The sequence below is a fragment of the Desmodus rotundus genome, chromosome 7 (assembly GCF_022682495.2).
Source record: "Desmodus rotundus isolate HL8 chromosome 7, HLdesRot8A.1, whole genome shotgun sequence".
Lineage (NCBI taxonomy): Eukaryota > Metazoa > Chordata > Mammalia > Chiroptera > Phyllostomidae > Desmodus > Desmodus rotundus.
Genome location: NC_071393.1, coordinates 103,555,526 through 103,692,684, shown reverse-complemented (window position 1 = coordinate 103,692,684; position 137,159 = coordinate 103,555,526). Strand labels below are relative to the sequence as shown.

The window sequence follows — 137,159 nt, the reverse complement described above, 5'->3', positions numbered from 1 at the left end:
GCCTTTGGCCTTACAGCTGGGGGTTCTATAGGAAGCAGTAGCAGCTGTGGAGAACTGTAAAGGAAATGCCCTAAGTGAGTCCTTGCTATAGAACTTCAGTTTGTTGCCTTGTGGAAATGAGTAATCCAAGTTGTCCATGGAAATCAGAAATCCATATTTTAATATAAAATGAAAAATTTAAATATTAATATGAAATAACCCAATTTAAAGTTTTTACCCATTTTCAAATAGTTTTAAAAATTAAAAAATACTGTACAAAGAAAACATATTTGTAAGCCAAATTGAATTACAGGCCTTCAATTTACAACCTATTTGCACTGGGTTCATTTTTCAAGATCACATAGGGGTTATTCAAAATTTCTGTGGCAAACATAACCTTAAAGTTTGATGTTAACCAACAAGGAATAATAAGCTTGTTAAGATGTTTTTTAAAAAAGGAAACTGAGATTTACTTTAAAAATGGGGATAGAAATTCTGTATGCTCTTTGCCGTGGAGTGAAACTGCTTTCTTATGGCTTTAGCCCAGGTCCTCAAAACCAGCCTGCATTTCCAAGAATCTCCTGGTTAAAATGAACCCTGTAACACTACCTCACTGCTGAAAGGGGTGAAGAAGCTCTCTACCCACTGGCACGGGAAGACTGACAAGATACACCGTTAGATGAAAAAAGCAAGGTAGAAAACAATGCTTTTAATGTGCTACTTTTTGTATCAAAATAGAGGAAAGTAGAGATATAGTTTTATAGTTGCTTGTATAGTCATGAAGAGAATCTGTAAGGTTACATTAAAAAATTGGGAATGTTAACCTACAGGGTGGAAACTGGGCAGATGGGACAATGTGGATAAGAAGCTTTCATTCTGTACCTTTTATTTCAGGTACGATATCACCTTTTTGAAAAATCAAATTAAAAAATTTATTTTAATCACAAATCCGTAACCAATTAAGTTTGGAAAGGGTGGTTTGCTGGCTATGTGCTAGAAGAGTCCAGTGGCAAGGCAGCTAGAAAGGCATGGCTGGATAAATCAGAACTTTTTTTTTGTCTCTAACGATCAGCCCCTGGGTGTTGGCTGCATTCTCTTTCACAGCAGATTGCTGCCCCCCAAGGTTCAGGGAAAATGGCCACAGGATGCATGAGGCTTATATAATTCTGATAGCTTGTCAAAAAGGAAGAGAAAACATCTTTCCTTCTCTGGCAGTTAAGTCCCAAGATGATCTCTAGACAAGCTTGGGTCACACATCCTTCTTGATCCCTGAACCTCATTGTGGTTAGGAGGTAGAACACTCCGGTTGGCCAGGCCTAGGACACATGGGGATGGTGAGGTTGCCCTCACCTGTACCACATAGAAAGGGAAGGAATATTCCCCCAAGCCAGAGGTGATGGTCAATAAACACATATCTACTGTAAAGCCAAATGTGCTTAAAACCAGAAGAAACTTAAATCCCTGTGGCTTAGACCATCATGTCTAGACTTGCTGAAGAACTCAGTGAAGCACAGGATGCTAGAGACATTGAAAATGGCCATTAACTATACAAGAGTGTGTTCTCCATTTATATGGGTGGTGCAGTTGAAACTGGAATACTCCATCTTTCTCTAAAACCCTGCATGGTTAAAGTTGTTGCAAACTGGGAAACACATCAACCCCCTTGCCCTCACAGACTCTTCATTCCCTTCTCGTATTAGTAGTTACTGAGTATAAACGTAAGTGATGAGACAAAGGAAAATGTTGGCCAAAAGAAGGAATAATATAAGAAGCTCAGATATCAGAAATGCTAAATTAATCTCCACAAAGCTGCCACATTTTTAGAAGATAAAAACCTCAGTTAACCTTCTTAAAAAGTCATCTAACCTGACGACTGGAGGCAAAAGCGTGTCCAGTTAGCAAGTTACCTAATTCATGCATCTTGCAACCTTTTCAGAGCCTTGAGAGAGCCCATCTGCTTCAAGAGAGAACTCAGATACACGCAGAAATAGCTACACACTATGCATTGCGAGAGGAAGCCAGGTGAGCTAAGCTGCTTGATACCCATGACATATCAGTTTCCTCGTCTGTAAATGGAGATGGTAAGTTTGTTTTGCAAAATTGTTGGGAGTTGTATTAGTGCCCTCTTGCTACTGTAACATATTACCACAAATTTAATGGCTTAAAAAAACACGAATGTGTTGTCTACAGTTCTGGTGGTCAGAAATTGAAAATAGGTTGGCAGAGCTGCATTCTTTTTGGAGTCTCTAGAGGGAGAATCTGTTTTCTTGCCTTTTCCTTCTTCTAGAGTCTGCCCACATTCCTGACTCGTGGCCTCTTCACTCTGACTTCTGCTTCCCTTGTCAGGTCCTCTTTTCTGACTCGGAGCCTCCCAGAATGATCCAGAATAGACCGTCCAGAATAATCAAGACCCTTAACTTAATTACATCTGCAAGGTCCCTTTTGCTTTATAAAGTACCGTACAGGTTTCAGAGACTAAGACATGGACATCTTTAGAAGGCCATTATTCTGCTTACTATAGTCGTATAAAATGAAAGAATATCTGTGAAGTTCCTAGCATTGTACTTGCCACATAATAGATACTTGAGCAATGCCAATTTGCAGTTTGTAACTTTTAACAATCCAGGTACTTACCTACTATGTATGCATCCTGGCAGGCATTAAATTCTTAGATGCTAAATATGCTAATGGGGGTAGAATATATAATGTTATGTTTGCAAGGATTCCAATTTTTTTAATGTTTATGAGCTCTGTGTACTGACCTTAGTAGATACTTTCTGTCCAAAAATAAAGGGCAGTCCTTGAATGGAACAATTTTAAACAGCAAAATAGTCAACATCCACGTTCTTTTCAGTTGCTCTTTAATGAAGACTAAATGCAACACATAGGTTGTGGAGAATTTTCAGAGACTACACAACATCCTAAAGAGTGTTATATCTAGTAAAAGATGTGATGGGGGTTCAAAATTTGGCAATACAGATGTTTGTGCCTCAACATATCCCCTCATTTGTGTTTCCCAGGTTCCCGGGGAGACCCACTGTCCCTGCGGAGGGTCCTGCTGGCTCCAAACTGTGCTCAGCACAGCCTAGTGGCCCTGAATCAGAAGGGCGGATGCTGAATGTTGATCTTTTTCTCCTGGCTCATTATACTCCGGGGACTTCACAATGGCCAAACAAGACTCCCCATCACTGTGAAGAAGGTGTGTGGTGGCCTCTGAGAGCCTCTCTAAAGGATTCAGGAAGCTCAGTTCTTGTATCTCAAGAAAGGTGCAGATTCAGGCTCCACTCATTTTAGTGACAAAAACCAACACCCACGATAGCCAGAGGGGCCAGTCTTTGCAGTAGTGCATTTATATTTGCTGAGCTGGGCCATCCCTAGCATGTGCTCTTTGTGGTTGAGAACAGAGTTTGTTTAGCAGTCACTTCCCTCGGAGGGAATCCTAATGTAATACGCAGAGTTTGCTGCTGCTGGCTGGGAATTATCCATCGGTCATAAATAAACTACCACCACATAGGAAAGACAATACAATTACAGAGACTCCTACTACCTCCAATTACAGTGAGCGCGACAATCGTAAGGTTGTACTCCTACAGCCACCCTGGGGGGAAAATGAGGGGAAAGTGTTCCATTAGCTTGATGAAGAGGGCACAGCAGGGCTCCAGGGGGGCTGCTCACTGCACGCACCTACCGTGTGCCCAGCACGCGGGGGAAGCTCGGACACAGGCCAACAGTTAAGCTCTCTGACAATTAGCCTCGGCAACGCGCGTTCCCTGAACCTGAAGGAGACATTTCGAAGCAGCACATTCATGTTTTCTTCACTTCTTCTTAATGCAATTTGAGCGAATCTTTCGCTTGTGGAAGCGAAGTGAGTCAGGCCCGAAAGTTTGTGTTACACATAACTCCGAAGTTCTGTTGGCAGGTGCACGCCGAGCGAACGGCGTGGCGAGGAACAGGGAGGCCTAAGCACGGTGACAGCGGGGGAGCGTTCATGCCAACCCGATTGGGGAAAAGATGCAACTGGGTTAATGTGTGTGGTCTCGCTTGGGCGCACCCATGCTGCGAAGGAGACCACGAGAGAAGAAAGTGCCTCTGAGGGCTCTCACTCCCACTGCCAAAGAGTGCGGTTTGCCCCCCGAAAGGCACGGTGTTAGAGGGGGAAAGAGATCTCCCGAGACTGGGGCCCTGTGCTCAGATTCTGGCCCCACCACTTAATCTCGTCAGGCTCCAATTTTCCTCTTCTGCAAAGTGGAGGCGCCAGACCTCCGTGGGCTATTGGGAGGATTGAAGAGAAAACGGCTGGGGATTAATCGATGAATGGCAAGTGCTTAACAAATGTTAGTTCTTGTTATCTGCATTCAGAATCAGCCTAGAACACTGTGAATTTGTGTGGTGTAAGTAAATGCTGATGTGGTAAGGAATACAGTCCCAATTTTCTTCTGGAGACTAGGGTTTAAACTTAGGTGGTTGACAGTGAAAAGTCACTTGCTTTCATCTCTATTTAACAAGTAAAAGATATTTGTGCAATTTGAAGATGTCTGAATTGCTCTTCAAATTATCCAGAAATACATGGATAAATGTGGGCATATAACGGGTTCTCCCCCACCCCACCCCCCCATTATTCGGAGCACAAGGGGCTTTTGTTTAGCTCAGTTTCACCAATGAAGCAACATACTACCCATCTTGCTCGCGCCAGGCTCCTGTGCGCCAGTAGGCCCAGTACCTCTGGTTCGGGACTGGTTCAGCCAAGAACCCTCTCCGCCCTTCCCTGGAGTTCACGCCTCCAGGAATTGGGCAACTTCTCAGTTTAAAGCCTCAAAACACCCTCAGAGGGGTTTCCCGTGTTGCAGATTTCAAACCTCTGACTTCAATCTGTTACTGACAGAAAGCTGAAAAAGAAAAATGGCAAGTGCCATAGTCTGCATCTTATTGAGAGAGAGTATGCCCTAGGATCCAGTGTGTAAGTATCAGCATGCTTAGTGTCTGATTGTGCTGGTGTGTCGGAGGGGAGTTTGCAACTGCAATTAGGCTTTAGATGTTTTGTGGAATTACTGCAGTTGCTTTCGTATCATTGAGTTTGTATCCAGATAAGGAGTTTAAGAAGTACTTCTCAGTTACACCTTCACCTGTTCTTGTGACACCTGCTGTCCTTGAGACAAGCAAGGACCGGTTCTTTCACCTGAATAGCGTGGACACTACTTTTCACAGGACTTGGTGCTCTTTCCCTGATTACCAGAAGGTTCGGTGTTGCCCCCGCCAGCACCCCCATTCTCTGACAATTATGCATTTTGTTGTAAAAATTGGTCCCACTTCCAACCTCCCAAATGCCTCATCCTTCATCTTTCTCTTTCTTCTTCTTTTTAAAACAACTCCTAAGAATTTATCACTACCTGGAAGATGACATCTTTTCCTGTTACAACTTTGTTAAATTAGCATTTGTTAAGTAGAGCCCCAGGATGTCGGATGGTGAGCGGAAGGTTCAAAAAAAGACCACAACGGAAAGTGAAATAGAGGAGTTTATTACTCACAGGTCCTGGAGGGCACACAGAATGCCTTGAGAGGCCACGGAGGTGGGGGGGGGAATAGGGGGCAAGGCAGGGTGCAAGTAGAGTGAGCAGCAGAATCTGGAGCTCGTGTTTACTAGAGTCCCAGGCTAAGGTCTGATAGGTTGATTGAAACCAAAAAGAGTGGGGTTTTGGTAAGCTCCATAGGGTGGTTGAGGGAGTCATATGAAGAATTTAGATTTACTTGGGACTCTGGGCTGTTATCTAGGGCATGCACTTAAAGGGGGGGCTAGTGTCAGTCAAGTCCTCTGCAGGTTGCTTGGCCACACAAAATAGATGCAGTAGCAATGATATACAGTAGTTTAGCTAAACACTCAGTGACTTGCTTATTATGTCTGTATTTTTTTATCTGCCTGTACATAGTATAAGCTCCACGGGGACAGAGGATTTTGTTTTATTCATTGCCGAATCCCCAGTCTCTAGAATAATGACAAAACAGATGCTTAATCATTAAGTTTTAAATTAAAGAAGAATCTGTAGGTAGAAAATTTATCAAAATCTTTGTGTGTGTGCATGTGTGACCCAACCAGGAAAATTCTATAGGGGAAAGGTCTTTATATCTCCACAACTTCCTAACCACAACCCCTGAAATCATTCTCACTACCATCATTTTTCCTGCTGTTACTAGTTTGTCTCCTCTCTTTCCCCAAATTACATGGCTACACACGGTAAAATTTAGTTTATGTAACCTTTGGTTTACACATACGTAGTAGAAGCAAAGAAGGTGAAAGGGACCTCGGACAGCATCCAAGCATCTTGCCTTGTTCCCACATGTTTCTGCTGAGGAAATTGACAATGAACAATGCAGTAGTTGTGATTGCGTAGCTACCAACCCTGCCTGAATTTGGAGGGGGGGGGGTTGTTTTAGCTTTAGGATAGAAATCTTCTGACTTTACAGAAAGATTTGAAAAACCTGTCCTCATCAGGATAGAAGCTCCCATACGCTCATGAGTCCTAATTCCCTGTTCGTAATCATGAGGCAATCATCTGGGCTAAGTCACTTTATCAGGGTGGACCACATGGGTAAGGAGTCCTTGATGTGGTGTAAGCTGAGAGGTAGCACAGAGGCCCTGTGACCCAAACACAGAACACTCCCAGTGTCAGAAGTTGTACCACTGGCATTTGTGCTAAGCTCTGCTCACTCTGCAATCCTACTTGAAAAGCAAATCCCCTGAATGGTGAGATACACAGATTCCTAATACTTTAGTGGGGACGCAGAAACTTCAAAGTGACCCCAGAAATCTAGGACCACAGGCGCACTGAGATTCTAGGTTTGGGGAGGGAACAGAGTGGGAACTAGGAATCTGCTCAAAGGTGGAGCAAAAAGGTTGAGGGTCAACTGCCCACTTACACCCAGCTCTGAGTTTCCTCTCTAGTTAAATGATTTTAAAAAAATATCTTGAAAGCGTAAATAGTGGGATACAGTGCAGAACCAATCATGCTGTATAACAGCCCTGGGATGCAGTGGCAGGGTTATTTAGCAATTGTTAACTTTACTAATAGGTAGCACGCTCAGATCTCCTCAGTGAATACTGATGAACACATAAAGTGAACTTTGGGATGTGTGAGGGACAGCTCTGGATGTTTTCTGCAGTTGTAGCTGGCACAGAACAAGGCTGGTTTTGTGGGTAGAGATGAAATTAGAGTATGCAGGGATGTGTTGAGGGCTGGGCGGTCCCTCCTGATGTAGGCAATGAGAGGATGCACTGTCTGTAGAGAAGCTGAGCACAGGAATGAAACTGACCCAAAGTGGGTGTGCTTTTCATGAGTGTCACGTGCCAGCAGTTCTAAACAATGTTACTGATGACACGATCCTCTTCCATACTATCTCTTATTAGTCTAAATTCTTAGCAATTACTATGGCTTTTGTTGAGTTGAAATAAAATACATGAAAGATTCACACTAGCACATTTTGGTAACGTATCCTTTCATAAACCTTGCATCCTGCATATAAGTTAATTTAGGGAATTCCCAGTCACACCGTTAGCCCCTACACTTGGACTTGGCTGCACCCATTTCTTTCCAGAGTAATTACGATGGCGGATTGTTGAAGCTTGCTTGCTTTGAAGTGATTTCTATCTCCAAACTTTGGGTACTACATAATCCTACGTTTAAAGAGTGTATTTGAGATTAACAGTTTAGCACAGTGATTTGAAAGATGAAGAAACAGAACTTGAGTTCCTTTGATTTGGTCACTCTGTGCAGTTTTTACTGCAATCGTGAAACAGCATGCTAACCTAGAGCTGTGACGTTTTTGTTTGAGAGGTGTAAATTTTATTGCAAACCTCGAATATTTTACTAAATTTGATACTTTACTGTTAATTATTTGTTTTAAACTAAAGAAAACAGATTATTTGGTCAGTGGTACAATTTGTTGTCTAAATTGTACCTTTCATAGATGTTTTAGTTTCATTAAAGTTTACCTCTCAGTGACTATAATGTCATTATGCGTTACTGTGGCAGACCAGTCTGTAGGTATAAATCTGTCCCTTTTTAAAAACACATTCATGTAATTTAAAAATATTAGTGCGTTATTCTTTATTTGCACTGTAATAAATAATTTTATTTTGCACTTTATGGGCATGATTATTATGACATCTGAAGGTCAGTTTTCACTGTCAGCGCTCCTTTTCTGGATCTCATTCTTATTCCTTTCATGATTATTACTGCAAGTAATTTTGTCACATGGAGGTGACAAGTGTTCAAAATAACCCCCTCAGGCTGTCAAACACTCCTGGTATGCCACTAATGTCTACTACACTGAGGTCTTCTCGTAGGATCTGCAGTAATTATTTGCAGCATTGAAAACATACTTGCACTTTGGGTGATTTTTCTAGTGATTTCAAAGCCAGCAATGGGATATACAAGAACAATTTGAGTTCCATTTTTAACTCCATCAGCAGGCAAGAATCCTGTGATTGTAATTACTTTGTCTTTACCGGTTAAATGAACACTCAGCTATTGGGTTTGCTGTGCAATATGTGATGTTATTTTACCTACTGTGTGTTCAAAGCAGTCTTGTCACAGTAACAGCACGCGAGCATGAAAAGCCTTATAACAAATAGGTAAATGCATGTCTTTTGTGAATTAAAAGGGCATAATTATGTCAGGGTTGCTGCATTTGTGGGTGAATGGCTAAAAATAATAGAAGTAAAAATGTCAGGAAATATTAAACATTAAATAGAAATAATCACAAGATTTTCATAAGCATGAGAATGACCTATCAAACACAATTTTTGTTGCATTTGATACAGCACCCAAGTTAGAATATAAAAAACACAAGGCGCGAATACTCCTTCACTTTCCTTTCCTTTCATTTTAAGGTGCCCCACACCTGTATACCACAGGTACAATTGCAATAATTTTCTTGTCAGAGCAGACCTTTGTTATAAAGGACCCCCAAATTATTATTTTAATTTAAACAATTTATCCTTATGCTTTATACAAAAAAAACCCCGAGTAAATCCTGATATTGAAAATATTTTGGCTTTTTAGGAACATGTAGGATTATGCTGTATAAGCTGTGCTTGTTATTGATTCATTTGAAAACAAACACACCAGACCTTGCAACTGAGCTTTAAAGTATTCTCTTTGATTAACTACACACTTATTCTGTGATTCAGTCATTGTGTTAATTTTTCTGGGAATTCCTTTTTCTTTGTGAATGACCTTCAAAGCAGGTGGCATAGTCTTCAAAATATTTGATTTCTTAAAATGAGATGGTTGATTAAGCACAGTAAAGGGGTTTTTATCTAAAAAGAAGAGGCAATCATAAGGTTCATTTTTCTTCTGTAGCTTCTAAGTTAGCTTTGAAGGCTTTTGCAAAGGGAAGTCCCCTAAATATTTCCTAGCTATGATGGCTTCACAAGAACCATCTGTAGAGGAGACTAATTTGAAAGATTGTATCTATTTGAATACATGAATTGGTACAATTGTTACTGATGTTAGTGTCATTTAAACAATAGTGAAACGGATTCTAATGGCATTTGATGTAAAGCAATGATTGGGAGCATAAGTAATTTAGTTGTGTTTGAGCAAGAATGGAATGCTTAAAGTTAGAAGTCACCAGGGAACTGTCTGACTTAATCAGTTTCAGGATCATATTAAATTTTTTCTAATTTTTGTCTTATAAATTTTGCCTAGAACATTATCAGTGGTGGACTAGTAACACTATTTTGCATATAAAATTATTCTTAACCTTATTCCAAAAACAATTTGAGGAAACCATAAAAGATATAATAGTATATAACATTAATAAAGATCAATGTGATAGAATAGAATAGTATAGTACAGTAGCATGCAACAGAATAAAAAATAAATAAATTGAAGCAAAGGGAAAATATAGAATAGTAAAATGAATGCAATGCAAAGATAACAACCAAAAATGTATATAAAAATGTTCTGGAAAAGATTAAATAAAGGTCAAAATTTCAGCTCTCAGCTTTTAGTTACCAAAGCAGAGAAGAAAATTACCCATTACAAGAGTTCATTTTCTGTGTGTGTGTGTGTGTGTGTGTGTGTGTGTGTGTGTGTGTGTGTGTGAGAGAGAGAGAGAGAGAGGGGGGGGGTGGGGAAGCAGTGGGGCTGGTTACTACAACTGGATACAAATCTAAACCCAACTTTGCCATTAACACAAACTCTTAATTTCTCTGTGTTGCAGTAAAAGTGGGAATTTAATATATCTCTTTTCCCCACTTTGCTAGCACATTTCAAAAAAAATGGAGTGTAAATAATTGGGACCTACTAGCAGTTCCTAAGTCTTTTAGAAAATAGGGACAGCTGATATGTTGTTTGAGGGGGAATCAAAGGAAATGAAGGAGCATCACCTAGGGCTGTGTCATTTCGTTCATGCACACCTTATGAAGCAAGATTCCTATTTTACAAATGAGGATCCTGGGTCCAAGGTTTACTTAGAACTGTGTCTGCCTAGGCCTGAAATCCAGAGTGTATTTTCCACTGATGACACTGCTTGTTAATCCTTCCAAGGGCTTCACTGAAAAAAGTGTCTTAAATAGTATAATGAAGTTATTCCTAGTTCAGATTCTCTGAGAATCAATCTTTGACTTTCAAAAAGCCCAAGATAACTTTTGTGCACTCATTTGAGTCTAGACCTATCTGTTAGCCATATAGGACCTGAACTATTATTTACTCTATATTTTTATGTCAGTTTATTTTTCAATCTAAGAAGAAAACTTTGTCACTAGTAAAAATGTACAACCAGTGTGTTTGCTAGAAATAAAATGAAGTATAAAGAGAGATAACTAATAATAGGTGTGAACACATGCAGCGCTTAGAAAGCTCTCAGGCACCACCAACTGGGCAGGTGCAGAACTGGGAAGTTAGTAAGCTCCTCCCCTCCTGGGGTTTAGAAGCCAGGTCTTCAGCAGGAGTTTCCTGAGGGCCAGAGAGACTTGGCCTTGTGGTAGAGACTCAGCTCTAGGGAAGGTGAAGGAATATGCCCACTGCTATTAGAAAGTTGCAGCTGCCGCTTAGACTACTTTATTCAAAAAAGCTAGTTTGGGCAAAAAGTGCTGATAGAATGAATTAAAGCAAAATGTCTCTATTCTATGAGAAGAGAACAACTTATTTTCAGATCTTTTTAGCATTACTAAGATTTAAGTGCCCTTGTTCTAAAACTTCTGATTTATAGGAAGGTAAATTTGACAACTTAAATGTTTCTTTAAATCAAGATATCAAGCAATCTCACATTTAAAAGATGTTGGGTTGGCAAAAATGTTTGTTTAGTTTTTCTGTAAAATAAGACACATTTTTCTTTTTTAATTTTTAAAAATATATTTTATTGATTATGCTATTACAGTTGTCCCAATTTTTCCCCCTTTGCCCCCCTCCACCTGGTACCCCCATTCCCTCCAGCAATTTCCCCTCCCCCTTAGTTCATGGCCATGAGACATGCATATAAGTTCTTTGGCTACTCCATTTCCTATACTGTTCTTAACCTCCCCCTGTCCGTTTTGCATGAACCAATTTGTGCTTCTTAATCCCTGCACCTTTTTCCCCATTCTTTTCCTTCCCCCTTCCAACTGATAACCCTCCAAATGATCTCCATATCTATGATTCTGTTCCTGTCCTGCTTATTTGCTTAGTTTGTTATTTAGATTCAATTATTAATAGTTGTGAATTTATTGCCTTTTTAATGTTCATCATTTTGATCTTTTTCTTATAGAATTTCCTTTAGCATTTCATGTAATAATAGTTTAGTGATGATGAACTCATTTAGTTTTACCTTATCTGGGAAGCACTTCATCTGCCCTTCAATTCTAAGTGATAGCTTTGCTGGATAGAGTAATCTAGGTTGGAGGTCCTTGCTTTTTATCACTTTGAAAACTTCTTGCCAGTCCCTTCTAACCTGTAAAGTTTCTTTTGAGAAATCAGCTGACAGTCTTATGGGAACTCCTTTGTAGGTAACTCTCTGCTTTTCTCTCGCTGCTTTTAAGATTCTCTCTTTATCTTTAACCTTTGGCATTTTAAGTATGATGTGTCTTGGTGTGGACCTGTTGGGGTCCATCTTGTTTGGGACTCTCTGTGCTTCCTGAATTTGTATGTCTATTTCCTTCACCAAATTAGGAAAGAGATTTTCATTATTTTTCAAATAAGTTTCAATTTCTTGCTCTTCCTCTTCTCCTTCTGGCACCCCCATGACTAGGATGTTGGTACATTTGAAGTTGTCCCCGAGGCTCCTTTTACTATCCTCGTTTTCTTGAATTCTTTTCTCTTCTTGCTGTCTTCGTTGAATGCTTTTTTCATTCCTTATGGTCCAATTTGATTCTTGGCTTCATCCCCTCCACTGTAGATTTTTCTTTATTTCACTTAATGTAACCTTCATTTCTGCCTGGGTCTTTTTTATGGTGTTGGAGTCCCCAGTGAATCCTGGAGCATGCTGATAACCAGTGTTTTGAACTCTCCATCTGATAGACTGCTGCTCTCCATTTCATTTCGTTCTTTTTCTGGTGTTTTGTTCTATTCTTCCATTTGGGCCATATTTCTGTTTCCTCATTTTGGCAGCCTCCCCATGTTTATTTCTTTGTGTTAGGTAGGGCTGCTTTGACTCCTTTAGTAGCATGGGCTATTGTAGAAAAGTGCACCTGTAAGTTGCGTGGGGCAGAGCCTTAAGTAATCACCAGGACAGGGCAGCTTGTGTTACTGCTCTGTGAATCTGTCTGGGGGTGAGGACTCAGAGAGGGGACAAGTCTGGAGTTTTGGCAATTGCTCTGTTGCCAATCAAAATTTCTCCCCATATGCCCCTGGTGCCCTTCCAGCTGTTGCCCTGATGCTATATGCCAAATGGGGTGGGTCTGTGTGAGTCCTAACTCAGTTGCAGGCCCTTTAAGAGGAGTCTCCTGAGAATCCCAGTTTCTTCCACCACCTCAATCCCCACTGGTTTTTACAACCAGAAGTTATAGGGACTAATCTTCTTGGTGCTTGAACCATAGTCTGGATGGTCGGGACTGAGGCTGGGATCCTTTGCTCCTGAGGTATCCCTCCCAATTTTTACCCACAACACGTGGACGGGTGACCTCCTGTCCCATGTCTCTGTGCTTCTCCATGCTACGTGGTGTCCCCACATCTCTCCACCTCTCTGCACCTCTCTGTACTTGCCCCTCCTACTCATCTGGATGAATCTGGCTTCTTTAAACCCTTGGTTGTTGGATTTCCATATAGTACAGTTTTCTGAGAATTCTGGGTGATACTTGTTTTGTAATCTAGTTGTAATTTTTGCTGTAGTTGTATGAGGCAAGGTGTGTTTACCCATGCCTCCATCTTGACCCGAAGTCCAAAAGACACATTTTTCATTTCCACCAATAACTTTATCGATTTGGGTATTTTGAGTATGTCAGCTATCTCCTGCATGGCATAGTGTTGATTGTTCTCAGTGTCTCCATTTGATCACTATCAACTTCAACTGGTCTACCCATGAGCATCGTCCAGCGAGAAATCTCCAGCACGAAACTTCACAAAACACTTTTGACACATTTGATCAGTCACAGAGCCTTCTCTGTACACTACACAAACAGATCTTTTCTTTTGCATTTCAGTTGTTTTTACCTTTCTTGAAATAATAAAGCATAATATGCCAAAAATGTTGCATATTTTCTTCCATCTTTAATATTAAAATGGCTACACAAAAATTCACCGATTTTGATGTTTTTTTAAATGCATGCTGATGTGACAGCTGTCACAATACAATCTAACAGAATTGTTTTGAATGAAGTTCAAGACAGCTAAGTGCTACTAGAGCCATGTTAGAAAAAAAAAAACAAACGAACGAACCTTTTGGCCAACCCAATATGTGGTCAATTAAATCAATATTTTTGTATTATATTTAGGAAAAAAATTTCAAGAAAATCCAGTGTTACACAGCTGGTACTTAAAACATTTCTATTATCAGGTTGTAAATTCTGGGAAAGCAAGAGTTTAATCTTTACATTTTTTTCCTAGAGCCTAACACAGTATATTACATAATAAGTGTGTGTGTCAGAATATTCTGAATGTATTCATTTCCTTATCAGACATCCAACTCAGGTTTAATCTGGTTTATCTTGTGGTTCACTTGTAGCAATTAGTTATGAATGGCATGGGTCATACATTGGACAATATAAAGCCTTCCAGAAGTTGAGCTCTACTAATAGTTTGTGGGTCATTACTGCATTTGTTCTATGTTCTGATGAATTTCAGTTTTGTTCAATCCTACTTTTGTCAGAATATGACTATTTTTTTCAAACCTCATGTGAATTTTGAGTAAATGTCTTTCCATGTATAATGATGAATTGTTAAACTTTAGCAACTTTTATGGAACACTCATACCCACTTAATTTTATGGCTGTTTTAACTCCAGGGACCCATTCAAACAACAGAGTAGGCATTTTTGCAATACAATGTACAGCTGAACATTCAGAATTAAGGTCAAAAGGATAATTCATACAATTTTGATAATTTTAAGGAATAATTAATTCTAGGCATTAAGAGTTGCATGAACAGGTCATCTTTTAACTTTGATACTAGAAGAGAATGAATTGGTTGAATACCTTTGCACTTAGAACTTACTATTATCATTCACTGCTCACAATAACCCAGTGAAGCCAGGAAGAAAATGAAGACCACAGAGGGTAAATAATTTATCCGGGACCACCCAGCTTGTAAATGGCAGAGCTGGGACTTGAAATCAGGCCTGTACGACTTCAAAGACTGCATATTTTCTCTATACCACTCTGCCTTTATGGTTAATTAAAATATTCAAAATAATCACAGTTCTTGGATACTGGCAACTTTATTTCATCTGTGTACAGGAATCACTGAAAAGCTGTGGCTTTATGGGGTGTGAGTTGTCCAACTTATCAGGTCATATTATATTAAAGTCAAGATCAACTCTGTGAACAGCGGGGAGCTCACAAAGCTGTTGTCCAGTGAGTGCCGGAAGGGAATTTCTAAGATGGGAGCGCAAATGCTTTAAGGTTCACTGAAGCGTAACTGCAAAGAATGTGACCTGTGATGGGGGCAACGGCAGGCCTCCGCTGGCGCTGGTCTAACAGGTGGAGCCGAAGCTCTGCACAGCGCGTCTGCAGAGCAGTGCCCCAGCACCACATGGGCTGAACAGTGCCAGGCAAGGCAGTCACGGGGCAGAAATCACAGTGCGTCATGCAGACTCAACCACTGTTTGCAGAATGGACTTTTTCTACACATGGGCAAAACCACCACTCAAACACCATAGATTTATTTTGGGTGGGGAAACAACCTATTTTATTACCTATTTAACCTTTTGCTACTTTACTGAATCAAGACTAAGCTTCTCTGTGTTCCTGGTGGCACTGAGAATACAATGCAAAGGTGAATGTTGTCTTCAAAAAAGTTCAAAAGATTGGTGTGAAAGGTGGAGGAAAGATTTGTAAACACACACACACATATTTGCATTTTTCTTGCTTGATACATACACATGTCCACATACATACATGTGTATGTATAAAACAGCTCACTTATTTAACAGTTCACTTGTTTTATATAGTTTCCTCCTAATCCTATTTATACCTATTTTCTTCACCGGCAACAGAGGCAAATCTCATACTAGTGTATGTGAATGTGCACTCAAAATCATCAACGAAGGGGGAGACAGAGGTGGAGTGTACATTTAGTATGTAGGAGTCCCTTCATGTTTCTGTGTATATTAGGCTGGAAATTAAATATGGTAATTACGTTCCTTAGAAATTTTTATGTATTTAAATACCCAAATCTCAAACATTTGGAAGAAAAAAAATTATCTTGTATGCTTATTCTTACAATATAGAATATTCAGATTTCTGGGATTCTGCTTGTCAGAAAGATGTACCAAGATAAGATGTTGCCCCTAGGATGCTTTCTTTCCTTTGTCTGCCTGGTGAACTCGAACCATCACTCATTTGGACAATTTCTAATTAACAATGTCTACAAGAAGTCTCCAATATTACAATGCTAATACATTCCGGGAGGTTTTTTTTTTTTTTAAGATTTCATTTACTTACTTTTAGAAAAGAGAGGGAGAAAAAGGGAGAGAAACATCAACGTGTGGTTGCCTCTCATATGGCCACCACCAGGGACCCAGCCTGCAACCCAGGCATGTGCCCTGACTGGGAATCGAACCAGCGACACTTTGGTTTGCAAGCTGGCACTCAGTCCCCTGAGCCACACTAGCCACAGCTCCAGAATTTAAACCATTGAAAACCAGGTACTATTTTTTTTGTTGTTGTTGTCTCTGTTTAGTTCTGGAGTGGCATACAATAGGAGCACAATAAAAGTTTAACATTACTTATGAGTTTTTGTTAACCAAATTAAGGTTTCCATTCCCACTAGATTATTCAGCAGTTTTTAATCCCAAGTCATACCTTATGTTTGTGTTCAGGCCTTTAAAATTAAACAAAATGGCATGTGGTATTTTACTATGTATAAGGGAAATACATATCATGGGCATGAAGCCACTGATATTTACACTAGTTAAAAGTTCTCTTGGTACTATTAGTTAATAAGCCATAAGCATCACTAATCACTTCTGGTTACTTCCCTAGCAAAAGGAGAGTTAGTGGCTTGCCATTTGCTTTATTTTAGATTCAAAAATATTTTTTTTAGATTATGTACAAAAATTGAAGTTCCTTAAAAATGTTAAATATTTAAATATAAACTGATATACAGTAACTCATACCTTTTAAATAATTTTTATACATTCTTTCCAGATTTTAATATGTTCTGTAAATATATTACAGAGAGGGTAAATAATAAAGTATCTGGCTAAAACGTTCTCAAGAGCCTGTATCTTTGCTGTAATATGTAAGATTTTTAGGCTGAAACATGGAAGACTGACAACTTTACTGTTGGTGAATCTAATAAAATAGTTCTTCAAAATTAATCCATAAGAAATTACAGAATACTGAATTGTATTCAATAAACACCTACTAAGAGATCAAGTAAAATATAGTACTTTAATCCCTATTTAATTCTATACTTCTTTTAATTCTAAAATATAGGTGATTTAAATTGTTCATTTTAGATATGTGTAAGCTTAAATTCTGAATTTTTAATTAACTTTTCCTGTTTTACTAGTAAATAACTTATTTTTAAATGTCAGATTGGCATGTGTTTTCAATTGTTGTCTATTCTCAATTCAGTTTTTACAAAGTAGCTGAAGATAATTGCTCACAAAAGATCTCTCAATTACCAAGCTATTTCTCTAATGAACATATTATATATCCAATTACACACATCAGCAATTTCACAATTTGTTTTTATTTTTTGTTTGATTTTTTTGCTTATTATTTCTTATGCATTGCAGTGTCTGGGAGGAAAGTTACATAAAGCATTTGTAAATAATTGGATCGTGCCTCGGCCTTTTGGATAAGATCAAGTGTGAAAATAACTGGAAGTCATATTCAAGCAAATGAGTTTTTTTGTAATGGGATACATTTCCTGGCAATAGAAATCTTTAAAAGGGAAAGTATAAAGTTTGATACTTAAGTATTTTGAAGATAGTTCACAAACACTTAAGTTAAATGTCATTTATTTTTCTAAAATGTACAAATGACTTATTTTAATTATCACTCATGCACTTATAATAGTAGGGAGAACAGCAGGTTGAAGACGCAACAAATATTCTTTGAACACTTCAACAAACACAATGTAAACATTCACTTTAATAATGTTTCCTTTGTTAATACAAAACTGAGTGCATTTTTTCCTTGCCTCTGGCTGAGCCGTGACTGAGTAGCAACAGCAGAGTGCTGAAAGAATTTTTCAACAGCAATTTGCTTGTTCTAATTTACTTTTCAAGGGTGATGATCAGGATCACCATGTTGCTTGCAAAAAGATCTATTTCCATTAATTTGATCCAATCATTCCTCTTGTCCTCATCATATATAGTTCCCCTGACAGCTTTGAGTGAATCTGAGTGCCACCAGTGCTCAAGTTCTATAATTTTATATATATATATATATATATATATATATATATATATATATATATACACACACAGTGAACTCCTATGTCCTTGAGAAACGAATCTGTCATACCCACTGGGAAAGATGGGTACAGAAATGAGTAACTCAGATGTGACACCTCTGCCCTTTGTTCTTCAAACAGAAACACTCTTTTTAGTCAGTAGACCTATGCAACAATAATGCTAGAGCATTGTCTGTTCAATCCTAACTCTGTTTAAATAAAGAAATTCTAAGAAGCTTGTTTTTTACCTTGAACACAATCGTCACTCATCAGCAAAATCAAAAAAATAGAGCTTGTAATTAAAAAATTTTACACGATACATATTGCAAAAGTAAGGCTTATTTTAAATATATTAATATCTTAAAAATGTAATGGGAAGTAATCAAGTTATTTTCCACATCTTTAATACATTTCAAAATAGGTGAATTTTCCCAATCTCTTTTCTGTGAGGGACCTTGTATTAGTTCCATTGTGTGCAGTTCCAACGTTCAAAGAGCCCTAACTGATTTGGAAAATTCAATGGAATTACATTATTCACACTAAACACAAGTATAAAAACTATAAAACAGGCCAGGAAAAGAAATTCTTCTCTCAGTCACTGGAAAATTAACAAAGGTAATAATTTAAATAAAATAGATTACATTTATGTAGGTTATGCTTCTAAAAGGGAAAAATCACAAATTTCAAAGTAAATAGAGCCATAAATTATATCATTATAACCTGCAGAGGGCACTCTAGTCCCTTGAAAGAAAAAGTAAAAATTTTGAGGGTAACTTTTTTTCATTTTTGTTATTAAAAGTGTTATCTAAACCATTTTTAAACAAAACTATCATTTAAAAATACATTTAAAGGAAACATACACATTGACTTTAAATGTTTAATAGATTGTTAAAATATACAAATTTTCACGTCCTATTGGAAAAACAATTCAGCAGGTGGTTTCTATCCCAGGGCACGTCAGTCTGCAGATGCTGTGCATCATACGTGACCACCAGATTCACCACATTGCCAACAATCACACAGATTAGCCAGGGCCTTGGAGAAATCAACACGGACCTCAGAGTAACCTGCTTGTAAGGCAGTGCACTAGCAATACGGATGAGGCCTTGCACTGCTCCAGGCTATATATATATATGGACAGTATGATCATAACCATAAAATGGCTGATGAGAAAACTAGAAGCTAGGGGAAAAGCCTTCAGTTCGTAAGAGTTTTAATCATTTTGTGAGTGATTTCATGAGTTCTTTGGCAATTTTTATTTTAATGAACCGTTTCATTAATACTAGCTAACATTGTGTTTGGAGGGATGATACTTAAATATTTGACTTTAAATGTTCTTCCTCTGACATGATACTGAAATATTTCATAAGAAAACCCACCAAGTCACACACTAACATGTATTATGTATATTACATATACATACTTATACATATTTTATATAGATTCTCTGATAGCGTATTTTAAAATACATTGCAACATTTTATTAACTATTTACTGCACAGTAAATTATTAAAAATACTAGTATCTTAGCAACATAGCCAGGGGATCCTGCCTTTCATCTTCTATTTTGATCCTCAATTTCTGTGATGAAGTAACTTACTATCAAAAGATATTTGGAAACAATTTGGTTGCTAAAATGAAACTCCAGAGGCTGATACCAAGGTAAATTAGAAACCTACTTCTTTGAGTCATTGTTTCAATTTAGAAATTGGGTCATAAAGATGTATAAAAATGTGTAAGAAAATTATTTAAATACATACCTTGTATTGTAAACTGCTACTGGAATAATGAACAATTACAAAGTATTTCAAAAATGCTTTGTGTATAATAAAATTTACAACTAATAATAATTTAATATTTAAAAACAAATTTTGTTAAAAATCATTTTTTCTTTTTTAAGGGTCTTGCAATATGTGAGGAATAGATTCCCAAATTTGATATCTTGCAAGACAAATATTGACACTGGTAAGTTTTTAAACACGAATTTTTTGAGAAGCCCTAGCATGAAATACATCTTAAAATTTTATTCTTAAAATATTGTACAAAATTCCATAGAATATTTCAAAGTTTTAAAGTTATGGAAGAGGTACACAGTTAAATGAAAAGGAGGTAGAAGAAAGGTAAACAGTACTGTGGAAAGTGGTTATTTTGATAATTTAATTCTTAGAAGTATTTCTGTAATGGCATCATTTACCTTTAATGAACAAAAATCTTCATTCTGAAAATCAATGCAATTATTCTTAAGTTGGGAACATAAATTTTTTCCTCAAGAAAGAACAAAGTTAACAAATAAAGCTTTGAAACCAGAAGTCTTAAGATGAATAATTGTGTACCACATGTTTTCACCAATTGGATTCACCACATAGCAGAGCATTTTTAATGGGAGGAGAGTGGGAAGAAATCATGCAGTTTAGTGAAACAGAAGCATTTTTCTCAACCTAAGTTGTAGACGCTGCTTTGATTTTTGGGTTATCTCAGGGCCAGTAAGTATATACTCCAGTACATGAAAACAAAACTAGAGAATATACCTAAAATGTAGTCTTTGTTTCTTCCTTCTTCAAAGCTTGTTTTCTAAAATCATTCTTAGGCAAAGCAAAAAGAAATGTTTGTTCTATTACGTAAGAAATAAACTTCATTTGGTATTCCATTGACTTTCTAACTTAGCAGACAGGACTTTACATCTCCAAATACTGAAAATAAATTGCATTCTTGGCCCTTGCTTTAAAAGGTTAGAGAGAATAAACGCACACCCTGGTAGTGTTCTAGTGATCTCCCTAATCTCAGTTGCACTTTGTCAGAACGAGGTAACTGGTAGTTAAGTGAAATACCCTAGATCAAAGGGGGATTAATCACCAACTGAATCCTTGCTGAATAAACCTGTCATTCAAGAAAATTATTTCCACTGAACTTAGCAGAGGATTGAAGGTATTTGCATAACAGGGACCAACGTACTTCAGCCAGGTTAAAAGGTTCAGAATTCATCCTATGTTTAGCTTTTTGCCTCCTTTTCCTTTCAGCAGCGTGGTACAATGGTTTCTAATCTGATAATACAGCTAACTATCTAAATGATGTCAGAACAGGAAAGTATTGCAAAGTTTGGATGAGGGATGGATCAATTTCACTTTCAGTAACTCCTAAATCTGATTTGTTGGAATTTAAGATGTAATCCTAAAAAAGTCCCTTAAACCTGAGGACTGTTTATTAACATCCCTTTTCTGACCTTTGTCTTAGAAACAACCATTCCGCTGTGGCAGCAGCCCCTGCCCAGGCTCTGGATGAAAGCCCCACCTACCTACCTCCCGAGACGGAGCAGGAGTCTATGTGTGTCTCTAAAGTGGTTTGAAATACTATAATAAAAATATTAGTTATTGTTATTGTGTATAAAATTGTGCTTTCATACAGTATACAAAGTCACAATAATTCAACTCAAGTATTTAGTTGGTGTAAAAAAAAATTTTATCAGACTAATGTTTAATAAGAAAACATTTTTAAACAAATTTTTGAAGAACTTTTGACAAGACTATTTACTTCAAACCTGATATTTAAATTAATTATTTAAAAAAGTAAAAAAATGCCCACCCCTGTAAGGGTATTGCTGGCTTTAAAAAGTTTAAAAAATATTGTTTAGAAAAGAAGGGTTTTATCAAAATCATGAACCATCTTTTCTGGAGCACTTTTTCAGAAATATAACACTTTTCTGTACCTTTTGGGTCTACTGATAAATAATTACTTATATGATAGACATATTGCATAATCATATTTTCGCACTAAATGGGAATTTAGCCATTTTGCATCTATAGTAGGTGTGATACCATCCAAATCTGTGGAAGTAGGTGTTCATATTCACTGCACATGCAAAGCATATTTCAAGTTAAAAAAATGCGGAGAACAGTTATCAAAGAAAATGAATAAAATCCATAGTGAGATAATTTTTTAGAAAATGATTGAAGTTTTAACCCAAGAAAGGACTCTTAGAGTGTCTTATAGCTTAGAATAAGAGCATGTCAATCACGATTAAGCTTCTGGAATCGGAATCCCTTTGAAATGCAGCTGTTTCTTCTTTAATTGTGGCAGCAGACTCTCAAGGAAAGAAAGGTCCAGCCTTAAAGATGAGTAAGGAATACAAAATAGCTCAGGATTAGTTGTGGAGTTCAAAGGTCGCTAATTACACTAAGGAGTTCCCAGACACAGGGAAAACATTAAACAGGTCACCTATCAAATGGGAAACGGACTTTGTCTTCAGAAATTATCCTGAAGTGACAGGTTTCTAGACAAAATCAAAAGCATCACAATGTGTCCAGCTGATCTTAACAGGATGAAAACATGAGTTGGTTTTAGTTCTGCAGTGTATCGTTAGGGTGGGATGGCGACAGATGGCATCAGCTTGCCCACGGTCCACACTTTTCCAGTACTCCCTAGATTTTCCTCAGGTTTCTAGAAATGTCAAATTAAAGATTCACTGGTTTTTCTGATTGCTTGTAAAGAAAGTTTTCCTTAGGGGACTATTATACCGAATCTTTGTCTACTCACTAGATAAATGCCTCTTGACTATTTTAGTGTACTTTGCTAAACATTTATACACTCACGATGCCAATTGGCTCCATTAGTATTAACGTAAGTTAAATGTTAAGCTTTCCTTGACATTGAGTTTAAGAGAGATCAAATAACTTAAGGGGAATATTTTTTTTATTCTCTCAAATGAAAGGTTTTCACTACTGATTATCTATGATTAAGCTAGAATAACGAGTTAAAAGTCCTGGTCAGGCAGTTATTCTATTTCCTTTGTTACTTGGGATAATTTTGAATGGAGAATATTATGCCATGATAATGCCTTGCAGAATATGAGAGTTTATAATGAATAGGATTGACTTTAATGTAAGAATCATAATTCAAACCCTAAATTTATATGCAATATTCCTTCAAACTCTCTTTCAAGGACTTAGCAGCTTTTTCTGAGCTTTTCCTTAGGAAACTCATTAAAAAGTAGAAACCAAGATATAATTTAATTGAATACTAATCTGTAATGTATATTTTTTTATAACACTTCTAATTCTGTGAAAAGAAACTTGAATTAAGTTTTGAGGCTCTTGAGATTTCATTTTTTCTTGAATGGTCACTTAAAGTCCAACTTGACAATGAACTGCTTTGAAAACAGAGTGAGACATGTAATTGTCAAGACAGGTAAAGAATAAAGAGTATGCCTAGATCCTGAGGAATACAGGAGAATGCTAATAAGAGAGTAAGAATGACAAATTTAAAGAAAATATGCTACACGAGTCTTTATTTGAATTCATTCATTAATGAATTTAATAATAAAAAACATGAAAACATGAAACATGAAACAGACACTATTATACTAAATTTATCTTGAAAAATTGGCTGCACACATTAAATGATCACAAAACACTACACTCATCTTCTGAAGATATACCACCCATTACTATTCTTACTGACACCCAAAGCAAGGTGATACTGTGGCAGATTGGTAAGCTTACCTGAAAAGTAACCCTCCAACAGAGATAAACACCTTAAGTAGAATTATGCAGATTCTTTATAAGTCAATTGGATAGTTCTGATTAAGAACAGGATACTATTTAGACAATTTTCCTTTGTTTTCACTGGCTGTTTTTCCAAGAGATTTACAGTTGTTTCTAATATGGTCTCTGGTATTCTGTATCAATACAATGTAGTAGGAGCTTAGTACTCAGGTTTGGAAGAGCAAATAATTTTTTTATCTTGCACGTCATCTACAACCCATCAGGAGTGGCTGCCTGCAGCTCTGCACTGAAAAGGGGCCTGAGCCTGTATCCAGAAATCTCAGTGGAGTGAGGGGGCTGTGATTGATTAGCCATGTCTGCCACAGGTGCAGGAAGGACCATGTGGCAGGCTGACCCAGGACTAGTCTAAAATAAGGCTGAAATGAATCACTGGTGGTTTATGCTCTGAATTACATTTGAGTAAAATCAAAGGGTAAAAAAATTGGAGACATTAGTCTTTAAAAATTTTTTTTCAAACTATGTCAGACTATAAACATCAAACAAGAGCATTTTTTAATGATTAAATCATTCAATGATTTCTCACAGGTTATATGTATACACATTAAAATTAAAGACTATGATTTAATGTAGGCTATGTTACTATTGCATAAATCCCATTTAGATGTGAGGTAATTACAGTAATAATGATCCATATGTTACTGGAGCAGGAGCTTTAGAATTCCATATGTAATAGTCAGAAGAAATTAGCTTCCGGTCTGAAAAATAAAAGAAAGAAATGATAAGACTATATTATATTAACAAAAATTTAGTAAGAGACTGATATTGTAAAATTGTGGAACACAATTATTTCAAGGAAGGCAACACTTTGAAATATTCATTTGATTTTATCAAGGCATACTTACAACTTTCACCACTTTAAAAATATGAGTTCATTAAAATATTTAAATAATCCACTTTTAAGCTTATGTATGACAAATTTATGCCAATGTCCCTCACTTATGCCAAATCTGCTTATTTCTCCCCTCACATTTTCCCTAACTACTGTTTCTTATGGACCATTACTTCAAGAACAAAACTCCTTTTTGTAACCTCTTTACCAAGGTCCTGATTCTGATCTTGTCATTATTCTCTACTTATTCAAAGTTTCAGAGATATAAATACACAACCTTCTAATAATGTTTTAAAAAGACTGTTTCAGTGGTTTCTTATAGTTTTGATCAAATCTAAGCTTTTTGCTTTTAACAGCTTTGTAGCTTTGGACGAATGACAACCCTCTTCGAACTAAAGTTTTCTGATATGCAAAATTAAGATAATGCTAATTTGAGCTAGACATACGTAAATTCTTTTCTCTTCTTTTTTTATTGTTATTCAAGTACAGTTGTCTCCATTTTCATCCCACCACCTCCCCCTTGCCCATAAATTCTTATTATCATATGCATCACTAAATATCCAATTCTCCCTTTTTTCACTTTTCTTCTTCATAATGAAAGAATACAGATAGGATAGCTAGGATATATTACCTTATCTTTCTCCCCCCCAGCCCCCTCGTCCCAGTTTGGGAACTCAAAAACATTGAGAGTCAACATAGCATATTGCTTAAGCAGCCAGGCTCTGAGCCAGACTACTTGGATTTGATTGCCAGTTCTGCCATTTACTAATTATGTGACCCTAATCTCTCTGTTCTGTCAGCAGCCTCATCTATAAAATGGAGACAACACTAATAGGATGTTGTAAAGATGAATGAGTTAACACATGTAAAATATTTAGAACTGTGCCTGGCATATAGTAAACAATAAATGTTAGCATTATTATCTAAATTAACATTTTACACCCAGTAACTCATGGATATAATCTAAAATATTGGTGTTTGAATTTAGACAAACCCACTGGTTTGTCCAAACTGACGTTACTATATTATGCCTTCACGCACATACACAATGCATTATGAAGACTATTCCATATACATGCATCTCTTTAAAAGACTGTCAAAAAAAAATGGTATAGAAGAAAACAGGAAAAACTTTAGGGAGGTAAAGGATATGACATAGAATTACATAAAATTTATTATTGCCCTTCATAAGTAATTGCTTAGAATACTGCAGTTCTGAGTTCTATAACTCTTGAAAATTTCAAGTAAGAAGTCCTGTCCTATGTTTCCTATTTTAAGGACCCTAATCCTTAGCTTTAAAAAACTTATCTAAATATAGTAGTTTTATTCTCCTTAATATATGAGGCAAATCATGTCTGCTTACATTTAGCTTACTCTACCTCATTCTAGCTACATTTCTGTTCTACATCACATATGTGTATTTGTTCCGGATTAAATAATTTTGAATTCATTTATAAATTACTTTTCGTCTCCCTAAATTTTCGTATAGACTATATACATATTTTGTTACAACCAACAAATTCACCAAAGGCAGGAAACCTTCTTTCTATTGCCTTCCAATTTGTAAAATAGAGAAGGTACTAAATAATACTCATTGACTACAACATTTGCTAGAAAGTTAAAATTTTAAATAATCATCTGTAGCATTTATTGAATCTATGCTACATGCTAGGCACCTGGCCAATATAATTTTATTTAAACCTCATGACAATCCCAAGGTAAATAATACTATTATTTCCATTTTATAGATGACGCAACTAAAACTTTGAGAAGTTTACTTACTTGCCTAAAATCACACAGAGAACAAACTGTCTAAGCTAGAATTAAACCGTTTGTCTGTTCAACACCAAAGCCCCTGGGAGCAACCCCTAAATAAAAGTGTATATTACAGAGTAAAATAAATCCAACTTTACACTAAATCCCAACTCTATGTCAATCCCTGCTCATCCAGACAATTTTATAAACAGAAGAAGACAGAGGGCAACATAAAGTACACAAATTGTTACACAGAATAGAATCAGACCAAAATTTTTATAAATTGGGATTACTCCCTGATCTCTTTCTGCTACATTTTAATTTTACCTTAGGTAATAACTGCAGCATAACACCATCTTAATTCCCTTAAGTTAGTATGAATCTATACAACTTACGTGTACTTATTTTTGGTTTTCCTGATGCAAAAACTTGAACAGAATGCTGATCTGCATAACACCCAGTAAGTGTGTAATCTAAGATCCTAAAACGAAGCTAGAAAAAGAGAAATGTACCAAAAATTAAGGTGATTCTTTGGTAAAACTAATGGTCACTTTCCCTTTGACACAATTTTAGGAATTTACTTCACACAGTTCACAAAATTAAAATTGCAGAATATTAAACCTGAATGTTGCGTGTGTGCATATGTGCAAATATACACACTCCATTTCCCCTTTGCGCGAGGGCCATTTCGTTGTTAGGCTGGCATCGTGAAGTCCTTCACATGTACCAGGCACTTTGCTAACACGAACTCTAATCCTGTAAGGTATCCCCACCGCACAAATGAGGGCACTGAAGCTAAGAGCTGGCATTTGAACTCAGACCCGACTGATTACAAAAGCTGGTGCTCCGTATATTCTTTTCTATCTCTAAGGCTATGTGGTATATTTAGATCATAATTCTTCTACAGGCAGAAATATATATATATATTCTACCAAAACACAAGAATGCAATTACTAAAAGAGAAATACCAGTTTATTCTGGTGTCTAGAAGAAATGAGATGCTGTACTTAATTTTCCAGAAAACCGAAATTTAACTTTTATATAACTAAGCTTAGAAATCACCCTTTCTCTCACTTACAAAAGCTTTCTAAAATGTAATCCATAGTTCCTAGGTTTAATTGACAGTGTGGTGTCATCAGTATAAAAGCCAATTATTATGTTGCACTGCAACAGAAAGGGCCATTGGTGCCTTCTCTGAAAGCAGTGCTGGGTGCCTGAGTCACACTGATGGTCACATGAACTACGAAAGTCCTGTAACGTACATGGCTCCAGTCTCCGTTTGCTGTGGTTCTTTTCATCTTGGCTGCTCAAAGTGCCTGATTTTGCAATATCCTGATATCTTTTTCTATGCTTTTTCCCTCCCATCTCCCTTCTCTGCAAATTTCTCCTATTTCCTAACTTTCTCCTTTCAATTACGAAACTAACTGATCACTTACATTCAATGTAACTTTCAGATCTTTGACATTTTTTTCTCAAATTATCTCAATAGTAAAGGGCTTTTGCTTGCTTGTTTAGAATAACTCTGGATACTTAAAGTTATGACAAGATTGATTTCCACAAAACTAGGTATTATATAAATCTATTCAGTGAACACAGATAGGTAGTACATACTTTTGATTAAACTATAAGTGGTTAGGTGATGGAAATGAATAGAAAAGTCATAATCCCTACCTTTGAAAGACATACAGTTTAGTGACACCCTGCATTTTTTTGTGAAAAATATCTGGAAGTAGGCATTTTAAAAATAATCCTTGAAACAAAGCTTGTGGACACAGTTGAAACCAAGACAGAAGAAAGAAGTATAACAAGTGTACTTCTGACTTCACCATTTCCCCTAATGCTCTTATGTACAGATTTCAATCTCTGTTCTTTGATACAATTCTATTTAGGTTTTTCTGCTACCTTTTTGATCACCTCTTCTTTTCTGCTACCTTTTTGATCACCTCTTCAAGTTCCTTCACTGGTTCTTCCAAATCTTCCTCCTTATTTTGTCTTCTCTTGATCTTATTTCTACTGTCTCGACTACGGTATTTCTTATCCATGGATAAATCCTAAATCCTGTATACAGCTGAGGTCTCTTTTGAGAATCAAGTTCCAAGTTGTTAGCTACCCACTAGACACCACTAGACACTTACACTGGGGTATGTGGCTATCAACAGCAACATACATGACATGAAACATACTCCCTCTCAACTTTCTCCATATCCATAGTATCTTCTAAGTACTATATTGATCCATTCATCAAATATTTATGTGGCAGGTACTGGCCTAGATGTTGGTAGTAAAACAACGAATGAATGAGACTCTCGTGGTCTCTGCTCTCTCGGAACTTCAAGTCTGGTTTAAGTTACATACTTTTTAAATCAGTGGCCCCCAACCTTTTTGGCACCAGGGACCAGTTTTCCCACACACTGGCGGTGGGGGGATGGTACTGGCTCACAGCCTAGGGGGATGGGGACCCCTGTTTTAAATAACACCATCTTTGATTTAAAACTATTTCTTGTTTCTATATTTAATTAGTGACCAAGGCTTTACCTTTACTACAACTCCTATAGCAGTCTCTTCCTTTTATTCTCTCCCTTTCTCTTTCTGTGATACCACAGGAGCTTGGCATGATTAACTTATTACCTTTCATCCAGAATACTATTAAGAGCTAAAAAATGGTTTCTTTGTTTATATAGTTATTGTTTCTTTTGCCTTCCTCACATACATTCTGGATTAATCTTCATCTTCCTCACATACATTCTAGATTAATCTTCATAAAGTATCACTTTCTGAAAGAACATTCCCCTCTCAAAAAAATTATAATGTTTTCTAACAAGGGAAAAGGAGTCAGATTCAAACCCTCTATAATCCAGATCTAAATCTTATCCAGCCGTATGTGTTGGAACTCTGGCTCCTGATACTGGTTCCTAAGGATGCTTTGTTATCCCCCCATTCTCGTGATTAAGTTACCTCTTTCACCTACACAAATGTTAGTCAGTCTCCATGGTATCATACTCATGCTTAGCTGGGCCTCAGAGTTTTGTTTAAATTCCATCTCTACTGTAAAGCGTTCCTTGACCACTTTGGTCAGAGGTGCTCACTCTTTCTTGAAACACCAAAAGCAGTTAGCATCGATCAATTATTGACACGGACTATTGAAAAAAATCCCTGGAGGAAAAGGACCACATCTTACATTTTTGGTATATAAATCTCAAATATGGTAATTATAGTTAGGCAGAACTAGACTGAGTTGAGGCTTTTAGGCCATTCTTACCTGTTTTACCTTAAAAGTTTTAAAGTATAAAGTGAAATAGAAAGTGACTAATACTAAACAAAAAGAATCTCACAAAAATAAAAAAATAGCACAGACAAAAAAAACACACCCAGAATTTAAAAACCAGTGGCTAGAAAACATTAAAAATCAATTAGATATATGCAATTTAGAAACAAAGAAAAGGTTTCTAATATACTGAGTCATAGAAATATATTTACCTTTAAATAGGCTGTACTCCCAATGCAAATGTGGTCAAATGGCTGCTTCTCATGGTTCTTGGCTCCAAAAGTTACAGTTCCAGAAAGACTGATTTCCATTGATTTTGGGAATTTCTGTCCTAAAAACAAAAATACACAATATCCTAAATTAAGCAGATTCTACAGCTAGTGAATGAAAAATAATCAATAAACAAAATGTGGCTCACCAATAATCCAGATCAATAAGCTTTTCTCTCGAAATACTTCGAGCTGGCCAGAACTAACTTTGTATTCCACATGTGAGATCGGACCTCTTTAAAAAAGGATACAATACAAAAAAAATGATCACAGATCCAATAATTTTAAGAAATCTAAGCCAAATCTTGCTACTGTTATTTAATACAAGAAAAGATAAAAGTATTTCCATATTCAAGTTTGCAGAATAGAGTAGAACAAATAATTATTACATCTCAAAAAAACACCAGAAACACAATAAACATTTTTGGTGATGACATATATTTCATTATTAATTCTGAAGATACTTTTGGTGATGATATACATTTTATTATTAATTCTAAAGACAACTATAAAAATCATACAGAATAAATAGTCACATGGACTGACATAACATTAAAAGTATGATTTTACTATACATTAGCTACCCTTTGAAAAGAACTATGCTGTAGATCAAGTTTAAGAGTAGAATTATGAGGAAGTACAGTTGACCCTTGAACAACACAGGCTTCCTACACAGTTCATACTCTTGTTGTTCAAGGGCCAACCTTTTAAATCCATGGTTGGGATCTACAGGTGTGGAGGGGAAACTGTAGTTAAATTTTTGAGGGGTCAAAACTTATACGTGGAGTTTTCCACTGCACAGGGGTCAGTGGCCCGACCCTCGACTGTTCAAGGGTCAACTGTCATCTTATGATATGACTGACTTAATTCACCAGATGGCTGAAAGTTGGGCTTGACCTGAGAAATTGCTAGAAATAAAGCCAGGAGTGAAGTAATCTCTGAGAAAGCTACACTGGTGTAAGTTTGTATTTATTGGCAAGTTTAACCAAAAAATAAAGACACGTGTACAGGTAAAGAGATTATTTTTATTGAGTATGTTTTGGTTCAGAATCAGTATTCATTTGAATAACATAAAAAAATCTTAAAAATAAGGAAGAAAAACAAAGACTGGTAATTCATGGTGGGGCAGTGAAAATGTACCAAGGAAAGAAGAAATCATGGCAGCATGTTATTTTATTCCTACCTGTTGTAAAATGGTATATGAGCTTCACAGAATTCAAAATTGTTTTTCACACTTTCATGAAGTTTTAAGTTAGCTGTTATTTTTAGTTGTACTCCTTCCTCTTTCATTTGATAAAAGCCCAAAATTGGTGGGACAGGAACCTGGAAACAAAAATAAACAAACTTTGATATAATACTAAGGTTAATAGGTCTAAAATATCAATGGTAATTTGAGAAAAAAATCTTGCAGTAATATACTCATTATATACAAATATGTCTTTAATGACGACTGGGTTACTTCAAGTTGTTTGGATAATAGATGATGGAGTTACATTTGTTGTAAGTGCACAGATTCTTCCATCTGTTTCTGTTTCAGAGATGAGAAAGGTGCCTTACAAAGGTGTGCAGTACATTCTTACATTCTTTTTCCTACTCTTGTTAGTCCAGGTTCACCTCTTCCGCTCCTCCAGATTCTCTATGACCTGCAATACAGGACATGCACTAACACCCTGCCCATAGTTCCTGCTGCCCTATTTGAAAATTGTGATTACGCCCTACCCACCAGCTCAGGAGCAGCTTACTAAATTGATTGTCAATAATTGACTGAAAGGGAGGCAATCTATAGGGTAGAATGAACCAATCACTATTTCTGGTACATACGAAGTAAAAAAAAACAGGAAGAACCTATTTTACAGTATGTATTTTAGAGCTGAAGGACATATCAAGCAGAGATAGCCAGCTGGAAGAGGATACTGAGAGGCAGGGATGAGACAGACAGTGTAGACCTTGAGTACAGAGTGATTTTAATTTTAATTTTCTGATTCTAGTTCCAGTTTGGCCTGGGTCTTCTACTTCTTATCCTTGAATGACAATGAGATTGCCTCCTGCATTCTCAAAATAAACTCTCTTTGCTTAAGCTAGCTTGAGTAGGATTCACAATTCCAAGAGACAAATGGTATAGTAGAAGAGATGTGGGGTTCAAACGTAGGCCCTGATCCTGATCAGTTATATGACCTTGTACAACTTATTTAACTTCTCTGAGACTCTCCTTGTCTGTAAAATGGGGCAAATAATACCTATATCAAGGGTCTTAAAAGCACTAGAGAAAATACATGTAAAGTGCCTAGGACAATGTCTGACACATAGCAGTTATTCAATAAGCAATAAAGAGCTATTAATAATATTATATATTTGTAACCACAGTTGCCTAGGATCAGAGAGGTATTTTTAAATGTTCACGGTTCAAACAATGACTAAATCATACCAAGTTCTTTCTTATGAGCATGAATTCCTCATTAGAGAGCATTAAAAAAAAAAATCCCATGATTTGGAAAACCATTCGGTGCTGTTACAGACACACCAGAGATAAGAGGCATCCAAGTCAAAGAATTGAACCTTCATTGTCATCAATTACTGTCTGGTAAATAACTCATAAAAAGTTATCCTTTGGACCAAATGTGTGATTTGCAAAGTCTCAACTTTTCTAAGGTTGTTTACCTGGGAGGTGTAGTAGCATAAGTTGAATGAGTCTGAAGGTGGACTGAATGGAAATTTGTAAGGTCCGCTAAATGCAGAATCATCCATTGCATCAATGCTACTAGAAGTCAGAATGGCAGAGTCAAGAGAAGTCACACAAGGATGAACTAGAATATCCTGAAGTGGAGATCCATTGGTGGGGAGACTTAAGCTGATGGTAACATTTGGCATGATTCCTTCCAAATCACACTGCAATACAAAAGGAAACACATTACCAAGGTCTTAGAAGCATAAATCTTCTGGGTGAGGCTTTTCTGACTTCATCTGCGTCATTTTCTACAATGTAACTACTCACTTTTCTCTCAAGGTATTGTTCTCTGTGCTTTCTGTGTTCTCGTTAATAGTTCGATCATGCTCTCAGACATCCAACCCAGAGACCAGAACCTTCCTGGAGCCCTCTGCCTATATTTACAACCCTTAAAAAGCTATTTCAAACCCACTGACTTCTCTCCATTCCTGTTGCAAACACATTGGAACAGGCCCTTAAAATTTTTGTCATAGTCTTCTAAATGTATTTAGATTTGTTTTCGTCTAATCAATCTACCCTCAATCAGTGTCATTATCTTAAGATAATTCTCACTATATTTTGTCCACGTTCAAAACCTTTCAGTAGTTTTCTCTCAGTTTTGTATTACTTTTAAAGGCTTTCATTTCTTTAATCATTTTTCTGCCCTGCAACTAATGCTGTAGACATGGGATGCTTTAATTTTCCTGAATAAATTATAAAGTGTTTCACCTCCATTCTTTAGAATGTGCTATTCCCTCCAGCTACAATCTTCTTTTCTTTTTGTAACCTCAGCTTATTTGATGCTTTGTGCAAGGCCTTACATTCTGTATTGTCACCTCCAGAGCCTACCCCTGCAATGGAGAAGCCCAGGATCTTTTTCCTGTGTGGTCTGGGTTGGTTTGCCAATGAGAGATACTCATGAAAGACTTGGAAGGTAGAAGGGAAAGGGAAGTCAGTATCCTAGGAAGGTCACAGAAGCCAAATTTGATAGCTTCACAGACCTCTATTTTTCTTGATATCTCTAGTGTCTAGCACATGGCTATGCATAAGAGACACTCAAAATATGCTTGCTGAATGGATTACTGTGTTCTAATTTAGAAGCCTACCTTTGTTTACCATTCTAATATGAAATGTTTCACCTTTTTGTTTCATCTACTGCTTGACATATGTGTGAATTCAAGAATATATGTGCTATAAAATGTAAGCACACAGGGAGCAGGCAAGCATATAAACAGTCCCATGTATACTTAGTGTCTTATAAAGGATTTTGGTGACAGTTACAATAAAGTCAATCACATTTGAAAATAAAAATGCCAAATAATCTTACTACAAAACTTTAAAATATTTTAGTTTCAACTTCTAAACCATCTGCTACTTCACTTTCTATGTGTGAACTAGCAAGAACAGAGAAAGTTATGATTTTAGATATTTGTGAAGGTAATAAAATAAGCAAATATTAGTAGCAAATACTATTAAAATTTTAAAATACTTAGTTTATACTTATTAAATTAGCTTCTAACATTCTTACAGGGATCACAAAATTGTAGCCATTATGGAAACCACCAAGAAATTATCCACTTCCTAGGCACTTAAAATACCATATCACCACTCATTTACTACAGAATGAGGACATCTATTCTAGAAGAAATCTGTGTGCTACCCTTTAAATCAATCTAGCATATGTAAATGTGGACTTTTAACTAGGAATTATGAAAACAGAAGGGACCTAGGAGCTTATCTGATTTTAAAAATCAGAAAAGACTTACAAACATGAATTTTCCCAAGGCACACAGAGAATTAGCGGTGGAGTGCGGACTAGAACTTCAGCCCACTGGCTTTCCCTTGACTACCAGGACTACGATAAAATGAAGATAATTACTTCTACTTACAAGAGGCTTCACAATAAAACTCCTTTAAATACTAAGTTCCTGAAGTACTTAAAAGATGTTTGGTTAGCAGATACACTATTTACATATAAGTTTAAAGAAACATTTAGTGTGTGGGTTAAGGTATACCCTTGCACTTTTTATTTTTAGAATCGCTTTTCAAAGAAGAAAGTTTTCCATCATGATAATTTGTATCAGACAAGGAACAGGACTCAATCCAAAATTCCCACACACAGTAAACTAGAGTCAGTTTATTAATGAACGGAGACATTTAAACACCATGATATTAATTAATAGTAAATGATATATAACATATTGCCTATTTATTGTTACAGAATGAAAAAAACAGAAATGATGAATTTTCCTACTTTTATCTCACAGAATTTGTAAGAAAAAAGGATTAAACTGTTTTAAGACTTACAAATACAATTCATGGACACCTCAATTTTGAAGCCCTTCACTATACTTATTTCTAGTGACTTTAATAACTGCTATGTATTTTTGATCATGATGTAATTGAGTTTAACATACAAACTTTTAAATCAATTTAGGTTAAAAGGGAAAAGGAACACCCAACTTGTCTGCCAGGACTGTTCTACTTCTCTGTTCTTGAAATCTACTTTTATCTATGGAAGTTGTACATAGCTACTCAATATTAAGTTTGAGATATAAAAAGTTTGTATTCATAATACAGAGAATAAAGAAAGGTATCAGAAAAATAAAGACATCTGAAAATATTCACATGCACTTTCAAAAACTGTACTTGGAAGGTTTTTATTTTGGATCATTATTCAACATGGTACTGATCACTGCTAACTGTATTGTTATTTTTATTGTCTTTTCCCATTTTCTAACCAGATAACCCTACATTAACTCATTGACTTGTTTAAATTAAACAAGAGCCCTTCAAAATGGTTTTAGATATTAAATCAAAGGTTTGTCAATTCCCTCCCCCTTCCCCGCTAGAGAAAATGGAAAATAGATATAGTGGTTTTAAAATATTTTCACAAATTTTTTACTCTTTTTGAAAGGTGGAGCCTAAGTCCAGCCCCCTTGAATGTGGACCAGACTTATGACCTGTGCTAACAAACAGAAAATGGTGGAAGTGATGCTCTCTATCTCTCAGTCTTGGTAATAAAAAATTGCTTCTACCTGTGCCCTGTGTCTGTCTCTTGTCTAATCATTTGATCTATAGGAGACTAGTCACCAAGCTGTGAGGACTTCTCTTTAGCGGCTTGTTGAGAAGGCCACATGTAAAGGAACTAAGTCCTCCCACCATTAACTGGTCACATGAAATGAGCCATCTTGCAAGACTATCTTGAAGCCCCAATCAAACCTTTAGGTGACACTGCTCCAGCTGACATCTTGACTGTGATCTCATGAGACTCTACACTCGAAGTTCCAGCTAAGCTGTTCCTGAAATCCTGACCCACAGAAAGTATAAGGATAATAAATGTTCTTTGTGGGGACAATGGGCAATTCATTACATAGCAATATATAACTAATACGGTTAGTAGGAATGCAAAAGGTAACTTTACTAACTTGGACATGAATCTAACATCTAATGACCGCTGTTTATAATAAAAATCAACAATATCATATAACAATGTAAACTAAGGTTAGCAAATTTTATTTTCTCCACAGATGATAAAACAAGTACCAGAGAAAAATCTTACCTTGCAAGTGACAGCTCCAATTACTTGCCAGGTATCTGCTATATCCTGTTTATCATATTGCATAGAGTTCACCTTTTCAGTGATAGAAATAGAAACTTGTGGTTTTCCTTTGTATGTTCCAGCTTTCCAGGCTGGTTGTTTTTGTGGAAGAGACACAGAAGCAAAATTAATACTATCCAATGAATTCTGTAAGTTGGCATCTAACAAAGTTCCAAATGGGCAAGCCTGTAGAAGCAAGTCAGGCAATTGGCTCAATTTTGTATTTAGCTCAGTGTCATTTTTTTGACTCGAATAAAGAAAATCCTGAATCCCAAAAAGGAATTCAAAGCCTTGTGAAACTGCACTAATGCTAATTAATGGTGGACGAGGGGATAAAGTTTGTTCAACTAGTGGAGCACAAGCATATACTATGCCATTCTTCAGAAAAGCAACCACTGGCCAGAGTTCTTCACCTCCTACTTTAAGTCCATAGACGGACGTTTTATTGATGTGAGAACAGCTATCACGCCTCTCCACAAAGTCCTTATCTTCACCCAATAACCGAAGTTCGAAGAGCAGTGATTTAAGAAAGGGACCATCTTCAGGAACAGGCACATAACTTGCTCCATTGAAGACTCTGGCTCGTTTTTCAACAGTTGGATACCGCCTGCAGTATGGAAACAAAAACATTACAAATGATTCCTCCAAATAAACATGAAAGAATCCGAGAACAAAAAAACCGAACAAGCTCAAAACTGAAGGCAAACAGTAATAACAAAATACATAATAACAAATACCTATACACCCACAAAAACCACAACCTAAAAAATATTTTATTACATGTTAAGTTCTGACTACAGTAACTAACTGTTGTGTATACTTGGTATATTATCTCAAACGATAAAGTGTCATTACCTATTACTAAAAATAATTCAGCTTAGTTAATTTTTTAAAATAGGTAGAGTACATGGTTCTAATTTGCAATCCTAGCCCATTCGGATTCCCACTTGGCAGGCAAGGACTGTATACCTGGACACATTTTAGGCATCTACAAGAACTTTTTCGCCGATTCCATCTTAGTGGAGTAGGATCAAAAGAAGTGGTTCAACTTAACCTTCTATAATTTTGAATTCACTAGTTGAGATGATACAATTGTAAAAGGAATGTTCTATTCTACTCAACCTATAATGAATAACAGGTACCTTGAGTTTTCTTGCCAACCCCTACAAAAATATGAGTATTTCAGTAACAATGGTTTACCTCTCTGGCCCTGGAGATAGTATGAGGTCATAAAAAAGAATATAATCTGAATAATTTTTTATGATTTGCATGTTCTAGGGTAGATGGTAAGTTACTAATTCACCCCTTTATGTGGGGAATCAGAATAAAAGGTGTTTTTGTTCATTTACAGAAATGTTAGATCAGGTTTTCTTAATTCAAAAAATATGTGCTGTCCCTGTTCCCTACCTTTCTATTCCACAGTCCAGAACAAAGTCACCTATTGGCTATTAACTTCTCTGTAAATCACCTAACTTCCGCAAGTCTTTTTTTCTTATTTATAAAATAAGAATATACCATTGTATATTGGTATATACCAATATTGTATATTGGTGGGTAAAGAATATACCAGTAATTCTCATCAAGGATCAAGAAAATACCTGGTCAAAATAATTTTTTTCCACTAATTCTACTAATAAAATATTTATGTTTACTAATATTCTTTAAAAAGAAAATAAGAATGCATCCAAAGTTATCAATATATTAGTAAACCTCACTCATTTACTTTCTGATGCATTTTTTTTTTTATTGAGAAGGGGAAAGAGTTAGTTAGCACTCCAGTAAGGGAGTAGCAGGTACATGCTATTTCGTTCTCTCAGTCTCTGAATAAGAATTGTTGAGAACTTTGGACTAAACTCTAGTACACTGTCTTATCTTCTAGTTACCTAAAGGATGATTAAATTTCTTCTTAAGTGCAAGAATCTCATGACTGAATGTAAACATAAGAAGTCAATCTGGGACCTTTTATAGTGCTTCAATATGTGATCAATAAATATTTTTGTTGGATGACTCCACCTGTCATTTTAGATTTATTCAAGGCCTTTTCTAAAATAGGATTCACACCTTAAATGGCCCTACAACTATGAGGTACAATACCAACCTCAGCCAGCCTTAATCTGATACTATTACTATCTATCTGGGCAGCAAACCTCTAAAATAGAATCTAGACCAAAATTTTTTTGTGGGAGGGAGGAGAGGAGAGGGGAGTAGATAGATGCAGGAAAGATCATTTGCCTTTTTAAATCTTAAGTGATGGCCATTATCCTTTGGCATATATGTGGATAATATGCCAGTGCATATCTGTTTAGCTTGACTCCAAGAGGACAGAAAACTGAAAATAGTAAAACTTAACTAGTTCATTCAACACTACAGAATTAATAAGTGACAAATGAATTGTTTGAATCCAAAGTGTTGCTTCCACAGAAATGTTGAAGTGCCCACCCAAACATATCTTTTTCTTCTGAAATTTTCTGAGCACAGTGGGAAAAAATTCTGAAAACAAGCATGACTTCTTTAAGGAGCTCATTTTTGTAAGCAGGAAAAATCTGACCTCTGTGGGATTTAGAGATAAGCTACAAAGCCACAGATATAAATACAGTATAGTATTGGTACAATAACACACAAATAAAGTAATAGAACTGAGACAGACCAATGTTTATATGGGAAACATAATGAACTACCAATGGCTCCATAAATCAGTGAAAAAATAAATATGTATTGTTTGGAAGGCAATGTTGGAAAATTGGCCCACAGTATAGAGAAAAACAAAATGGGATTCCTGTATTAACAACATACCCAAAGATGGACTAAATGTAACAGATACAATGATAAATATAGGAAGGAAAATATAGGAAGATGTCCTTGGGAGACAGGGGTAGGGAAAGACTTCAACAAACCTCCCAGAGCACTAACTACTTTGCTTGCAATAAACTCAGTGATTTCTGTTTAATCAAAGGAGACATCAAGTTAATTGGCAATTATAAAATATCCATGATAGCTAAAAAGCAGCATGGGACTAATATCAAGAATACATAGTAAACTCCTGCACATTAACAAAAACTGTCCCCTCTCCAGCAAATCTGAAAGAAAAAATGAACAAAGAATATCTATAGGCAATTCACAGAAGAGGAAACCCAAAGGGCTAACAGTCTTTGCTACACAGAGAAAATTAAATGAAAATAAAATACTATACTGGCAAAAACTGAGTATTAGGAAAGAAAGGAGATATGGGAACCCTCGCTCTCTGCTGATGATGAGAGTGTAGACTGGAGAAAGTGTAAACTGGAGAAAGTATCATGAAGAGCCAATTATTTGGCAGTATTTAGTCAAAGTCAGCACAGATATGCCCCACGGACCTTTTGAGGATATCTATTGCAGCCCTGTTTTGATGGCAGAGTCGGAGGCCACCCGGGATGCCTCACTGGGGAAGAGGATAAGTAAAGCGTGGAGTAGCACAGAGCAAGCAGAAGTAATGACCTAGATCTGCACTCTCCAGTGTAGAGGCCACTAGCCATACGTTACTTTTTAAACTTAAAATTAACAAAATTGAGTTCCTCAGTTACAATAGCCACATTGCAGAGGCTGCATGTGGTTAGTGGTTACCATATCAGACAGCATAGATTTAGAACATTTCCCATGTCCATCATTGCAGAAAATTCTATTGAACAGTGCTGCTCTAGATGAACACAAAATAACATGAAAGTTTCTTTAAAATAATGCTGAGAAATCTGACAAAAATAAGGAAAGGCATGAAGTCTATAGAACAATCATGTAATTTGAAAAATGCATACACAGACCCACGAATACAAGGATAGCAAAAAAAGACACAAGTTACCTACGAGGCAGGGAGAATGGTAGAAATAAAGATACCCAAGGGGATATATAACTACAACGAGGAGTATCACCTCGGATAGACCAGTGAGGCTAATGAACCACATTAAAGAATATTATTAACCCCCCTACTTCAAGTACGACAACAAATATAAGTCAGGTACCCTGGGGGAAAATGTTAAACACCAACTGCGGTGCCCTTACTAACAAAAACTGTTTAGGTTGCAAAGTGGAAATTTTTCATGTCCACATTGCCAACCACTTTTCATTTAAAATTGCACTCATCTTTATCTGCCGCAATCTCAGTTCAGAACTATACTATTTCACTACAGAGCTTTCCTCAGGGAAGAACTAATTTGTTGCCAAGACCAACTGTCATAGGCACTGAGAATAAAAAGTAAAACAAATTACTCAATTGCACCCACATTTTACCAAGAGTTATTGTACAGTATGCTTCACAGAGCTAATTTGATAAAATGCGGCTAATTCTAAAAATGAAACCAGATCAGCTTACACCGTCTAAGAAAAAGTGAATACAATTTAATTTTTGTACTTTTTCCATTTTATTCAACAATCAGGAACGTTAAGCTATCTGAAATTTTCTAGGAATGGAAAAGAAACATAGTAAGATGAAAATAAGTCTGACATTGCTCAGCAAGGATTTTACACAAGAATGAATTAAAGTGTCGTTGACTGGTTTTTATTAGCGAAGGAAAGTTTTTAAACGTATAGCGCTAAGTTTCCTTCCTTTCATCTCCAAATCAATGCCAAGCTGGTGGAGTCAATTTTAAGATACCGTGATACTAAATAACACTTCATTAGAAAACACATAATACTGAATATGTGCCAGACATCAACTCATTTAATTCTCAAAGCACTAGGAAGTAATAGTATTAAAATGTTCATTTGACAGATGAAATAGAGGTTAAGTGATTCGCCTACCAGGGATACACTGCGTAACAAAACTATGCTACGGGATCCATCCCCCCGACTGATCGCCCCTGAGGATTCAGACTTGCATTTACCTGGAGAACCTGACGGTGCCACAAAGCGGAGTTCCCGGTTCGTGGCTTATGAGCCACACTGCTCGCTGGGACATGATAAACTGCTAAAGCAGCAAATCACTTCTAAAGCCGCCAGGGAGGAAGAGCGCAGACCGACTTCCTCAGAAGGACTTTTATTCATCGAAGCACCTTCTACCCCACCACAAACCGGTCGGGCTCATCAGAGAAGCTAGTTCCTTCGAACGAAGAGAAATAAAACCTCTGAGTCCGTACTGCCCGACCCAAACCACAAAAAGTGTGAATCCTCACCTAGAATCTCGAGAACTTATAGCCCAGCAGCCCGAGCAATTGTTTCCTCTAAATTCCATTTCCGGGATGGTGGCCCGCGAGGACCAAGCTTCCTCACTCTCCCGTGCGCCGAGCTTCTGCAGTTTGCCTGCAGTTCGTTTCCCCCGTCTGCCCCTCCCGACCGCCGCGCCCGCGCGCGCAGCTCCACTTCCGGCGTACGAGGCGGTGACAATGGGAGCAGCGCGGGCGGCGCCGGGAGGCAGCTGACAGTCGTCTGCGGCTTCGCTTCATGGCCGCTGTCCAGCCCCGCCTGGGCTCGGTGGGAAGTCGGGGAGCCCGCGGCGTCCCGGGCCGGAGCTGGCGAGCTGAGCAGGGACCTGTGCGCGGCGCCGCTGAGGCGCAGCATGTGAAGTAGAGACGGCGTCCAGCGCGAGGCGAGCCTCTCAGCCGGCCGGGATGGCTACGACGGCCGAGCTCTTCGAGGTGGGTCCTGGCGGCTCATCAGGGAGCTCCGGGCCCGGGGTGCAGGTTAGCGAGCTGGGCGGGCTGAGGAGCGAGCGGGTGGTCCCCCGCGGCCCGGGCGCAGCCCTCGGATAAAAGATGCGGGAGCGGAGGGGTAGGGCGGCGGCTCCGCGGGCGGAGCGTGACGTGGGGGAGGGGTGGCCCGGGGACCGGGGTTGGGAGGGTAGCGGGGGCGGGACCCCGGGGTTGTGAAGGAGGGAGGGGGCCCGGGAGGTCGGGGCGTGGGAAGATGTCCTCGGGGTGAGTGGTGGGAAGGGCTCACCCTGGCGCGGAGAGAGGAGTTAGGAGCCCCAGGCCGGGCGAGCCCCGTTCTGTCGCTTGGATCCTCGCGTAGTTTTCTCGGGGTGCCACCTGCGATCCGGACGACTGGGGGCTTGTCGTTCTTCGTAATCACAACGTTAGGAAGTAGAAGTGGCACTCGCCTCTTGCCCGTTTCCCCTCCTGTCGGAAAAGGCCGAAGTATTTTTTAGGACAATAAAGGCCTGCCGAGCCCTTGAGAATCCTAGGAGGCAAGACCAAAATGAACATTTGTGCGCGGGTCCCGGGGAGTGGGGGGTGTGACAAACCCCTGATGCTAGCGAGGGGTCCTCACGCGGACGCAGGGAGCGTGCCGATGGATGTGTTGGCTTGCCGGCTCCCAGTCTCCAGAAGTTAAAGTGTAATTTAGTGAAATCCAGTGTGGAAAGCTGTAATGTTGGAGACAATAGAATAGGAGAATTCTCACTGGACCCCAAAACAATGAAGCGTAGGAAGAAAGCATCTCCTTTTCTGAAAGGACTGGAAACGAGGTATGAAGAAAAAGGAAGACCCGTTCTGTGCGTGCTTGTGTTTCAGGTTGAGTAACAAAGTAAGTGGGAAGGTCGCAGTGGACCATGGAGAATTTCTCCACACGTGAAAATTGGATCCTTTTTCTGCTTTAGATTCAGCAGTTATTTCTTTTTTTTTCCTTCTTGGCTTAAAATGTCAATTGCACAGTTTTTACTACAACTGGGAATTGTTCACGTTTGTTACTGTTACTATATTTCAGGTTTCTGTCAGCTTTTGGATCGATACTGCTTTTGTTGAGAGGAATAGCCTGCTATTGTTATCATAATTTGTAATAAAATGGTGATTTGTGAGTGAAGGGCTTATAGTTACAAGAAAGAATTTGGAAATACTAATTACATTTTCTCATCTTTAAGTATCGAGTACATTAACTTTCCTAATTCCATCTGTTTATGGATTGACACAGGAGCAGGGAGACATTCTTTTTGCTAAAAGCTTTTACTGTTTGTTGCTGGGCATGATACTGAAGTAGTTTTGTAGTTTCTTGTCTTTTTTATTTACTTATTTATGTTTTTATTTTACATTTTATAAAGGTAGGAAACTATTTTTGAAGTTGAGATTTGTAATATACCTAATGAAATACTTGGCTAACTAGCTTTTGATACAAAACTTACTGTATCATACAGTTCCTAAGGCATTAATCTTTGAGTTAATGAACACTGCGTGTCATTCCCAATTGTGTTTCAGACAAAGCTATGTCTTTTTTTCTTTAAATGTTTTATCACATGAGTTCACATAACTTATATGAAAGTGTATTTGATTTATGCTCCCCTCCAGGAGGAGGGGAGGAGGAACAGAAATATATATTTTGCTTTCTAGGGTCTCACCATTTAGTAGTTAAACGGAATCAGGCTTTAACTTAACTCAGTGACCCCAGTCATGTGATAGCTGGTGATACTCACTCACTGATAGAGCAGCGACTTTTCAACCGGTGTGCTGCAAGAATTTTTAAAGCCTGCAGTGTTTAACTGTTTAGTCAGGGGCACTTACCTCTTTTCTCTTAGGTTGTCAAGTAAAAAATGACAACTGCCAACACAACAATGGCTGTCCAGTGAGAATGAATCAAAATTATACCTATTTTTGTCAGATCAGCAAAAAATGCATTATTTGATATGTGCCATAGAATTTTAGTAATTAGTTTATGTGTGCCATGAGATGAAAAAGGTTGAAAATTGCTGCTGATAGGATGATGATTGAGACAGACCAGTTCTTTGGCCAGAGGGTTCGTAGAGCAATTTTAAACATGCCTATGGATCTTAACTCATGTGACTTTCTTTTTCCTGACCATATGTTTGTAGTTTGTTTCATCAGTATGAAAAGCATTATTACATTGTTACAGTTAAGTGTTAAGAATGATTAAGAAATGTATTTACCTTTTCATCCCTACAATGGGCTCTTTCCTCTGGAGTAAGTTCTCATTCCTAAGTGAAAAATTGGTCTCTTTGCTTTAGAGGGAGGAGAGAGATAAAAAACCAAACCTCAGGCATTGCTGCTGTTTCCTGTTGCTACTTGATAGGCTCTAGGTTGCAGGGCAAGTCAGGGAGTGTCTTTTCCCTTGCTTCCCTTTCTTAGTCACAACTGGACAGCTGGCGAATTGTGGGAAGCAGAGGTCAGAACATAGTCAAGGATATTTTGTTTTTAACGCAACCTGGTTTTAATGCACTGTAAGTTGAATTGTGCTTTCATTTTTCCACATTGAAAGAGGTCAAATCAATACAAAAGTATGCTTTGAATTCATGAAGTCTCATTTTTTAACTCTACTTCTTTTAAAATCCGATTGGTCCCATCAGACTGCTTTTTTTTTTTTTTTTAACTTAAACACCGTAGTACAACAAAATTAATTGTAGGATATTTTCTCAGTTTACAGAAATGATTAATAATATATTATTCAGTTATTTTAATAGTGAAGTATCTGCCCTGGCTGGTGTGGCTCAATGGATTGAGTGCCAGCCAGCGAACAAGTCGCAGGTTCAGTTCCCGGTCAGGGCACATGCCTAGGTAGGCCAAGTCCCCAGGAGGGGGCACACAAGAGGCAACCACACATTGATGTTTCCTTCCCTCTTTTTCTCCCTCCATTCCCCTCTCTCTAACAATAAATAAATAAAATATTTAAAAAAATAGTGAAGTATCCTAGATATTCACCAGAATACCTTCTTAGTTTCCGCCCACATGGGCACACCTTTCTGAAAGGATCTATGTGTAGTGTTTCTTAATGAGCACCTTGGGATGGACATTCTAAACAGGAATTCCTATGTGGTTTGAATTAATTATTCCTCCACATATAAAATGTGACTGGGGCACTAAATTCTTTTTCTATTGTTGCAAATATTCTTTTCTCTTACTGCACTACTGAGGACATGGTACTTGGCTTCTCACTTGCTTTTTTTTGTCTTGTTATTCTTCTGGAGTCTTCACTTCTGTCTGGGCAAGTTACCTTAATGGGAGAGTTCTTTGTGAACTAGGGTTGATTACCCATTTATCCAACAAATATTTGTTAAGTACCTACAAGATAAGGTGCCAAGATTAACGAATCTGCATGCCATAGAAATATTAATTCTATGCTATGTGCTGCAAAAAATTCAAAATGGTTTAGAGGCCAGGTAGGTTTTGGAAATGGATATACTTTGTTTCATTAGAGGTTTACAATATGCCTTAGTATTTTAAAAATTCTGAGAAGTTCATTTTCCGAACTTTTTATATTATGATACTTTTATTTTGTAGTGCTTATTAATTTTGTGAATTCCATGAACATACTTTGGAAAATGTTGAATTATATATAGAACCTGCCCTTATTGTTAAATAGAGGAAAGAAAAATAGATATATAACCACATACTCTTGAAATAAAATTATAAATGATGTCAAAGAGGTCTAGATAAAATCCCATAGGACTTGGGAGGATGGGAAGACTCCTAGAAGTGCGAAAGGATTAGGAGATGGCATTTGAATGCTATACAAAGGATAAGTTAGATTAGAGTTTGTGGAACTGGGTGGAGGGATTTTCTAATACAGCAGGCAGTGAAATCTATGACACAAAGGAAGGTAACTTGAGACGGGAAGAGTTCATTTTGGCTGGAGTGCAGAAGAAGAGGAATGGCATGTAAGGTAAATTGAGTTTTAATTGCAGAGGTCCTAAATGCCAGGATTAGGAATTAGGTTTTTTTTCTTTACTGTAAATGTAGAAGCCTTGATAATAATAGTATTTGAGGTCATATAATTTGACAATGGCTTTTTGACTTCCAGATTAGAATTTGAGTAGTCAAGAATGCATTTGCACATACATATTTATGTCTCTTAAATTTTCAAACTTAAGTTACAAAAGCTGTTTAAACAGACTTATCTCTTGAGTGTTAACTAGCTAAATATATATTAATGAATATGAGATATTCAAGTAAGGACCACTCCTTTAAGGTGCTGAAATGGCTTCTTGTTTTCAGCCATATTAGCTGTTAAATAAATGTTTGTGGAACCTGGCTATCATGTATGTGAGTATCATGTATGTGAGAAAATGTATTCATTCAGCAAACATTTTATTGAGTACCTTACCTACCTAGTCCAGAAGTCATTCCAAGTACTGGAGTCAGAAGATGTTTTGAGTTAAAAATCTACTTGGAGTGAAAGGAAAAGAACACTTTCTTCTCTCGACACCGCCACTGATCCCAGTACTTCACCTCTGACACTAGATGTGTGGGGATTTCCCCCACAGTTCAGTTTTCCAGTAGACACTGACTTTGTGTCCTACAATTCAATTTAATTCTGACATACTCTGCCTGGAGTTAGTTAGCATCACATCCCACAAGTCAAGGGCTCAAGTCCCACAAGACACCTCTACTTCAGATACCAGTTAACAGTCCATGTTGTTACCTGTGCTTCCTACTGCCTGGCTGTGTATTGGGGGTTTTCATGACCCCCTCTTCAGATTTGATAATTTGCTGGAAGGGCTCACAGAACTCAGGAAAACTACTAGATTACTGGTTTATAATAAAAGTATACAACTCGGGGACAACCAGATGAAAGAGATGCATAGGGCAACATATAAGGGAAAGAGTGCAGTGCTTCCATGCCTTCTTTGGGTGGGCCATCCTACCAGCATCTTGCTGTGTTCAGCAACGTGGAAGCTCTCTGAACTCTACTTTAGGTGTTTTTGTGGAGGCTTCATCACGTAGAAATAATCAATTATTAACTCAATGTCTAGACCATCTCCCCTCCCTAGAGTATGGGGTGTGAGGCTGAAAGTTCGTTTTCTAATCATGTTTGATCTTTCTAATGATGAGGCACCATCCAGGAGTCCACCAAGAGTTTCTTCAGTCGAACAAAAGACACGCCTATCATCCAGAAAATTCCAAGGGATTTAGGAGCTCTGTGTCAGGAAAGGGGGTCAAAGACTAAATATTAGAATAAAAGATGCTTCTAGCACCTTTATCATTCAGGTAATTCCAGAGGTTTAGGAGCTCTGGCAGGAACTGAGTACAAAGAGCAAAATGTGTATTTCTTACATCACAACATTACAGGGGATGTTGGTTAACAAATAATGCAGTGCAGTGGGAGTACAGAATTTGTCCCTGACATAATTAGGAAAGGTTTCATATAGTAATGACATATATATTGCATGTTGATAGATGAATCCAAGGCATAGATAGAAGATGACTCCAGTTTGTAAGGTGAAGTGTATTCAGGAAATAGTGTGGAGAGAGAGGATCTGTACATGCATTAGGTGTGGAAGTGGTGGCTCATAATAAGGCATTGCGACCACAGGGGCAGTTGGGAGAAGCTTTGAAAAGGCTTTATAAAGTCCATGTCTGAGGGAGCTGACATGACTTTTTTGTGTGTGGTGAGGGAGGAGTGGAGAGACAGATAGGGGTTGGATCTATTGTGGGGAAGATGCTGTAAGAAAATATAAAAGTTTAATTGGGTATCTCAAAGAAACAGTGTTAAATTAGGGACTTATGTTCCTATCCAAGAGCTTAATGTCTTAAATTTTAATAGAAATGATTCCAAACCCTAAGTTTTTCTTATAGTTGGTAGCATGTGTAAGGAGTATAAATGAAATCAGTTTAATAGAGCAACACAGTAACCAATTATGTAAAGTTGAATTTAATATGATAGTATCTTAGTCTGTAGTGTATACTTCTTCAATTTTTGTTTTTGTTTTGGCAATTTTTGCTTTTAATTACCATAGTAAAGTAGAAGGTGAAGATATACCTTTGTCAGGTTCACGAAATTCTAAAAGATTTTTGGAGGTAGTACTTGTTTACAAGCATCCTTGAGAATCCTCTTGGGAGGACTTGGTGATTCAGAGGTCATAGAGCTTGTTAATTTGGCCTTTTCTCATTGTAAATGCCTTTGTAGCAATGTTGAGTATGAGAAAGCAAGTTATGGAGATTTATTTGGTTTTAAAAGCAGAAAGCAAGTTATGGAGAATTAGTTGTTTTCTGCTTTGTTGGAACTTTGGTTATGTTAGGTTCATTTATCTTAAACTTTTGTGGTGATTTGATTGCCTCTGAAGACAAAACCTGCGCTTTGTTTCCAGGACACTGTTCTTTCCTAATTTTCCCCCCTCCTTCACTGGGCCCTCCTGCTTTGTTTCTTGTGTTGGATCTTTTTCCTCCCCTATCTCTAAATGTTGGCACACTCTTCTTCCTTATAGGTGATCTCATCCATCAGAGGTTTTAAATGATACCTTTAAAATTATACCTAGTTTCAGTTTCTGCCCTGTAATAGAAACTTATTTTTCTGACTGTGTGCTTTCACTAATAGGTATCTGCAACATAACAAATGCTGAATAAAACTGTTGTTCCTCTAATCTCTCTTCCATCTCTTTCTCCAGTCTCAGGAAATGGCATACCCACCATTCACACAGTTGTTCAGGCTACAAACCTGTATGAGTAATCACAATTCTTTTTTAAATTTCTCCCCACATTAATCCTTAAGTAATTTGTATGAGTACATCCTTTAAAATGTCACGTACCTGATCATTTTTCAGCACCCCTCCACTTCCAACAACTGAGTCGTCGTTGTCTCTGATTGGACTACTGCTGTGTTGCAAGTTGAATTCTCTGAGAAGACTTTGAGACAGAGTTTAGTGTGCAGAATATTTATTAGGAAGTACCCTTGGGATGAACAACTGTGAAGCAGCAGAGTAAGAATACAAGATTGGGCCTATGGAAAAGTAGAGCTACAATGCTGGTCCAGTGACAGTGTTGGTGGCCCCTGTGGGGAGTTCTGGAACTAAAATGACCTATCAGAGTTGTTCTGCTGTGGACCAAAGTGGTCAGACATGTATAATCCCCATCGTGGTCAGTCATTGGATATAGACCACATTGGTAAAGGTATAACATTGAGTGAAGTGTCTCTCTGCAGCTTAGGAAATCTCTGACAATACTGTTAGATGAAGGCTCTCTGAGGACAGCACTGCTAAGAGCTAGAGCACGTCCCTTCTTGAAAGGTGACCCGGATGACACGTCATTGTATCCACCACAGACCAACCTGATGGCACTAGAGTCCACTTCTTCATATACATTTGAGGAACAGCTCCTCTAGCTTTCCACTTGGGGTTCTTATCTTAGAGGAAAATTAGAAATAAAGTGAGATAAACTGCAGCTGTTGGGTTGCAACTCAATATGTACTACATCTTGGAAGATTGTGCTCCATCTTTATAGAGTATTGTCTCTGAACTGGTGCTTCAGCTACGCCTTCAGTAGGCTGTTCAGTGCTCTGTCAGACTGGCAGCTTCTGGGTGGTATGGTTTGTAATGTGACCAGTGGATCCATGGTCACCTCCTTTGCTGTAAAATGGGTCTCTTGGTCTGATATGATATGTGGGATCTCATGCCAGGGGAACAAACACTCCCTCTGAGGAGAGACAAACCCAACTTGAAATGTTTTTAATTTTCATCAGAATGAATTACTTTTCCAGATTGGAAAGGGCTCAATGTAGTCAGCTTGCCACCACATGGCTGACTAGTCTACATGAAGGATGGGGTTGTATAAGGGCTCAGAGTTGGTCTCTGTCACTGTTAGCCTAGATATTTGGCTTTCACAGTAGGTGAATCAGCCCAGGTAAGTAGGACCTCATGCTGTTGGGACCATGTAGTGTCTATACTGTGTTTGCTCTTTTCAGTGTGCTAATGCTGGGCAGAGGCTGGCTGATGTGGACTGGCAGAGGAATTTTGTCTTCTTGGTTGTTTAACTCTTCTATGATGGATGTCTGTCCTCTGGGGGTGTTAACATGTGATACAAAGATCTTTATACTTCATGCCCACTCTCATGTATCCATTCACATGACTACCCCAGACTTCCCTGTCTTCAGTCTTCCTTTTTTTTTTTTTTAGATTTTATTTATTTATTTTTAGAGAGCAGGGAAGGGAGGGAGAAAGAAAGGGAGAGAAACATCAATGTGTGGTTGCCTCTTGTGCACCCCCTACTGGGGACCTGGGTTGCAACCCAGGCATGTGCCCTACTGGGAATCAAACTGGTGACCCTTTGGTTCCTAGGCCAGCACTCAATCCACTGAGCCATACCAGCCGGGGCTGTCTTCAGTCTTCTAATCTTTGTCCTCTGATAACCAGGCCCTTTGCCATCGTCTATGAGTCTGTGTATATTCTAACCTCAGGTGTGTTCTCTGTCCACTGAAGAGGATGACCAGGTATATTTTTGAACCTTTGCCTCTTGGGAAGATACTTTTCTTACCACTGAATTTCATGGCCACCCCTGAGTGAGGTTGTGACTGCAGCTGCTGTCCAATTTTAGTAAGCACTCACATGCCTGGCCAGCTTTCCATGAACCAAGCTCAGGCTTTTTCCTTGTCCATCAGTTGGTTGTAAAAGATGCCCTTATAAAGCCATCGGTGTAAATTGAGAGAGGGATGCTGGTGCAATAGTGGTGGAAGACTCGGAAGTTTGGGCTACCTGCTTAGGTAGTTTGCTTTCTGGTCCTGTTTGGATGTTTGATTCTGCATTTACCACCTCCATTTTATGACAGATAGTTCCTGAGTCCACTTGTCATTTAATAAGTGTATTAGAACCCAGATAATGTATAGTTCCGGGTGCATGGTCACTTTGTCACCTGTGGTCAGGTGTGTCATCTGTACCAGGGTCCAGTAGCCCACCAGGAGTTGTTTCTCAAAAGATGTATAATTTTCTGCTGCTGCTGCTGCTGGCGTGATCTTGTTTCACATCCAGGGGTCTATGTTGTGATTAGCCCATTGGGCCTTGCCATAACTCCATATGGCATTGTTTCTTAATACTAATACCTTTAATACTTTAGTCAATACTGGTTATTTTAATACTATAGGGTCTGCTAGATTATATGGCTCAGACAGCTAGGGTTGATTTTGTGACCCCCACTTTTGCAGAACCCTTTTCTGCTTTTGTATCATCTGATATATGTGCCAGAACAGGTGTGGAATATGCTGCCTCTAGAATGTGAAAAGGTCTACCAGGTGTTTTGTGTCCTTCCTTGTTGTGGGAGGTGCAAAAATTTGTTTTTTTCCTTTGGATGAGATGTCCAGCATGCCCCTGACAACCTTAAAGATTTTACTGATTCACTTTGCCATTGAATCTTTGTACAGTGTTATGTACCACTCTCTGGAGTATAAGTATTATATCAAGGCTCCTCCAATGTGCTAGCCGCTGCTTGCTTACCAGCCCAATTATCGTGATGTCAGTTAGTATGGTAGACTAATAAGATGCTCTGAGAATGTCATCTGGTATAGATAATGTTATAATACAGTGTAGAAGAGTTCACACTGCCTTAAAGCAAAACTAAATGTATACTATTGTTAGTTCTGTGTGACTGAATTGTCTGATCCTCTTTGCTGATAGGGGTAGAAAAGTATGTATCTGCCAAATCATTGGCCATGTACCGTGATGCTGGGAGATATTACATTGGTTTATTTTGAGGTAGTTATCCTCCAGATTTGTCTGGTTTCTGAAAAATCCAGACTGATGAAAATGATGGGTAAAATCACCCCTGCATTCTTTAGATCTGGAGTCAGTAAACTTACAGCTCATGGGATAGATGCCTGTTTTTAAAGTTTAATTGATATACAGCCATGCCCACTTGTTTATATATTATCTATAGCTGCATTTGTACTATAATGGCAGGGTCGAATGGTTGTAACAGGACTGGCCTGTAAACCTAAAATACTTACTGTCTGGCCCTTTAAGGAAAAATTTGCTGATCTTTGCTTTAGAGCTTTAAGAATAGCCCTAATTTTTGCCATCCCACTTGATTTACTACATTGAGTTAGAGAGGGGCAATTTCAAAGACTTCTATTTAGATTTCCCCATTGTAATAGCTCTTATTTATAGACCAAGTGCCCAATATGATAATAATGGTGATGATAAAAAGTACAAGGTTATCATCCATTAGTCTTAACTGGATCCCACATGTGGTTTCTGTGATCTAGTCCATGCTTATGTCTCAGTCCTCTAATGGGTTAAGCTCCATCTTTCTTTCCCTAATAGTCTGGAATACTATTTATTCCATTTCTGTCTGGCTGAATTTTCTTCTTTCCTCTGGTCTCAGCTTAGTATCATGTTCACAGAAAGTTTACTTGTTGCAACACCACCTCTTGCCATTCTTCTTCTGTCCTTCGCCATCTTCCTGTCCTTTCTGTTTCTCTTACACAGCGGTGGGCAAAGTAGGTTAATAATAATAAATAATACAATAATGTAATATATATTAATATAATATGTTGTGATAATATATTATTATATATTAAACTCTGTTTCTTGTACTTGGAATTGCACACCTACTTTTGCCCACCCCTGTATACTCTTAAAATATCTAGGACTTTTCTTTCCCTCGCATTTATCACAATTTTTAAAGTATATTTTATTGATTGTGCTATTACAGTTGTCCCAGTTTTTCCCCCTTTGCCCACCTCTCTCCTTCCCTCTAATAATCTCCCCCCTTAGTTTATGTCCATGGATTGTGCATATAAGTTCTTTGGCTTCTCCATTTCCTATACTATTCTTAACCTCCCACTGTATATTTTTAGCTACCAATTATGCTTTTCAATCCCTGTACCTTTTCCCCATTCTCCCCGTCCCCCTCTCCACTAATAGCCCTCCAAATGATCTCCATATCTATGATTCTGTTCCTGTTCTAGTTGTTTGCTTAGTTTGTTTTTGTTTTTTAGATTCAGTTGTTGATAGTTGTGAGTTTGTTGTCATTTTAATGTTCATATTTTGATCCCCTTTTTCTTAAATAAGTGCCTTTAACATTTCATGTAATAAGGGCATGGTGGTGGTGAACTCCTTTAGCTTTACCTTGTCTGGGACATATACTTGTTTGGCCCTTCAATTCTAAATGATAGCTTTTCTGGATAGAGTAATCTTGGTTGTAAGTCTTTGCTTTTCATCACCTTAAATTCTTCTTGCCAGTCCCTTCTTGCCTGCAAAATTTCTTTTGAGAAATGAGCTCATAGTCCTATGGGAACTCCTTTGTAGGTAACTCTATGCTTTTCTCTTGCTGCCCCTCCTGCTGCTGCCCTGTTGGTGGTTCCCATACTGGGTGGGTTTGCCTACTTTCTAGGACTCTGCGGGCCTTTTAACTGGACTCTCTTGAGAGACTGGCAGTTTCTTCCACTGCCTCAACCCTCACTAGTTTTTACAGCCAGAAGTTATGAAGCTTTATTTCCTAGAGCTGGAACCCTGGGCTGGGCAGTCTGGCCTGGGGCTGGGATCCTGCCCTCCGAAGATACCCTTCTCAGTTTTTATCCACCACAGGTGAATGTGAGACCACCTGTTCCACCAACACCGCTGTCACCTCACTGCCATCATACTGCGTCCTCTGTGCCCTGGCTCCTCATCTCTGCCCCTCCTGCCTGTCTGGATGACTATGTCTTCTTCAAATCCTTGGTTGTCAGACTTCCATACAGTTCAATTTCCTGGCAGTTCTGGGTGTTATTTTGTTTTGAGGTTATGTGTGATTCTTCTTAATGGTTGTACATGGAGGCAAAGAATGTCTACCTATGCCTCCATCTTGACTAGAAGTCCCCCACATTTATCACAATTGAAATTTGTTATTTCTGTAATTACCTTCTTAATGTTAGCATTCTTAGAAGATCATTTCTATGAGGCCTTGCAGTGATCCTATCTGTTGAATTCACATCTGTATTCTTAGCACCTACCATCTTCCCCAGCACATACTAGGTGCTCAGTGAACATTTCCTGACTTAATGAGTACCCTATTTCCATTTCCTAACTACTTCCTGAGTTGTAAGAACTCATTCAGCAATTTTAATACTGAAGTTTGTGCATGCATTTTTAATTTTACATATATACTATTGTACTTACATATATATATATTTTTTTCTATTAGACTATGAGTTTTTCAGAGGTACAATTTATGTTTCATACATCTTTTTATTCCAAAGCCTAACAGAGTGCTTGACACTGAAAATTTTACTGTTCAATGAGTGCTTATCAGTGAAAATGTTTTAAAAATATGATTAACAAATGGAAAGTTTTACAGGTATAAGAATTTAAAGTAGAATTACCAGGAAATGCTACCAGCTTAAGTTACATGCTAAGTGGGAGACAATATATGATGTTCATTTGCAATTTGGTAGTATGGGAAATAAGTAAATTAGTATATATTAATATAAAAATGCATTATTAAACTGATGGTGAACATTTGAACATTTTTGATTGGTCCTTCTGTTCTTTTTTTGTTTTTTAATTAATTTTTTTTCTGAGAAAATTTAGAAATTTTTCAATGCTGCTTTTTTATCAGACATTATGTGAGCATTTTTCTCATTTCATTAAATTTTTTATAACATGATTTTAATAGCAACATAGCTTTTTACCTTATAAGTTTACTATGATTTTTCAATAATGATTTTGTTGAAAATTTCTGTAGAAAATTTTTTAATGTGTGTAATACTCAGTGAACATTCTGCAAAAATTTTTGTGTTCATATCTGCTTTTCTCTTAAAATTCTAAAAGTAGAATTACTGGGTTAAGGTGTAAGAACATTTGTAATACTGTTGATGTTACTGAAATATTACTTATCGCCCTCTAAAAATCATTACTTACTGCCCTCCAAACACAAAAATACTGTGCCTGTTAACATTCCTAGCAGTAATGAGAGTGTGAATTTCAGCTTACCCTCTCCTGCACTATATATAATTAAAAAAGACTTTGTCACTGTGAGATAAAAATGTGATAATTTGAACTTATTTGATTATTAGTGAAATTGCACCATATTTTTCATATTTCTTGACCATTTGTATTTCTTCTATAAATTGTTTGTGTCCTTTGCACACTTTTCTGTTAGGATGTTTTAACTGGTATTAGTAATTTAACTTTAAGTTCTTGCATAGTAGAACCTGTTCCATTTTTGTAAGTGGTATTATTGTCTTCTGTGAAAATTTTTAAAAGAACATTTATTTTGTGAACCAGGAGCCTTTTGTGGCAGATGAGTATATTGAACGTCTTGTATGGAGAACCCCAGGAGGAGGCTCTAGAGGGGGATCTGAAGCTTTTGATCCTAAAAGGTGAAGTAATTTTTTTTTTCATAAACCTGATCTAGTACAAATTTGTGTTTGAAATAGATGTGACTGTTGGAATTTCTTTTAACATTTATGTAAAGGGATTTCAGTTAACAATCGGTCATTAAAAGACATAAACATTAGAAGTTGGGCACTGATTTTTTTCCCCCTTTGCATTCCTTTTATTTTAGAGAAGGACTTTTTAACTGGTATGAGAGAAATGATTTTGTTACAATGTAAGAATTTAATATTTTCTCCAATTAGTAATAAATTGGAAAGAATTGGTAATAAAAACATGTTGAATGTATTGTTTTTAGTTGTAAATTGGGGGAACAGAAAGCCAATGTACCCTGGAATGCATAATATTATTTTTATATAGTACATTTACCTTTTGACTGTTTCTTTGAAATTGGTTTCTGTTTTGGGGGTTAATGGATATTCTGGGTGAGGTTTTTACTCATGTCTGTGATGATCCCAACAAGACGCTATAGAGAAGATTAACATGCTCATCCTATTAATACTTTATTTACAATTAATTATAAATGAACTGGTTAGTTCCTAAAATTAATCATAGATGGGTTTATACATATTCTCATTTTTTCTCTATTAGGTTATTAGAAGAATTTGTAAATCATATTCAAGAACTACAGATAATGGATGAAAGGATTCAAAGGAAAGTAGAGAAACTAGAGCAACAGTGTCAGAAAGAAGCCAAGGAATTTGCAAAGAAGGTGCAAGAGCTCCAGAAAAGCAATCAGGTAAATATTTAGCTAAACAGTGAATAGTTTATATAGCTATAATATCCTTATTTCCTCCCAGCTTTAAGTTCTTCTTAAAAATCTAGTCAAATTATAGCAACTGTTGAATTTCTCTCTACTGCTCCAATGCCATTGGATAAAATTTTAGTGAATTATTATTAGACACTCTTGGCAGTGGGTAACTACTGAGTGTTGGTTTGAGATCACAGCACTCCCTTCTTAGGATGGGATGCTATCCAGTACAGTGTGGTCCTTGCTTCCCCTCTAACAATGCAGCATTTTGGGAACGATGTTTCAGCAGACCTGTATCTTTAGGGGTTCATTGTTAGGTTGGACATTTAGGTAGTCTTTTGCATTCTCATTTAATCATCAAGCAAAGTAGTACCAGACTAACTGTTGCCTGGATGAAGTTTTTTCCTTAGGGGGACCCTGGTCTGGGAAGTTTCACCAAAGTCATGAGGTGTGTCCTAATAAGAATTGTAATGTAACTATGGGGAAAGTAGGTGCAGAATTCTTCCTTAGTCCATTTTGAAGTAAAAACAAATTATGAGACTGCCCCTAGGGCTAAATAGGCCAAGCTTCTTAGGCCCTACACTTAATCTGGAACCTCCAAATGCCTTTCACAACCTGGGCCTGATCTAGAACTTGATTCCCTTTATTAGTGTATAAGTTTGAGGAACTTTGTTTAGCTCTGCTGCCTCCCAGAGACTGTTCTTTGATGTTAGGGATTAGCAAACTGATCTCTGCTCAGATTTCATTAATTTAGAGTCCTTCATGTAAGGCTATTTGACTGTGAGAAAATATTTAATAAAAAAGTCAGTAAGTTGCATAAGACAGAAAATGTATTTTTAAATAGTTAAGGTGATGGATTCCAAATACTGCTAATGCAGTTTTCCCTGGGTAATAATAATAGTATAATAGTTAATCTAACAAGTTCTAAAGCTAATGTGCTCTGCCAAATATTAGCTGTATAAACTCAAGCAACTCAATCTTTCTTCAGTTTTTTCATCTACATATAAAATAGGTTGTTGTAAGGATTAAATAATTACAATAAATACATGTAATGTGCTTAGAACAGTGTCTAGTACAGAGGAAGTCCTTAGTACATGTTTGCAGCTTCCCCCCCTCAATTTAAGGTTAGAACAAAAGTATCATAGTGAATTATCAGCAATTTTGTTATTGGCAATTCTAAGGCATTCATGCTACATAGTTTTTCTCTTCCACAGGACAGTCAGCGTACCCTGGGAAAAGGGATATTCTAGGGAGTAATGTACCTTTGCCTAAGTAGAATAATTATCTTTTCTGTTTTCAAAACTGGGCAAAAAATATTTTACTTTGTTCATGATACTAGCATTGCTCTTAAAATTAAAATAAAGGTATGTTAAATATTCTTTTTAATTGGTGTCTCTTATTCTAATATATTTTTGACTCATTTTAGCGTAGTAGCAAGTGAGTTGTTCAGATAACTGGTCCCTTTGATACTGAGTTCATTGTTATCACAATTGTTTCTGAGTAAGTGGTACTGGGAACTTTGGTTTGCTGTCTTGTTGATTAACCAAATGTATTCATGACAAAATATAATGATTGTGATAGTTAAAAGTATAAAAGTCTGCAACTTTTTAAAAGGTTTTAGATTATGTACTTATCTAATGAGCATGAATTGTTTTTGTAGGTCGTCTCATACATAATTATGTATGAAATGTGTTATCTTTAGCTACATAAGTTTGAGAATAGTGATGAGTTGGTGTGTTAGTTTTGATACAAATTATAAGTTAATTCTGGGTGCTGTCATTATAAGTAAAAACTGGGTTATGCCATTGTATTTTATGGTTATGCACATTTTTTTCCTAGGTTGCCTTCCAACATTTCCAAGAACTAGATGAACACATTAGCTATGTAGCAACCAAGGTCTGTCACCTTGGAGACCAGTTGGAAGGGGTAAACATACCCAGACAAAGAGCAGTAGAGGCTCAGAAATTGATGAAGTACTTTAATGAGTTTCTGGATGGAGAATTGAAATCTGATGTTTTTACAAATTCTGAAAAGGTGAGCATTGTCAGAAGGATAAAAGCAAACTACAGCATTAATAACAATGTCCTAATTATAAACTGCAATTATTACTTTCCAGAGAAGAACTTCAAATCACTGAGTAGCTGACTTCTTAAAAGTTGTTATTGTTCTAAAATGTAAGTTAGTACACTTGCCTACAGATTGCTGATGAAGTATTTATATTCTAATTTTTAATTGGATTGCTTGGCATTTTTCTTTATGAAGTTAAGTGTGGTTTAGAAATGCTGAGCTAACTGTGTTGAGTATTTATTTTCTGTAACTAATTTTTAATATTAACAGAATTTCTGTGGTTTTTAAATAGTTACATTTTGCTGGATGAGGGTTGTCTGACCTAAATCATTGATAAGTTGAAGTGGCATTTTTGTTGTTTTATTCACTTAGCTTAAAGTAGAATATATGCAGCAGTATGATCTGAATAATTTTCTTAAATCTTGTTTATCCTTTTTGTATTCATAAACTCATAAGAAACTTACACTTCTGCTTTCAGTAAGCAGTGAGTTGAATTTTTTGAGTAAATGAATTGCAGGTTTCATTGGGAAGGTGATTGTAACAGTATAAAATCGTAAGATTTTGGTGCCGGAATGACAGATACATGCTTTATTAACTCATTGGTGATACCCTAGATGTATTCTTGTTGTTCAAAATATTTTATTTGTTGTGGATATTAAAAGAAAATTGTTTGTCTTAGGGTTTGTGGGCATATATAGGGGAATATTACTATTTTCAAATACAAAGTTATTTTTATATATATAAGGGTTTTTTAAAAATTACTGCTTTTATTTTTTCACAGATAAAGGAGGCAGCAGACATCATTCAGAAGTTGCACCTAATCGCCCAAGAGTTACCTTTTGATAGGCAAGTTTATTTTTTAAGAGCTAATTTGAATACATGGTACAATTAATAGAATAAACTTGTATTTTTCCCTGTATGATTTTGCTCACTAATTCAACAAGGATTTGTAGAATACCTCCGTTGTACAAGGTATAGTATATTGTAGTTGAATGAGAAAATATGGTCTCAGTTTCTAAACCTAACAATATATCTTGAAATAGTTTCAATCCTTTGTTTTCCTTCTGGGGAAAAATGATGGGAGAATTTTGAAATTTACTAAAGTGAGAGTTTGAATTTTAATTTTTTCGACTCTGATGACCAAGGTGGGAGGAGATAGGGAGAGGTTAAACATAGGACCATTCAGCTGCTTTTTCCAACCGATCTCTGGGTGAAAATTCTTAAGTTTTTTTTAAGACCTAAGGCACCTTTGAAAGCTGGTGAGCCCTGGCTGGGTAACTTAGTTGGTTGAACATTGCTGTGCACTAAAAGGTTGTAGGTTTGATCCCTGGTCAGGGCACATGCCTAGGTTCAGGGCTCAATCCCCTGTCGGGGCACATAAGAGAGAGGCAGCTGAGCGGTGTTCCTCACAGTGATGTTTCTCTCTCTCTCTCTACTCCTCCCTTCCTCTCTCTCTAAAAATCAATAAACATATCCTTGGGCGAGGATAAAAAGAAATGTGAGGATTCTTTGAAAGAAAAAAGAAAAATGGATGAAAGCTTTAAAGTTTCTTCAAAAAATTCAGATATACAGATTGTTGTACATAGTTTCATGGAATTTTATACTCACTAGCTACTAATTTGCAAATTCCTCCCTAGGGACTTCAGTTTAAGAACGCTTGCTTTAGTTGCAAGGCCCTGCGCCCATTGCTAAGTCAGGTATTAATGGTTTTATTCTAAAAAAAACTTCACTGAGACAAAAATTTTTGCATGATTTCCTTTAGTCCATGGAATGTCAGATACTTTAATAAAATATTGGTAGTAGTGGTTTCCTCATGTGAATATCTTGAAAGAAATATGCTTTCCCACATGAGGTTTATCTGTTATTGATAATATTGGAAGATCCTCTAGTACGGGTAAAATGTAAACTTACTGTTATCCTTAAAGCTTGACCATTATACCCCAAACATAGAGAATGAGTTCCTCATAGAGAACCCCAAACATAGAGATTGAGTACCCCAAACATACCCCCAAAATATACCTTATTTGACTCTCAACTCTGTGTCTTCATAAAGTGTTAGCAGTAATGGTCATCTATTATTTAACTGTTACAAATAATCTCATACTTGCCCAACATGTTGAGTAATTGTTTTTAAAGTGACCCACAAAAACCTCTCTTTTAACTTTATGGCATTTCATAGTTGGGCCATTTACTTAAGTGGTAAAATGTGTGACTCATGATAGGCACATAATAGTTGTTAGCTACCCCTCCCACCCCTCGCTCTCCTGCTTCCTCTATAAAACACACATGCAAATCCTCATTTTCTCCCACTTCTCAGTTGTACAATTATATACTTCTCTAACAGTTTTGTTTTAGCCTCTGCTAAGCTGTAGGCTATACAATATAGCATAGGCGTGTAGTAGGCCATCCCATCTGGGTTTGTGTAAGTGCACTCTGTGAAGTTCATACAACAATGAAATTGCCCAACGGACCATTTTTCAGAATGTATTCCTGTCATTAAGTGGCACGTGACTGTATATCAGTTTTGGGTAATTCTAAATTTTTATTACTTTTTTCATCTGTCTTTGGTATCTCTTCTGCCAGCCACTTTCTTCTCTCTTCAAACAGATTGTATAGGATCTCTCAGCATCAATTTCCATGATATGCATCCCCCTTGATATTTAAGATTTGAAAAAATTCTAGTCTGGTTTTTGTGATATTTAGTTTCTGAATTTGCAAAGATTGAATGATTGCTCTGCATATTTCCGGGTCCTTTTTTATAGCTTCTATACTAGTTCTAAAATAACTCATTTGTACATACCTTTTACTGTTTTTCTTTTAAATAACAATAATTGAACTTTATATGAAAATATCCTAACAGAGAGAGGAAATAGGCAAATAAAAAGTGAATTTAAAGTGCTAGTGAATATGACTAGGGGCAATAGCTCAGTTTTGGGGCTGACTGAATTGTTAATACCTCATAAAATTCTTCCTGCTTAACAAGGGAATTGGTTATTCAATGTGAATTTCCTAAATGAGGACCAGCTACCCCATCTGAATTGCTGAAATTTAGTTTTGTCACCTGTCATGCTTTCTGTCAATACTCTCTGCCTTTTGATTTTGTCTTTTTTTTTTTTATGATGACATTTAATACGGAGGATTCCCATATATCTCCAAACTCAGTTTCTCCTTTTATTAATATTTTATATTACTCTGGTACATTAGTCACAGCTAATAGATTTCATCATTGGTTTTTATCTTTCAGATTTTCAGACGTAAAATCCAAAATTGCAAGTAAGTGGGGTTCTATTTATTTAACTATTTTGAGTAAGTAATAAATTATTTGTGTAAAAGAAAAAATTAGTAAAAGGAGAGATAGTGGAAACAATGTCACCTTTCCCCTGTGTCTCTGAGTTTGATTGCTCTTCCTTGAAACAACCATTACCAGTTTCTTTGGTATTCTTCCAGAGCATTTGGGTATACAAGCATAGAACATAAATCATGTATACATGTGTAAAATTTAGTTCTACTACCCCCATTTATTTTAAAATAATTAGTAGTATACTATAGAAATCCTTTTACCTTCCTTTTTTATTTTAACAATGTATTTTGGAGATTGTTTTGTATTCATACATGTATCTCTAAAGTATGTTTTTTTTTAAAAGCTAAGCTCATATGAGTATTTTAGTACCTATTTAATTCCTTGTATGAATAGTTTGATTCTTGTCAATCTATGGATTATATTTTAGGCAGATCATTCTAGGTTTCTGGAACAGCCACTGTATTTGCAGGCTCTCATGATAGCCTGAGTCACTGTTTGAGAGGCCATTTTGCATAGAAGGGTCAAAGAACTATCTATTTTCCCAAAAGTGTTAGAATAAGGTTGGCACTTGAACTTACCTGCATTGTTTGTGATCACCATAGATTAGTCCAAAGTTCAATTATTCAGAACCATAATAGCATCAAGAATGTAGTGAATCAAATATCACCTTTTATCTTAAGGTGAAATTTGATGTTGAATCTGCCATTGTTCAAGGTAAAGGCATCTGAACTCAAGTAAACATTTCTATAGTCCTCCTCTCCTTTCCCATAGTCTTTAAGATTTTCCCTATCTCTTGCTATCAGAGTTTCCATCTGGGAGGTGTTTCCCAGTCAGCTGCTTTTTAAAGTAATAGTGGTGAATAACAGTCAAACTATGAGAACTTAGCTGTTTTATTAGCTTAGGAAGATTTTGTGCCTTAAAAATATAGATTTATATACCACAGTATATTGTAGGATCTAGATTCTACTGCCTGTAATCTCATATTATTTTGTAATTCTTTCAAAAGAAGGCTAGATCCATAGTCATTATATTTATAAATAATTCATACACTGGCAAATAACTTAGGTACTGTGTCTGTGTCATTGTAGCTGAATGACTTTCTTTTTTATTTTTAGGTAAATACCATGATTTAGAATGCCAACTGATTCAGGAGTTTACTAGTGCTCAAAGAAGAGGTGAAATCTCCAGAATGAGAGAAGTAGCAGCAGTTTTACTTCATTTTAAGGTAAATAGTAAAAATTAAAAATGAAGATTAGTCTTTGAGACTGTGGAGATTATATAAATTCTATATGTTAGAGTCTCTGATTGTCCCCTATTAGTTGTATGTCTGTCACAATGATAACTTTTATTGTTTTGAGTAATGTGAATGTACATGTCATATCTCTTTCCTTAAGTGATATTGGATTTTAGATATTTAATGGTTAAATAGGTATTTTGTAGTTTATAACATTAAATTTTATCAAACATTAATGTGTATATTTGATATCAGTATATACCAAGCTATATATGAATTTTTATATAGTTTGACATAGAAAATCATATTGTTTGCCACCTTGGTTTATAATGTATTTTTTTTTTAGTCAAGCATGATATGAAATAGGTCAAAAGCAAGAAGACTTGACCTTAAGTATCTGGTGGAATGTAGGAACCATGGAGTAGATGGAAAGTGACTAGTAAAAGACTTAAATTAAATCCAGAGGATCTCAGGTGATAATACAAAGGAATATTCTATTTTGAAAGTCTTCCTATAATTTGAATTAGGAAGAGAATTCCTGTATGGGAATGCATTTCTGTAAACAAAGTGCTTAAAAAAATAGTGCTTCAGTCTGTTTCTTTATATTTATATATCAGATTAGGGAAATATAAACCATTTGTTGAACTTTTCACTTAAGTACTATATCTAAGTATTAAGAATGGCTCTTGATTTTGCAGAACTGGGGGGAAAAGGTGAAAGGATTGAGCAAAAAAAAAAAAAACCACAACCCCCCCCCCCCCCCAAAAAAAAGCTCAGACACAGACAACAGATGGTGATTACCAGAGAGAAAGGAGGTGGGGGGAGGTAGAAGAAGTTATAGGGGGATAAGTGATGATGGAAGGAGACTTGACTTAGGGTGATGATAGAGTTGTACACCTGAAACCTACAGAATTTTATTACCCAATGTCACCCCAATAATTCAATTAAAAAAGAAAGAATGGCTCCTGAGACAATATTATACTTTCTGTTGCTTACCTTACTTGTTTATATGTATGATTTATTAATAAGCAAAAATTTCATTATACTGAGCTTAATATGACAAACTGTTTTATTTAAACACATTTTATTCATGCCCTAGCTGGTGTGGCTCAGTTGGTTGGACCATTGTCCTGTGGGCCAAAAGGTCTCACATTCGGTTGGGGTGTGTATGGGAAGGCAACCAATCAGTGCTTCTCTCTCTCTCTCTCTCTCTCTCTCTCTGTCACCCTCACTCCCCACTTCTCTCTCTCTAAAAGCAATGAAAAAAATATATGTCCTCGGGTAAGAAGGAAAAAATACATTAAACACATTCCATTAAATGGATCCAATTTTTAAAGTAAATTTCCAGAATGTCAGTTAAATACAACTCTGTCTGCCTTGAATTCAAGACAGGAAAGATAGATACATAAAACCTTCTCAAGACCTTGAATCTGTGAGTCTGTGTGCTCATGTGCATGTTTTAGATTTGAAGGAGACTAGGTGATAACTGCATAAAATGACTATAAAGAACCAGTTATACCTCAGTTTTCTTTTCAAGCCCAACAATTATTGGCCATTCCTTGGGACATAGTTATAGCTTATTACATACAGGTTGGGACAAAAGTAGGTTAACAGTTATTCATAAATATTACTGTATAACAAATACAGTTATTAATATGGAAAATATTAACAAGTAATAATACAAGAATAAACTCTGTTTCATGTACTCACAACATAAACAACTTTGGTCCCACCCTGTATAATACCTCTCTTATTGAGATTATTATTATAGTTTAACCAGAACAGTAATAACGTATTTCTTTCTTCTTCATAGGGTTATTCCCATTGTGTTGATGTTTATATAAAGCAGTGCCAGGAGGTAACATAACAGTACACTTTATTGGATTTCACTTTATTTTATGTTAATTTATGTTTTAAAAATCATTTAAAAATTGTGTATTCACTGTGTAAAATGCCTCTGCTATTTAGGGCGCTTATTTGAGAAATGATATATTTGAAGATGCAGCAATACTCTGTCAACGAGTAAACAAACAAGTTGGAGATATCTTTAGTAATCCAGAGACAGTACTGGCTAAACTTATTCAAAATGTATTTGAAATCAAACTACAGGTAATTTTAAATAATGACTAAGTTGTTCTTAAAGCAATGTGTGATTTTTTTCTGTTTTAAAAGTTTCTTAAAAATTAGCTTACTATGTAATGTCCATAAGTACTAATCCACTTATTCAGTGAAGGGGAAAGGAACGACAGCGTCATGCTTTTTAAAAAATGTTTTGTTGAAAAAAAATATGCTAATCACTAAGTGTCATCAGACACATGTTTTAATTTTGTTTACCAATAGTAGCAGTAGCAACAGGTTATAGAAGGGTACGCTTAGATTTTTATTTTTAGGGGGTCCTCACCTTGACCTATAGATGGCATTTGTGAAATTGTGAACAAAAATTACAAATGCAGTCTGTAAAATTTTTGTAGTATATAGTACTAAAATGAAAGGAAAAAGACACAGGAATTTCATTTGCAGCTTTTACTCTCATAGCACTATACTTTAAAGCAGCATTTCCTAAACTATGTTTACCACTGGATTAAGAAACATTAAATAAGTGTTTTTAAAACATAAATCAGGTTTTTGAATAGCCTTTAAAGGTACTAATGTGTATGTGGTTCTCTGGAAGTGGTGGTGTAATGTACGGTATTTCCTAACTTGAGAGTAATGCCTGTTAATGTCTTAAGGGACACTAATGCTACCAAGACCGTAGTTGGTAATTGCTGCTTTCAGGAATTGACTACATTGGTACAACAGGATTTTGTTCTGGGGTTTTTGGTGGTGTTTTTTTAGAATGTACTTCATGAGTCAGGAGAGGCCATTTTTTTTTTAAAAAGGATATTTTGAAATTCTGAATATTTATTCCCAAGACTGATACAGATGGACTAGTAAATATAGTAGTAAAATTTTAAATCTATTTGCTTACATTTTTATATTGGTCTGTTTTCTGTGCATCGCCTTTTCCATTGAATTGTAAGTCAAAACATTTTAAGAATGTGAAGTTAATTTCAGACAAAAATACATCTTGACTATGTAATTTAGTATTTACTTAATTGACAAAATGTTGACTTTTTTTTTTAGAGTTTTGTGAAAGACCAGTTAGAAGAATGTAGGAAGTCCGATGCAGAGCAGTATCTCAAAAATCTCTATGATTTATATACAAGGTATATTTTTAATTATTAGAAAATAATAGCGGATCTTAGATTTTGTTTTTTGGAAAATGGGGGAGTATTCAGGTATTTTTGAATAACAGTTTGGCAGATAGCAGTATGCCTTTTAGTATTAAATGCTTGGCTGTATAGACTAGTGTTCTATAGTATTCTTAGTATGTTAATTTAAGGAATTGGGTATTAGCTTATATTAATGTACTTGAATGAAGCAAAGCTTTGTTTACCTTCTTTAAACGAAGACTTGAATATTTTGTTTCTGATTTGAGTTGTAAGCTAGTTCATTGTTCTTTAATTTTTTCTCCGAGTAATATAATTACATTTACCTGCAGTTAAAACTTTAGAAATTGAGAAAGGAAGTGACAAATTCTTGAAAAATGACAATTTCAACCTTAAGTCTCAATTTCAATCTTAAGTCTGGTGAGAATTTTTTTTTTTTTTTGTAAATGGCAGTGTTATAAACTTAGACATATTATTATATCAGAAGCTTAATATAGTTTTTACCCAACCCTATTGCTTATTCTTCAGTATCATCCTTTTGGGAGGAGAGTTTTAAAAAGTAACCATAATCTAACTGAAAGTTTCTATCAGTAACAACATTATTATGAGCCTGTCTTCAACAATGGGAAACAAAATTAGAGAAAAGTTCACATGGATAAACGTAGAATAGAATGATCAGAAAGTAGACCTCTCAGTATTCTGGCTTGTGTACCGTGTCATGCACGAATGGCATTAGAGCATACTTGAAGCCATGTGCCACCGGTTGCCATTTCTAGACTGGTTGGTTTCCGCAGTTTCCTCTGCTAAGTCACCCCTAGGAGTTTATGGCAGTTTTCATAGCCATAATGTTGACTTGAAACCTATAATTACATTAACCAGTTTAACTTCAATAATTTAATAAAAACTGCAAAAAAAGAAAACAAAACAAAAAAACCCCATAATGTTGTTTGTAATATTTATTCTACTTTATATAACTCTATACAGCTGCTCTCTGCTTCCTAATAAGTACCTTACCAAATTTTAAGAATGATGGTTTAAGTTATTAAAGTCACATTGTTAAAGTATATATTCCTTATTATTGTTACTATACCTAAAATATATATTAATCTTTTTTCCTCCTCTTCCATGAAAAGAACCACGAATCTTTCCAGCAAGTTGATGGAGTTTAACTTAGGTACTGATAAACAGACTTTCTTGTCTAAGCTTATCAAATCCATTTTCATTTCCTATTTGGAGAACTATATTGAGGTGGAGACTGGATATTTGAAAAGCAGAAGTGCTATGATCCTACAGCGCTATTATGATTCAAAAAACCATCAAAAGAGATCCATTGGCACAGGAGGGTGAGTGTTTCTGTTAAATATTATATAATAAGACTAAATATATTAAGAACGTTATTATATTTGCACAAATGTGTCAAATATTGAGCTGTTGGAATTTTCTATGAAAAACTCTTTGATCCCAGTTTGTTTATACTATTTATCAAATCCTGTCTCTTGAACCAACCTGTTGAAAACAACCTAACATAACATATTAAAATGTAAAGCAGAATACCAGTACTATATAGGGCTCTATAGGCTCTTTTTTATTTTCAAACTCAGTAAAGTCTTCCAGGTTGTTAACTAGGAGGCACATTGTTTTTTTGTTGATTGTGGTAGGTGTGAAAAAAAGCAAAGAAACCCTGAACTTTTTAATGACTTGTACATGAAATTAATACCTTAAAACTTGTGATTGTTCACATACTTGAAGAAAGTGACTTGCTATAAATCACTTTGTAATTTATAGTGGTGGCACCTCACAAATCCAGACTGCAACTATCTAGAACCCCAGGTGATTCTAGGATGAAGCAGAATGACTTCTCTGGAGTCTTATAATCAGGGTTCAGAGTCCACTTGCATACACACCCTATACAGTTTCTTATTTCCCAGTTTGTCATATACTAAATAATGATTAGGGAGAGGTTATAATTAGGAATAAAAATTGACATCTGAAAGAAATAGCAAGTAAAGGAAGAGAAAAACTAAAGAACAGTAACAAAAATTAAAAAAAAAATAGTTGGTAGTATCTGGAGCTATATGTTCTAGGAGCAAAAAAAAAAAACCAGCTCTAACCCTCACCCTCTGATGATACCATCATATAATGTTTAAAGTGATCCTTAGTCATTAAGAAAAGCTAAATCATGTTTAATATATCTTGTTTAATAATGAAATGTACAATATATTTATTGGGATTATTATAACTTGTGTTTAAATGGTTAAATATGTTTTAAAAAGATAAAATTTTAAAGTTTATTTTAAGCAGGACCATTTAGTTATGTGGAATATTACCTTATTTGGAATAGCCCACTTCCTATAAAACGGAACAAAGAGATTTTGGTTACTGAGTCAGAATTGTAGAGCTTAAATAGAGATCATAACTCCAAATCTCCTAATTTTCCAGATGATTTAGAGATTTAAGGCTTACCTTCCTTTACAGAACTAATTATTGGAATTAGAACTTTTAGGTCTCCTGGCTATTGGCCACTTTTTTTTGATATTGATATATGTTAAGTTAGAGAGTATTTGAAGTTGAAGTCTATGTATACTGAAGTGTTCTTTTTTAATTTATTGATACGATGCTGTAGTATTCAAGATTTGAAAGAGAGAATTAGACAACGTACCAACTTACCATTGGGGCCAAGTATCGATACTCATGGAGAAACCTTTCTATCCCAAGAAGTGGTGGTTAATCTTTTACAAGAAACCAAACAAGCCTTTGAAAGATGTCATAAGGTAAGAGTACTTGTAAATTTATTTTATTTACATATATTTGTATATTTTAAGTTTTGCCTTGTTTATACTAAGATATAAATCTGCTCTCTGGTTAGGAACAACTATTTTTATAATTAAAATATATAGGATTTTTGTTTTAGAGGACTAAATTACTTTGGATTTAGAAGTACATTTGTAAAAATGTTATGGTATCATACACCTGAGTGGGGTGATGGTCATATTTGGTATAGTAATATCTTTAATTTTCTGAATGCTGAAAATATGTTAAACTATTTCTGAAGCCTCAGGTCATCCGACATGTAGCTGTCAACATTATACAGGGTGGGGCAAAACTAGTTTTATAGTCGTGAGGCCTGGATCGTCAGATCTAAATAGGATATCTTTAAGAAGGTGATTCTGGCAGGCTGTTTCAGGCAGAGAGAATAGTACAAAGACGTACAAAGATCAATCATGCAGCATAAAATGCCTGAAATTAAAATGTACATGGGAAGAGTAATAAGAGGAGGTTGAAAGGGTAGTGAAAAACTCTTTGTATACCAAGCTTAGAAATTTGGACTTGACCTTGTAGTTGATGATGGCAGCTTTAAAGGATATTAAAAAGGGCAGTGTAATGAATAAGCAGATTCATTTTTATTTCCTTATTTAAAAATAACTTTGAGCTTTTTTAGTAAATGACATTCAATAAACTGTATATTAAAACAATCTGTAGGGTTTACAGGAGCTACTACAAAGGATACATGGACAAAACCAAGGGGAAGGGTGGAGGCGGGTTTGGCTGGGGTGGGGTGGAGGGATGGGGAGAAAATGCAGACAACTGTAATTGAATAACAATTAAAAATTTAAAAAAAGATTTAAAAAAACAGTTTGTTAACTTTGATAAATTATGTGTATATTTTTGAAGCTATAACTGCAGTCAAGATAATGAAAAGATTCATCACACCAAAAAGTTCACTGTTGCCCTTTTATTGATACAAGCTCCTGTTCCCCTCTCTCCACTTCTATCCTCAGGCAACCTCAGATCCGCTGTATGTCACTATAGGTTCGATTTTTAAAAGAAGGGGACATTTGAGGACTAAGTCTTAAAAGTTAAATAGGATGTCTTCAAGGAGTTGATTAATTTTCTAGAATTATTTTTATAAGAATAATTATAGTATATTATAGTATGTACATGTGATTATGGCTTCTTTCACTCAGTATAATTATTTTGAGATTCATCCATGTTGTGTGTATTAATTAGTGTGTTCTTTTTCATTGCTGAGTAGTATTTTATTGCATGAATATACCACAATTTATCCATTTACCTATTGGTGACTTAGATTGGTTCCAGTGTTTTGACTATTATGAATGAATTTGCTATGAAAATTCATTCATATATCTCTTAAGCAGATAATGCTTTAATTGCTCTTCGGTATGTACATAGTAACAATATGGTAGTAGTCATTCAGATACTACCTATTTCCCAAAGTTGTTGTTTCATTCGACATTCCTACAAGTGGTGTGTAAGTGTTCCATTTGTTCCATGTGATTTGCAGCATTTAGTATGATGAGTCTTTAATTTTAGACAATCTAATAGGGTGTGTAGTGATACATCATTATGGTTTTATTTTGAATCTCTTAATAACTAATGATGTTGAGCATCTTTCCATGTGTTTATTTGCCATCCATATATATATTCTTTGGTATATTTTTGCATTTTTGAAATTGGATTGTCTGTTACTATTTTTTAATAGTTCTATATTCTTTACGGTTTATTAAGGGTATCTGTTGTTGAGCATCTGTGAGCAAATAAGGGAGGTGAGAGCTGTGGTAGAGAGGCTTGTGGTATGGAGGGTAAAAGTTGGATAGTTTTGAAGAAGACCAGGAGTGGAATTGAGTAATACCAAATCTGTATTTATAATCAGTGGAGACTTACGAGATTTAAGGTGGGTTATATACTTCACTCCCAGCTGTATATATCAGGTAGTAAGCATTACTCTGTCGGGGTGCATAAATGGAGACTACAAGTAGGCAACAATCAATTGATAAATATTCAAGAAAGCATTCATAAGAAGTTGAGAGGTAACTTTCTAACTTTTTAAGAGGGATTTTATTTTTTCAGCTAGCTACTAATAATTCTTTTACTGAATAGTTAATCAGCATCAACATCAAAATGAACATTTATTATTGTTTGCTTACTATGTGCTAAACACTGCTGAAAGTACTTTAAATGCATTTTCATATTTTATTTTTACCTCAAGGGTAGGATATAAGTACAATTCATATGATTCCCACCTTACAAATGAAGAAATGGAGGCTTAGCTGAGTTAAATAACATCTCAAGGGCTCAGTCGATCAGGAAGTGATGAAGCTGGGATTTGAGCCTTTCATATTTTATAGTGTATCAGTTTACTGATTTCCCTCTTCCACCCCCAGTAAAATAAAGAGTTTTTTTTTATTCTTAGTATTGCTAGAATAGCCTTTGTTCAGTTGGTAGCTCTCAAACTTCTTTGACTATGCCCCACAATAAGAAACACACTTTACATGGCAGCCCAGTGTACATTTTATTTTTGAGATTTTGTTTATTTTTGAGAGAGGCGAAGGGAGGGAGAGTGAGAGGGGGAGAAACATCCATTTGCGAAAGAAACATCGCTCAGTTGCTTCTCACACTTCCCCAACCAGAGACCTGGTCTGTAAGCCAGGCCATGTGCCCTGACTGGGAATGGAATTGGCAACCTTTTGCTTTGTGGGTTGGCACCCATCCCACTGAGCCACACCAGTCAGGGCAGCCCAGTGAACTTTTGTTATATGTATATGTGTACATGTGTATTTCATGAAACTATATTTGGTTTTACTGTGTACATTAAAAGGGATTTTATTACACTTTATTTTCTGTTGGTTCTCTCTCTTCTCTTCCCTCTTTCTTTCTTATCACAATGCACTAATGCAATTCAGGTCAGAAAAACACTGATCTAGTTTAAGCCAGGAGAGTTGTAGGCGAATATGGAGCATTATATGTATGTGAGAGAGGCACTGGAAGTGGGGCGGAAGAGGTCTAAGTTATTATTTTGATACCTTAATATTGACTACATTTATACAAAGTTGATTGCTTTACAAAACAGAGTTGCCTTTTTTTTTTTAAGGTAGACTTGAGAACTGATATATTTGGTTTTTGTTTTAAAGCTCTCTGATCCTTCTGATCTACCACGGAATGCCTTTAGAATTTTTACCATTCTTGTGGAATTTTTATGTATTGAGCATATTGATTATGCTTTGGAAACAGGACTTGCTGGTAAGTATATTTATCTGTGTTATAATTTGTGTTAAATTCCTTTGATCCTGCATGGTTAAATGAATGTAATGTTTTACATATAGTCAACTCTACATGTCAAATTCAGTTCAGTGCAATGAATGTATTCTGAGCTTTTGTAATGCAAGGATTTGTCAGATGCTGAAAGCTATACATTAATAGGGTATTAATGACTTCTTCCCTACATTCTAGGCATATTAATCCAGTTGCCTCCTTGACCTCTCCACACCTGTTCACTCTGCATCTCAAATTTAACATATCCTAAATGAAACACTTTATTCTCCACCTAACCTATTCCTCTCCTGTTCTTCCTGATGTCTTTAAAGGGCATTACTGTTTACCAGTTGTTCAAGTCCTGAAGTGTGGAGTTGCCACAGTTCCTCCTTTTCTTCAACCCTGATACACATTTCCAAACATAACTCAAATTCATCTACTTTTCTCCATCCCCACTGATGCCACTCTAATTTAAACACCATCTCTCTCTGCTCCTAACTGGTCTCCCTGTATTCATTCTTGCCTCTCCAAATTACTGATTCCATGTAACAGTTACCTTTTTCTTAAGACCTTTTAGTGGCTTCCTATTACTCTTAGGGGGAAAATAACAGCAGACTCTTTATAGAAGCCTGGCTTTTTGATCTGGTTTCCTTATAGGTATTCATCCTCATAGTCATTTCCCCTCGTTACCCTAGTGCTTCTTGCCTTCATTCTTTTTCTTCACTCAGGCTCTTGGCACTTGGTTTTTCCCCTCCCCAATCCTTCTCCTTCATCTCTTCTCATGTATGGCTTTTCAATTTTCTTATCTCAACTAAGATGTCACTTTCTTAGAGAGTCCTTTGCCGATCACCCTAGCTAAAGTAGCCCTCCTCTCCTAGCCTACTTATCATTTCGTCACTGGGTTAGCTTTTCTTGTAGCACTTATCACAATGAAATTTTCATCTGTTAATGTATGCCTCCATTCACCAGAATTCATTCAGTACATACTTATTAAGTGCCTACTTCTGTACTCATAGAGCTTACATTCTTGTGGGAAAGGTAGACAAATGACTAAGAAGAAAAATAAAATTGAGTAAGGGATACTTAGAGAGTAGTAATGGGGAAGGGATATTCAAGGGCAGAGGGCTTTTTTAGGAAGGATATCTCTCTGAGGAGACATACACCAGAGAGCTAAATGAAGTTGAGGAGTAAACAGTATTTGGGGAAAGAGTATTTTAAGTACAGAGAACAGCATATAAGCTCTTGTGGACAGGAATCTTATGTGTGTTATTCACCATTATAGTCTTGTACCTAGAAAGCATATAGCAAACACTCAAAAAATATTTATTGACTGTACATAATAACATTATTCCATAAAGTTTCTAACATTGAAGCAAAAATACCTGTAATTTAGTAACCTTGTGGTTTATTGTTACCCATTTTTTATATAGTTGCTCTCATGATATAGATAAACATTTGTATCCTTTTTGTTTGTTTCTTAATTATAGCTGTCTCTTGACATCAAGTGTTTAACAATTACCTTTTGCAAATGATTTTAAAATGTGGTAATTTGTATTGGGATAATAATACCTTAGAGGTGTAAAGATTTAAAAAGGTAATGAAAAAAGTAACATGAACTAGAATCCATATAGTGTGAAGGATTTGTTATTTAGCTAGTATGGAAACCTAGCATCTTCATTTTAATAGCAGTATTCACAATTTGGAAGAGCTTAGAAAATTTCCTGGTAGGATAAGAATGTCCCTTATATTCATAAATATTTTCCTTGCATCTATTTAGTTACTGCTTACAGCTATTATTTCTAGTGATTGTCTAAAATTCTGTCACATGTATATATTATAAAGTTAATCATCCCTATTATTAGATATATTGAATCTCTTCAGCAATTTATTAATATAAATAATGCTACAATGAAATTGTAGTGCTTAACATTCTTTCCTTATTTTGAATTACTTTCTTTGGATAAAATCCCAGAAGTGAAATAACCAGATCAAAGTGTGTTACAAATTTTTAAAATTTCTGTACATACAAACTGTTTTTCCTAAAGGGTTTTTTCCCCCCACTATTTTATACTGCTATAGTCAGGTATGACTGTACCAGTGTTTCTGCACGTTATTGAATATTCTTTTAAAAAATTTAAAAATTTAGTGGTTAAAATATATATACTTACTGTCTTAGTTTTCATGTCTTTCATTATTAACACGGATTAGTATTTCTTATATGTGTATTGACTTACTTTTTTCTCTTGTATGTTTGTTTTGGAGCCTTTAATTTTCTTACAGATGGGTAATTTTGTCTTTTGCTGGAAAATAAAACACCTTTGATTTTCATTTTTAAAAATGAAAAAAGTCATTATCCTATAAAATTTCTGGGTGTTAATTTTTTTTCTCATTTGCTGTGAGTGTTTCTCTTAGTCCTTTATGCCTTTTAGTTTTAGCTAGAAACAGAAATATCTAGGGATCTAGGGTTAGAGGGACCTTAGAGTTTACTATTACTCTGTTACACAAAAGATGGAATTGAAATTTGGAACGGTCAGCTGTATTTTTGGGGGACCAAAATGTGGAGTGGCTTGAATCATACTGAAAATTAAGAATTTATTCTCTAGACAGTGAGAAGAATGAATATTTTTGAGGTAGTAGTGGAGAATATGATGAGTGAAATGAGTAAGTGTAAGTATGTTGCTATGGCATAACAGATAAAGAGATTTTAAAAAACATATTTTATTGATTATGCTATTACAGTTGTCCCATCCTCCCCCTTTCACTCCCTCCATCCAGCACACCCCCTCCCTCCCACATTCCCCCAATATAGTTCATGTCCATAGGTCATACATACAAGTTCTTTGGCTTCTACATTCCTATACTATTCTTACCCTCCCCCTGTCTATTTTCTACCTACCATTTATGCTACTTATTCTCTGTACCTTTCCCCCCTCTCTCCCCCTCCCCCTCCCACTGCCCTGTTGATAACCCTCCATGTGATCTCCATTTCTGTGGTTCTGTTCCTGTTCTAGTTGTTTACTTAGTTTGTTTTTATTTTTATTTTAGGTGTGGTGGTTAATAACTGTGAGTTTGCTGTCATTTTTACTGTTCATTTTTTTTAATCTTCTTTTTCTTAGATAAATCCCTTTAACATTTCATATGAAATAAGGGCTTGGTGATGATGAACTCCTTGAACTTGACCTTATCTGGGAAGGACTTTATCTGCCCTTCCATTCTAAATGAAAGCTTTGCTGTATAGAGCAATCTTGGATGTAGGTCCTTGGCTTTCATGACTTGGAATACTTCTTTCCAGCCCCTTCTTGCCTGTAAGGTCTCTTTTGAGAAATCAGCTGACAGTCTTATGGGAACTCCTTTGTAGGTAACTGTCCTTATCTCTTGCTGCTTCTAAGATTCTCTCCTTCTGTTTCATCTTGGGTAATGTAATTATGATGTGCCTTGGTGTGTTCCTCCTTGGGTCCAGCTTCTTTGGGACTCTCTGAACTTCCTGGACTTCCTGGAAGTCTATTTCCTTTGCCAGATTAGGGAAGTTCTCCTTCATTATTTGTTCAAATGAGTTTTCAATTTTTTGTTCTTCCTCTTGTCCTTCTGGTACCCCTATAATTCGGATATTGGAACGTTTCAAGATGTCCTGGAGGTTCCTAAGCCTCTCCTCATTTTTTTGAATTCTTGTTTCTTCATTCTTTTCTGGTTGGATGTTTCTTTCTTCCTTCTGATCCACACCGTTGATTTGAGTTCCAGTTTCCTTCCCATCACTATTGGTTCCCTGTACACTTTCCTTTGTTTCTCTTAGCATAGCCTTCATTTTTTCATCCAGTTTTTGACCAAATTCAACCAATTCTGTGAGCTTCCTGATTACCAGTGTTTTGAACTGTGCATCTGATAGGTCGACTATCTCTTTGTCACTTAGTTGTATTTTTTCTGGAGCTTTAATCTGTTCTTTCATTTGGGCCATTTTTTTTTTTGTCTTGGTACCCCTGTTACGTAAAGGGGTGGAGCCTTAGGTGTTCACCAGGGTGGGGTAACACTGGTCGCTGTGCTGTGACTCTATGTGTGGGAGAGGCCGAGAGGGTGCAGTGGCACCCGCTCCACTCTCTGCTGGACTTCAGTCACTCCTTCAGCTACTCACAAGCAAACTGGGCCCCTCTGGTGCAGCTTCCCGAGTGGATGGGCTTGTGCACGCCCTAGGCCCCTGTGGGTCTCTCCAACGAAGTCTCCTGTGAGGTTGGGAGTTTCTCCTACTGCCGCCTCAACCTCCACGGGTGTTTTCAATCAGAGGTTTGAGGCTTTATTTCCCCGTGCTGGAGCCCTGGGTTGCACGCTCTGTCACCCGGTCCACTAGCTGCTGCCTCGCCAGCCAGCTGCAGCTTTGCCCACCAAACTCCGCAATCCACCACCCCACTGGGTCCGCCAGCTGCTACCTTGCCGCGAGTCCTCTCCTACCTGCTGTCCTTCTCTGCCCCTCCTACCAGTCTGGATGAATGTGTCTTCTTCATTTCCTTGGTTGTCGGACTTCTATACAGTTCAATTTTCTGTCAGTTTTGGATGTTTTTTGTTTTTAAATTGTTGTTGTCCTTCTTTTGGTTGTGCAAGGAGGCACAGTGTATCTACCTATGTCTCCATCTTGGCCGGAAGTCCCAGATAAAGAGATTTGAGCCAGGAAGCTAGTAAGAAAATTATTTTAACTGTTCTCAGAAATAAAGAGGCCTGGCTATAAGAAAAGTGGAAGACATACGTTCATGGCTCAAGTGAATCATTGGGCACAAGAGAGTGGGAAGAAGGAAAAAGTATAGTTTAAGATGATACATTTATTGATCTACTTTTTAGTTTATCTCACCAAATAATGAAGAATGAGTAAATGGTAAAAATCTGGGCATGAAAACTTTGGATGCATTTTGTTACCTGATGAACAAGTTTAATTTTACTTTTCTGCCTACAGAAATCATTGTTAATTTATTAAAACAGCAGTTACTTTTATTCATGTTGTGTACATAAAACTACTTCATTGTACGGTTGCCAAGGTGAACTTCTTAAAGTAATGACTCTAACATATACATGCCTTCCAACTTTAGGAATTCCCTCTTCAGATTCTCGGAATGCAAATCTCTATTTTCTGGATGTTGTGCAACAGGCCAATACTATTTTCCATCTTTTTGACAAGCAGTTTAATGATCACCTTATGCCACTAATAAGGTTAGTCAAATTTTTATTGGTATTTTAATAACTGTTATAATAATCTACATATCTTTTTGGTAAATATTAAAAGGGGGAAGGGTTGTCCAGGAACATGTATGAAGGACACATGGACAAAGCCAAAAGAGGGTAGGATTGAGAGTGGGAGGTGGGGATGGCTGGGGTTGGGGGTCTGGTGGGGGGAAAATGGAGATAACTGTACCTGAACAACAATAAAGATAAATAATTTCTTAAAAAGAAATACATATTAATAATACCATAAAACAGGTCAGGAAAGTGTGAAATAAAAGTAAAGATTCTTTTCCTTCTTCCTTGCCTACTATTTTCTCTTGCTTCTGTGGTATTAATTTTGGTTTATTTGAAAAGACTGAATCTGTCATCAGCCTACATCTGATGTGAAAGAGGACCTCTAGCTTACACCACTTTTTGTCATATAAGGACATCAGTACAAGTTTTTACAAGATTAATAGGGTAGATTTTGATGAGGCATTAAGGTTTGGTTTATATGTTCCTATCAATTTATGTGAACTTTTAAAGCACATGAGGATTAAATTAAGTAGTGTATATGTTAACTTTATAAAACTATATGTGTATTACTGTTGTTATTAAAGAGGAATGTATGTAAGGTAAATTTCAGACATTTTGCTAGTAACATTGGTATGCTAAGAAATTAGTCCAGAAACAATCTCAAAGATAAAGATTACTTGTGATCTCAGAATCAATCACTTTGAAAGGAAATTTACTTTTTAAAGAGCTGTAATGCCAAATGGCAAAGAATTCACATAACTATTAGGGAGCATATTGCTTATTATTTTGTGTGTTTTTGACATTTAGGTAGCATTCAGAAGGCAAATAGGACTGTCAGGTATTTTGTTTTTTAATATAAGAAAGCTAAATACAACTGTTAGTCTCCAAATTTTAATTAGTGTAATTTACTGTGGTCTTAAGACTTTGGTGGTAGTCTGTGACTTTTCTTATTATTATACCAGATATTTAATTAACAAGGAAACCAAGTAATTCCAAAATTTCAAAATCACATTTTTATATTCTTTTTTTTTTTATTGTTGTTCAATTACAGTTGTCTGCATTTTCTCCCCACCCCTCCACCCCACCTCCCTCCCCCACCTCGACCCTCCCCCTTGGTTTTGTCCATATGTCCTTTATAGTAGTTCCTGAAAACCCTTTTCCCCACTATCCCCTCCCCACTCCCCTCTGGCTACTGTTAGATTGTTCTTAACTTCAATGTCTCTGGTTATATTTTGTTTGCTTCATTCTTAAGGGATGTCTTCTCAGAGATGAAAGTAACATATCTAAATCTTCCTTTTCTCCATTAACTGGTTAAGTTTTACTAGTGTGACCATTATAATGAATACTAAATACAGTTGACCCTTGAATAATGAGGGGGTTAAGGATGCTATCCTCACCCTGCTCTACCCCTGCAGTCGAAAATTTGTGTATAACTTTTGACTCTCCAAAAACTTAACTCTACTAATAGCCTACTGTTGACTGGAAGCCTTGCTGATAAGATAAATAATAGATTAACACATATTTTGTATGTTATATGTATTATATGCTGTATTCTTACATTGAAGTAAGCTAAAGAAAATGTTATTAAAATCATAAGGAGGAGAAAACACATATACAGTATTTACTGAAAAAAAAAAGTCCACTTATTAGTGTACCCACACAGTTCAAACCTATGTTGTTCAACGTCAACTATGATTACTTAACTACTTGTGTTTGGTTCCATTTGTGAGCATATTAAAATAATGTGTGTGTTTATATAAATGTATATAGCAATACACACATGAATATAAAACACTTAGAATTGTAAGACTACTAATGTGATTTTTTTCTTTAAACATTCAATAGTTCTTCTCCTAAGTTATCTGAATGCCTTCAGAAGAAAAAAGAAATAATTGAACAAATGGAGATGAAATTGGATACTGGCATTGATAGGCAAGTTGTTGGTTTTACTTTTCCTCTTACATTTTTAAAAATTATAAAAACAATTATAGCACCATAAAATGGTTTTCAGGAAAGAAAAAAGTCTATCTTAATTTCACCATTTGCCTTTATTTTTACATGTTGATTTCATCCTTATTAGAATGTTATTTTTATTAGATTTGTAAGCGTATTATTTCTGGAAGTAAGTGTGTTTAGATTTACTTTTAAACCAGATTTAGTTAAAACATTTTTTGTAACCAGCCCCTCCTCCACTTGCACACACACACACACATTCTCTCTAAACTCCTTAAAAATGGTATGGAACGGAGGGTTTTATTTTCATTTAGAATTTTCAGGCTTACATCTGAGATGCTTAAAATAAATACACAAATTTTCTGCCCTGGCTGGTGTGGCTTGGTTGGTTGGGTGTCCTCCCATGAATCAAAAGTTTGCAGGATCGATTCCCAGTCAGGGTATGTGCCTGAGATGTGGCTTTGGTCCTTGGTCAAGGCACATGTAGGTGGCAGCTGATTGATGTTTCTCTCTTGTATTGATGTTTCTTTCCCTCTCTTTCTTACTCCCTTCCCCTCTCTCTGGAATCAATATAAATAAGTAAATAAACAAACAAGCAAATTTTCTAAAGGTAACTTTTTTAAGTGAATGCAAACTCTACATTCAAAATATTTTTGTAATATTTATTGTACTTAATTACCTATTCATACTGTAAAGCAGTGTTTCTCTATTTTCTTTTGAGATGATAGTGGGCATGTATTTGTTGGTGGTTATGATAGCTACCATGTATCAAGCATTTGCTTTGGGCCAAGCATAGTGAAAAGATCTTTGCTTGTATTTTATTGATTAGGTAGGGAATATCTTTCCATTTTACAGATGAGGAAATGGAGGCTTAAAGAAATTAAGTGATTTGGTCAAGATCACTCAGTTAATGTTGGTAGGGCTAGGGCTCATTCTGATGCCCCTTTTACTAGGTCTGGGCATATCTTTTTTATTTACTGTAATTTTACTCCTTTTCTATTCAAGAAAGCATATTTGAATACAAGTTAGTTACTATGCTGTTATAAAGAAAACCTGGAATCCACTCTATTTTATTAAAAAGTAAATAGCCCTAGTTGGTGTAGCTCAGTGGATTGGGTAACAGCCTGCAAACCGAAAGGTCGTCTTTGATACCTGGTCTGGGCACATGCCTGGTTTGTGGGCCAGGTCCCCAGTTGAGGGCATGCAAGAGGCAACCAATCAGTATTTGTCTCACACATTGATGTTTCTCTCCCTCTGTTTCTCCATCTCTCTAAAATTACATAAAATTTTTTTAAAAATTATAAAGAAATAATTTTTACTTTATTAGTAGTAACAAACTTGTACCTCACCTCTCAGTTAACTTCTCACTAAGATCAAGAACTACCATAGAGTATGTGCTAATAAGGGAAAGAAAAATAAAATGAAAGAATAAAACTGAAAAATAAGGATGTTACAGAATTAATTACTGAGACTAGTTTACTGAAGAATTAAATGTTTAGAAGAATCCTAAAAACTGATCTCTCCCTTTGTTTTTAGTCAGGACCATATGAGATTATACATATACAAAACTACTTTTAATAAAATTCAGGTGTATATGTATACATTATAATCATCACTTCAAAGAAAGTATGTATTTTTATAACATAAATCCCTCATACTAACTTGTTTCTTCTGGCTTTGCCTCAGAATACCTGAAAATAATATTTGGGAGGTGGGGAAGTTGAATATGTTAAGCCTTCAAAAATATAGGAAATATAATTTTCCTAGTTGCCTTTTTAATATATGTGTTAGGTAATTTGTTTTCATCTTTGCATGTAAGCCTGTGTCTCAAAGTCTTTGTAGTAGTTGTCTAATTGAAGGCACAGTGGTCTGTGGTGGTCTCTTGAATGTGAACTTTGAATTCTTCTTTATACACATGTACAGTGAGGCCAAGGGGTGAACCCAGCATTCACCTGTATTCCTCCTGGACAATATCCGTCTACTGTTCATTTCACAGTCTAAAGACAAGCAGGAGGCTGGGGACAAGTGATACTGAAGACCCAGGTGAGAAGGAAAAAAGCATGGGTGTGTAACAGCAAACAGTGTTTGGGTTTTATGATGTTCTCCAACAGTAATCAGCCACCCAGTTATGGGAATAAAAAAGACTGCTTCAGACCAATGTCCGTCTACTGTTAGGCCAGGTTCCTTTGCCTTTGAAGCTCACATCATCTTCCCTTTCCTTTTGCTGTTGTGTCTCACTCATTTATGTTAGCTTCCTAAATTTATTGAGGATTTAGGCATTTGACTCACAAAATTTTTCTTTAAACCTTCTTGGTTTACTTCCACCTCCATGTGTGTGACACAAGTCTTTTTCTTGATCACCTTCACTTTAGCTACCTACTTTCATGTGCTGTTAGACCTTGGTAACAAAAACCTCGAACCTGAATAATCCCACTCAGTGCTCACAATCTCCTATTCTGCTTTCTGACCTCAGCAGGAATTCATCTTTTGCTAATCTGTTTTTCTTTTCCTAGTTTTACTTCATTCATTATTGTGCTAATATTGCTTGCTTTACCCTTGAGTTACTAATAATTACCCTAAAGTCCATTTTCTTTAGCCGTAACTGTCTTAAAGATCCTAAACTGTGGATCAGTGCAGTCTTTTTTATTCCCATAACTGGGTGGCTGATTACTGTTGGAGAACATCATAAAACCCAAACACTGTTTGCTGTTACACACCCATGCTTTTTTCCTTCTCACCTGGGTCTTCAGTATCACTTGTCCCCAGCCTCCTGCTTGTCTTTAGACTGTGAAATGCATGTTCTTCTCACCTGCTTTTCCAGACTTTAGCCATTCTTCTTAAGCCCTCTCTTTTCCTTTCCTAAGTATTCTTTTTGTGTAGTTGTTAAGTAAGTAAATAAGTAACAGGCTTCTAATATTTTAAAGATTTAAATAAAGTATTTAGCAAATGAATTTTTACCCTGTTTTGAGCAGGAAGCTAATAAAACCATGAGTTCTTTGACATCAAGGCCTAGATTTTATTTTTTCTAAAACCTAGAGTCTAACAATAGTAAAAGAGTTTTATGGTGATATTACATTTAATAATTTTAATTTAATTTAGTATAAAAAATAAAAATAAATGGATCAAATATCTGCTATTCTCAATTTTTTAGAACATTAAATTGTATGATTGGACAAATGAAGCATATCTTGGCTGCAGAACAAAAGAAAACAGATTTTAAGCCAGAAGATGAAAACAATGTTTTGATTCAGTATACTAATGTGAGTAGAATGATTTCATATGCTAGTAAGAAATATCTGCTTTCTTAATACGTTTGTTATCATTTTCATTAGTTTTACTTAATGTAGTCTTAAGTATTTTTTCTTTTTATACTTAGAAATTAATGAAAAACAATATATATTTTCTCCTTAGCTAACATGATACACATTTCTATGTAATAAGTATAGAAAAAATTTTACAGGCCTGTGTCAAAGTCTGTGCTTATGTAAGAAAACAAGTGGAGAAGATTAAAAATTCCATGGATGGGAAGAATGTGGATACAGCTTTGATGGAATTTGGAGTACGTTTTCATCGACTTATTTATGAGCACCTCCAACAATATTCCTACAGTTGTATGGGTGGCATGTTAGCAATTTGTGATGTAGCTGAATATAGGAAGTGTGCCAAAGACTTCAAGGTATGTATTCACAAATATCAAACTTACAAATAGGCTCAAGAGCATGTCAGACCATTAAAAATTTGTACTGATTTATCATTTGTGAAAAGTTCATACGTTTTATTAATGCTTAATGAGAATAACGTTTCCTAACTGAAAAAGTATTGTTCTAATGATATTTCCATATTGACACATTTTTGCTTCATGCTTTATTTTTAAACAAAGCCATATTTCTTTCCCACAGTCCAAATGAACTTGTTGACTACCATCACTAATGCTGTATATGTCACACATCAGCAGAATATGTCCTTTCTTTGTGTACATCTCCCTGAAACCACTTTTTCTAAGGTTTAAATTATTTAAGAAAAGTGCTCAATTAATGATAACTAATTTTAGTTCACAAACATATAAATGATTATTACTATTGGAGAAAATTCACAAAATATGTATCTTTTCAGAAAGATTATAGCCAAATTTATGTAATGACTGAAATATTTGAGTTTTAACAGTTCAGGAGCTCTCAAAAGTTCTAATATATTGAACCCTCCCCCATTAGTAAATCCTGACCAATACTATGTATGTGAGAAGAATTTACTAATCATAAAACTAGAAATCACTATTTCAATTTTTTTTTTCTTTTCTTATCTCAATTTAGATTCCACTGGTATTACAGCTTTTTGATACTCTGCATGCACTTTGCAATCTTCTGGTAGTTGCCCCAGATAATTTAAAGCAAGTCTGCTCAGGAGAACAACTTGCTAACCTGGACAAGAACATTCTTCACTCCTTCGTACAACTTCGTGCTGACTATAGATCTGCCCGCCTTGCTCGACATTTCAGCTGAGGTTGACTGTGTAAGGGAAATGCGTTGTACTCCAGCAGGCCTTGGTTGATAGAAAGCACAGGAGATTTCTTATGACATAGCCAACACTTTATGGAAAAATGACTGTTTGGAAAAACAGCAGCCATACTTACCCTTGATATATTTTTTTTTAATTTGGACACTAGTAGCCATATTTTGTTTTTTTACTCTTAAGTTGATTTTTAATACCATTCTTGAACATATAAGTTTCAAATTCTGTGAAACTATATGTCACGGTTTTCATCCTGGAAAATCTTAGTGTCAGAAAGCGAATGAGATGTTACCAGCTTTCCAGTTCACGTTCTTTAACATGTTCCATTGGGAAATTTCACCATCCTATTTTATCAATTTTAATGACCTTTCAGCACCAGTAATTGTTAATCAAGTTATTTTAGGTATTCCTAGAGAACTTTTTGCCTCTTTCAAAAGGTTAACAATTGAACATAATTTCCTTGGTTGATTGGATTTTTCTGAGGTACAAGCATAGTACTGTTTCAAGAAAAATGTTATATACTAAACTAAAATGATGAAATGTTTTATGTAGATATTAAGAATGGATTAGAATATATCTGCTTTCTGGGTAAAAAAAACAATTTAAAGTTTAGTGTTTCTTATTTGGTAAACAGATTTTAAGTCATTGCTAGCAAGAAATTAATAAAACTACCTTGTTTTATATTTCAGTTAAGATAAGGTGGAGGACCTTAACAGAAAGGCCATATTTATTCATTATTTTAATATTATAAAGGAAGTAAAAAAGTGAGGTATACTCTAAATAGTGCATATGAGAAATATTGACAGTGTTTAGCAATAATGCGCTCCTTTAATATTTCTGTCTTGAAGTTAAACTGGAATAATATGGGATGGCTAAACATGCAGATAGTCTTCTATTTTAACAGGAATTGGGAATTGATATTCTAAGTCTGGACATGAGCTTTGCAAAGTTAGTTGCTTTTCAAATCTATAGTTTCTGTCGTTTTTTCAGGGCATTTCTGAAGCAATTTCTACTGAATGTAGTTGATTGAATTGGCTTGATATGGTGACATAATAAATCACTTATAAAATTTTAAACATCAAGTGGAAATTTGGAAAGGCCATCAGCTCTATAAACTTGCTCTGTGAGATGCATTCTTAACTTTATGTAGCGTTTCAGCTTCCATTGTGCTGTTCATAATCTTACAGGAACAGATAAATTTTAATGTTCAACTCATTCTTGGCATTTTTTTTCTCTTAATGTAGGTTTTTTGGCCTAATTTTGGGAAACTACTTTTTTTTTTGAAGAATGTTTCTGAATTGTCATCCACTTTACCAAAACTTTTTCAGGTCTAAAACTTGCTACTATTTAAGTTACGGTTGACTGAATTCTCTTTATATTCTGTTTAGCCCAGTGTTATCATGGTGATCAAGACTAATGAAGTATGCCAACTTTGATTAAAGCATTTTAGGAGAGAGTGGCAGCTTCAGAAGGCTGTCTGGTTTTCTATTCCTTAGCCAAGGGAGAACCAGAACAGGTTTTGGATACTAGGGAAAATCATATGCTTGTACTATTGCCATTTTAGAAAGCTCTGATGTGAATTCACATTATACCTCTGTTACTTAAAAGCCAACAATTTGAAACCAGTAGTTTTACTGGCCATTTGAACTCTTTGTATACAGTGTCAATTTGTAAAAAGAGGTGGGGGGCGGATCTCAAATAAAACATGAGAAAACATTTTAAGACTTCCAAAACAAAGAAGCACTTCAAATTATTTTGTTTAGATTAATTTTAAAAATGTATGACATATACTTGTTGCATAGATATTTTGTTAATTATTATTTACATGCTTGAGTTCCGTGCAATATTTTCCATTATGTCCATTGACAGGGCAGTGACAAAGAAAACTCATAAGTGATTACTTAATTTAGAAGTGTTAATATTAATGCTCAATAAACAAATTCCCTGCAATTGTTTTTTTTTTATTTCACTTTATTTTTTACATTTAAGGACATCCATACTGAATTTTATAAATTATTTTTCTTCACATTTTTAAGATGTTTCTTATTTTTTTTATCATAGGTCTTCTCACTTCCTTTTTTAGCAGAAATATTCCAATTTTTAAAATATTTTTGATATTCACAGCCACTAAAAATTTTGCCCGAAATTTATAGCTCAAAAGAGATGATTAATAAGGGATGTTTTTTATATGTACATGGTACTTTTAGGTAGCAATAATGGAACTTTGTATATTAGTAACTTTAGCCAACATTTGAGTAAAGATAATCTTTGCAATTTTCTGCAGTTCCACATGAGCTAACAACAATATTTAGGTAATGTGTTGAAGTTGAAAATGTGCTCTAAAATGCTGTAAATTAATTATTTTTCTAAAACTTGAGTGTATTATGTTTGCATAAAATGGTACAGAAAGTGAAATACAGAATACAAGTTTAAGAAGGAAGTCTAGCTTTTATAAGTTATGACATTGGAGAAGGACACTTAACCAGAATAGATACATATAGTCCTTGTGAAGAGCTATGAAATAACAGCTGGATGGAGCAGTGGACTATGTGACTATTCCAAGAAACTTATTTATTAGCCTCGTTTTATGGGTATCACCATGGTTGCAAGTCCCTAGCATTTTTCTTGTTTTAATAAGAGCTTCTAATAGGTTAATTACAAGGTTAATTTGCAAGTAGGTTAATTTGTGGTATATTTTAGGCCATTTTCTCTCATTTTAAATATTTCACTATCTGAATGTCAGCCTTCTGGGTCTTAGTAAAATAATTAATTGAATTATCAGCCACTAGACTGATTCAAAGTGGAGAATATACTGCTTCCTTAAAATTCCCTTTTCTCATCTGTGATCTTGAATATTTATAAGTAACCAAATAAAGAGATTTTGGTTCCTGAAATGCCACAAGACCCTTTAAGGTAGTTATGTGTTTGTAAGTCAGTGCCTGAGGCATGCTTGAACTGTATCTGTGACAATAAGGTTCACTCAGTGCATAATTTGTTAGTGACTTAAAAAGCGCACATCTGGGAGTTTTAACTTTTTTTAATGTAAAAATATTCTGCATATTACCCATATATTGTCCATTTGGACTGAGATTTCTAAGGGAGCATTCAGTACACAAAACAGTCTGTGCTTTCATCCGCTTAGTTTAATTGTATTCAGTTCCTATAGTACTTCTTTTTGTTTGAGAAAGTCTGTCCTGAAATACATGTGTACTTTGGAGGAAAAGACCAGTCCATATTGTTAGAGTAAATAATTCTACGTAAAGTAAAAAGAGCGAATTTAAAATTTTGATGCATAAAAAGATAATTATAGCTACATTTATTGACTTAAGTTCCATGCACTGTGCTAATAATAAGCCTTTTGCATGTATTATCTCATTTGATTCCAAAACAGCCCTAGGAGTTGGGTACTATTATATCCATTTGACAGATGAAATACCTAAAGCATACAAATATTAAATAGATCTGTTCAAGGTCTATAGCTAGTAAAAGGCTGAGCTTGAAACCTAACTCTTGGCACATATTCAATGCACAATTCTTACGTAACATTGAATAGGTCCTTTTTTTTGATAGACTCATTAATTTTGTTTAATCTAATTTTTCATCAAATGTTCAGTTCTCTTTGTAGTGTTTAGGTTATGAAGTTGATACACACTTTCAGTATCTAATTTGCTATTGGATTTTTTTAGTGTGTCTAATGTATGATCAATACTTTTTAAATATGATTTTTAAAATTTTATAAGTGGCCATGAAATTTTAATTGAATATTAAGTTTGTACCTAATAGAAATATTTCCATCAAAAAGTTCTCTTTAGTGACTATTATTTTACATAATCATAATATTGTTTCTACTGAATTTTATAACAGAAAGAGTCCAGGTATTTTGTACCATATCTTCTAACATGGGAGCAAATGACAACTCTTTGGAAGGTAAGAAGAAATCAGTATTTCTGCCTTCAAAAACAGACTATTTTAATGTCATAAGTTTGCCAATTCTATTAATTGTTTAGCACATTGGTAGTTTTTAAATGGCAAATGTAGGAGGGTAAATGTGAGGCAAAATGGACTCAGTTTATTAACAATAGGTAATCATTTTTATGTATCAAAAATTGCATGCCTAATTTTTTAAAAGTTGCTTAACTCCTAACTTTTATTATCACTGATCAGTTCTTTCTCTTTCAAATTTAGAGGAGAAACAACCCCTCAAGTGTATTGGAGACAGAAACCTGATACATTAGAGAGTAATTGATTTATTTGGTGATTTGAAGCAGTTAGGCTGATAACCCTGGGCTTAACAAGATTGATATTTTTAAACTAGGTTCTAGATACTTTAACACTATTATTTGGGAAGTAACAGTAAACCAGTTCTTATGAGTACTATCACTTTTGGGAGGAGAGACAGGTAATTAATGATACTTACTCATTTTCTAAGTGGTTTAGAAGGTTGCAGTCTGCCTCACCATACAAAGCCAATTTAAATATGAATATATCACATCATACTCCAAACAGCAAACAGTCTCAGAGGAAAGTCATTTATCCAGAAGGCATAGATTTGTGCTAGACAGCAGTGATGCATTACAAATATATAATTATTTGCACTAATATTTGAGCAGGTGGAATGGATTAGAACATGGTCAACATTATGCTGCTGATAACATGTATTTTTCTATATTAATATGTACTGTGCAACATGTATTAAAATTGTCAATAATTCTTTTTAGTCATGATACTAATATTTATATTACTGTGTGGAAGAGACAGTATCCAACTGAGCCACTTTTAATTTAAAAGTCAAATTGGTTATTAAGTTTACTTTCAGAAACCACTTAAATTCCTTTATAATCATTGGAAAGTCAGTAAAACAATTATCAGTGACTAGTGACTTAATAGGGAGAAATATAGAGGGTTAAGAATAGGGGTAGAAAAATGGAATAAGTTGTTTCATTTACATCTCAGATGAGTGACTTTTCACCGTTGGCAATTTTAAGTGAAGGAAAATGTCTTATTCCTTCCAGAGTATCTCCATATTAATAAACTAAGCCGAAGATTGGATGGAACCAACTCCAAGAAATTAATCTCCAGTGGTGGACTTTCAAATTTTTTAGATTAAGCTTGGGAGAGGTAGGAAGCTTTCTTGATGTCCCTGTTATCTTAAATAGGCAGGTGCTTTTGAATGAGGCCATCTCTTTTTACCTGCCTATCATTTTAATCTTTATACTGTGGGTAAATTTGGTTCTTTTGAACTCTGGTGTTTTCTTATGGCAGTTCTATCAAATCTGCAGCCTTTTGCTATAGAGAATATTATCCAAATAGAATCTGGAAAATGCTGACCTAAAGAAAACTGTGAAACTACCTCTAAGTATATTGTTTGCAGATACTCTGTGCTATTTAGAGGATTCACATGGAATTATGTGAAAATACTTGATAAGGTATACTACTACTAAGTGCCTTTATGTTAGGATTCTCCGGTGGGATGTATTTTTAATTTTTGCCACATGGGGGAGATGTTATTTTTATAGTACTACCTACATTTTTGTTTGATTTTAAGAATAGAATTCACATAGCTTCTCTCTACCCAACAGCACCTATGAACATGTCACTACCCTAACAGGAAAAGAGAGAGCGTGTGTGTGTGAACGCACATGCTTCAATGAGATCCTGAAGGTTATTTGTGAGAAAAATTTCTGAGTGAATTAATGACACAAAATTAAAACAGTTTTGAAGAACATATATGTACACAGGAGTTGTCCAAAGTCCATAGTAATTAAAGTTATGTTTTTTTAGAGTTATATATCATGAATTGCTCTATCAACTCTAAGAAGAATAATTGATGGATTGGTTTTCTCCATTCTCCTTTTACAAAAACTTCTTGATACAATCTCGAACGTACAGAAATGTTGTAAATACTGTGCAGATAAACATTTTCCACTTTAACAGTAAGTTGCTGTCATGATGACACATCTCCCTTCAGTACTTTCGTATTTCCAAAAAGAAGTTCTCCTGTGTAACCATGATCTGACTTCAAAATCAGGAAGTTAACATTGATTTGTTACTCCCGTCTAATCCTCAGACAACATTCAACTTTCACTGAGTGTCCCAATAAGGATTAGCTCAAAATAAAAAAAAAATGTTTAGGTTGTAGGCTCCCTTGTTTTTTTTCATCCTGGAACAGTTCCTCAGTTTTTCCTTGACTTTAGTTATCCTCGGCATTTTTGTAGGCTATAGGACAGTTATTTTGTAAAGCATCTGTCTTTAAATTTGGATTTATCTGTTTACTCATGATTAGATTCAGTTGTGCTTTTTTTGGCAGGGGTATTATAGAAGCAATTTTGTGTTCTCATTGCATCCTATCAGATAGTGTACTGTTTCAGTTTGCCTCATTTCCGATGGTGTTCAGGTTGATCAGTTGCTTAAGGTGTACTACCTTTCAGGCTCCTTCACTGTAAATTAACTGTTTTTCTCTCTTTTAAGTATTTTGTGGGGAGGTAATTAGAAGCTATGTATATATCTTGATCCTAATCAAAATTTTTAATTTATTAATATTAATAGTGATTCATAATTTTCTAGTCAATGGATTATCTGTCATTTCTTTTGACTCTTAATTGTCCCACAGTTGGTCAGTGGGAGCTCCCTTCAACCTGGCGTTTGTGTCCTTTTGACATATTGTCATCATTTTTTAATGCACTTTTTACTTTTGAACACACAGATTTTCCAAACTTATTTTGTACTTGCCTTGCTGCCTCAGTACTGGAATCAGCCATTTTTACACCTTTTAGTGGAAATTGGTATTTAGAAGCCACTATTTGTATGTGAGATGTGCTTATTATGATTGGGATGCCACTGCCCCCACTCCTCCTCAGTGGACAGTGCTAGGGAGCGTTATGTGTGTATGCAGCCCACACATGTATATATTTAAGTGTACGCACACATACATACAGTCCTTTGGGTGACACCCTTCTAACCCCACGTGAGCTCTTAACTACTCATATTGGGCTTTTCCCTCCCCACTCAGGAGGAGGGTTTCCTCACCCCATTCAGCCACCAAGCTTTGGCTGTAGCACAGAGTTGGGGGGATGAAAATGGTCATTACAGAAAACATGTAAAAATTTTAAAAGTCTAAATAAAAATTATTCATAATTTAATCATTCACAAACAACTCTTTTTTGGTGTGTTTTTCTTTTACTGTAGTGAGCAAAATAGTAAAGCTGAATTGAGATGGGTAAAGTGTTTATGCCCAAAACATGGAACTTATATTTTGAAGGAATTAAATTTCAAATGAATACCATATGTTTTTCTATAATATATCTCCTTGCTACTATGAATAGTTGCTAATTATTGATAGAGAACATCAGAGAAACTTGATTGTGTGAGTGGAAATCTGCCCATTAAGGACTGAGTAGGATATTTTTAACTAATAAGATTCAAATTAAAAAGGATAATGCAGTTGTTTTGTAGGCCACAAAATAAAAATACAAATGAAGTAGGATAGACTTTGTGTGAGAAAGGAGTCTGTGTCTGGATTGTATTTCATACATGTTAAAGTTTATGTGAACTAGAAGTCTATATACATGGACAAATTACTCAATTCTCCGTTTCCTTGTTAGGTCTCTTATCACTCCTAGGGCTAAAATTATATAATTCTAAATGCAAGAAAATGCAGGCTTTCTATTAAGAGCTCGTAGTGATGTCAGAAATAGATTAGCTGAAGAAGTCATATCTGACTCCAACTGAGAATATCTGAGAGTCAAATCCTCCCACATTGATTGCTACCAGCATGCAGTGACCATACAAGGTCCGTCCAGAAGTTATCCAGCCATGTAATAGGAAAAATAGAGACGTTTATTGAAGAAGATACAAGACACATTATGCATAGGACAATGACACCTCAGTCCCCTTCAAAGCAGCACCTTGGGACCTCACACAGTTCTCCCAATCACCATCAGCTGCCCTGTCGCATTTTCTGAATCTCATCGATGGTTTGAAATCTCTTCCCTTTCAAAGGGGATAATTAGTTTTGGGAAAAGCCAGAAGTTGCCGGGCACCAAATTTGAGCTGTAGCAGTGGCTGAGTCGCCTGGGTGATTTGATACTTCGCAAAAATACTGCACAAGACATGATGCACAAGGAGCATTGTTGTGATGAGGCTGCCGATTGCTAGTTGCCTAGAACTGTGGCCTTCTGAATCATCCAAGATTTTCCACGGAAGAATGTTCAAGCTTAATGCAAAATTTGATGCAGATTTATTGCTCTGCTCAGTCATCTTGAATGCAGTGGCCACGCAGTACACAAGCTCACTCTGGAGTCTACACTCTCACTGACTAGTACAGTGAAGTCTTTTTCACACATGTGCATTCCAGTCCACTCTCCTTGGCTGCCAGGTTACATCGATGTCGTGCAAATCATTCTCGTTATTAATGCCGGGGCTTTTTCCAGACCTCGTGTACATACCGTTGTGATTAAGAGCTAAGACTGTGGAATCGTACAAATAGCAGATGTGCATCTTGACTTTGTTATTTACTAATTATATGACTTTGTACAACTGTTGTGGGGAGAAAGACATTTGTGACGATTTTTAATCCTATCACTTTTACTAGTTTTTTTTAAGGTGTTTCCAGTCCTATGTGGGATCACTCATTCAGTCATTCTTCATCTGACAAACATTGAAATTCTGGTTTTTTGTCAGGCACTGCACTGGAAGTTAGGATATTAAGATAAATACAAAGATCCTGCCCTCAAGACTAGTCTAGTGAGAGTTAATGTATGCAACAAATTACAGGCCCGTATAGGTGCCGTAATAGTAGCTTGGAATCAGGTGCTGTAAGAGCCCAAGGGGAACAGGTGTTACAGTTTGTGGGGAAGTAGGGGGTCGGGTAAATAAAGCTGTTCAAGTTACTTTTTACTAGACACCTACTAAGTATCAGGCATCTTGCTAAGAACGTATTGCACTTAATCCTCACTGTGGGACTTAAGTACTACTATTATCCCCATTTGCAAGTGGGGAAACTGAGGCACAGAGACGTTAGATAACTTGGCCAAGGTTATATACCTAAAAAGTAATGGAGTCAGAATTGAAACCGTACTTGCATGCTTCCAGAGCCAGTGCATTAACTATTTTGTTCTATTACCTCTAAAGTTTTCAAAAAAAGGAGGTAACATTTCAGCTGAACTTTACAATGGCAAGGAACATTTCAGGAAATAAGGCAGGCAAAGGGGCATTCCAGGTTGAAGAGATTCACACTTGTAAAGGTATGGTGCATGAGTCACTGGTATATTAACTGATGAGAGGACCCCTAAACCCCTGTGAGTAGAGCTCAGGGTGTGTGGTCTGTCAAAACAGGCACGTGAAGCTGGAATACTTGGGTGGGGTTAGCTTATTAAAAATTTTAAGTCCTGTCATAAAGATAACAGAACCAGCCATTAATGATTAAGAAGGTGAATGACACAAACAACTCTTTAAAAAGATGACTGATAGGAATGTATGTGTTGAAAGAGGAGAAGAAAGCAGAAGGCAGGCCATTGCATTAATCTGGATGTTGAAGTCCTGCACTAGAAGAGTTGATGGACTTTGGGAATACTTGGAAGATTAAACCAATAGTACTTACTGTGTTGCTTATTGGGTGTGGAGGGCAAAGAAGAAAAGGAGTCAGAAGTTTCTAAGATTTTTAGCTTACATATCTTGGTGAATACTAATTATTGACTTAGATTAGCAGAAGTAGATTTATGGGGAATGTCAGTGAATGCTGGGTGAACATCTGTTACCTGGAGAACTTGGTTATGGTCATGTAAAAATATTTAAGCTATTTTTAAAATCTTCATTTTTCTCAGCAATACTAGAAATGTGGCAGAAGAAAAATCCATTTTACTTTATGTCTTGGGAACATAGGGATGCTTTTGAAATTTGAATCATACACTAGATAAATTTATAATTGCTGAGTTTTCTTAAAAAAAAAAGCTTTCTAGCAATTTAGTATATGGATATAATAGGCAGACTCAAATGGAATGACACCTATTCCCTGAAGTCAGTCCTTTAGAAAGTTTAAATTGGAAAGTATATAGATGACCCTCTATAGTTGGACTGTTTACAAGTTTGGAATGCTTTACACCTTGATTCCCAATTGTGAGCCAGAATTTTCTACTTTAATTCTGAGGATGTCAGGTAGCTGCTTCTGCGAAGACACTGCAGAGCTTGAGATACTGCAGATCTATAACATAATTCTTAGCCATTATATTTAACTGTGATCCCAAAGAAAACATGGTTATCTCAGTAAGGTTAACAAAAATGACTCCTTGGCAATAGTATGTGGAAAGTGTAACTACATATTGTGGATGTACCACAAACTAATTTTCTTATATTTGATGGATTTCAGACAGGTGTTCTGAAAGTATATTTTTGGATCTTTTAGAAGTTTGTTATAACTGGGTTGTCTAAAGCATGCTACTAGTTAGCCAAACGATTAGCAAAATCCTCTAGATGTAATTTATTTCTAAATCTGATAGGAAAGAACCCCACACATTGTTATCATTATATTTCAAATGTTTTCTCTTCTGCTTTAGCAATTTTACTAACAATGAAGTCAAATTATTTTCCTTGTGATTACTAATGGCTTTAATCAAAAGAACATTTATAGATATTGAATATTATTAAGAAATTTGTGGACACCAATTTTATTAAAATTCTGAAGTATTTAGTAAATATTTTCATGTTAATACATATTTAACTTTAATCAGTAAAGACATATCCTCAGAACATTTTAATATTTTGATTTTTCTATAAAGGAGATTATATAAAAGTAAATGGTAGTGACATGTAGCTACAGGATACATGTTTACTTCAAGTTCACATAGAAAGTTACAGAATTGATCATGTGCTGGAGTGTAATGTTCTAACAGTTTTCAAAAATTTAAAATTATTCAGAATGTGTACAGTGACTAGTGGAATTAAGCTGGAATTCCAGCTTAATAAAAGTTTACTAAAATATTTTCTTATAATTGGAAATAAACAATTTCTAAGTAACTCAAGTAAAAAATATTACAATAGAAATTAGAAAATATTTGAACTGAATGGTTATAATATAGCTTATCAAAACCAATGGGCTGCAGGTAAAGTATAATGCATAGAGAAAAATTTAAAGCCTTAAATATTTTGGGAAAGAAGCAAAGGTGAAAACAGTTATTTACTCATTTTAAAAGATTAGAATAAAGCATCAAAATAAACATAGAAAGGAAAGAAGGAAAATAATAAAATATAAGATACAGGAGAGAGGCTCAGTAAAAGTTTTATATCCCACATATGAGTGAAATTATATGGTTCTTGACTTTCTCTCTGACTTGTTTTGCTTAGCATGATAGATTCTCAATATCCATCCATGTTGTTGCAAATTGCAGTATTTTTTCTTATGGCTGAGTAGTCTATACAACTGAAAGCAACAAGTGAACAAACAAGACAGACAAATAAAATTCATAGACACAGACAACATTATGGTGATTACAGTGGGAAGGTGATGGGGGTAGCAAACGATAAAGGGGGTCAAATGTATGGTGACGAAACAAGATCTGACTTTGGGTGGTGAACACACTGTAATATTCACATGTATACCACACATAGAGTTGTACACTTAAACCTATGTAATTAACAGATGATACCCCCAATAAATTTAATAAAGAAAAGGTTGGTTTTCAGAAAAGACTAATGAAACTGATGGACCTCGGCAAGAACTGACCAGAAAAAAGAAGCATAAACAACGGATGTCAGAAAAGAAGAGGGGAACTCTGTACTTGTTCTACAGACATTAAAAAGGAAAAGGTTAATATGACCAATTGTTTGCCAACACTTAAAAATTAGATTAAATGCTTCCAAAAAATTAAAACAATAACAATGATATAAAATAGAAATATTAACAATTTTATATTTATGAAAACAGTCCATAATTAAAGACTTTACTGTGAAGAAAACTTTGGTTCAGAATACTCCCTTGATTAATTCCCCGAAACATTAAAGGAAGAAATAATACCAATTTTTCACAAATACAGAATAGAAAGGGAAGAATAAATTCCCAATACTTTTATGATGCCAATATAACTGATGCCAAAAACAAAGACGTTACAACAAAGGAAAATTATACAACAGTCTCTCATGAGCATAGATGCTAAAAATCCTAAACACTAATATTAAAAGTCCTAACAATATTAAAAATCCAAACCCAGTGATATATAAAAAGGAAAATATGTCACAACCATATTAGGTTTAAGAATGCAAAGTTGGTCAAATATTTGAAAATCAATGAAGTTTACCATAACAAAAATCTCAATAAAAGCAGAAAAACATTAAATTCAATACCCATTGATACAAATACCACTTTGCAAATTAGTAATCAAAAGAATTTATCTACAAAAAATTATATGGGTGGAAAAAAGTGGGCTTACAGTTGCAATGTAAATACAATCATGCAAGAATTAACTGGTACTCAAAGTATAACCTAATTTTACCCATCCCTATATATAGCAAACAATGATGAAATACTGAAATCAACATTCCTGAGATCAGTAATGAGACAAAGATGCTTGCTATTACCACTTATGTTTAAAATTGTAGTGGAGATTCTAGCCAATGCAGAAATGCAAGAAAAGGAATTTTTAAAGCAGACAGGAAGAAATAAAACATGTGAACATGAATGTGATTGTGTACATAGTCCAAAGGGTTTGGAAATATTTTCATAGTGACTTTAGTAAGGTTGTTGGATTAAAAAATCAATATACTACAAATTACACAAATTATTCTTTATATGAATAAGCAATTTGAAAATAAAAACTTTTAAATGATTCCTATTACAGAAACATCACACACCTAAGAATAAAATCAGTGAAACACATGCAAAATATCTGTGCATAAGACTATAAAACACAGAAAGGCAATGAAATGCTATGTTCATGGGTCAGAGAATCAATATTATAAATCAATTTTCCACAAAGTAATTACAAATTTAACAAAATCCTAATCAAAATTTCAGCTGGCTTGTGGCAATTGATAGGCTGATTCTAAAATTTATATGGAAATGCCATGGTCCAATAATAACCAAGATATTCCTAGAGAAGAAAAATTGAGATTTCATCACTAGGTACCAGTACTTATTACAAAGTTACCATGATTAAGACAGCGCAAGATTGACAAAAGAATAGGAAAACAGACCAACCAAGCAGAAGAGATGATACAGAAATAGACTAGCACATGCGTGGATACTTGATTTATGATAAAATTGGTGCTGAGGAATATACATATATATGAATCATGACTTCCCCTATGTAATACCATACACTAAAATAAATTCCATGTGGATTATGTACCTGAATGTGAGAGAAAATAAAGCATCTAGAAGATAATAGGCAAATGTCTTCATGTTTGGCCAAAATATCTTTGAAAATGACAAAAAGAATTAACTTCTAGTCATGCTAATGCTTCAGAATGAATAGATTTTGCAAGTAAGAGTGAGGGGGTTAGGACAGAATGCCTATGAATCTCTGGGGCCTAGAATTTGGGGAACTAGATTTAAAGGGATGAAGATTCTTGAAGGAATTTGTTGGTGGGAATTAAATTGGAAAGGCAAAGGAGTAAGAAAGATATTTGCACTCTGCATAGTTGAAAAAAGATTCATATTTAAAATATGAGAAACATCTATAAATCATTAGGAAAAAGATATTCTAATAGAAAAAATGGCAAAAGATTTGAAACAATTTACAAAAGAGGTTATCCAATGCTCAACAGACATACAAAAATGTGCTCAACTCTACTGGTTATCAGGGAACTACAAATTAAAACCACAATGAGATACCTTTACACATTCCCCAGAATGGCAACAATTAAGAAGCCTTGACAATTCTGTGTGTTGGCAAATGTGAAGCAGGTGGAATTCATATACATTTGTAGTGGGAACAGACATATTGCTCTTTGAATAACTATCTGCTATTTTTGATTGCATATGCATACCAGCAATTCTACTCTTTTCCTTTAAGGAGAAGGAAAGGAGGGTTGTGTCTCAAGACATAGCTTCTGGGGTGCTGTTTTCTTTCTTGGGTACAGTTACCTGAGTGTGTTCACTTTGTAATAATTCATAGAGAAGTACACTTAATAATGTGTGCACTTTTCTGAATTTGTTATATTTTAATAAAAAGGTTATTTGAAAGAAAGTAATTGAATGTAACAGAATTACCTTACTTTTGTATTCATAGCTTTTAATGGTGCTGTTAAAATACTGTAGAATTCAGAGGCACATTTTCCGGAACTTTCTGGATATAATACAGCTCTGGTTTGTGCTGTTTGTTGAATATTAACATCATCTGACCTCAAAGAATAAGACCCCGCTATAGGAATTTCTGTGTAGATGGATTAAAACACACACACACACACACACACACATTCTCTTTTCTCATTTCTAAAGTAATGTATACATGCTATAAATACTTCAGACAGTACAGGAATATACAATATAGTATAGCCAGAAATCTATAATGTAGTGCTTTACTGGCTTGGTCTACAAAAGGTCAATTTTAAAAAAATATTAGAATCCTACAGCTCCAGTCCAACACCTTGAATTCCCAACTAAGGCCCTACTGGTTAGTCAAGCTTTGCTGCCTGTTTGGGGGATAGCCAAGGAACAGCTCCAAAAGTGATTTAGTCTGCCATTGGCAGTGATGTTTCTCAGGTTCATGAGCCTGAAATTCAGTATCAGGGACCCTGCAGATTTTCTATCAGGTTCCCAGATATTGAGGCCAATTTAATACCCCTCAACAAAACTCTCCCAAGAGCTTGCGTCCTCCCAATCCAGGCTCAAAGAGGCTCTTTCTGCCCCACCCCACACTCCTGATTCCAAGACCCATTTAATTTTCTGCTTTAAAATGATTGAGAAGGGGACTAGAAGACCAGTCACAGATTTCCCCAAGCCCAGATTAGTTTATTTTAATAACACCACATAGGAACACTGAGAGTCCTAGGAAAAGCTACACCTAGGAAAAGCATTTCTCCAGTTCTTCAAGAGCACAGCATAGCCGACACCATTATCTCGTTACCGAATAACTCCTAATGAGGATAGCTAGCACTCATGTCGCATTTACTTTGTGCTAGGTGCTATTTTAATTGGTACGTTCAGTCTACACAAAACCTTTATGAGGTAGATGGTATATTGTCAACACCTTTGTATGGATGAAAGAGTTGAGGCGTGGAGAACGCAATGTGAATCCACCCGGGTAGGGGCAGGTAGAGAGAGGATTGGACATGGGCAGTCAGACATTGGTACTTGTGCACTTAACCACCGTGTAACATTTCTCGGAAAGTCAGCTGCTCAGATTATAATATCTGAATTTGGATTTATGATGACGTCACATGTTTCTGCAAGATCAGCTGATGAACTCTTAATTTTTTGTAATAGAAGAGCCTGTTCTGGATAATTTTCTGCAAATGATGGGTATGTCTCAGAATATAATGGATTTGTCTACCAGAAATCCAAACTACTAGCAACCCCCCAAAGCCAGGTCACTTCACAAAACAAACCAGAACACTTAAAAAATGAAAAATCCCAATATGTCAGAGCTCAACTCTATTAATAGTTATACCGTGGATTTTGATTGGTGTAGTTGCTCAAACTTGTTCTTACACTTAAAGAAATCCACACTTTTCATACTTAAATATGCTGCAAATTGAATATTGATGTGACTCTTCATAGCATAAACAGAGGGGAAACACCTGAGCCAACATAAAGAATTGAGGGAGTGAGCCTTTGCTTTGTTATTTAGAGTCAGCAGTAAGAATAGACCAGCTGGTGATAATGTTTCCTAAATGTGAGGCAAGGACAGACCCCAAAGCTTGGTGGTCCAGGTTCAAAGATGGGCAATAAAGACAACCTGGACCCATTTAAGGTTATTTTTATCCAATTAACAAACCTGCAAATGAGCAGCAATATGAACATGTGAGTGGAGAGGCCCAATGTCCCCTTTGCTCTTCATGGAAGGGTGCCCAGCGTTCGGGAGTCAATGCAACACGTTTCCGGTGAGGAATCAGCACAAAATTCTACCTCAGTGATTTCCAACCTCTTCCTTCTCGTGGCACACATGAACTCTGGGGTTGGCCAAAAAGTCCGTATGGTTTTTTCTGTAAAATAAGACGCACTTTTCATTTTCCCCAGTAACTGTTTGAGTACGTCAGCTATCTCCCACATAGTATAACATTGGTTGTTCTCAGTGTCTCGATTTGATCGCTGTCAACTTCAACTGGTCTACCTGACCGTCCAGCATCGTCCAGCGAGAAATCTTCAGCATGAAACTTCACAAACCACTTTTGACACGTTCAGTCAGTCACAGCACCTTCTCCATACACTGCACAAATCTCTTTTTGTGTGTTTCTGTTGTGCTTTTACCTTTCTTGAAATAAAAAAGCATAATGTGCTGAAAATATCGCATATTTTCTTCCATCTTCAGTATTGAAATGACTACACAAAAATTCACCAATTTGGATAAGTTTTCTTTTAATGCATGCTGATATGACATCTGTCACAATACAATCTAACAAAATTGTTTCAAGTGAAGTTAAAGACAACTAAGTGCTACTAAAACTTTTGGCCAACCCCAAAATTACTAATATTCTGTGGCACACCAAAACATGTATTTTTTGCTGGTTTGACAAAAAAAAAATAGGTATAATTTTTACTCATTCACACCAGATGGCTATCATGTTGGCTGTAGTCATTTTTTTTTTCCTAAGAGAAAAAATGTCAGCGCCCCTGACTAAATAAGTATTGCATGTTTTAAAAATTCTTGTGGCGCACCAGTTAAAAATCACTGCTCTACCTCATAACGTTTTATTGGGTAGGAGAGAGGCCTATCAGCCCTTGAGGGCTCATTTCATTCTTCACTCAGTTCAATAAATGTTCACTGAACGCCTATAATGTTCTAAGTGCTGTGACAGGCGCATGGGACACATCAGTAAACAAAGTCCCAGAGACTGTTCTGGCAGCAGAAGCCAATCCATATAATTAATAAATGAACTCTACATTAGAAGAGAAATGCTCTGGGGGAAAATATTACAGATCAGAACATAGAGAAAAAGGAGAGACGGCAGGGGAAAGTTTCCTTCCTAAATGTGGAGGAGAGGGTGCCGGGGTCAGCTTCGTGTGCCTGCAATCTGCGCAGCTGCACGAGGCGCGCGCTCAGCAGGCACCCTCCTTGGTTTAGTGCTCTGCTGACATCATCTTGAAATTCTTAATGATTTTACCTTTGAACTTTTGTTTTTTAAGTGGAGTTTAATGGGACAATGGAGTATGTGTGTAAGAAGAGAGATGCAGAATTTGCATGTGTGCCATGTCTGTGGACAGTCTAATTGAATTGCATTGCATTGGTATATTAATTTGGGGAGAATTGACATTTGTAGAATATTAAGTTCTTTGCATTCAAGAAGATGGTATGCTTTTTAATGTGGTTTTATGTCCTTCAGCGATATTATATACAGGGTGGGGCGAAAGTAGGTTTTCCGTTCACATGGAAAATAACACAATAATTAATAAATAATAATGCAAAAATAAACTTTCATGTCCTCACAACTGTAAACCTACTTTTTCCCACTCTATAGATATTTTCTATTTAGGGTCAATACATTTCTTTCTTATTTATTTGAATTTAAATTCTATCTGAATTTATTCTTGGGACATTCCTGGAGAGTGGGCAGCTTCAATGCAAGGCACGTTTTTTCCATATTATTTTTTATCCTTTGACTTATAATCATAGAATAATTGAAAAAGTTTTGGAGGAACATACAACTACAAACAAAATAGTTTATTGTTTTCTGGCATATTGTATTTCTAGCTGTCTCTTGCTTGCCAGTTTATTCTTCTTACTCAAACCCATTGGAATAGGATAAATAATCCCTTTCAGGGCAAAACAGAGAGATCAGTGAGTCTCAAAGTCAGAGTAGTGTGGACAAGACAAGGCCCACACTGGCCATGAGAACAGACAGCTCTGTGTGGTTACTTGTTGGGATAGCCATGGTTGTCAACAAGACCAAAGAGAAGTTGCCAGAGAGGTCAGTGACCTCGTGCCTCTTGGGTGGGGTCTACATATTTACCTTTGACACTGATGGTCAATGAGGACTGAATGCAGAGATCAACACAAGCGGGGACCACAGGGGCTGATATGATGTGTGGTCCAGGCCTGATCTGTGCAAACCAGGGAAAATGGAGCTCATCCACATCAATCAGGCTGTAAGTCTTATTGTAAACCACAACAGACAATTTAGTCAGCAGGAATATTTTCACCAGTCTTGTGGAATGTGCACATGCACAGAAATGGAACAGCTAGGTAAAAATTAAGAGCAAAATCTGAAGAACTGTAACAGCATCATGGAAGAAATAGGAGGACATCCTAAACTAAAATGAAGTGGACACAGAGGTATTGTTGTGCTGCTCCAGCCCCGCAGTGTATTGCCGGAGACTTTGTGACTCACAGAAGGCGATCAGCCCAGCCAGGACAAGCAGGTGTTCAAGGCGAGACAGGGCAGAGAGGAGGTACAAGACTAGGTCTGAGACTGCTTCCTATCCTCTTTGGGTTGTAGGAAAATACCTAGCTTCAGAGAAGATATGCGGAATGTAGTGAATTAGTTGTGCCCAAATGAACCAGTTTAGTGGACTCACAAGCCATTTACTCATACAGACGTAGTTTCTTACCAATTCATTCCTTTGCTTACAGTGGCCAAGGAGATCTTCATTGAGCTATAAAACACAATAGGAATCAAGGCCTCTTCTGCACCCAGCTAAATTTCAAGCCATGATATTGGTTTCTACCGGAACATTTTGCTGTCAGGCCCCAGTTTCATAGACCCCTGCAGTTCTGAGCTTACGGGGAGGTAGAATGGGGCTGTTGTCGGGCTCCAGAATGGCAGCACTACTATTCCTGAGCGTTTTTTCAGCTGAGCATTGTGGGAATCATAGGCAGGGGAAGAGTTAAGTATGTCAAACTGCGTGTACCAAATAAGGGAGAGAAAGAAATGTTACTAGCATATTTTAAAACAAAAGACGTGAAAATGGCAGCTCTTCTGAGTAGGAAAAAATGTCCTTTTCATACATACTGACAGCCAGAGGGGGTTATTATTGAGAATATGAGTAAAGTTACTGCCAGCTTCTGCTGGTACTCATGTTTAAAAAGAAACTATGGAAACCAAGAGAAGGAATATTAATTAAGTGAAAATTTGGAATGTCTTTGCCAGGAGTGGATGAATGAATTCAATGAAGCAACCTGTTGGGTTGTAATTCCGTGTTTTGTTAGCAATTTAATAGAATGCTGAACTTTTCATAAATTAACACTTTGTTAATAATCGTATTAAGAGGTTATTTCTTGATAAGATTAGTGCTGGAATGTGATTTTTGTTTTAAATATAAAGAACTAGTACATATTTTCTTTTTTTACAATTTTAAGTAACTACACAAGGGATCATTACTAAAAAAATGTCCAGTACATTTACATGTTTTAAAAAAAAAGCACAAAATGATATGGATAAATGTCTTTCTCATTCCAGACTCTCAGTCTCCCCTCACCTCTAAACAAAGAAACCTGTTATTAGTTTCTTGTGTATACTTTAGAGATATTATTTGGATATCTCTTTCATACAAATTCATAGAATCTGTTGTTTGTTAGAACTATTATAACTTTTTATAAGTATGTGTGTATATATACACATATGTGTGTATACATATATATGTATATGTATTTACATATTGTTTTCCCAAGGCCCTTGGATGATTACATCTTTGGGGTATTATTCCCTATAACACATGCCTTTTAAAAGAGTATTTTCTAATAGTGAAAATAATATGGGTGTCTAGAGAGGGGAATGATAATGAGAAGATACAAAATGGGAAAATTATTCACCTGAACAAGCCTGGAGAGTTTAAAAGTAAAGCTTCACTGGTCACTGCAGGGTGTACAGGAAATTTCCACTTTACAATGTGAATATGTTATGGTCGTCTTAGTTCTCAGGCTAATTTGCTTCTTTTGGGTGGGGAGGACAGCAATGTGGAGAAAACACTGACTAACCCAAAAATCAGCTCCATTTAAATGTGAAGCTGCGTTCCACACCCAAGCACAGTCTGCTGAAGGGCTCTGAACCTTAAGCCGCATGCCTGGCTGACTTTTATTCCAAATAAACCACTGCAGATGGTAACAATGCACTTCTCATAAATGGTAGGAGGGAGGCAGTCTTGTTTCAAGTAATGCCATTTCTGGGCGATAATCCAAAATGCACAGTAGTCAGAAGTTAAAAGGAAGCGCTCGCTTTTAGGTTTTTAAAATATATCCCTTAATCCTGAGTAATGATTGACGATCATGATTTAGAGTTTGAGGGGCCTCTCTTTAATCTGGCAAGGTTGATGTTATTTGCGTATCTAGTAGGGCTTTTATTTAACTAAAACTAAGTGGAAGTCTGTGCGATTGATGCCACATTTCAGAATTGATTCCTGGCCTGGTGCTCTGTTTACAGATTAGTAAGCACACGGGATCCATCCTCCTCATCTTTTTGAAATTTAAGGGCTATAAAAGGCACACTTACAATGAAAAATGTTTCTTGCTGTGTAAGACTATGACCAGAAGATGAGCTTTTCTTCCTATAACTTAATTTCTTGAGAAAAGAGTCTATACAATTATAATAATCCTAATTTGATTCTTAAAATACAATGTTAGCTATTGATATTTACGATGATTAAAATGTTGTCATTACTGGCTTGGTGTAGGTTGTTGTAAGTTATTGGGAGAAATTTTAGTGAATCGCCTCCAAGCCTCCTTCTCCTGTTACAAGTGGTCTAGGGGAGCTTTGGTGAGGAATAGATCAATAATTCAATCGTTGCATTCCTGTTGTTTTATCAGCTGTAATAGTCAATTAATTTAAAAGCACCCATTGTTAAAATATAATTAATTCATAAACTCTGAAAGAAGGTATAACTAAGAAGAGGGAATGCACAGGAGTGAAAGTTAGCAGATGAATTTTACAATAGTCACAGTCCTGTTTTGCACCGAGGCGCTTGAGCCCTAGCGGTAATGTCTCTGTCACAGTTGCATTAAACACAGCAACATGGGCTTATGAGAAGTGAGGACGAGCTAGATGTGAAGACCGAGTAATTTGGTGTTTGACTTTTGTTCTCATTATTATGTATTTAATTATGTAACTTTGGGGGCCATTTTAAGAAGTAAAATATTCATTAAAGCTTTTGGGAAAATACAGAAAATTCCAGTTTTCATAGACAACCACAGTTGTGTATAGTTGTCATTTCTGCCCCCCTCCCCCCCCCCATTTATTGTGTTGCAAAGGTCCAGATTTAAGGGCTAAAACGTACTTCCCAGGAGACACCCTGGCTGCTGGGAGTGTGCAGAAGCGCTCAGAGGCTCTCGCAGCCTCTGGAGTGAGGGTGAGTGACTCGAAGTGCTTCGGGTTTGGCCTGTATCTTGTAGCTGCGTCAACAGAGCTTTCTTCCTACAGAAACCCCAATGAGGGAGTCCTTCGTGTTTAGAAGATATTTTAACCTAATAAGTAAATGTTGATAATACCTCTTTCTGGTAACATTTCAAAAGCCTATTTTTTGCTGCAGAACCATGTGTTTGATATTTAAAGGCTAATAAAACAAATCCAAGAGATAGAAAAATAGTATGAAAATCACACTGAAATATCCATTGCAAACAGTTATTAAACCCACATTTCCTTTTTGCCTTTGGACTTGCAGTTGCTTGCCAGTGAATGATTGAGTGATTGCAACAATGGAAACACCACTTGACTACAGTTTTGCTGAATTTATTCATAAGAACTGCATAGGTAACTCATCAAATCTTAATGAGGATTTTCTGAGAAGTATAGTCGGTAAGCCTAAGTCTACAGGCTCAAAAATTAAATCCCAACCCCTCAGATTGTCAAATCCAGGGAAAATTCAAGGGCCTTGCTCTCCAGTCAGGGATGGCCATCATCCCAGAAACCTATCCTAGCTCATGGTTTTCCCTCTGCCTGGCACACCCTCGCCCTACCTACCTCCCACACTCATGTCACTGGCTTCACACTTCCTTCGAGGGGTCTCCTGTGCCATGAAACCTTTGCCGACTGCTCTCAGCAAGGTCCCGGGCCCCTCCCTCTGCCCTGCCAGGGTGCCTTACACGCAGGCCTCCACTGCACCTCTCATCACTTCCCTGTGCGCTCCCACAGCCTAGCACAGCGTTAGAAAATGACTTGTTGACTGATTGAATTACTAAATAGACGGATAAACAAGTGGATGGGTGAATTTGCTCATGAGATAAAGGTGTCGGGCACTCAGTCTCTCAGCACAGTGAGTATGCACGGTAGCAGAAAGTCTCCGCCGTGTTACCCTTACTGAGTAGTCATCAGACATTGTGTTTGGTGCTTTAACGAGTTACTACTCGTTTGTGGTGATATTATGACCCTTATTTTACAGAGGAGGAAACTCTGAGGCTTAAAAGGAATAAAACAATGTTCAGAGGCATACAATCAGTAGCTTCCAAGGTGGGGGGGGGATTCATGTTACCATTCCCAAGGCTGTCAAATACTGTCTTCTTCTGCAGTGGGCAGTCAGTACTTGTTGCGCGAATGAATGAATGAATGAATGAATGAATACCTCCCTGTATGGGAGGAGTTTGGGTAAGAAGTAAAAAGTTATAATCAGGCTTAGCACCAGAAATGTAGTTAAGTGCTCAATAAATGGCAGTGATGTTGGTTTTGTTGTTTATCTTACAGAACACAAGGAAACAACCAACCCAAACGCACCGGTGAAATCTAACACGGAATGAGGGCTGGGTGAACGTATCTGAGCACTGTGGGTGTTGAAAATACTTGTTCAACATTGGTGTAGTGAGTAGGGGGTCAGCGTTGACAAAAATGCTTTTCTTTTCTCCCTTTTAATTTCTTTTGAAAGGTCATCTAATTTAGTAGCAATGGGACTATGTTACATTTTGCCTTTATATTAGGAGACCTGAGTTCACTGACAATACACTCTGTGGTATTTTTACCACTTCTAATATATTGATACCACAGGCCTTTTTTCTGGTTGGCTCACCCTGTAATCTGGCTCTGCACAAAGATCGATGTTGTTACGATAAGTGCCGGAAGACGTCACAAGTTCCAGGTGTTCTACATGGCTCAGCGATTCCCAGCCTTAGTTTTGAATCAGCTCATCTGGGGAGTTTTTAAGATCTTCAAATTCCCAGCATCCAACCTCAGAGTTTCTGATTAAGGAGACCTGGGGAGGTTTGTGGTTGGCATATATTTATTTAGGAAGCTCAGCCCAGTGCTTCGGGATGTTCAGCTTATGTTCAGAACTAATGAGGCATGTAGTAAATACCTCTTCAGTGTCTGGCATATAAATAATATAAATATAAATGTAAATGTAAGTGTGAATATGCTTAAATATAAATATAAACAGCTTTTATTACCCGATCCCTCCTAAACAGGATGGCAGACCGAGAACTGGAGTAGGGATTTGTTTCCAGCCTTATCCGACTGTGCATATGCTAATTGGTTTCACAGATATACCATATTTCGCCGTGGATAATGCGCTCCGTGTATAATGTGCAGCCATGTTTTAGCACTGCTCATGTATAATGCGCATCCTTATATTTCCCTCAAAAGTCCGGGCAAAAGTGTGCATTACACATGGTGAAACACAGTAGTTCGATAGTTTGCAAGCTCGGCTTTTCTTTGGAATCACCTCAGGGGAGTTTAAAAAAATAACCTGAGTTCATTGGCAGCCCATTTCTGTAGCATCATTAGAGCCCCTAATACACTGATGCCCAGGGCACCCACCTCTGGGTCGCTGATCTGATTGTGCTAGGGTGTGGCCTAGGTGTCAGGTTTTTAAAGGTCTTCCCATGTGTAAGACTTGAAATCCACTGGTCTGATTGAAGAGACTACAGCAGATACCAGATAACGGACTCTTCTTTGGTGATATCCACTCAACTAAGGTGTCCTCTTGGACTGATTCTTCTGCCACTGACAAGTCTAACACTTAGAAAGCAGGGCGTTGTTTCAAAGGCAAGGAGAAAAGAGGCAGTTGAGTATGGCTAAGATGTAGGAGTCTCTGGCTTTCTAGAATTTCTAGGTAGGATGTCAGGAAGCATTTTGTAGCGGCAGTTTGTTTTATACTTTTGCTCTACCTTTTTTCTCACTGAGAAAGCTCTTGCCCTGAATTTAATGTCCTAAGCTAAGGTGTAGGCTGGCCAACAGGAATGGTCCATTTGGCAATCAATGATCTCCATAAAAATGAGAACACCGCGCTGTGACTTGTGTGGTAGATGAGTTATATACCACCCCGTACAGGCCCGATCACTCTCAAGTGCTATGATAAAACTGTGGTTTAGAGCCTATAAAACTGAGAACGGACCCTGCTTTCTTGGTGAGCCTACCAAACTGCCACCCCGTGACACTTGTCCAGAAAGAGACAGCCAGCTCTAATCTTTCCTTCAGAGGAAGACCCGGGGACTGTCCTCCCAACACTTAATGGCCGTGTTGAATTACTCAGGGCCCCTTATCCCCTTAGCTGAATGATGGAAATCAAGGGCAAGTATACAAATCAGGCCTAAGAGGAAAATAATCCAACAGCATGGAGAAAAAACAGAGGTGACTAAAGGATCTAAGCGTAGGCAACATGAGCAGCAGTCGAAGGGTGCTGTGTCTAAGAGGCAAACCAGGAGACAGGAGGACTCTAAGCCAAATGCACATCTGAAGGGCCCTCCTGTCACCAGTCCACAAAGCTCACTAGTGGAGATGGAAACCAAAGGCTGCCCACCCATGAAGGGGCGATTTCCACCCAGGGGTCCTCCTTCTACCTTCAGTTCTCCCCCTACCTGCATCTATTTCATGGCTCCCTTGAAAAATCCCATTATTAGGGCTTTATTGTGATATAAATTACAAACACCTCCGGAAAGGGTGATACAGGGTCTGGCACAAATAACGCCCCCTTTTAATTACAAAATCTTTTCTTACAAAATCATAAGCATGTAATTAATTCTGTAATATAATATCACACTCAAGTACACAATATGACATTTTAGGTGAAATGTTCAGATTAAAACAATAAGTTATGACGCCCATATTATTACCCTACCAACCACAGTCAAGCAGGTGTGACTTCTACTGGACCCTGTGCTATAAGCCTTCCCGCGAATATACATGCAGTGAGTCTCAACCCTGGCTACATATTAGAATCACATGAACAATTTTTTTTAAGCACTGAAGCCAGGTCTTAGTGTGTGTGCGTGTGTGTTTAAAAATATAAAAGGTAATTTTAATGTTCAGCCGAAGTTGGAAACCATTGGTCCAGAGTGAAAATTTTTATTACGTCCTTTCTGGAGGGCAGATTTTGACTGGAAAGGAAAAAAACAAACAAACAAACAAAAAAAGCTCCCTGAGTCCTTGGGTGAAGGGAAGTAGGAGAAAGTACCTGGGGCTTTTACAGAAAGTTGGGAAGAGTGGAGATTAGGGGGAGGTGGTGCTGAAAATAAACTTCAGTTTGGCGGGTTTGCCTAGGGCTGGCTCCGACCAGGGCACAAGAGAGAAGAAGAGGCAAATTCGCTTATGGAGAAAAGTGCATCTTCATGCATTCGTATTTAAAGCTGTCTCAACAAACATTCTTTCACACGTCACTGGGGTTTGGAAATTGACCACTTCTGACAAAGAAGTTTTAGTTCCCATAGTACTGATTTTTCCTGGGAAATTCTAAAATAAAAACTAGCCCAAAATTGAGTGTTAAAACAGGTCCATGGGAGTAGTGGTGAGTGAGGCGTCTGCTTGAGGACCATCGGGACAGTCTGTGTGAGAACACTGAAGGGACCCTCAGAGAAAAGTCTTATTTTATTATTGTGAAATCGCCGTGTAAATGTTTTTTTTTAATTCCAAATTTTATCTTGCTTTTGTTTGCTTCTCCATTGTTTGCTGGCCAAACAGCTTGCCCCTTGCCCTGTTCACTAGTCACTTTGCTGGGCACGAAGAATTTTACTTAGTTTTCTTGGTGGTCTTACTCATTTTATTTGGAACATTTTTCAGACTGCTGCTGTATGTCTGTTCCATGGCCTCTGAGAGGCAGTGTGGTATCATGCATCGAGCTTGAGTGGCCTGGGTTTGAATCTCAAGTCTTTGACCTTGGGCAATCTTTATTGCTCCCCATTCCCTCATCCATAAAATGGGAGTGATACCAATATTTACACTTGCAGAATTATAAGAACCACAGGACAATACCTGTGAAAATTAATTTGTAAACTATAACATGCTGTGCAAAGGATTTCCTCCCTACCCCCTCCTAGGCCCATAAAACAGGGAAGGCATGTTAAATCTCTTCTGCATAGCATGAAAGGGCTGGGTTATTTGGCGATAGTTCTAAGCCATCTGCTCTTGGTCTATGGGTTTTTTAAGAACACATGTGCTGAGGTCATCCTCCGGCCTGTCTGAAGCCTTGGCTCAAGAGTCATCGCCACCAGCCCCTGGGAATGGCACTCACCGGGCGCTCTGCCCCGGAGTCTGGCGTCAGAGACCTTTGCATGGACCGCAGCATTTGTGGATCCGACCCTGGGTAAGGCTCTAGATTAAGCCACTTCTGCTTGTGATCCTCAGAGTGAGCCATGTGGCTTGGAGGATATTGGAGTAGAGTTTGCTCTCAAGATCACCCCATCTTAGCCTGGGGTCCACCAGTCTCTCAGCTGTCACAGGCCCCTTTCTTGGTCTATAATTCCCTGGGGCTGTGAGAGTGCTAAAAACAGCAATCCAAGGCAATGTCTGAGTAGAACTCGGGGTTGTTCATCAACGCCGTATGATGGAATCTGCTGTGCAACTACAGTTCCGCACGAAATCTAGGGGGTTATTTACTCTTTCCTGTTCTAAGACTGTCTTTGTCTTGATCTAGGACAAAGTGATTCTCAAAGTGTGATGCCAGACCAGCAGCTGCGGCATCACCACGGGGACTTGTTGAAAATGCAAACAAATCATCAGCTCCACCCCCGAACTTCCCCATTCAAAGCTCTGGGGGTAGGCCCAGCAATCTGTGCTTTAACCAGCTCGCTGGGTAATTCTGATGCTTGCTAAAAGGTAAAACCACTGATCTGGAAGTCAGCTACCTAAGAAGCTGCGGCCGCCGGTGTTCTCTCCTGGGTTCGTTACGAGTAGAAGTGGCGATCTTCAGGGGCTTCTCTCAGGTACCCTCACAGTCCTCACCCAGTGAAGGAGCCATCATCAAAGGCCCTGGGCTCCGAAAGCAGCCCCACCTGCTGCCGTTGGGTTCTCCATCCAGCTGGTTGCACTCTCAGACCTCCACTTCATCCACTCCCTGGGTTCAAGGGCTTTTACTTTCAGGCCTAACAATTTTGGGGAGAGAAGCCTATAATTTCTCTTCCCGGATAAATGTGCATTTTGTTATCAGACCTCAAGAAATAGCATGAAATTAACTTATTTCCCCTACCCTTGGTGAAAAGAAATGTAATTTTGTTCTGTGGCTCTTCACACGTTTGGTAATATCTGACCATAAATAGTTTTAGGACTAGAGAGGGTCAAGCAAATAAAACAGCCTTGCCCATAGGCTGGGGAAAAAATTCCGCCCAACACATTTAAATTGCCTTCCCTTTGATCATAATGCATATTGGTGGCCTGAAGGAGGATAGTGCCAGTGCGCTGAAGGCTAAAATTTTCATTTCTATCACTTTCTTTATCCGCTGGAGTGGCTCTCTGAGGGACTGCTGGTCATACTCACTCTCTAAGTAGGGTTCTGTGTCACTTCCCGCTTTCAAAATGTGCTGGGGGTTTGCGTAAAAATGGCACTTCTTACTGACAGCCAGTAATGTGTATTTTCTTGGTTTGCATATTAATACCTGAGTAGTCACATAAGGAAGACATGGGGAAAACATTTCCTTACCTTATTATTGGTCTTGAGTCCTGAAAGAATGTTTCCGATTGGTGAGGCCGACAGACATTCAGAACCTGCGCGTTCAGAAGTGGTTTCTGACTGTCTGACTCGGAGGCTCAGAGAGGATGGCTCCATACTAAGCAAGGTCCCCTCTCCATCTGGTCACAACTCAAGATTCTGCGGGGTGGCAACGAACCAGTCGCCAACACTTTATCATGAAAGCCAACGTGCTAGAGTTGTTTCATTTCCTCACCACCGAGTACTTCAGCTGAGTGCCAGTGGTGTTTGGTCTTCCACCCAATTTAAAGCCAACCTTTGTCAGCATTATTCATGTGGCAAGTGGGGGCTGAAAAAATAAATTGGCTGAACTATGAGTGACCAAATTATAAGGAAACGGCCAGGGTGATCCTGTTCAACCAGCTGCTGGGTACTGGGTAAAAATGAACCATACAAATCTACCCTTTTCCCACCTGTGCTTGGAACAATCTGTAGCAACTTTTCCCCCTGGCTTACATGTCAATGTGGATAATTCTGGATCGTGTAGCTGTCTGGTACTGACAAGAAAATGACAGTAATTTCTAAAATCTCCCAGATAATTACTTCTGCTTGCATTGGTCCAATGGTGGGAGATTGGGCTAGGAGGATATGGGAATGTGGGGCCCCACCTTCAGCTTTCCTGCTACCCATTGTTTTTCCCCCCAAGCCTCAGGCCCTCCCACAGAAGGCTACAACCAGCACCATTTGAGAATGACGGCGGGGGGAAGGCAGGAGCCGATTGTTAATCTTGGTACATCAAAACTACTCGGGGTTTTCTGTGTTAACATGGCCAATTGATGTTTGATAAATTGAATTGAGAGCACATACCACTGGGGGAGGAATGCCCATTTTTATTAAAACTCTAACTTTTTAAGAACTAGCGTTCATCTTCTTTTTTATTTTACTCCTGCAGCTTAGCATTTTGGTAGGTTGGGGCTTCTTTCTTGATCCACATTTTTCAGGTGAGGAACCTGAGGCGCAGAACAGGCCTAAGATCACACAGCTAGGCAGAAGGAGAGACGAGACCCCCATCACTGCTTGTGATTTCCAGCCCAAAGCCTTTTCTACCTGTACCTTGGAGCGATGAGTGTTAGACAGTGTGTTAGTTGTGTAACTGAGATGCTGTAAACTGTACTCTCTTTTCTGCAACCTGACGAGTAATCTGAACAATAGTCTAGCATCGGTAAGACAGAAACACCTTTTTAAAGGCGGGGGGAGGGGTGAAATGAACAAAATGAGAATCAGACTCAAAGGAGATCAGATTTTTATGCAGGTGCCCAAGGTTTTGGAGTCGGTTTCCTTCATGATCACGAGTGCACATGCACTTTCTTCACCTCCCCCACTCTGCTCCGTCAGCGCCAGTGCTGTGGGCTTCAGGAGCCCCATTCGTCTCCCTGAAGTTAACCTGTAAAAAAGTGTTTTGTTTTTTTCATTGTGCATGTTTTGGAATTATCTTCTGTGTCTGGAAGAGATTTTAGAAGGGCAGAAACCACTAATTTACAGACCTGTGTCATTATTACACACAATGGTATTTAAATAAGTAATTGTTTAACTTATCTGAAAGCAATGTTTTTTTTTCCTCTAAGGAAAAATAAATATTTATCACTATTCCTTTCCTCAACTCTTTTTGTCTTCACTTCCAAGGAAATGGAGATTTTATATTATTAACCCTGTGAGCTACTCTTTCCCCCCTAGTTATTCTTCATTATTTAAATCAACCAGGCAAATATGTACTCTCGCTAGTCTGAGGCTGCGAATAAAGGATGATGACTTTATTTCATAACTCGAGTGCCCCCTGGACAAAGTAACTGGCAAAGAGGTCTCGGTATTTTAGTGCAAGGTTGAATTTTCAATAATTGACTGTGAAGTGTATGCATTTAAAACCCAGCTCTCTGGAGCAGTCTGTCCTGAATTCTAGAATCGGAGGGGAGGTTTTTCTAGCCTTCACGTAGACCTACCATGAGGCTCCTTTTTCGTGGTAAAACCTACGTTGTAAGCCAACATGCCCCATATTGGTCATCCAGCATGGGGTGTCGGCTGACTTCTTCTGGGAAGGGCCAGATGATAAATACCTCAGGTTGCGGGGGTATGATTGAAGAAGTATATGTGATCTGTGTCCTCGGTGCCTGTACAGAGCCCCTAAAACCCTGTGATTTCCTGAGCGATAGAGGTGCTGGGAGCAGCTTCTGCTCTAATACTTGATCTTTGACTCAGGTTCCTGACATAAGAGCTCGAGAGGCCCTGGGAATCTCGGGAGCGCTGACAGTGTCTGTTGTGTGCGACAAGGTGGCTGGTGGCTGTGCGCGCCTAGATGGCTTAGACGGGGGCTGGTCCTCAGAAGGACCAAGCCATGATTAGAGGCTTGGAACTTTCAGCCCTGCCCCCTATCCTCTGGGGCTGGAGTTGAGTTTATAATCAATCACACCTACGTGATGAAGCCGCCATAAAAATCTGCACTTCAGGGTTCAGACAGCTGTATTAGTGACCACAGCCCCACGGGGGGCGGGGGGTGGCACATCCCACCTTCACTAGGACAGAAGCTCCTGCACTCGGGACTCTCAGGCCAAAAGGTTGTTTGACCTCACCCTACGTACCTCTTCATCTGGCTGCTCATCTGTTCCCCCTACTATAGTCTTCATAATAAGCCAAGTCGCCCAAGGGTTTTCCTGAGTTCTGTGAGCTGTTTTAGCAAATTATCAGACTTGAGGAGGGGGTTGTAGGAACCCCAATTTATAACCGGTGCATCAGAAGTACAGTTGAAAACCTGGGACTTCCGATTGGTGTCTGAAGAGGGGGCAATCTTGTGAGATTGGGCCTTGAACCTGGGGGCGTGTGCTACCCCTGAGAAATTAGTGTCAGAACTGCATCGTAGGGCACCGAGTTGGTGTCTGCAGAGCCGGAGGGTTGGTTGGTATGGGAGGAAACAGCCACACATTTGGTGTTGGAAGTTGAGTAGATAAGGGAGACAGTTTTTTCTTTGAAGGGCCACGCGATCTCGGTAGCAGCTACTCACTCAGCTCAGCCATGGCGGTGTGGAAGTGGCTGTGGACCGCACGTAAACAAATGAGCACGGCTCCGTGCCAGCAGCACCTAATGCACAAACACGGGCGGTGAGGAAGGTTTGGGCCCGTGGGCTTTGGTTTGCTGAACTCTGACCTAGGAACTTCTGGGAACGCGTCTGTCATCCTGAACTATAGAATATTATGGCACATAAGAAATAAAGGTAATTTAGTTGTAGACAGGTCAGCAGAGGGGGCTGACCCCTCTGTTCAGCCCCCAGAGCTACGCCTTTCAAAGAGGAACTTCCTGTCCTCCTGTCAGGACTTAGGATGAGCAATTAAGAGAACTTTATTTAAGTGCTTCATTTTAAAATACAATTTTAAATGTGACATGTTCCTCTTGAAAATGTATATGATTTATGTGCGTGCTTGCATACATATATTTGTATATATTGGATCTATGTCTCTAATATCTCTATACTTCTATCCAGTGTGCTGTGAAACCCTACAACTTTTTCAAACTGATTTTCGGTAACTATTTTCACAAATAATAAGACTGGGCCTCCCCCCTCCCCTGTTTTTCTTAGACTCCAAGTGGAACAAACATATCAGAGCCCCCTGTGTCTGTCACTCCAGGGATGGTCTCTTCCAGGCAAGAGCTGTCTCTAGGGCAGTGGGTGTGTGAGGACGAGAGACACTACAGCCAGCCCCCGCCAGAGCCAGGTTGTTTGATCAAGGTAAGGGGCTGGTCATCAGAGGCCAGGTCCCGAAGACAGCAGCTGGAATCTTGTGAGAGGCATCACACAGGCAGGTTAGGTAGGTGGGTGGTGGCCAAGAGAGATGAAACAAGGTAAGAATAGGCAAGTGAGCAGTTTAGGGGTAAATTCTGTGAACCCTGGAATCTGTGGGTCGGTCCTAAGAGCAGCCTGGAACCCTTGCTGGCTGGAGGCTGACGTTCACAGTGACTGAATTCTGTGGGTTATTTAATGCCTCGTTCTAGGAATTCGTAGAGTCCTGCAGGGTCAGTTCACCTTGGATCTCACAGCATAAAGCTGACTGGCCAGGATGAAGGCCAGTGAAACTGTCATCAAGCCAGTATTAAGCACAGAATCTCTTTTAATTATTTGATAAAGTGGCACTTCACCGTGTGTTAGGGCGCTAGGCATCCTCGGGGGCAATGAGAAGAGAAGGGCTCTGAATTTCAACTGTCGGGGTTCAGACGACAGCTCCAGGCTTATTAGCTGTGCAATGGTTCTGTGTAAAATAACCTAATCTCTCTAAAATTGTTGACTCTGTAAGATAATCTATTCTTCTTTCTAAAATGGTGTAGGCTCCTGCCCGCCCCGTGCTTCCCCCGCCCCCACCCCACGTAGTTTTCGCTGGCTGCCACAAATCGCTGGATGGAATCATATGAATTCTAAATTGCTTTTTAAAATTGACATTACTTTGCTGCAAGCCAACTACTTCATAAGCTGTGTCAGCGAAAGGTCTCCCCACCGGTTAGTCTGAAGAAGTTTTTGCTGTCATATCTGTCCTGTTAATTTAAGCAGAAACTGTAATTAGATGTAAGTGCTCCTGTTCCCACACAAATGAATGGCAGCATCTGTAGAGAGACAACCGTTCCAAACCCTTTTTGGCGACCGGCGCTCTACGAGTTAGCAGTATGGAGCGAGGCCCGGATCCAGACTTCTGTCGGCCTAATTTTATATCTGTGGACACACAACACTAAATCCAATAGTTCTAATGCCTTGCTGTGATGGGTGCAAAGCCAAGCACATTCCAGACTTTTATGCTGGTGGCTCCCCCTGAGAAGGACGCACTGCTACTGTGTGTGTGTGTGTGTGTGTGTTTTCTATTTCCCCCTAATCACTTAGCAGAGATAGGAAAAATAAATAGAGGTTTGATAAGTAGGCACAGAACGAGAAAATCAGAAAGAGTACCAAGTTGCGTTGATTACTGAGCAATGGAATCGCAAAGGTATCTTGCATAAAGATGTTTCGTTCTTTGTTAACTTCTCTGATAAAGGATTGAACAAATCGCATCCTGAGAGTGTGGCCAATGATAGAGCCACATGTGAGAGCCCCCTGTGTATGTGGGAATGTACATGAGGAAGGAGTATCTAGGGTAGACAGGTTTGTATCCAGGACGTTACAGAAATCTATGTTAAGAAAATTCATACTGTACTAAAGCTTACAGTAAGACCGGAAATTGTTGAATATTTACCCCTCCTCCATATGACACTATACACTGGGGTGTAACAGAGGGATAGAAAACATAATTCCTCTACCCAGTGAGTTTGCGATATGGCCAGGGGTGGGAATATACAACTTAAAAAATAACGCTGTATAAAAAATCGACTGCAATAATAAGTAGAATAAAGCTCTTTTCATGACGAGAGACGCATGGTCCCAAAAATTCACTTGCTTAAAACCTGGCATCATATTGCAAGATTAATGAAAGGACCAGAGTGAGGTTGCCCAAGTAGCCATCTGGGAGTTCCAGGGGTCTGTGCCACGTAAATCCGCCAAGTCCTGGCCGCAGTTTGGTGCCACCTGGTGGCAGTTGTCTACACTGACTTACATATACTGTACATAGAATGATTCTGGGCCCCGGGGTTAAGGGGACTTCCAGGAAAGAGACAGTAATGCCAGGAATCTCCAAAATAGTGGGCATCCATTTCAGTAGCTTGACCCAGGAAAACTGGGGATGTGATGACCACTCTTAGCTTCCCTGCTTCCCGATGGGGTTACCTGCCGGGTCTCTTTTTTCCCATCCATACATACAGCCAGTCTTCCCACCCACCACCATCTCTGAGAACAGTGCTGCGCAGGCAACCAATCATTACTTTTGTCATATCTAAATTGGCCTGTTAAGAGTTTATTTAATTGTTATTTTTTTGCTTTAAAATTCTGGAGAGGAGTTATTGCAGTGTAGTTTGTGGCAGCAAAGGTTTTTTTGAAGGAAGTTAGGCTTGGGCCTTCATGGAAATGTGAAATGTAGTTGTCCCAAGATGTAGTGAAGGCATTTTAGGAGAGGCAGACTTTAAGTTGAGTAAAGAATGTTCTCCTAGCTGATGATGCAGTTTTCTAGAAAACATGTACCTGATTTAGCATGTATTTAACCCAACAAGAGACATTTGGGGAACTTTAGAATCTTTGAGGGTAGTAGTAAGAGACAAGAGTCTATATTGTTCCCTGACAGTGTTTTCTGCTTTCAGAATATTTTGTGGCCCCTAAGCACTTTTGGTAGCGTTGGAGAGAAAACACTTCTTTGCACAGGTAGATATTTAGCCGTACTAATGCATGACTTAAAACACCACCAGCTGTGGCATGTTTGAATGTGAAGATTAATAGATGAGAGGGGGGAAGAGAGAGAGAGAGAGAGAGAGAGAGGGAGGGAGAAAGAATCACAGAGAGGACAGGAAGGGAGAGATAAAAAGTGCCCCAATGCTCACCTAAGAACTAAGTTACCTTGGTTTTTTGTTTTTTTTTTAATTTAAAAAATGTGCTTGCCCTTTATAGAAACATAGCAGCTTTGCCTGGAAATCTGTTTTTAGTTAAGTCTCCACCAGGTAAACGACAGGTACTCCAGGAATCAAGACAGCAAATTTAAGTTCGTATCAATTGTGTAGCTCATTCTTCACAAAGGCTTACCTTCTGGCTGATTCGCTTGTTATTACCTCTTCCCTTGGTGATTTTCCTATTCCTCCCTATGGTTAATGCTTTGCTTTTTTAATGTAGTGCATTTTAATCTTTAAAGCGTCATGCAGGCAAGAATTAATCTCCAGTGGAATTTTTTCATTTTGGCGATGGAAGAGATAGAGAGGAGATGTAGATAGATTGTCTGGGACCCCAGAGTGGGATGTTTTCAGAGCTGTGATTGGTAAGCAGTCCACGCCCTGGAAGTCCTGAGGCAGCATGAACGTATCTGTTTGCTCCTGGACTGTAGATCCTCTTGAGCCACGGCTGTGAGTGGATGTGCTTCTATGTTGATAGGGGTAGGGAACATGGGATAGCCAATGGATAGAGGCAAACGGTATGTTGTCAATGTGTCCAATTATGAAAAATCTACACCCAGCCAAGAAATCTAATGGCCTCAGATACAATAGAAAGAGCTCAAGGCAGTTACTTTGTCCCTTTGTCCCTTTATCCATAAAACAGAAACAAAACCAAAAATGTTTACTGTGTTTTGCCATATGCCTGTAACTGAGGTAGGTATAGTCATAATGGTCACTGAATTTTCCCAAGTCTGGTGTCTTAGAAAAAGGAGCCCAGCGTGCTGCCTTAACTTGTGCGTGACTTGTCGTAGTTTACTTAACTATGAGCAGAAGAGTCCAGTCCCTGGACATAGATCCAGTACTCTTTCTGTCACATCATAGCTGCCTCAAAAGAGAGCGCAAGACAGGCTGACTTGCAGGTCCTCGGCGGATGTAATATGGTCCCAGGATGACGGAGAGGACACAATTCCATGATAAGGAAGATCAAAGAGCACACGGCCGTCCTGCTGTCTCACCGAGTCTGCGGCAGTGGTTCTCCAACCTTGATTTCACATCAGCTCCACCTCGTGAACTTAAAAAACCCCTGATGCTCTCCCCAGACACTGCATGGTGGGAGAGGGGTCCAGATCTCAGCCTTTTCAAATCTCTACAAGTGATTCCAGTGGGCAATCGAGGTGGCGTACAACTGCTTTAGATGTAGGAATTCACACCAATGAACTTCCTTTTTTGAGGTTGTTGGATACACTCCTCTCCCCTTGTCCTGCACCTCATCTCCCTGTGCTCTTGCAAGCCAAGGGGAAGGACAGCAACCTTGAGCTTCCTTGCTTGTTTTCTCCTTATCTTTTACAACAGAGCATGTTTGCTATAGGGAGGGGAATAAAGAAAATTAATAACAACAGGCATGAACAACAAACACTGGCAACAGGTCGATTCCTGACAAAGACTTAGCAGTACATAATCATGACATGCCAAAACATTAGCAAGGAAACTGCTCACGCATGACTTGCTTGGGTAGCTCTGCCAGCAGATATCAACGGGCTCTTGGGAGTAGCTTCCATCCACTGCAGCTCCTTAAATAGGAGGTGCTGGGGCTCTCCTTTAGGGGGAGAAACAAAAGCGACGTGCAGTGTTGAAGTATTCCCATGTTCAAAACGACCCAACACCATATGGGATTCTTTGGGCTAGAAAATAGTTGATTAAAATCTCAACCCTCTTCACAGACCAAAAGGGATTTTGACCCCCAAATCTGGCATACTCAAGCTGTTGTTGCTTCTAGAGTTGGATTACATCCTCATGAAAGTGGGTCTTAACAATGTCCATGGGCTCTTGTTCGGAGCTAGGCCCCTGTTTCGGAATCCGACTGCAAACTCTGCAGATGGAAATCCACACGTCTTGAAACAATGAACGTGGTAGAGTTAAAACAAATATCTAGATCACGTTATTAAGTTTATTTTTTAAAGATTTTATTTATGTATATTTTTTAGAGAGAGCGGAGTGGAGGGAGAAAGAAAGGGAGAAAAGCATTGATTGGTTGGCTCTCGCTTATACTCTTACTGGGGACTGAACACCTAACCCAGGCATATACCCTGCTGGGGAATCAAACCAGCGACCTTCTGCTTCATGGAACGATGCCTAACCAACTGGGCCACAGTGGTCAGGGCACATTACTAAGTTTAAAATACATATTTATTTCAATAGTGAAGTGGGAAAAATGGGGCTGAGTAGCATTTGGTAAAGTATTTCCAGAATTTTTCTAAATTCTAAATATGTAAAAAATAGCTTTTAAATGAGTCGATCTTTTCCTAAATGTTCTCAAATGAGTGACAGAGGAACAGGGAATGTGAAAACCTGTTTTCAAATTTTAAAGTTGTTCCCTGAAATCTCAGATTATCAAAAAGAATAAAGGGGCTCTTTCATTTTCAACGGTGCTTCAATTTGACTCCTAATTATTAGTGACCAACAATAAAAAGGTTAAAAATTACTAAAAGCACTTCTTTCTGCTTTTAATAATTTTAATCTTCTTAATGTGAAGCACACATGCACATCAGAAAACTGAAAACATGAAAAAAGGTGTAGACCGATGATCTATCCTGAAGAACATGTGTGAACCTACTACCAGGCCAAGGAACAGAACACAGCAGCCCTCTGATAATAAAGTTTTGAGGCAGAAAGAGGCCATCATTTTGAAATTCTAAATTTCTTCCTGGCAAAGTAAGAAAATAAACATTCAAAGCTGGCTCTGAAAGATTCATAAAAGGGAAAAAGAATGAAAGCATGTCAATGGGAAATACTGAGTTCATCTGAGATGTTTGAGGACCCATCTCTAGATCAACTAGAATTTTCAGTGTTCCTTAAACATATTTTAGTGACTTTTCCCTGTTCCTCCCTCTGTTTGGAGAGTTTTCACCCTGTGAAATGTTAAAAGGGAGGTGATGAGATCTTTTCAACCAGAGGCTTATGGAATTAGGTAACTTAGATATTAACTTGTACAATAGCCAAGACATGCAAATAACCTAGAAGAACATCTGTTCTTTCATTTGGGCCATGTTTCTTTGTCTCTTCATTTTGGCAGACTCCCTGTGTTTGTTTCTGTGTATTAGGTAGAGCTGCTTTGACTCCATGTCTTTGTATCACGGCCTAATGTAGTTGGTGTCTTGTGTAGGATCCAGCGGTACAGCTTCCCCTATCACCCAAGGTACTTGAGGTACACCGTTTTTGTGGACCGAAGACACCTTCCTCTTGTAGTTGAGCCTTGGTTGCTGTTGGCAGATCAATGGGAGAGATTTACCCAGGCTGGTCAGTTGCAAGGATTGACTGTGACCACTTATCACCAACTTTGGCCCTCCATGGAGGATCAGCTGTGCAGGGGAAGAATCATGGTGCTCCGATGTAGTCTGTAGCTGTTCACTGGGTTCCCAGGCCCTGGAGCTTCCTGGGTGGTGCAGGCCAAGGTCAGTTCCACCTGTGTTTTTCCAGGAGCCACCCTGCCTGAGCTATAGAGCAATCTGAGATGGCTGCTACTTGTGCAGGGCTTGGAGATTCCCAGGCAAAGCCAAACTGTGAATCTAGGCTGGCTGCTGGGGCTCGCTGGGGTCAGTTATTTCTTGTTTGAGAGGATTTAGGGAGTTGTGAAGCATTAGCCAAGACCAGCCATTCATATGGAAAAGCTACTGATAACAGCTAAACATTGGGTGGGAGGGAGCCTCAGGGGATCTCCAGGGTGGGGCACATGGTGTTGGCCAGGTTGATGGAGTCACAGATATGGCACCCTGCTGGCTCTGTGGCGTTGTCCGCCTTTGCCTTTCTGTCTGGGAGAAAGCTGTCTTCTAGTTCTTACCTTGATGCCAGCCACTTCAGTTACTCCCTGTATGCCACTGGTGCCTTTAAAGCTGCTACCTCAGTGCTGGAGCTCAGAGGGATTGAGGCTGAATGAATCCATGGATGGGTTCAGAGGAACTGCATGGGACCCTAGAAGTTTCTTCCACTGACTCAATCTGTGCTGATTTTTGCAGCCAGAAGTTATGGGGACTTATCTTCCTGGCACTGGAACCCTGGGCTGGGGGGTCCTGGTGTGGGGCTGGTACTCCTCGCTCCTGAGATATCTCTCCCAGATTTTTATCTACCACACATTTGTGTGGGACCAGCCCACTCTGTGTGTCAGCCCCTCCTACCAGACTGGATGGATGTTGTTTCTTTAATTCTGTAGTTATCAGACTTCCATTCAACTTGATTTCTGCTGAGTGATGGTTGTTCTATAATTTAGTTGTAATTTTGTTGTTGTTGTGCAAGTAGGTGAGCCATGTTTACCTATGCCACCATCTTGGTCAGAAGTCTCCATGCTTCTTTATAAAAAAATTTTCTTTTAGCTTTACCCATCACCTAGATTTTTTACAACAAAGGAAAGCAATGGGAGTCATACAACTAGCAAGATCCTTTACCATTTTCCTCTTTCTTTGGGTTCCTTTTTCTATGTACTTACTTCTCAAATTCCATCTTGCAAAGAGCCCAGACTAGTTTGGCAAAGACTAGAATACACTTAGAGGATAAGAGAGTGGGGAGAAGTGGCCCACATTCTTTTAGCTGTGAGGGGAAAAAATGTGCGTGTGTGGGGGAGAGTTTGGGTGGAGACTGGGAATACTCTTGTTAATGATATGCTTTATCCCAGAAATAGGGTTTTCTTGAATATGGGAATACTTTGATGTTGCACAAGGCCTGTCTGTAAAAAGTCCAGCCATTGTTAATATAACGAGAATCGTTAACATGACACCAATGTAACCTGGCAGCCAAGGAGAGTGAACTGGAATGCACATGCGTGAACGATGACTTCACTGTTCTAGTCAGTGGGGTGAGCAGACACAGTTGAGTGAGTATGTGTACTGTGTGGTCATCACATTTAAAATGACTGAGCGAGTAGAGCAACGAGTCTGCATCAAATTTTGTGTTAAGCTTGAACATTCTTCCGCGAAAACTATTTGGATGATTGAGAAGGCTGCAGCTATGGACAACTGGTGCTTGGCAGCTTCATCACGACAACGCACCATCTCATGCATCATGCCTCGCTCGTGCAGAGTTTGGCAAAACACCAAATCACCCAGGTGACTCAGCTCCCCTACAGCCCAGATTTGGTGCCCTGTGACTTCCGGCTTTTCCCCAAACTAAAATCATCCTTGACAGGGAAGAGATTTCAGACTGTCGATGTGATTCAGGAAAATATGATGGGGCTGCTGATGGTGACTGGAACTGTGTGAGGTCCCAAGGTACTTACTTTGAAGGGGACTGAGGAGTCATCCTATGTACAATGTTTCTTGTATCTTTTTCAGTAAATGTCTCTATTTTTCTACATTACATGGCTGGGTACTTTCTGGACAGGCTTCATATATCACTTTTTTTCTTCCCTCCAAATTGTTTTGAACTGCATTTAAAAAACAACATAAACTGAATGTGAGTAGAGGTTAGGGATACTACATCTCAACCTTATTTAAGGAAAAGGACAGTCTGTTAAAGGATTAAAAAGTATTGAAAGACTGCCCTGTGTGGGTCAGAGTTGCAGCAAGCATTGCTTTGGTCCTGGAAGGTTCCTGAAGGCTTGGGTGGTGGTAGTTGTGACAGAGAGATCTGAAGGAAAGGAGAAGCTAAGTTATCTGTTCTGAAGGGGGTAGTCTTCCTCATGGTTCTTTGCTGAGGCCCTCTTCTACCTGTGGGGACCATATCCAGGCACACCTGTGCAGGACAAAGCCTAAGGACAGTAGGATCAATCAGACCGGCAGGACTGAGGGCATGACAATGGTCCATGTGCAGCCACCACAGCCATTGGCTGTGACCCCCTGGGTGGTGAATGTGATTAGAAAGAAAAAGTAACCAGTCAAGCCATGGATAGACCTGAGGGCAAGCAGACAGAGGTTGGTCCCTTTCTTGAAAGTGTCAGGTAACCTAAGAGAAAAAGGTAGCCTCCATATAAAATAGAAGGAACATGAGGCTGAGGTCACCTGAGCCCACATAACGTCAGACAGGGCTCCCTATTCATAGGCTACTTAAGAACAAAGAAAGTGATTTTCAGGGAACAATAATAGAAACGATTTAGAGACTTTATGGGGGGGACCCAAAAAAGCCAGAATTAATGATCTTCTGGAAGGCAGGCCCCTTGTAGTACAGGCTTCCCCCACTAGGTGAGTGTTCTAGGAACCCATCTGTATCAGTGTACCAGCTGGCATTGTTGTGAGAGGCTGCATGTGGCTTCAGTGAATTGTTTTTTAAAGACTCTTTCAATGCATCTGCCCATTTCATGATGGGTGATTTACGAGTGCACCTGCCCACACTGTGCTGAGTGTTCAGCAGTTTATGGCGAAAAATGGAATGACCCCTGTGCCCCACCCTCCTTATCCAACCTGATCTCACCCTGAGCAACATTTTTTTGTTTGTTTTCCCAGATGAAAAAAATCCTCAAAGGGAAATGTTGTGCTGATGTGGAAGAAGCAAAACAAAAAATAGCAGGAGCACTAAAAGGCATCAAAAACTGTGTTGAACAGTGGAAAAAACATCTTGATAGGTGTATTGCATCAAATGGAGAGTACTTTGAAGGTGACTGAAGTTTAAATGTGTAAGAATAAACACACCATTTTTTATAAATAAATTTTGTGGGGTTTTGGGGTCCCCGCTCATATTTAATGAAATTTGCTTCTAGCAACCCCATGGCATGATACAGAAATTCTGAAATAAGGCCCATGTTTCTGAAGTCTCAGTTAAAGAACCACACTGGAATTGTCTGTAGTGGAAATACGTAAATATGGTCCCATCCAACAGCGTCCACTCCAGCCATTGCTGTACAGCCCTGGAGGGGACGATGCCGAGGTCATCCTCCTCTGACTCCTGATGGATGGTACTGATTCTGAATTTGTAGTTCCTCAGTGTGCGGCTTCAGGTTTACGACTGGTTGCAAATACTCATCCTCACCAGGCTTTACGAAATGACAGATGGATTGAAGTTGCCCAATCCACTTCCCTTTTCTTGTCAGTGGGACCACAGATTCTCAATCTTTTTTACCTTTAACATCTCCATTTCCTTTGCTTCCCATATATTTCTTCCCATATTTCTGGAATCCAGAAATGCCCCTATCACTGGAAGGACCTAGGGCAAGCGTAAAATAATAGTGGCCCGCATATGCTGGGTCTAAATACTTAAAAGTTCTAAAAAAAGTTGAGCGCACAAACTGTGGAATAAATATATTCCCTTTTGCCTGGACAAATAATACCATCATGATGACACAAGAGAATAATATGAAAAAAGGTATGGTTTATATGTGACTGAAAGTTGGCAAAATGTCAAAGACAACTGACTTTAATTACTATAATTGCACATGTCTGGGTGTGTTGTTAATGGGCTGACAATGTTTAGATGAGTGTTAAAAAAAGGCGTACATATTTCATAAATTATTATGTATGTATTTAATAAAATTTGTCTTTTGAGCAAAGTCATCAATTATGTTGTTATAATCAAAATTTTAAAATACTTTGTATTCTATAATTAACAAGGATGATCTAAAGGCCTAAAAGATAAAATGTAATTGTATTCCAGTGTACAAAATTCAAATATGTTTTCAGCAAAAATGTAAACATTAAAAAATTAACATTAATTTGAAAAATTAATTATTTTTCAATGTGTTTTTTAAAAAGTTATTTTCTTCTAAAATATTAAATTTAGCTATACATTTAAAAGGTAAAATACAAATAATGGATTTCAATTTTTAAAAACAAAATCATTTAGATAAAGCTAACCTTTTAATTTAATTTTATAAAAATAAATTCAGTTTTATTAACTACTGCCAAAATGAAACTATTAGCAATAGTAAAAAATCATTATTATTACATACATATATCTAGATCCTCAAATTTAAGAGTAAATGAATTGTTTCATATTGCAATGTATTCTCAGTTTCCATGTGCAATTGTTTTAAAATATAGAGTAATTTATGAGGACTCTGAAACCACAAACTGGAGCACAAAGAGAAATGAGACAATGGATGCTCAACATTACTAGGAAATGTATTTTTAAAAAATATTTTATTTATTTATTTTTAGAGAGAAGGGAAGGGAAGGAGAAAGAGGAGAGAAACATCAATGTGTGGTTGCCTCTCACATGCCCCCTACTGGGGACCTGGCCCATAATCCAAGTATGTTCCCTGACTGGGAATTGAACCGGTAACCCTTTGGTTCACAGGCTGGCATTCAATCCACTGAGCTACACCAGTCAGGGCAGACATATATTTTTAGTGCAAGAATCTATTGCATTTATGCTAAGAGGGAGGCTTTTATAAGTTGTTGTTTGTCCCTTTTTAGGTTTTTTAATTATTACTATTTTACTGTATTTGCTTATTAACCTATCTATACATTTTTTTTTAAATTACATTTTTGGGGCTGACATTGGTTAATGAGTACAATACTGTAATATAATACAGTATCTGTATATTGCATTGTGCGCTCACCACTCAAATTATTTGACCCCCTTTATCCTCTTCAACCTCCTCCACCTCCCCCATTGTCTGTTCTTGAACTTAAGCACTCCAGCTGCTCAAGACCTCCTGTACGCCAAAGCAGAGTCTGCTCCCAGTGGAGGCAGTAGCACAACTGACAGCCTTCATGGTACTGGACACAGGTGCCTGAACACCACTGCGTTTTGTTTTAAGGGCTGAGGGCAAAGAAGATGTAAAGGCCTTTCACTGGGCCCTAAGAGGTGTTGTCAGCACAGTGGCTGTTTAGAGTTATGGGTTGCGCTTCATTAGTGTAGAACATCGGATCCAGAAAGACGTGTCCATGGCTCTTTACTACATTTATTTATTTATTTTTAATTTTGTGATATGTGGGGCTCTCGAAAGCTTGGGATCCTGGTCCTCTTGCTTTCTAAGAGTGGCACTGTCCTGATATGACTATTCCTCTCTGTTTCTAACTTCTAGTTCTAGTTATCTTACCCCTTGATATTGAAATAGCTCTAACCACTTTTGGGTTCTTCTCCTGCCAGGCCATCTGAATCATCTATAATATATATTTGTCTAATGTTCTGTGACCTACCATGTAACTTCTTTGTCTTTGAATTTATGGTAGTTACCTCCTGCTTACTGGATCAACTCCCAGAGGTAAATAGACCTCTCGTATCTTACCAGATGTCTATGCGGTAGATGAGGTAGCAATAGATGAGGTATCTAATTGATTTCTTTTGTTTCTTCAACTAACTTTTGTTTCACCAATCTGTTCTCCTTGTACCACCAAAACTTGCAGTTCTCATTTTTCTCTGAGTGAGTTTTCTCACATGCACCCCACTTTTTAAATCCGTATGATCTTGGCTAAGATAACACCAGGCATCTTTTCGCTCATACCCATCAACTTCTGTTAGGTGGGCGGTGGATATTTTCCAGCTGGCTTGTATTTTGTCTTCCTAAGTATTAGTTATATAAAAGTATGGCAATTTTATTCTTCTTTATTCTTTTTACCCATAATTAGATTTTAATTACAAGAGTAATTATTTTAATTACAAGAGTAAATGTTTATTTTTAAATAAAAATTTAGAAGTGCATAAAGTAAAATGTGAAACTATCTCCCATCACCTCTACCCTCATTCCCCAGGAGAATTTATTTTGTTGTTTCAGACCTGTTTGTTTATCTACAAACGCTTACAAATATTTTTGTATACATCTTTCGTTAAAAGCAAACAAGGTAATCACCTTAAAAATGTTCTTTTATGATTTGCTTTATTGGGATAACAATTATCATGGCCATCTTTCCATCCAGGACATCAGAATACCTCATTCTTTAAAAGCTGGCTATAATGTATAATATGTGAATATAATATCTTAACTAATGAGAATAGTAATATTATGTATTTCAAAGAGTTATGGTGAGGATTAAAAAGGTCAAGACATTTGAAGTGCTAAGTTAGAACTGTATTGGCCAATACATGTTACTTATTAGCAATAAAAACACGAAGTATACCAATAACCATTTTATTATTAATCTATTTGATAATTTCTATCACGAAGGCTCTGATGGTCCGTATGATGGACTCTTGTTCTGTGTTAGTGCATATCTAGTAATGTCCTTTCTCGTTCTTCAGTCTTCCTTCAAATTGTGTCGGGCAGCACTGAACCCTCTTTCTGGATGTCCCTCTAGGGAACTGCAGCGGATTGGAATGTCAGTGAATCTGGATTTCATTTTCTGCATAGGCGGGGACTGGCTGTGTGACATTGGGGAGTGATTGTTCCCCTGTGTCTCAGTGTTCTAATCCGTAAACTAGGTGTAAGTGGACTAGGCCTTTGGGCAACATGGTATGTTTGCTATAAATAAAGTCACTGTAAAATAGTTGGAAAGGTGGAAATTCACACATAGGCATGCCTATAGTGATCACATGCTGGCTCATAACTTGGCTGCCCTGCCACAGGAGAGGTCTCATTCTTCATCTAGCTGATTTCAGCCTTTCTTTGGGCTCTGAGGGAGCCGCCAGCACTGCCTTTACTGTGTAAGGTAACCTTATAATGGGGTCGGCAGTGAGAGGGGCGTGGAAGAAGAGAGGGGGCTGGTGGGTAATGACTGAAAGAGTTTGAAGCCCCGTCTACCTGTCAGGTGTGTTGATAGCTTTGGTCAAGAATTCACATACCAGGAAGTCAGGCACAAAATAACACAATTTCTCCAGCCACAGGCAGAGAGTTTGTGGGTTTCTTTCTTCCTGCTTTCATCCATATGCAAGCAAGTGATAACATGTACGAAGTTAAATAATGCATGGTACTTCAACTATTCTTACTTTCTATCCTTTGGTTATTGTAATTACATGTAATTTTGTGATGGATTTTCTATTTTTTAAGAAATCGCACTTTTGTACTTGATCCAGCTAACAGGATTTTCTTACATTACTTCATAAAGAGACCATCTTTTAAACTTCTAATGTTATTTCTTATTCATTAGTACATTTGCCTGTGGGGTATGTTCATAAATGGGTTAAAGTTACAAAGTTATGCTTATAAAAGCTCACGGTAATTTGGAGTATCAGGAGGATTTATTAATTTTGAAATCTTAAAAGAGCAAAAGCTAAAATGAGATTGGATTAAATATATTCTTGCACGCAGTTATCCTAAACACCCTTAAGGACCAAAGACTAACTTACAGAGGACATTATGCAAATGTGCATATATCTCTAAGTGCCTCGTAGGCTTGCTGATGCAATATTTTACATGGTTAGTTAAGTACATCAAGTAAAAGGTTTGACCTTGATTGAGTAGAGAGGTGCTTATTTCAAAACAACCCGGTTGTTTTCCAGGCCATCGCAGAGCAATCAACATAAAGTGAGTGAAACCTAGAATCTCCTCATCGGTGTCTAAGTCAGCTCAGTGTCTGCTTCACCGGAAACCAAATATATTCTTTATAACCCACCCGTATCTCCTGGATTCGTGTTTGCCATCTGAATATTACACGTATTTGAATGCTTCTTCAGGACGGCACTGTTGCAATGGGAAGAAATCCCGGACATGACTGATCCCAAGAAAGAAAGGCTTTTTAAAAAAAATTTAGATCCTCAGGTCTCAACAAGATTCAATCAGATTTTTTTTTTTTTGAGGGCGAGCCCAGGAAGCATGAGATTTTTAAAGAGCTTCTGCATATGAAACCCTGATCTGGTTTAGGAACCACCAGGGGCCTCATAACAGCGAAGGCAGCCTGGTGCGGTATTTTTGCACCTTTGCTGTTGGCCACATTAGCATCTCAATGGGATAAGAAGTAGACAGGCTTTTCTAGGATTTATAGTTTCTACACTAATATGAGAAGTAGAAAGTGTTAATGGAGGTAACGTGACTTGGTCTCTAGAAACTGGGAGCAAAGCGACCATTCTGGTACACGTCGGCTCACCTGTTATTCACTGGCATCGTGTGCTAGGGCTGGCTGATAGGAAAGCATGTAGGGAGGAGGAGAGTGTCACAAAGAAACCTAGACATTCATTACCTTACCTCTGCTTCAGCTGGAGTTTTTTCCCCAAAAGAATGTAAATAAATCAATTAATCACTAACTGGTCACTATTTTATATAAGCATTCACTTTTTAAAATTGGTTCAACAAATATTTACAGAGCATTTATAGGGGACAGTGCTTGCCAAAGGGTCAGTAGTTTTGGAAACCTATAAAATATTTTTTTGTCCTGTTCGTTAGCAGTGGGCGAGGAGAAAGCAGAACATAAATGTGAACAACCAACTTATTTTAGATAAAAATTATTCCGAATGTGTCTGTAGCAGGAGGGATGCAAATTCCTCATTTTGAGCTAATTGCTTTCTCCCCCATCTCAACAGAAAGTGTTGGTATTTCTTCCTGACCATTTTAAGCATCACTAATGCCCCAGCAGATGAAAATGGGGACAATTGGCAGGTGGAGAAATGGATGATGGTAGAAGCAAGATGTAATTTCTTCCACGATAATTCTCCACAAGCTGTGTAAACTCTCCTCAGTTAAACAAACATTACTAAAGACAAAGATTTCACATTTTCATCCAAACGCTGCTGGTAACAACTGCTCGCTTTCACTCTTTTGGAGCCTTCCCAAACAGCCAGGAGATTTGCATTTTCTTTAATAGTCTCAGCAGTGTGCTTCCTTCCAAAAAAAATGAGAGAGAAAATGAAATCTTTGCATTTCCCTGAATACTGAGTAGAATAATATGACTGTATTCCAGGTGGCCTAGTGAATAAATATGCAATTATTATTATGATGATTATTTATTGATTTATACTGGAAACTTCCCAAGTATTTGAACTTCACACACTACTATTTAACATGCGGTCATAGCCTGCATACCTGTAGGAGAGACCATACGCTGACTCTTCACAATTGCTGATGGATCACTGAACACATCCACAAGTTGGATCAGTGGGACAAATCTTATCTAGAGCCAGTGAAAATTCAAAAGAAGCACAAATGCAGAGAATGTGGGCTTTTATTTCTGCGGAGGGTGATGGGTTTTTATATTTGATACTTGTGTTAGGGGAAATAGGATATGGAGGCAGAATAAATGTAGATGTTTAATGCAGAGACCACATTGGTCTTATTCAAGGCTTTCTCTCCGGCCTGAGCCATTGGTGAGCTCTCATGTCAGCGCGGTGATCTCTTTAAAGGCCACCTGCAAAGTCACCTCCTCCTCCATGAAGCCTGCCTTGGGCAGAACAGATTTCTGCCTCCATGGTGCCATCACTGTACTTCTCTCCACGCCGGTCTACTCTGCTAGCACACAGCTCCATAAGATCAGGGACCAAGATTTACCTCTGTGGACCCAAAGCCGAGCAATGGTACCCAGGACATAGCAGGGCCTCTGCTGCTTTAACGATGAAACGAAAGCAACCCCAACTTGGCAAGCCATGTCCGCACGTCTGTGTACTCACCATGGGTGGGAGGGATGGAAGACCACAGAAAGCACCGCCATATTTATGTAGCTTTCTTTGCTTATTGACAGGGTGGAGGTGTAAGAAGAGCTTTAAAAATTATGGGAAACAAACAAACTTGCAAAGAAAGAGAACAAACATATTTTCAAGTATTTCAGATTCAATTAGTAGCCTCTCGTGGGTAAAGAAAGAGAAAACGACCAGGGAGAACCAGAAGACAAGTACTTGACAGTATTCCTTTAAAGCTTTTCCTCTTCCTTGATGCATTGTCTTCTTGTGGAAGCATCAATACCGCGTGTGGATGGGGGGAAAGCATCATCTTCACAATGTAATGCATCTAAAATGAACACAAGCCACACAGTTGGCCAACACTGCTTTCACATTGCACATCAAGAACACTCCCAGTGACAAACACTTTCAAGGCAAACAAACCAAACAGAAATTAAAAAATCTCTGTGGGGTATAAATATGTAATTACACTCACACAGGGAGCATTTTATCAGGTAAACCATCCCACTTTGTTAATTGAAATGCTCCAGCACTCCGCTATTTTTTTTTTGACAAAACGCCTGAATATGTATGTGTAGGGTGGAGACATGCTGCTTCAGCGTGGCTCTTCCTAGCTGGGGCGAGCCGTCTCAAAGCCATTTCCCCGTGCAGCTGGGAGGTCAGTTCTTAAGCCTTCCTTTTGTTTGTTTGCTTCTGTTTCCATCTAGCTGAGTGTCGCCAGGATGCAAACTGGTTTGGAATTCTAAATATCTGTCCAAAACACAGCTATTTTAAAAATCAAGATTCAGACTTCACTTTTAAATAGCTCACTTGAAATGTATAGATAAGCAAGCCTCTTCAGTAATTTAGAAATGTTGAGACGACCAAAAAGAGAACTGTCCCAGGAATACACGTTAGTCTGGTGCAGTAGAAGAATGCTGGGCTAGAGTTCCTGCTCCCGAATTCTACTGCGGGCTCTGCTCCGGCTAGTTCCACGGCCACAGGCCATCCAGCCATTGCCACCTTAGTTTTCCCATCTAGAATAAAGGCTAGTCGATGACTCCTAAAAAGTGCTTTCTATACCTACAAGGCCTGCGAAGCAAAGCATTGCCTTTCTTGAGCGGTTTTTTGTTTGTTTGCTTGTTTGTTGAGCAGTTGGATTATTAAGTGTTGGGAAAGTCACCCAAATGCGGCTCTAGCTCCCTCCTCTGGGGTGTGTTGGTGCTCGGGCCTTTCTTCAGGCCCTGACTTGCCCCCCCGGTGCCGGAGCCACCGCTGCAGATTCACAGGGTGCTCTCAACACACTGCCTATGAACATGTTGCCACGGTCGTCTGCAAAGCAGGGGAAGGAGGGTGGTTGGCGTCTGGGCCTTGGTGTTGAAATCTAAGCCCCAACATAGAGCTCTTATGCTGACAGCATAGACAGATGCCACTCCATGTATTTTCCAGTTTCCAGAACCAAGGCATTAGTTTCCCAGGGCTGCTGGGACAAATTACCACTAACGTGGGGGCATAAAACAATAGAAATTTACTGCCTTACAACTCGGGGTCTGACGTCTGAAATCAAGGGCAGTACCTCCTTCAAAGGCTCTAAGGAAAATTCTGTCCCTTGCCTCTGCCAGCTTCTGGTGGCCCCAGACGTGCCTCGTCTCGCAGCTCTATCACTCCTATCTGTGCCCCGTGGCTACACTGCCTCCTCCTCTATCGTCTCTCTGTGTCTTTCTTCTTTTTTCTTTTATGAGGACACTTGTCATTGAATTGAGAGCCCTTCAGTCCCGAAGTATGATGTGGTAATCCAGGATGATCTCATATAAAGATCTTTAACTTAATTATGTCTGCAAAGACCCTTTTTCCAAATAAGCTAACGCTCGCAGGCTCTGGGGGTTTGGATGTGGGCATGTGTTTTTAGGGCCATCGTTGAACTCATTTCACCTAGTCTCTCTTCCAAGGTTTCTAAGCCAGGGCATAGAAGGTCTGGGTCCAGTGACTGAAGACGTGCGTGAATGATTTTCATATGATTTGCCCCAAAATGGCCTTAGCTTATACTTTACTTGTGAGGAAAGTGGCTGGAATAAGACATGAATGCATTTGGGACTTAAGGAGGGTGAGAGAAGAGGACAGGCATTGTTAAGCCTGGTACTGAGCACTTATGGTCTCTGGTAAACACCGGGGTGCAACAAAGCTGTCTGAGAGACAGCTCTATGTGTGAGCAACTCACAGCGCAATAGAATGATCGGGCATAAGCAAGGCATTTTTCTAATGAGGTGAGCTAGCCATTAGGTTTTTCCCTGGCTCTCAAATTTTTCTTCTGAAACATACTTTAAAAATGTACTTATTCGTGGGGGTGGGTGGGTGGAGAGGTAACTAGAGCACATGTTTTCTTCTCCAAAGACGGTCTGATCAGATTCTGTCACAAACGGGGTTCCCTGGAAAGCCCAATCTGAAATGGAGATTAGTGTGCAGGGTATTTATCGGGAGTGCCCTTGGGATCAAGAACTGTGGGGGTAAGAGAAAGACTGGGCAGAGGAAGCAGCTAGGCTGTAGTATAACCTCAAAGTCTCCATTGGCTTCCAGGGAGCCCTGGAGCTAGGATGATCCTCCAGAGTTACCCCGCGATGGGGCGGGACCTATGTGTTGCCAGATGTGAAGAAGCTGTTCATCCAGGATATTCCCAGAGAGGGTTGTCGGCCAAGAGCTGTGTGCCAGCCACTCTCCCAGCAGTGATAGGCACCAGTCCTTCAGCCCTGAATGACGATGTGGGCTGGCACGTCACCGTGTCCACCACTCCTTGCTCAGACTTCACCATCCTCAAACTCCATGTCACCATTCCACAAGCTTTACGATTATTGAAGATGAATCTCATTCAAAAGGTTAACACTATCCACATAGGTCCTTCTGTCTGGTTACATTCATGAGTTTTTTCTTGCAGAGGAGAACAAGACCTTGTGCCATAGAACAGAGCTATGACCAGCCAAAAAAGATCGGAGGGAAAAGAAGCTTGGTCCTTAAAACTTCTCATTGCGCACATTCAAGGCTCTGCTGGGTGAGGAGATGGGCCAGTGCCTCCCAGTGGCTCCACAATCTCATGTTACGTTTCTACTGTTACTTTCTTTCTCTAGACAGTGAGCACACAATTGAGAAATTTCTTCAACCTCAAAAGTAGGAGGGCAATTCAAATGAGTTCTGTCAGAATTTGGTAGAAGGAATATGGGGTGAAATGTTAGCTGGCTATTCAATAAATGTTTACCCCCCCCCATCTTATCTCTTTTTTGGGAGCAACTCCTCCTGTTCCTCTGTTTCCCAGTGCAATCCCTGATGTCTCAAAGTTTCTAGTTTTCTATTTTGTAACACAACTGGCTTCAGAGTCCAGACTCTTCCAGGACAATCTATGTATTCCTTTGTCTGTCAGACTGCCTGGGTCTTGGGACCGTATCCTCAAATCCTGTTTCTGCCATTTGTACACTGAGTAATCACTGGCAAATTGGCTCACCCTCTGTGATAAAGCTCCTTTTTGTAAAATGGTGATAATATTAGTTCACACATTAGATAATATAGTGTTAGATAATGTAGTGTTATATATGTGTGTGTGTATATATACTCATACATAGTTACGTTAGAGTACATATTCATAGGAGTTAATACATTGTTTACCACTTAGCACAATTCCTGCCTCATAGTAAGTGCCCAGTATTAGCCATTATTAACATCCTTATTTCGTTTTCACAATCATCAAGTTGTCCTCTGTGAGGCTGACCGTTGAGGTCTGTTTCCTCATCCTTGCTCACCCTTTGCCACTTCCTCTTTGTGGACTAGTTTTCCACCCTCCTTTGTGGAGATTGCCTCAGTCTTCCTCGAATACAGCCATGTTCCCCACCTCTGCCTTAGTCATGATGCTACGTGTGCATTTTGGGCTTTTCTGGGATCAGGACATGATCTTGGTCAGACTGAAAGGGAGCTCAGACATTGGCGATGATGAGCTGAAACCCACGGTATTAGTGCAGGGGTGTCAAACTCATTTTCACCGGGGGCCACATCAGCCTCGCAGTTGCCTTCAAAGGGCCGAATGTAATTTTAGGACGGTTTACATGGAACTACTCCTTAACAGTTAAGCGAGAGCTTGGTGCTGCCGCAGGGTAGAAACGAGGTGCCAGGCCAGATAAAAGAAGGTGGAAGGCTGGATTCGGTCCATGGGCCTCGTGTTTGCCACCTGTGTATTAGATGATTATAAAAGAACAGGCAGGTGTCTGCAATGACTTCAAGTCTCCCAGCCTAGACGAATTATGTACTAACTACTCTATTCCCTACATCATTCCCTTCTTTGCTTTTTCCACCAGAGCACTCTACCTGGACAAAATTTTCCAGAGATGCTTTATTGCTTCCCTCCGGCCCTTCTTCTCTCTCTAGGTCCCTTTCTCTGCCTACCCCTCCTTCTTTCCTTCTCTGCTTTCTTTCACAAATATTTAGTGAGCAGCTTCCATGTGCAGGGCACTGGAGGCCCCTTGGTGAGCAGGACAAGTGAGGCTCCAGTCCTCAGGGCACTTACAACTCGGCAGGGAAGACAGCACTAGGCAACCGCCTTGCAGTAGGACATGTGCTATGAAGGGAGGTCAGGAAGGCCTGGGCATACGTGGCTGGACGCTCTCTACTCCTCCCAGGTCAGGGAAGATTTTCTCCAGAAGAGAAAACAGGAAATGAGAAAAATTGGAGACTCGGCAGGTGGAGATAGGATGGACTTCTCCAAGGCCCTCCCCGGTTTCTGATTTCCTACTCTTGACCTTCCTTCTACAACTTTTAAAGATTTGGTACCTGTCTTTGGCTCATTCAACAAATATCGAGTGACGGTCGTGTGTCAGGTCCAACAGTAGGGGCAGGGATGAGACGAGCGAATGAGACAGGAACAGTTCCCTGCTTTCTCATAGCTGACAGTTCCACCCTAGGCCTTGAGACCAGGCCTGAATTTGGTCATTGATAGGCCAGTATGCGGCCTCTAAGCATTACACGTGCATGCATATTAAGTAATTTAATTCTGTACTAACCATACGTGGCAAGCAGTATTTTGGTCTTTGTTTTATAGATTAAAAAACTGAGACACAAAGAGGTCAAGTAACTTGCTTAAGGTCCTATAGGTAGCTTGAATCTGGACTCTGTCACTTATTAGTTATGTGAATTTAGTCAAGTTACTTATTCATTTTTGTTCAATTCTGATACAATTATTTTTGAAAAAAGATACATTTTTTGTACATTTCAAATTGTAACATTTTGAAATAGGGCTGTATTTTAAATGATCAGTGAAGTGTACTAGTAACAGTGTCTTTTTCTCTCTTAGCAACGAGTAAATAACATTTTAAAGCCCACTTGCATGCATGAGGTGAAATGGCACGACGCGCCGGCGGAGGGCCTGGCGTCCCACAGCGACCCTGCTGACCTACGGGAAACCCTCGTGTCCGCCGCGGCTCCATGCACACTGGGGCATGCCGGGGCCTCCTGCTTCCCACTCCACCGCCACCCGCCGAGGCTCCTTTCCATCTGAACTCCTCAGCTCTGTGACACCCCACTGCTGGACCCACGCAGCCCCCTTTCCAGACTGGCTAGCGGGCTGGTCCCACGCACCCAAGGTCATAGTCCTCTCCCCTCCCTCTCCACGCCCCCCCTGCCCACTCCCCCAGTAGCCTCCGTGCTGGCCCGCAGCTCCAAGGATGCCAAGTTACTTATTCTTCACCACAACTTTATGAGGTAGGAATTATTATTATCATGCCTATTTTATAGGTGAGAAACTTAGGTACAGATTCATCTAGAACACTTACCATGGTATCTAGCAATGGCTGCTATTACCATTTTTGAGGGAAAAGAGGGGGAAATGAAGAGGTTCTAGAAGCCTGGGGATGATCAAATGTGGTTCCGAATGTTCATACTTGTAGGATTCTACCACCTGGAACTTGACAGCTGATATACGTACTGAGTAAGATTCTGTTACATTTGGCTAAAAGAATTATTCACGAATCATTTAAAAAGTAGTATTGAGCATTTGCTTTCACAAGAAGCAAGCCTCTCCATCCCTCTCTTCCTCACATA

The 137,159-nt window shown here is 37.9% G+C and overlaps 2 protein-coding genes across 7 annotated transcripts; one reads left to right on the top strand and one right to left on the bottom strand.

Moving 5' to 3' along the window:
- Positions 1-23,267: 23,267 nt before the first annotated feature.
- AP5M1 (adaptor related protein complex 5 subunit mu 1) lies at positions 23,268-41,340 on the bottom strand. 2 transcript variants are annotated; one of them, XM_024568347.4, is made up of 8 exons: positions 40,849-41,340; positions 35,957-36,602; positions 32,349-32,576; positions 30,874-31,013; positions 29,840-29,925; positions 29,634-29,752; positions 26,552-26,648; positions 23,268-24,267 (listed from the first exon to the last, which is right to left on the bottom strand). In XM_024568347.4, exons 1-8 carry the CDS (start codon positions 40,920-40,922, stop codon positions 24,185-24,187), a joined length of 1,473 nt encoding a protein of 490 aa, XP_024424115.2. In that variant the 5' UTR covers positions 40,923-41,340; the 3' UTR covers positions 23,268-24,184. The 2 variants fall into 2 exon arrangements, with proteins under 2 accessions (XP_024424115.2, XP_045057297.2); XM_045201362.3 differs by having other exon boundaries at positions 41,137-41,340.
- EXOC5 (exocyst complex component 5) lies at positions 41,319-90,408 on the top strand. 5 transcript variants are annotated; one of them, XR_008427270.2, is made up of 20 exons: positions 41,319-41,598; positions 54,870-54,964; positions 55,569-55,716; positions 57,568-57,762; positions 58,577-58,641; positions 61,040-61,068; positions 62,212-62,321; positions 64,144-64,188; positions 64,299-64,439; positions 65,454-65,536; positions 66,673-66,882; positions 68,163-68,310; positions 71,470-71,578; positions 76,660-76,780; positions 78,653-78,739; positions 81,912-82,020; positions 82,221-82,436; positions 83,071-87,196; positions 87,455-87,507; positions 88,282-90,408. XR_008427270.2 is itself a non-coding variant. In XM_024567967.3 (18 exons), exons 1-18 carry the CDS (start codon positions 41,572-41,574, stop codon positions 83,257-83,259), a joined length of 2,127 nt encoding a protein of 708 aa, XP_024423735.1. In that variant the 5' UTR covers positions 41,319-41,571; the 3' UTR covers positions 83,260-90,408. The 5 variants fall into 5 exon arrangements, 1 of the variants encoding a protein (XP_024423735.1); XR_008427271.2 differs by lacking the exon at positions 87,455-87,507; XR_008427268.2 differs by having other exon boundaries at positions 87,455-90,408.
- The last annotated feature ends 46,751 nt before the right edge of the window (positions 90,409-137,159 follow it).

Bases quoted from the DNA above. Each gene is read 5' to 3' on its own strand.
- AP5M1 (XM_024568347.4), bottom strand. From the start codon at position 40,922: ATGTCCCAGCGAGCAGTGTGGCTCATAAGCCACGAACCGGGAACTCCG. The intron at 32,577-35,956 runs GTAAGATTTTTC...TTTGTATTGCAG, and splicing joins TTGGAGCTGTCACTTGCAAG to TGTGATTTGGAAGGAATCAT. The intron at 29,753-29,839 runs GTGAGCCACATT...TTTTGTTTTTAG, and splicing joins CTTATTGATCTGGATTATTG to GACAGAAATTCCCAAAATCA.
- EXOC5 (XM_024567967.3), top strand. From the start codon at position 41,572: ATGGCTACGACGGCCGAGCTCTTCGAG. The intron at 78,740-81,911 runs GCAAGTTGTTGG...TCAATTTTTTAG, and splicing joins TTGGATACTGGCATTGATAG to AACATTAAATTGTATGATTG. The intron at 82,021-82,220 runs GTGAGTAGAATG...AAAATTTTACAG, and splicing joins TTTTGATTCAGTATACTAAT to GCCTGTGTCAAAGTCTGTGC.